Here is a 120,407-nt window from a genome sequence, read left to right on the forward strand (position 1 = left end):
CTCCCAGGCCATAAGCAGAGAGGTGGTTCTGAAAAGAAGCAGAGGGAACAAGAACCAGTGCCCATATAGGATGTCAGCACCACAGGAAGAAGCTTAGCCTACTACGCCACAGCACCAGCCCAAACTCTCTCTCTCCATTTCTTTCTCTCTCTCTCTCTTTTCTTTCTTTCTTTCTTTCTTTCTTTCTTTCTTTCTTTCTTTCTTTCTTTCTTTCTTTCTTTCTTTCTTTCTTTCTTTCTTTTTCTTTTTCTTTCTTTCTTTCTTTCTTTCTTTCTTTCTTTCTTTCTTTCTTTCCTTCTTTCCTTCTTTCCTTCTTTCCTTCTTTCCTTCCTTTTTTTCTTTCCTTCTTTCTTTCTTTCCTTCTCTTTCTTTCTTTCTTAAGATTTTTCTTTATTTATTTGAAAGTCAGAGTTAGAGAGAGAAGGAGAGGCAGAGAGAGAGAGAGAGAGGTCTTCCATCTGCTGGGTCACTCCCCAATTGGCCACAATGGCCCGAGCTGCGCCAATCTGAAGCCAGGAGCCAGGAGCTTCCTGCAGGTCTCCCACGTGGGAGCAGGGGCCCAAGCACCCCGGAAGTGGAGCAGCCAAGTCTCGAACCGGCGCCCCTATGGGATGCCGGCACTTCAGGCCAGGGCGTTAACCCGCTGCGCCATAGCGCCGGCCCCTGGATTTACTTTGTGGATTTGTTTTTTAAATATAGAAGAAAGAGGAGTTACAAACTGAAAGAACACCACTGGCTTTTGTGTTTACTTACATAGTTATTGTCATCAGAGTTCTATATTTCCTGATAAAGCTTTGAGTTACTAATATTTTCTCATTTTCGATCTGAAATACTCCTGTAGGGTTTTTGCATGACCTCCATCAGCCTTTGTCTATCTGGGAATGTCTTAATTTCACCTTTAATTTTGAAGGATACTTTTGTTGACTATAGTACCCTTCATTGCAGTTTCTCCCCTTCAGCACTGCAGCGTGTCATCCCACTGTCAATCTGTATATGTGGTTTCTGATGGGAAATCAGTTACTATCTTACTGAGGACTTTTTGTGTAGGAGTCACTTCTTTCTTGCTGCTTTCTAGATTCCCTTTCTGTCCTTGGCTTTTGACAATTTGATTACAAGGTCTCAGTGTGGATTTTTTTGTATTTATTCTTTTTAGAGTTCATTGAGCTTCTTGGATGTATAAATTGGTACCTTTTAGCATATTTGGGAACTTTTTAAAACCATTTTGTCTTTAAGTAGTTTCTGGAACTCCAATCATACGTATGTTGGCATGCTTGATGGTTATCCTTAAATTTTCTGAAGGCCTATTTTTCTTTTTTCTCCTTACACTGGATGATTGTTATAGGGGAAAAGGGCCCCTGAGGCAGGCTTATAGAAGAGTGGACTTTGGATGAATTCTGGGAGAATTCCACCCCTCTAGGGAAAAACAACATGTAAGAAAACACAATTCAGAACAGACTAGAGGAGGAGGAGGGGCGATGTGACGATTAGGGTATGAGGTGTGGGAAAATATTAACCAACTACGACCCTTCCCACTACCGGTCCCTCCCTGGCTCCTGAATACAGGTGGGTGATCTTATTGACCCCTCCCATGCTCATGGACAGATGCAGGAGAGCCAATCTAAATACGACCCCTACCGCTTGTACCAGGTGAGGGGCCAATACATCACAGAAAATGACAAAGAACAAACATGAAGAACAGTCCCATGAGGACACCAGCTTCCCAGCCCTGGGCCCCTCCCTGCATGCCCCACAGAGGGAAGCTTTGCCACCTCTTGCAAGTAAACTTGCTTTCATTCTTGCACTGTTTCAGACTACTCTCCTTATTCTTATACTGAGCAACACGTCCGTGGACCAGGTGAGACTGCTCTCCTCGCAAGCAGACACAGTAATTTCAGTTGATCAATCTTCATATTTGCTGTTTATTCCTCCTGTGGAAATCATCAACTATTAAGCTTTTCCCTTCAGTTACTCCACTTTTCAGCTCTACAGTTTGGTTCCTTTTTGTAATTTCTATCCCTTTAAAGATATTCTCTATTTGTCAAGACAGTATTCTTTTCTTTAGCTTTTTGAGCATGCACTATTTAAATGATTTAAAGTCTGTCTAGTAAGTCTAATGTCTCTACTTCCTCATTTTTTATTAATAACACACCTAATTACAAGTGATTCTCCTGTTTTTAATCTCTAATTCTAAATCAGGAGAGATAGTGCAAACTTAAATAGTTAGTGGGAAGTATTATAGTAGAGGAAGTTGAAGAGTGACTACTGTGAGGCACTCTTAGCCAATGACCAAATAAACATATCTGCAAGATAGGTCAACCCTTGGCTGCCAGTAGAACGCAGAAGACAAGAGGAGGAGAGGGAGGCGGGTGGAGGAAAAGGGGAGAGAACTTTCTACTTCCTTAGACTCATGGGGACCCTGGGGTGTCACTCAAGCACATCCTAACTACTTTGCTGTCTGCTCCATAAGGTAACAACCATACTACCTGATCGGTGAATCATTCTGGGCATTACTTAGCAAACTGTTGAGCAACAAGAGTTTGATCTAGACTTGGGCTGATAAACTTGCCTTGTGGCAAACTCAAATTATGGTGCTTCATTTTCCTAACTCTGCTGGGAGATTCACAGAATAAAGCAGTAATACATTTCAGTCCCCAAAGGGATATCTATTCTCCTTAAAAAGTGGCTCATAGTTACATGACTTGACAGAACATTTAATATTTTGTCAGTAGTGAATTCCACCAAATATTTAAGGAAATTTCAATGTTCATTTCATATTCATATTCATTTTATGAGGCCAGCATTATACTAACAGTATTACAAGACAAGGAAAGTACCGATTAGGATTTCTCCTGAACATCGATGCAAAAATACTCAAAATATGAAGGGTCTTCAAAAAGCTCATGGAAAATATTATTTTAAAAGAACTACACATAGATTCAGAAAATTTGTCAAACTTTTGAAAGGAGTGAGTGAGCTCTCTCTTCCATCCACTGGTTCACTCCCCCAAATGCCTGCAACATCTAGGGCTGGGCCAGGCCGAAGCCAAGTAGCCTGAACTCCACCCAGGTCTTCCAAGTGAATGGCAAGCTCAACCAGGATCACGTTAGTAGGAAGCTGGGTTGGAGGCAGAGTAGCCAGGACTCCAACCAGGCACTGATTGATGCAGAAGTACCAGGTGGCAGCTTAACCTTCTGTGCCACTGTGCCCACCCCAGTGAAGTTAAATTTTTTAATACAATTTTTCATGAATTTTTGAAGTATCCTCATACTAGCAAAAGAATCCAGCAACAGTCCAGGAATACAAGACTAGGTCAACATTTGGAAACTGATATACTCTATCACAGCTGCATTATAAAGAAAATGACACATTTCAATAGTTGCAAAAAAACAACAAAATCTAACATCCATTTATGATGAATAACCCTCAGAAAAGCAAACCATGTCTGATAAGGCATCACCAAATATCCTAGAACATACTCCGTGGTAAAAGAAATGTTTTTCCCTAATATCATTGACAAAGCAATGATGTGTCTGAGCATCAAACTAGGGTTTATCTAGTGCAACAGGACAAAATGAATGAATGAATGTGAATTTCTGGCCCAACAGTTAAGATGCTAGTTGGGATGATTGCATTCAATATTGGAATGCCTGGGTTTGGGTTCCGGCTCTGCTCCTTAGTCAGCTTCCTACTAATGCACACCCTGGGAGACAAAAGAGATGGCTCAATTTGCGGGGCCCTTGCTGCCCACATGGGGGACCTGGATTGAACTGGCTCCCCTGACCCAAGGCCATTGCTGGCATTTGGGCAGTGAGCCAGAGAATGGAAACTTGTACACACTCTGCCTCTCAAATAAAAATTACAGTAGTAAAAGGCAGTGAAAGGGAAAAATAGAAAGACTGGAAATATAATCAGCAAAAATGTTTACCTACATAAAATACTTTAAAAAATCTACTTAGGTTAACTTAGCAATGTGTCAATACAGAAACTCATATATTAAAACCAATTGTATTTCTGTACATCAGTGAACAATTTGAAATAGAAATTTGAAAAATAACATTTACAGTCACACACAGAAAATAAAGTACTAGCAATACATGTGCACGATCTGTATGCTAAAAATAAACAGCAATGTTAAGAGATCAATGACATACTTAGGCAGAGCAATGTGCTGTCATGAACTGGAGGACATGTATTAAGATGTGTACTCAGGGCCAGCGCTGTGGTGCAGCGGGTTAAAGCCCTGGCCTGGAGCGCCGGCATCCCATATGGGCGCAGGTTCTAGTCCGGCTGCTCCTCTTCTGATCCAGCTCTCTGCTATGGCCTGGGAAAGCAGTGGAAGATGGCCCAACTCCTTGGGCCCCTCGCACCCATGTGGGAGACCCAGAGGAAGCTCCTGGCTCCTGGCTTCAAATCGGCGCAGCTCCGGCCATTGCGGTCATCCGGGGAATCAATCAGTGGATGGAAGACCTCTCTCTGTCTCTGCCTCTCTTTTTAACTCTTTCAAATAAATAAAATAAATCTCTAAAGAACAACAACAACAAAGAAGATGTCTACTCTTCCTGAATTGGTCCATGGATTCAGCACAATTGTCATAAAAATTTAAGCAGAATTTTTTGAAGTCATAAAGCTGATTCTGAAATGTTTATGTAAAGGCCCAAGCACTAAAATAGAGCAGTTTGGAGAACAAAACTGGGTTATTCACACTACCAGATTTCAACACTTAAGTTACAGTAATTAAGACAGTGTCATACTGGTGACAGCATAGACTCACACACACACGGTCAACTGATTTTTGACAAAGGTACCAAGGAAAGCTTCAATTTACTTGTGGCACATACACTTTTTTATATATGTCATATGTACAAACCCAGATGGATCACAGACCTAGATGTAAAGAGAAAAACACAAACTTCTAAAATTAAATCTTCCTGATCTTGAGTTAAGCAAGTTTCAGATGTCACCCAAAGAATAATCCAAAAACTAAAAATATTGACAAAGTGGGTTCATGAGAATTATGAATTTCTGCTTCTCAAAAGGCAATGTTGATGGGTGGGCATGCAGCCTAGTGGTTAAGCTGTTCATTGGGGAATCATTTTGGAGTGCCTAGGGAGTCCTGGTTCTGTAATAAGGGTTCTAGTAGTTGGGGTTCCAGCCACTCACATGGGAAAATTGGATTAAGTTTTCAGCTCCTGGCTTAGCCCTGGTTGTTGGGACTTTACAGGGTGGACCAGTGGATAGGACCTGTCTGCCTCTCAAAGAAAAAAAAAAGCACTGAAGGAAAAGGTAAAAGCAGACCTTATTTTGGAAGAAAATGATGGCTAATTCTGTGTATTTATGATGGAACTTTTGAAAGGGAAATTTGACATTATGTACCAAATATGAAATATATCCATATACTCTAATACAGCAATTACATTTCTAACAATGTATCCTAATCATTTTACACACCAAAATTAGGTTACGTTCACTATTCTAATATTTCTGTTTACAAAATGAAAATCAGCCTCAGCTAATTACGGAACATGCAACATCAGGCTGTGTTGATAAGCAAATCTTGCTTACAATGAACACCTCATTTAGGAAACCACTCAAGATGTTTAAGTGGTGAAAGAGGACATTAAATAATATGCATAATTACACTTTCTGTAAAAATTACAAGCCCAAGAGCAAAAAAAAAATAAAATAAAATAAAAATGTGACTGGGAGTTTTATGTTGCTAGAGTATCCCACTAGGGTAGCTCATCTGTTTCTGATGCTTTCCTAGGAAGGTCTGAGCACGAGACCACACCTGGCATCCGAGCTCCTCCTCCATCACATGGTCCTCACTTAGTCCAGGGTCATGTTGAGCCGTAGCTTTATTTGGGCATATATGAGTATGCACACTTTAGATATTCCTTTCAGTCCCTTATTTGGTCTTTAATAATGAAAACCATTCTCAAATTATCTCACAGATGCTGTTAAGACTTAACCATTGCCCCCTAGTGGGAAACTCTTTTAACGTAGCATGTAGCTACTCAAATACTACTAAGAAGCATACATGTTGAGTAGAACATTAAAAAACTAAAGCAGAAACAAATACTAGTTTTTCTCCTTAAGCCCGTTCATGTTCATAAAATCCTTCCTTTTGGAAGGAAACTGAGCTTTGTAGTGTCTTGTGTTTGACAGACACTGTGCTATGGAGTTGATTTTCTAGATTACTAATCTTAACCCTTGAAGTCTTTTAATTCTCTCAAGGTAGTAGGTTAGTCTAATATCATTATTCAGTAACATGTCAAGACAAAACTCAATTACAAAAGATGTTTAGCATTTGAGACTACCCCAACACTTCTTAGATCCACCAAAGTAATTTGTTACAAAATACTGCCAACACACTAAAATAGGAACTGTTTTGTTTTAAGGAATATCTCTACCCAGAACTCACATTTAAGGTTTAACAGACTCCTAATTTTAAAGGAAAAGTACATGGATAGCTTTTTTTAATTCCAAGAGACTGAGGGCTCCATAATCTTCTTTCCCGTAATTACTAGTATATAAAAGTGTTTATAAGATTTGCTTTTTAACTATTACTATTGCCCAGCCACTAAGTAAAGATCATAGAGATTAACAGAATGAGACTTCTCTTTCCTATCATAATCTTTTAAAAAGGTTAAGAAAGGACAGAAAATGTTTATTAGTGACAAGAGAACAGGAAATACAAGCAACTTGACAAGACTAAGTTCATTCTAAGTATAATTTTTATTAATAAAAAGATTAACCATGACCATATAAAATGAGTGGCTGGGCTCGTAGTTTGCTACACCAAAGAAATTTGAAAATGAATACTTAATGTTACAATTTATAATAGCATACCTTATAGAAGCATTTCACTCAAATATATAAAACTATCCCTTAGTGTAATGGGTGAGAATTATCTTAGCTACTGATCAATCAAAAATAAATTTCCAAGAGCTATTCAGTTATGTTATATCAAGCATACAACCCAAGTGTAGGGAAACCACGACCAAAACAGATGTTCTGGAGAGTTGCTCCATCAGAAAACACAGTATCACTACTTGATACTTCTGGCAGGGGAATATTCCACTTACAAGTTAGTATGAAGAATAAATAGCACAAACTATGAATATACCAATGATCCCAAAATAAATTAGAAAAAGTGCTGTTAAAAATTATCAGACATATAATAATCAGTGTTTAAATACAAATTCAGACTTGCTAAGTCCCAGAGACAGTAATTTTATTACATAAAATTTCTACTGCGTGCTAAAAATGTTAACTTACAAGACATAATATTTATATAAGTGTAGAGGGAATTATGATGAAATATTTAATCAAATTTGCATCTGAACAATAGGTAGTGGACATATAAGAAGCATTCAGTCCTCTAAAATTCAAGGTTGTTATATTATTGCTCAACCAAAATATACTACCATTCTCTAATAATATAAATGCCTGCTCAATGCATCTTTTAAAAATAAAGTCCATTTTTTCTCCATTAAAGCTCTTCAAGACTGACAAAGGTATATTCCACCTATTAAAAATAGGGACACTCTTCATCTTTGGATAAGGTATCACCACTTAGGGAAAATGTAGTCATACACAGATTACCAAATTTTATTTATAGGGCCAGCTGTGGGGAGTCCAGTAAGCAGTTTTTTTTAACACTGTACCTTTAAAATTTTGTCTTTAATACAGCTTTGGAAAATCAAAAATAGAAGGAAAATATCTATGGTAAAGTACATTTCATTCTGCTTTGATAGTAATAAAATACAAAAAAAGTAGTGCAGTGTCAATTTGTATTAGATCATTTGATGTTAATGTTATGCTGTAAGACTGAATGACAAAAAAGTTTTTGTTAAAAACATTTTAGTCTTTGACTTAGTATTTAGTAAGGCAAAAAAATCAAAGCACTGTAAAAAGTCATTTTAAAATGAAGTTCTACAAATTTGGATCCCATTTACAACAATTTAACAGATGAGTTAAGTGTTGATACAATGTATCCAATACCCTCATAACTACAGTAAAAAGTCTCTAGTAGCATTTATAGATTATGAAAACCTTAATAATACCAACATATATTTAAAACATGTTCATACAGAACCAATACCCCTCCTTTTCCATGTAAAAGAACACTTGATAAAAATAATTAACAAAAATACTAATAAAATAATGGAAACCCATTTCATTTCACGGTGTCCAAAAGGGTATGTCACAAAATACTGGCTTAAAGAGGTAGATTAAAAAGAAAAAGAAAACCAGATTCTCCATTCTTTGTCACTTTTATTCAGTAGTAGTTTTTTTTTTCCTTATTTTCAGTGCCAGACATGGCAAGGAGTGATTACAGCCAACTGTTATTAAAACATTTGTTCGCAACATACACCCCCTTTACCACTAAACCCCAAACTGACTCATTTTGTGTGCTTTCGTTCTTTTTTTAATATACCACCACCAAGTCGGGTGGAGGGGGCAAAGGTAAAAGAGATGAGGGGGAAGAGTCCAGGAGGCCAGAGAGGAGGAATGCTACAAGCCACAGTAAGAATGAGCTGTATTTAATTTAAAAAAGGGGGAGGGAGGGGTGTACCCCACAATGATACAGTAATGAGGATACACAATTAAATCCCATAGCATGACTGAAGGCTTTCACTGTGTTTGACATCATCACAATGGAAGGCATAAAAAGTGGAGTAAATCAATGTTGATACAGTCCAATCTAGTCCATTAGGCAAGATGGTGCAAGAAGTCATTTAAATTAAAAGTGCCCTACCCTTACCTAAATGGCTAGCAGACATGGAGAACACCACAGTGATGAATCCACAGAGCTTTCTCCATGTAGCTATATAAAAATGTGTTGTCAAATGGCACACTGTCAAACACTGGAAAGGGGCACCACAATGGACCTCTCTCTTTTATAGGTACGAATGCTAGATTTCAACTATCTCAACTAAGCAGGAAGTGGGCTCCTCTGCTAGGAATGCCAACACTAATTCACTTTGTCTTGAAATATATACAGATTGTTTGTGGTAGCTACAGCAATGATATTTTCCTTGGGGTGCCAGGCTGTATGAAGGATTTTCTTGTTGAAGTCTAGGCTGTCAACGCTTATTTCATCTTTCTTTCGCTTGCCACTCGCACAGACTTTCCGTGGCTTCAACACTGTGCGAGGCTTATTGTTTTCCCGTGATGCTTCTAGGGTTATGTCTCGTTTTGTGTTCCTGTCAAACATTCTGAAGAAATTATTATAAGATCCAGTCATGACAACACTGTAAAAATAGACAGAACATTCAGTCAAACAAAGGAACAAGAGATTGTTTTTAGCAGAACAATTAAACCTAGCGTGATACTACACAGAAAACAGCTACTTAAAGCAGATTTTAACAGACAAGACTGCTGACACCAACTCAATGACTGGAATACACCTGAGATATTTTACTTTTTTTTTTTTTTTATCAATTACTCCTTTAGACGACTACCAAAACTATCAAGAGAAAATTGAACAGTACCCTCAAATAAAATGTCTTAGAAGTGAATTGTCATGATTGCATTTTCTGCAGCTGTAGGCAACATCTATGCAATTCTAAAACCAAACTGCATGAAACAGCTGTTAAGAAACCAATGCTGGGGCTAGTGCTCTGGCAAAGCAGGTAAAACTGCCACACAGAGTACCAGCATCCCATTTGGGTGCTACTTCGAGTCCCGGCTGCTCCACTTCTGTTCCCTGCTCATGAGCCTGGGAAGGCAGCGGAAGATGACCCAAGTCCTTGGGCCCTTGCACACACGTGGGAGACCGGGATGAAGCTCCTGGCTTCAGATTGGCCCAGCCCTGGCCACTGTGGCCAATTGGGGAGTGAACCAACAAAGTTCTCTCTTCCTGTCTCTGCCTCTCCCTCTTTGTGGCTCAGACTTTCAAATGAATAAAGGAAGGAAGGGAGAAACTAATTCTTTCTAATTTAAACTATAAGCTATTTAATTTGTCCCAAGGCCTGGTTCAGATAATCACATTTTATGAATGCTTATAATAAAATCTATTCCTGAGACTATTAAGAAAGTAGCATGTAATATTTTTTAACAGAAAATAATTTGTACCACTAAGAACATTTTAAGTAAGTATTTTTATAAGTGTGAGTTGAAAAGGGTGCCAAATTCCTAGCCTGCCCAAGACACTTTCTTGTCAGTCTTATTTGCTCAATATTTACAAAACAGCCTCATCAACCAAATTTGACAAAAATAAAATCATTAATAACTCAGGAAGGGCCTGACTGGTACTACTACCATTTACTATCTCCTTTCCACATGGCTCAAATCACTATTGTACTATGTATATTATGTACACAAGTTATCTATTAAAAACAAATGATTTTCATCTACTCAACAGACAATTTTTAACCAAACTCAAATTGGTACACGTCCCTACATACAATAAACTCTTATTTTCTTAAAAATGATTCACTATGTAAATCTGTAAGGTTTTGATTAGGATGCCTAGTCTATCGCTGAAACATTTTTTTTTTAAGAAAATATTTATTTATTTAAAAGGCAGAGTTATAGACAGTGAGAGGGAGAGACAGAGGTTCTTTCATCCGCTGGTTTCCTCCCCAAATGGCTGCAACAGTCAGAGTTGGGCCAATCTGATGCCAATAGTCAGAGCCTCCTCCAGGTCTCCCACGAGAGGGCAGGGGCTCAAGCACCCGGGCCGCGTCCTCCATCACTTTCCCAGGCTGTTAGCAGGCAGCTGGATCAGAAGAGGAGCAACCGAACCAATGTATGGCTGAAACTTTTAAAAGTTAAATGTTTCAAGTTTTAATATCCTCTAGAACACATAACATCATGAAACCAGGATGAATCTACTGTATAAAGTAAGCATCTCTACTTTAAATGTAGTTTTAAAAGAACTCCAAAATGCTGCTTTCTTTTACTATTTTTTATCGGAACATAGTAAGTGGTACATGTTGACATTTAAAAGACTGAAAGAAAGACTTATTACTACTTCCATAAGGTGTCAATATCTAGAAAAACCGAGGACCAGTGCTGTGGTGCAGTAGTTTAATCCTCTGCCTGCAGCTGGTACCGATCTAGTCCTGGGTGCTCCTCTTCCAATCCAGCTCTCTGCTAAGGCCTGGGAAAGCAGTAGAAGATGGCCCAGGGACCAGTGTTGTGACATAGTGGGTAAAGCTGTCACCTGCAGCGCTGACATCCCTCATGGATGCCAGTTTGAGTCCCAGCTGCTCCACTTCTGATCCAGCTCTCTGCTATGGCCTGGGAAAACAGTGGAAAGTGGTCCAAGTCCTTGGGCCACTGCACCCATGTGGGAGACCCAGAGGAAGCTCCTGGCTGCGGACTGGTGCAGCTCCGGCCAATGTGGCCATCTGGAGAGTGAACCAGTGGATGGAGGATTTCTTTCTCTCTCTGCCTGTAACTCTTTCAAATAAATTAATAAATCTTAAAAAAGAAAAAGAGAGAGAGAGAGAGAGAGAGAGAGAGAGATGGCCCAAGCACTTGGGCTCCTGAACCTGTAACTATACCTCTTAAATAAGTAAAAAAAATATTAAAAAAAAAATCTACAAAAACTGGTGCATAGTAACACAAGTGAAATATATCTGCTGCCCAAATATTTTAAGAATAGTTCAACAATAGGATAGTAACTGAACCAAAATTTCACCATTTAAATTGTTGGTATGTCGGCCGGCGCCGCGGCTCACTAGGCTAATCCTCCGCCTAGCGGCGCCGGCACACCGGGTTCTAGTCCCGGTCGGGGCGCCGGATTCTGTCCCGGTTGCCCCTCTTCCAGGCCAGCTCTCTGCTGTGGCCAGGGAGTGCAGTGGAGGATGGCCCAGGTGCTTGGGCCCTGCACCCCATGGGGAGACCAGGAAAAGCACCTGGCTCCTGGCTCCTGCCATCGGATCAGCGCGGTGTGCCGGCCGCAGCGCGCTGGTCGCGAAGGCCATTGGAGGGTGAACCAACGGCAAAAGGAAGACCTTTCTCTCTGTCTCTCTCTCTCTCACTATCCACTCTGCCTGTCAAAAAAAAATAAATAAATAAAAATAAAAAATAAATTGTTGGTATGTCAATGTGATTTATCTGGTCCTTAAAACATTCTTAAAAATCTATAAATTCTACATATTCTCCTATCTGCTAGTGAAAGAATGCTTCACTTTTATGGACCAGTATTGCTATACTAAACTAAGATTATTAAATTTATTTCAAGGAATCTCGAAGGAAAAAATGAAGTTAGGACTTTTAATTTATGTCAACCTAAAAAAAAGTCAGCCGGGAGTAGGTGTTGCAGCAAAGTAGATTAAACCACTGCTTGAGATGGCCATATCCCACACTGAAGTGTGAGGTCAAGTTTAGACTCCTTCACTTCCAATTCAGCTCCTCACAAACAAGCCTGGGAAGGAGACAGAAGATGGTCCAAGTGCTTGGGTCCCGGACATCCATGTGGGGGACTGGGACGGAGCTGTAGGCTCCTGGTTTCAGCCTAGCCCTTTCCTAGCTGTTGTGGTCACTGGGAAGTAAAAAAGTGAATGAAAAATCTTTCCCTCTCTGCTTTTCAAATAAATAAGTCTCAAAGAAAAAGCCCTATTTTTTGTGACTGGCAACCATACCAGGAAGAATGCAATAATAAACCCCTTTTCTCTAAGTTTAAATTAAAAGCAATTACCTGTCAGATCCATTCCAACAACATTCAAATTTGTCAAATATGCAGTCATTTTCATACAGTGAACAAAGCTTACTTCTGAGGTACTCATGCACCTGAGGAAAAACACAGATATGTAACATATATACCTGAGCTTACCTCAACACATTTATCTACTTAATTTAGAGAAGTATTTTTAAAAAGCCCTTATCTTTACAACAAAAAAGGGCTTAATATATGTAAACACAGTCCTCCTCTCTCATTAAGTCTCAATCCTCTCAGTAACAGAAATGTGCCTTTCAAAGAGGCTGCAAAATTTTCCTCCTAAATGACAGGGAAAAATTCCCTTCTTAGTATGGCACATGTAACCCGTTGTAAGCCTGAACAAAACATTTAAGATGGAAAAAATTAGAAGGTACAGATATGCACCTCATAAAAGAAAATTACAGCACCATTTGACTATCACTTCTTGGTTTTAAGTCTTTTAGCTGCTGATAAAACTATGAATACCATGCTTACTAACTTCCAGAATACCATTTCCTGGGCATAATTTAACTGAGGACTGTGCTTTTAACTGAATGCATATACTTTCCATAACATGACCATGCCCTGGCCGGGTGATAAATTATATGGACACCCTTGGTAGGCACCATTAAAAATTTATAGCATCACTTGATATTACTTATAAAATGTTAACAGTCAATGAAATGTACTTTATCTTACTATTACTTTTAACTGAAAGAGATCCTTAAAAAGTAACGCTAGGAAAGAATAGGTACCCCTTAAAAAGCTGAGAATTCTCTATTCTTTATGAAACAACCTAAACTAAAATTTTGGATGTCCACTTTAATTATAGTAGAATGAAACAGACCGTGTCTATGTGACATCAGGTGAAAATTGGTAATACAGAGGAACTCCAACTCATGTGGAATTAGGATTGAATGTGAACATGTAATACAAAAAAATTAATAAGAATGCACACAGTACAAGGTTTCTCACCAAACTATTGAAGGGTAGAAAGCTAAGATTCCAGTCAACTATTCTCAATGGCAACAGGTTGGTGGTGAGAATAACTTGGAGATGTATCAATCTTGGCAGTTACACAAATGTACTTTGAAAACAAAGCAGAATTTTATCTCATTGCTTTTGTTTCAATGTAGCATTTACTTTGAAATTCCAAATAACATTAAAAAGAATCTTGAGTGGTTTATGCTTATCACAGGAGATTCGAAAGAAACTTCATTCTAATTTTATTGAGATACTAACACATTAAGAAGATATCACCTATAAACTGAACTGCATACTCCTAAGGCTAGGTGAAGTGTTCTCTACACCAATCTAGGGCCTAACACAACTTCCTGCTGTTCCCACTCAGTGACAATTGTGTGCTTTTTCACTCCTTTTCTATTTCTGAAGCAGAGAACAGGGAATAATGGTAATAGCTGAAAGACAAGAGAATTCACAACTGACATCCTAAAATTGATCAAGTAGGCAACTCTGCTAGCCATCTGCTAGGTTTTCAAACCCTTGTTCTTTAAATGTTAAGACTATAGCTATCAGATGAAAGCCAGTAATGAGCTCACTCAACTCAGCATGCCAGACTGAAGCTCCACTTCAGTGATTACTGCACATCTTCCAATCAGAGCATGCACATCTCTAAGCAGGCCTGCCATTCTCTCCAATTCTCATCCTGCCTGGACCTTACTGGTTTTTAATGCTCTTTTCTCTCTGCCTTAAATGTACACCGCAGCAGAAAATAAAGACACTCTTGAATCAAATGACAGCCAAATCATATGTTAACAGCAAATTGAATGACAACACAATCTTTTAAGTTATACAAAATTTAACATATGGAAAAGCAACACACTCTTGGATCTTTGAGGGGAAATGTCTAACAGTGAAAACTGTAGAATAGTGAGTACAAAAAATATTTTGTACACCTAGTACAAAGTTCTTCTTTATAAACATGAAAGAGGGTACATGCTCATTGAATGAGAAAACTGCAAATACCTGGTATGTTTCCACAGGCCTGTTTTCCATATTTAAGTCCCAAATTTTGACTGACAAATAGTCTCTAGTCATCATATATCGACCACTATGGCTGAATTTTACATCAGATATAGAGGAGATGATTTCGGAAAAAAATGACCTGTTACTGGGGTCTTCTGGTTCTTCAAACACTAAAAACAAGCAAAAAAAACGGCAACGTGTACAATATTCTGGCTTAGACAAAGCATTTCCTTAAACAGCCACTCACAAACTTCCTAAGAGCAAGATAAAATGACAGGCTAATAAAGAACTGAAAAATACCTCTCTGGCTGTAACAATTAACTTCCCTCAAAGCTTCTTCAGAGTCATGTGGTTAAAAACCAGACTTGCTGGGGCTTCTGTCTTCAGTGCCCCAGGTTGGCTGGCAGACTCAACTTTGCAAGACTTAACTGACTTGACCTCTACCACCACAAGAAGAACACTATCCTACTCATCCAAATCATACCTCAATTTTATTTTCTGGTGGCCACATAAAGTTGTTTCAGTTAATACACACACACCAAATTTTCATGAGTTTTAAAAACATTCAATAATACAAACAGAATACTGCAACCCCTTAACTTTTTAACCGAGTGGTTTTCAAATGCTTTTTTTAAGCCAAGAAAACCTCTGAACCAAATATTCCTAGGAAGCTCAAAATAGAGGGGAAAAGGAAGGAATGGGGAGGGAATGAAAGCAAAGGAATGGCTCTATTTGAAGATAAAGTTGAAAAGCTCAACCTCAAGTTCCTAAAAATAAGCACTCCATTAAAAATATATTCATTGGGAATCAAAAGAAACGCCCCCGGAGAGCCTTACTATGTTCTTTCAGTGGAGTAACATGTGATGCCCCAAGAAGAGTTAGGGAGTTTAATAAAGGTTAAAAGAGGCCCTATGTATAAAAGTTAAGATCTGTAAACCTCTGTAAATATAGTCATCATGTCTGAGGTTAGTTTCATACAAATAGACTGTGTCATCGTTTTAAAGAAAAGTGAAATACTTACATTTAGAATGCCTATCACAGAGGGCAGATGCCCTCATGTCACATAACCGAATAGTTCCTTTACTGCTGCTGTATACAAACGTGTTACAGCTATTTGGATGGAATTCTGCTGCTGTAATTACTTCCGTTAGTTCTTCCATATTGGCAGGTTTGATATCCACAATATCTGGATAGCATTTTATTAAGGAATTTACACTTAGAAAAGCAAATGTAATTTTACATTTCTCAAAATCCGCTCACAGATCCAGACACAAGTATTATCTGGAATTACATTCTACTCGAGTATAAACCCTAGAGAGAGTTAAAAATTTACTGCTAAAGTGATAAATCTTCTAAAATACTGCAAATTTTAAATCACTTTAGAATGTAAAGATCTTTCTGGCTATGTAGCATACAAATCCCACAAGTTATTTATAAATTTGCCTTTAAAGTATTAACAGAATTCCCAAAACAAACAAAAACCCCAAGAGGGTAAAAAAGAGAAACTACCTGCATCACAAACAATACACCTAGTTAACACCAAAAGGTGCTTAAACCACACATACACACAACACAGAGAAATACAGTGGGGAAAGCTAGAAAAAGAACAAAAAGAAATATAAATTGCTAGTAAACATGATACTCAAATCTACTCATAATGCAAGAAGAAAATTTTCTGATGAACTACAATTTATCTGCAGATAAATTAAAAGCTTCATAGCAAAGGCATAAGAAAATAAGTCTTTCATACACTGATGGTAGAATAACAATTTAATTTTCAAAAATATACATATTAACTACTAAAAGTTCCTAACATTTATTTTAAATTTTAAAGAAATTAAAAAAAAAAAAACAAGTATTTGTAGGCACTTGTATACTTATATATTATATACATGTATCCAATTACATGTTAACATCATGAACATGTATATGGACAGAAAATTTCCAGGAGGATAATATAAATAATAAAAATGAAGTTCAAAGAAGTATTTCTATCAATTTTATATTATCCTACATCATGCTTTGTAAGAATTTTTTCCAATCTTAAGAATATTTTTATAATTAAATTTATATTACTCTTAGTTAAAATTTCAACACTAAATTATAAAAACCCAAATCACCAAATTCCTTAAAATTTCATGAATTTAATTTTTACATCAATACATTATACTCTTTATCCTTTATCAAATAACTTTCCTATAGTGTTTAATTATGTACATACTAAGATACCATACAAAGGAGCAATCAAATACATTAAAGAGACAAAAATAAATCCAACATGAGCACAGTATGCCGTCAAACAAGAAAACAAATGGATACTAAAACTCCTGTCTGTAATTTCCAGATGCCAAAGATTAATCCGCAAATCATCTGCAGATAAATAAGTTTCATAATCACTATTAATAGAAATTGAGTTGATGTGATATGTATGAGCATTGGCAAATATTCTTCGTGGACTGGCCTCGACCATTAGATCCATGGGCCTAAAGACTGGCACCTGTCAATAAGACACATGAAAAATAAATTACAAAAGGTTCACTGCTTCAAATAGCACATAAGGCTCAGAACACTTCATTACTGTAATTTTTGAGAGGACAAAGAATGGTACAATATTACATAGATTAGCTTTAAAAATGAACTGATGATGACTCCTTAAATTGTTCAAATCAGCAGAAAATGAACATATCTTTAATTTTTTTTTAAAGGCAGAGTTAGAGAGAGAGTGATCTTCCATCTGCTGATTCGCTCCCCCCAAATGGCTGCCAACAACCAGGGCTGGGCCAGCCAGAAGACAGGTGACAGGAGCTTCTTCTAGGTCTCTCATGGGGGTGGCAGGGGCCCAAATACTTGGGTCATCTTCTGCTGCTTTTCCCAGGTGCATTAGCAGAAAGCTGGACCAGAAGTGGAGCAGTGGGGACTTGAACCAGCAACAATATGGGATGCCAGCACTGCAGGTGGCAGCTTAAGCTGCTGCACCACGGCCTGGCTCCTGGACAATTTATCTTAAAGTTTATTTACTTTTTAAATTTATTTGAAAGAACAGAGAGAAAATAATAGATATCTTGTTTCTGCTGGTTCACTTTCCAAATGCCTGCAACAGCAAGAGCTGGGCCAGGTTGAAGTCAGGAGTCAAGAATTATATCACCTGCCTACCTGGGTGCAAATTAGCAGGCGGTTGGGTAGGAAGTGGAGGTGAGATTTGATTCATGCACACCAATATGGGGTATGGGCATCCCAAAAAGGAGCTTAACCTGATGTCCCACAATTCACCTTCTTTTACTGGCAGCAATACTATTAGAATTTGCAGTTCTTCTTGGTTCAAAATCATTTGCTTGAGGAAGTACAATGCTAACAAGTACTTACAGTTCACAGCAATTTAAGGCTAAATAGGAAATAATTCCATAGCATTTAATTCTGGACAGTTTTAGCTACAATTGTATAATTTGGCCCATCCCTAGTTTTTGGTCTCCAAATAGAATTAATCTTGAAGCTTAATCTTGTAATAGCTGACATTCCAACTATGAGAGCGGGAGTGTGTAGTGTAAAGCAGCCTTCTGTTTTGAGTTCTAGTCCTGCCCTGGCTACAGTGGGGCCTCTATGTATGTCAATTTTTGTATTTAAATGGGAATTATTCAAAGTCCTACCTGGTTACAGAATTGTTGGTGTAGGTTAACTCTATTTCTATTCAGGTTCTGCTCAGAATCTAAGCCTATATGATAAGAATACAGATCACTATTCATGAAAATTATAACCATTTTTTATATACTTACTCGTAGTGTAGTAACCGTAGTAGGATCTCTATATCTTCCATCTTCCTCTTTCAAGTTATACCCTTCTGGTCTTTTGTCCCTTTCACTAATTTTCCATAATTTTATTGTTTTATCTGGAGAAGAATAAAGAAAGTTCTTAAAAAGTAGTAACAATGATAGAACAAAAACATTTTAAGGCATTTTAAACGCGTGATTTTCATTATTTTTCCAAAAAGGATTTTCTTATAAAATTCCTTAACTGGCTTAATTAGAAGTTTCCTATTACTGGGTGAATAAAAGTAAATACGGGGCCAGCACTGTGGCATAGCAGGTAAAGCTGCCGCCTGCAGTGCCAGCATCCCATATGGGCGCCAGTTCGTGTCCCAGATGCTCCACTTCCAATCCAGCTCTATGCTATGGCCTAGGAAAGCAGTGGAAGATGGCCCAAGTCCTTGGGTCCCTACACCCACATGGGAGGCCCAGAAGAAGCTCCTGGCTCCTGGCTTCAGATCGGCGCAACTCCGGCCATTGCAGCCAATTGAGGAGTGAACCAGCGGATGAAGACCTCTCTCTCTGTCTCTCCTTCTCTCTCTGTGTAACTCTGAGTTTCAAGTAAATAAATAAGTCTTAAAAAAAAATACACATAAAAATACAGTGCAGATATCACAAATTTAAACATTAATGGTACTCTTTGTAATACTCAAATCAAATTACAGCCATATCTCGCTTCTTTATCTACATACATATGCTTATTCAATTGTTTATATTACCCTAGACACATATGCATTTAGTTAATACTGTGTGATACTAAAATTGCATCTTACATAAAATCATTACATTCCAATCTTTCACAAGTAAGAAGGTCTAACAATTTTAGTCATCTTATAAAGTAGTTCAAAGCAACTCAAGATACCAGTGACCCCTTATGTCTGGCTATCTCTCTCTTACAGAAGAACACGAGTTATTTCAATGGATACCTTTCTGAAATATGAAGCTCTAAACCCAGTAAGATTCCTAACTCTTGCAACTTGTAATCTATTATTTTTTCCTAAACCCTATGTAATGATGTGTGTAATATTCCAGCAGTTAAGTGATGCATCCCCTAGCTGTTTTGTGTCTTGTTTAAATTCATCACTTCTATTAAGGATTAGATAAATAAATCACAATATTTCAAATTGTGACCAAACTTTCAAATAAGACAATTTTAGTTTGAGGTTCCTAATAGTGTAATGCTGGAAGAACTCTTTTTTAAATTCCTGAAAAATTGGACATTAAAACACATTAAACCAAAAACAAAATATTTTGATAAATTTTGAGGCTCAGGAGGATAAAGACTTTTTTCAAGAGTATAAACATAGGATACAGAAGTACGATGACAGTACATCATTTCAGTGCAGTACCTTGAAGACAAGGCAGATTAGAAACAAATTAGTAATTTAATAAATGACAAAAATTTCGAAATCCTTATGTTCTACAGAGGTTTTCTGTTTTGTTTTGTTTTAACCTGAAGCTTTTGGTCCTTAGGACGAGGTAAATGAAAATAATCAAAGTACATAAAATTGTACACAAGACTATGTAAATATATACTGTTTTTATGGTTTATTTATTTGAAAGTCAGAGTTACATAGAGAGAGAGGAGAGGCAGAGGCAGAGGCAGGGACAGAGGGATGGAGGGAGGGAAGGAGGGAAGGGGGGGGGGGTCTTCCATCTGCTGGTTCACTCCCCAGTTGGCCACAATGGCCGGAGCTGCGCCGATTTGAAGCCAGGAGCTAGGAGCTTCCTGCAGGTCTCCCATGTGGATGCAGGGGCCCTAGGGCTTAGGGCATCTTCCACTGCTTTCCCAGGCCACAGCAGAGAGCCGGATCAGAAGTGGAACAGCTGGGACCCAAACCAATGCCCATATGGGATGCTGGCACTATAGGCGGTGGCCTTACCCGGTACACCACAGCGCCAGCCTCATATATACACTTTTCAGGGCAAGGGATTATTAGACTCTCAATGAGATCTCTTCCTTCCAAACTTGTTGCTCTGTGCTATTTCCCTGTATTTTCAACACTAATAGCTCAGCTCAAGTGTTCCACAAGTCCACATGTTCCTTTGTCTTTCTGACTCCAGCATAAAGTTGTAACAGAGAAAACAATGTTACCAAAGTCTCTCTTGTGGGAATGCAGATTTACATAAGACCTAAACAACTATTTTATCAACAAGCTGCTAAAACCAACAATTTATTAAGAAACTGTAATATTCATGTATTCAGAACTCACGGTCAACAGGTTAGTTTGACATTTTTTTTTAATGTGGATGAATTAGCAAAAATCCAGAGAAAGGCAAAAGATTAAAAAGAATAAAAACATTTCAGAACTGATGATGTAAAAAATGTGACTATGAAGTCACATAATAAAAAAATTTGAATAAAAAAATCTGAGAAGCTGTAGTTTATAATGATCACCGGAAGTTAGTGTAAAGAAAAAAATAAAGGGGCCGGCACTGTGGTGTAGCAGGTAAAGCTGCTGCCTGTAGTACTAGCATCCCATTTGGCGCCAGTTCCAGTCCTGGCTACTCCACTTCTGATCCAGCTCTCTGCTATGGCCTGGGAAAGCAGTAGAAGATGGCCCAAGTGCTTGGGCCCCTGCACCCACAGGGAAACCCAGAACCCAGGCTCCTGGCTTTGGATCAGCACAGCTCCGGCTATTGCGGCCATTTGGGGAGTGAACCAGCAGATGGAAGACCTCTCTGCCTATGCCTCTCTGTAACTCTGCCTTTCAATAAATAAATAAATCTTAAAAGAAGAAAGTAAGTGAAAATGGTCAAATCTACAAAGTTTGGTACCATTTTAAAACATTCTTCCAAAGTCGCAGACTCTAATCTTTTTTTATGGGTATCATTACTTCTGAGTGGGGGGAGAGGAGAGTACTATTGTATAATGCTAGGGTCATCACAGAGAAAACTACACAAGATAACAGAAGATGTTACTCAGATTTAACAGATTTTTTTGATGTTTTTCTCAAATTGCTGTTTTTACAAAAAGCTTTCAGATACAGCTTAAATCCTATTCCTCCTATCCTTTCCTCTTTTTCATCATACTCAAACACAATCATCCATAAAATTCCCAGGTTTTCATTCTGGGGCCTATTTTTAAGCACTGATTAGCATGCACACAAACACATTCCCTTGTTAGTTGTGTTTTATTTCTGGTGATACGAAGTTGCCAGAGGAACATGTAGAAGGCTCCAAGGAAGAATCTCATGGATATAAACAGAACTGAAGATAAGATTTAATCCATGCTGAGCCTCAGCACACTGCGGAGGGAAAGAAGTACCTGAGAAAGAAACTGGCCATGAACTAAGAACTGCTGAAATTTGGTGACTGGCACATGCAACTTCATTATCATTCTCTGTACTTCAGTCTACATCTTAAAAAAAAGTCCCCCTTTGGGGCTGGTGCTGTGGTGCAGCAGATAAAGCCGCCACCTTGGCCGGCGCCACGGCTCAACAGGCTAATCGCAGTGCCGGCACACTGGGTTCTAGTCCCGGTCAGGGCGCCGTAGTCTTTCCCGGTTGCCCCTCTTCCAGGCCAGCTCTCTGCTATGGCCTGGGAGTGCAGTGGAAGATGGCCCAAGTGCTTGGGCCCTGCACCCGCATGGGAGACCAGGAGAAGTACGTGGCTCCTGGCTTCGGATCAGCGCGACGCGCCAGCCGCAGCAGCCATTGGAAGGTGAACCAAAGGTAAAGGAAGACCTTTCTCTCTGTCCACTCTTCCTGCACCCCCCCCCCCAAAAAAAAGCCACCTGCAGTGCTGGCATCCCACATGGGCGCCAGTTTGCATACTGGCTGCTCCTCTTCCAATCCAGCTCTCTGTTATGCCCTGGGAAAGCAGTGGAAGATGGCCCAAGTCCTTGGACCCCTACACCCCCACATGGGAGACCTGGAGGAAGCTCCTGGCTCCTGGCTTTCGATCGGCGCAGCTCCAGCCGTTGTAGCCAATTGGGGAATGAACCAACGGATGGAAGACCTCTCTCTCTCTGCCTCTCCTTCTCTCTCTGTGTAACTCTTTCAAATAAATAAATAAATCTTTAAAAAAAAAAGTTCCCTTATAAAAAGACAATTTAGCCTATAAAAATGATCTGTCACAATCATTAGGAACAAATATTCTAATTACCTGAAATATATTAACATTATTCATCCCAGGGACATCTACTTCTAAAACTAGAAATTATATAAATGGCACAATTATGTATTATTTAATAACAAAGAAAATAACTGAGTGCTGTTTGAATTTAACTTAGTTTTCTGTATAAATTAAACCTGAACCAAGATTAGAAGCCACTAAATGACAGAAACACACACAGTTCACCCATCCATGATGCTGTGAATTTCAGACTTTAATGAGTTATATAGTTCAGTGTATTTTTTTTTTTTTAAGAAAGGAAGAGAGAGGGGAATGCAGTTTATGTAAAAAAAAAAAAAAAAAAGAGGCAAGGGTTACACATTTCAAGTGCTGGTTGGAAAGAACTTTGGCGATCAGAAACACTGGCACCTCTCCTAAGAGAAAAATACATATGGTATCGGAGTGGTATTCTGTAGACTGCATTTATAGGAACTGAACATAGTGACTACGAGGCATAAGCTGAATGATGGAGTACTCGGTATCTTTTACCATATCACCCCAGAAGTCACCCTAGTGCATCCTAGTGCATATTTTGCAAATAGTAAAGTTGTAATTCCTTTTTTTTTTTAAAGATTCATTTTATTTAAAAGGGGAGAGGGAGGAAGGGAGGGAGGGAGGGAGGGAGGGAGGGAGAGGGAGAGGGAGAGAGAGAGAGAGAGAGAGAGAGAGAGAGAGATTGACTGATTTTCCATCTGTTGGTTCACTCCCCAAATGGCTGCAACAGCCAGGGTTGGGCCATGCCAAATCCAGGAGAGGTCTCCAACATGGGTGGTAGGGGCCCAAGCACTTGTGCCATATTCTGCTTCTTTCCAGGTGCATTAGCAGAGAGCTAGTCGGAAGTGGGGAAGCCAGGACTTGAATTGGTGCCCATGTGAGATGCAAGTGCTGCACGCAGCAGTTCAACATGCTGCATTACAGTGCCAGCCCCTGGAATTGTCTTATTAATAGTAAGGGGATGAGATAATATCAGATGTTTCTCCCCAACCCTTGTGTCAGCTTCAAAAAGTTTCAATCTAAATCTGTACAGACCATCACTACACAGCATCTCAAGTAAGCCCTAAATCTCTCTTAACGTTTCTCTTTAGAACTGAGGTCCCAAAGGTAAACCAGGTCCTGACAACATACAGCAGGAAAAAAAAAAAAAGAATCAGAAGAACCAAAAGAAACCATCCAACTCTTACCATTCTAATCTCCACTTAATAACTTTCCCTGGACAAGTAAAACAATATGAGAACTTTCCTCTACACAAATGGCTTGCCGCAAGAGGGTAATATGCTAATGAGGATCAAGAACTAAGAGTTTGGGAGTTGGTATTTGTAGGGCAGCAGGTTAGCTGTGGTCTATGACATTGGTGTTTCGTTTCTAGTGTCAGTTTGAGTTCTGGCTGCTCTGCTTCAATCCAGCTCCCTGGTAACGTGCCTGGGAAGGCAGTGGAGGATTGGGGCCCCTGCCACCCAAATGAGAGACCAAGATGGAGTTCCAGACTCCTGGCTTCAGTCTTAATCAGCCCTGACCCCCCCAGCCATTTGAAGAGAGAACCAGTGAATGGAAGATTTCAGTCAACTTCTCTCTCACTGTGCTTGTCAAATAAATCTTAAAAGGGAAGGGTAGGAGGGTTGGAGGGAAGAATGAAGAGTGTTCTATTGGAGACTATCCTGGAATGGGAAACCTTACTTTGACAGAGTATTTTATATTTACCATTTGAAATACTCTCTGTAGAGGTTCAGTACACTTAAAAAAGAGGAAAAGAAATTAACATTTATTGAGCATTTTACGCAAAGAACTGCCATATTCAATACTCTGAATACTACTATACGACAGACATTACTATCATCAGTTTGCTAATGAAGAAAATTCAACCAAGTGTTAGGAATCCACCCAATGCTATCAGGCTGAAAGTAACAAACAGAATCTAAATCCAGTGACGGAATAGCTCATCCTTTTCATTACAAAGTAAACATGTGCTCAACAAAAACTGGTATTGGAATATTTTTTTTTTTTTTTTTGGACAAGAAGAGTGGATAGTGAGAGAGAAAGGTCATCCTTTTGCCGTTGGTTCACCCCTCAATGGCCGCTTCGGCCGGCGCACCGCACTGATCCGAAGCCAGGAGCCAGATGCTTCTCCTGGTTTCCCATGGGGCGCAGGGCCCAAGGACTTGGACCATCCTTCACTGCATTCCCGGGCCATAGCAGAGAGCTGGCCTGGAAGAGGGGCAACCAGGACAGAATCCGGCGCTCCGACCGGGACTAGAACCTGGTGTGCCAGCACCACAGGCGGAGGATTCGCGGCGCCGGCCTAGTATTGGAATTCTAAAAACTGCATGTGAGAATGAAAGAATTCACATTTTGTACAAGGGGAAAAAAACTTTCCTAATGATGTCTGTTCACAGAGATGGCTAACTAATTGCTCTTTGAAAAGAGGAGAATATTCCCAATAGGAAATGTGTACATAGTTGGTACATGAAAGGAGAAAATGTACACTTACCATTGGTAGACAATAGAAACTGAGCAGCATTTTTCTGGGGTAACCACCTAATTTTGTTGATCTTTTCTTCTATTTCTAAACTTTTCAAGTAGTCAAACTCTGGTTCATGGCTCTGGAAGGTGCTGTAAACATTGTATTCTCCTCTGCTATGAGACTGGATTTTGTTCTAAAATGGAAACAAACATATTTGGACCACTGTTGAGAAATATTTCAGAGAAACCAAATGTGATCAATTAACCCTGTGAACTCTGGCAGCCTATTAGGGGCCCTTTACATATAATTAGATTATTTATCTTTAAAGGTTTTCAAGGAGGAGCAGACACTGTGGTATAGCGGGTAAAAAAACAATCTATGTGATGCCTGCATCACACTGCTGCTCCACTTTCAATCCAGCTCTCCCACTAATGTACCTGGGAAAACAGCTCAAGATGGCCCAAGTGCTTGGGCCCCATGGGGAGAACTGGAGGAAGCTACTGGCTCCTGGCTTCAGTCTGGGACAGCCCTGGCCATTGTGGCCATTTGGGGAGTGAACTAGTGGGATGAAAAATCTCTGTCTCTCCCTCTCTCTAATTGCCTTCCAAATGAATAATAAAAAAGTTTTCAAGAAATAAGAAAGTTTGAAGGGAGGGAGGTTGAAATAAAGCAATAAATAAACTTTATTCACTAAAAAAATATTAAATATGGATCTAAGATGGGTGTTTGCTTCATCAGTTAAGCTGCAGCTCCTGGTGTCTCCATCTCATATCAGAGTACTTGGATTTTAATACCAGCGCCAATCTCCATCCCAGCTGTCTGCTAATGCACATCCCGGGTGACAGCTCAACTACTTGAGACCCTGCCATCCACATGGGAAATCCAAAAGAGTTCCTGAGTTTGGCTTGGCACAGCCCTGGCTGTTGCAGGCATTAGAGGAGTGAACTGGCAGATGAGAGCGCTCCTTCTTGTCTCTCTGTCTTCCAAATAAACTAAATAAATTTTAAAGAGAATATGGATAAACCTGGTCAATTTATAATACATAGTAAATAGTATAGGCACACAGATTAAAAAAATTTTTGAGTTCAAGTGTGCATAATAAGGAAGTTCTTTTAAAAAGTAAAGATTAAAGAAGTTTGCTCAGAAACAGCTGGCTGAGGCAAACTTTTTTTTTTTTTTTTTTGCCCATTTTAGGAGGTCAATTTCCAATCTATCACTTAAGACAATGTTTTCCTCTCCCCCCCTTTTTTTTATTTGATAGGTAGAGAGAGAGAGAGAGGACAGAGAGTTCTCTCCTTTTCAAAATGCCTTTTGATTATTTTACTGATGAAAAACTCTCACAACAGGTGAATGAAATGACTCCATTTGACCCCTACTCCCACTCCAAAGTCACTGTTACCCAGATCTGATAAAGTCCACATTCAACATTACCCAAGAGTATCCTCACGTACCTTCATCAACAACTGCTTGCCCTCCCTAATCACCCTTGTTCTGAGTATTACACCTGATGATGACTTGTTTCCAAAAATATTATTTAAGCTATGGCATAAACAAATTACTAGTTAACTATTTCAGTTAACAATACCTCAGCAAAAGTGAGAGTTGAAATCATGTTTAGAATTTCACCCTCTGATCTATCATCACACAATTAAAACACCTAAATCAAAAGCATTAAAAGTCTAGTTAAAAAAGAATATACAAAAAAGTAGTTTAAATAAAAACGTACAATTGGGTATCACAGTCAATTCTTTTAAGTACCAGAATTACTTGATAACAGCAGACCATCATGTTCCTCCAAATCAAAAGAAATTTAACTGCATCATCTTGTATGTACATAATTTTTCTAGTAGCTTGTGATCTGGATTATTTATTTATTTATATCCGAACCCTCAGATACCAGTATCACCTATTAGTGTGTATGCCAATGTTAAAAATGCAGAGTATACAAAAGAACAGGGAAGTGCAGGAAATGAAGTCAAATTCTGATCCTTGTTCTTACTATATTCATATATCAAATTAGATACTTTGACACATTAAATGTATATATAACTCAAATTTCACTTTAGAACAAATATCATAAATATTCTACCTAAAATTATTCAGCCTCACAGGTTCATCATTATATCAAGACAAAGACAATGCATCAAACAACAGTTTAATTTTTAGTAGCAATGACAGATTTTAAACTTTGGCTTTTCATTTAAAGTTTAAACAAGAGTCTTCAGTACTCATGGTATACTAAGTCCTAGAGCGTACAGACTTAACACAGATTCCCCGCCTTCAAATAACTATCTATGTAAAACTTTAGTTAAAAGTAGAAATTAAGGTCCATACAATTTAGTTAAGCAATATAAAGAGCCAAGGACAGGCTACTCACTCAACTCATATTTAATGATTAACATGGAAAAGCACAAAACTATGAAAATACTTCCTCCAACAGAACATGAACATCATGCTCAAGAACACGGTCCACATATGATCTATTACAAGATCTGAAAACACAATCATGGAGTTGTCTTAGCAGTCTCATTGCACTTCAAGAAGTGCCATCTCCTTGCATCAGGGAGAAAAAGCATGACTAGGAGAATTAGGCTTAAAAAGTTAAAGATGCAGGATTGAACACAAGCATTAGCATCCCTCCCTCCTGAAATCTCACTGAAATTTTAAAGAAATTTTTAAAGACAAATTTTAAAGAAATTTTTAAAGACAAACCCATGGGACAAAGAATGGCATGAGACAACAGTAGTACTAACAGAAAACAAATACATGTGAGTGGTAAACCACAGTGGGCTGCAGAGAGCTGAGCTGTGAGCTGGCAGTGGGACCTTCCTCAAACTTGGGGAGGAGCAGTCACATAATAACAAACAAGACAGCACAGTTCTCTCTGCAGGAAGTGTGTGGCCAAGTCTGAGAATTCCATGCCTTCAACACTGTGTCACTCAAATGAGAATTGAAGTCAAAGAAGGCTTTTCTTTTTTATATTTATTTGACAAGTAGAGTTATAAACAGTGAGTGAGAGAGAGAGAGAGAAAGAGACAGAGACAGAGAGACAGAGAAAAAGGTCTTCCTTGCGTTGGTTCACTCCCCAAATGCCTGCTACGGCCAGCGCTGCACCAATCCGAAGCCGGGAGCCAGGTGCTTCCTCCTGGTCTCCCACCCGGGTGCAGGGGCCCCAGCACTTGGGCCATTTTCCACTGACTGCCCTCCCAGGCCACAGCAGAGAGCTGGACTGGAAGAGGAACAGCCGGGACTAGAACCTTTCACCCAAATGGGATGGCGGTGCCATAGACAGAGGACTAACCAAGTGAGCCACGGCGCTGGCCCAGAAGGCTTTGTTTTTGTTTTAGAAACTCTCCTATACTTATAAAAGGATTCTGACACCTTTTTTAGTGCTTCCTACTTGGGTTTTCTTGCCGTTTTTCTTCTCTTTTTCTCAGCTTGTCTTTATAACCACCATGAGAATATATTTTCTTCCATCATACAATCTATTTACATAAAATTTTTTGTAATAAATTGAGAAGTGTTTTATCTACAACACCTGAAACAGTGTTTGGCACATTACAGACATCCAATAAAGACTTAAATAAATAGTAACAACAAAATGACTTAATGGCGGGGGGGGGGCGGCGGGGGGATCTGGTCTGAACTAATGGTTAAGATGCCAATGCGGGGGAGGGGCTGGTGCTGAGATGTAGAGGGTAAAGCTGCTGCCTGCAGTGCTAGTATCCCATATGGGCGCTGGTTCAAGACCAAGCTGCCCCACTTCCAATCCAGTTCTCTGCTACAGCCTGGGAAGCTAGTGTACAATGATCCAAGTGCTTGAACCCCTGTACCAGTGTGGGAGATCTAGAGGAAACTCCTGGCTTCTGGCTTCAGATCGGCCCAGCTCTAGAACCCCGTGTGCTGGCGCTGCAGGCAGAGGATTAGCCTATTGAACCACGGCGCTGGCCTAAATAAATAAATCATAAAAAAAAAAAAAAAGTGCTATTTGAGATGCTCACATCCCATATCAGAGTACCTGGATTTGAGTCCAGGTACCACTCCTGAATTCAGCTTGCTGCTGATGCACACCCTGGCAAGCATCAAATGACAGCTCAATTAGTTAGGTCCCTACAACCTAGGTGGGAGATGTAGACTGAGTTCCTGGCTCCTGTCCTCAGCCTGGCCCAGAAATAAACCACAGCATATAGAAGTCTGTTTGTCTGTTTCTATGCCTTTAAAATAAATTAATTAAACCTAAAGTAAACCTGAAGAAGCAAGAATTCAGCTCTGAAATAAACACGGACACACCTAACATATATCAAAATCACTGTGTACAAAATTAGATTTTTACATGTTCAAAACAGATGCAAACAGAATCCATAAGGATTCTATATCACATCCAAATCTTAAAGCAAAGTAATGAAGACAGAGAGTAGTACTGGCAAAAGGATAAACATATCAATGAAACTGAATAGATGGTATAAAAATAGCCCTGAATTATGACAACACTGGACACTAGCCATGCTGTGCCAAGGGGAAAGGATAGTCCTTTCACTAAATGATAGGTCCATGGGCTAATCATACAAAATAAAATAAAGCTTAACTTCTACCTTAAACCACTCATGTAAATCAACTGCAGGTCAATCAGAGATATAAATGTGAAGTTACAATAATGAGGTTCTAGGACAACACTGTCCAGTGGAACTTTTCTGCAATTATGGACATAATCTATCTTTATTTTCCAATAGGGTTGCTACTAACCACATAGTAAGCACCTAGAATGTGGTTACTGTGATGAAGCAAGGGAATTTATAATTTTACTTACCTTTAATTAATTTAACTCTAAATAACCATATAGAACTAGGGTCTCCTACTGTATTAGGCAGTGATATTCTAAAGAATAATGGAAACACCCTCCTGTTTAAAAAGTATTTCAAAGAATGGAAGACATTTCCCACCTGTGTAACCAAATTTTTGTTTATTAATGCAAGAAGTGTAAAGAAACTCTACAAAACAACAAGGAAAATGACAACCCAGAGGGAAAATTGTAGGGGATTTTATTAGGAACTTCACAAAAGACAATATGCAAACAGCCAATCAACAACAAAAGAAGCTCAACCTTAATCAAGAAAATACAAATTAAGTCATAGTAAGATTTACTCATGGAGCTGGTGCTATGGTGTAGTGGGCAAAGCTGCTGTCTGCAGTGCTGGTGTCCCATAAAGGTACTTGTTTGAGTCTTGGATGCACTGCTTCCAGAGCAGCCTGCTAATGTGCCTTGGAAAGCAGTTGAAGATGACCCAAGTGCTTGGGCCCCTGCACCCTTGTGGGAGACCCAAAAAGCAGCTCCTGGCTCCTGGCTCCTGATCGGCCCAGCTCCAGCCACTGCAGCCATCTGGGGAATGAACCAGTGGACAGAAGATCTCTGTTTACCACCCACTCTGTCGTAACTGTGTCTTTAAAAAATAAATCTTTTAAAAAATTCACTCATTCCCCCAAAATACTTGAAGTTGATAAATACTTTTAACACAAAGTACTAGCAATAATATGTGAAACAGTAATATAATTCATTATACTGTCCATGAGAATAAATATTTACAAAATTCATTTTTTTTTACTGTGGTATTTACTAAAACTGAATGTCTACCTCAGGATACAATAATTGCATCCATGATTATGTGCACAAAATAAAATTATGATCAAGAATGTTCATAGCAGTACTATTATTTTTTTAAAAGATTTATTTATTTGAAAGGCAGAGTTACAGAGAGGCAGAGGCAGAGGCAGAGGCAGAGGCAGAGAGAGAGAGAGAGAGAGAGAGAGAGAGAGAACCTCCATCTGCTGGTTCACTCTCAAGATGGCCCCAATGGCCAGAGCTGTGCCAATCCGAAGCCAGGAGCCAGGAGCTTCTTCCAGGTCTCTCAAATGGGTGCAAGGGCTCAAGGACTTGGGCCATCTTGCATTGCTTTCCCAGGCCACAGCAGAGAGCTGGAACGGAAGTGGAACAGCTGGGACTCAAACTGGTGCCCATATAGGATTCCAGCACTGCAGAGGGAAGCTTTACCTGCTAAGCCACAGCACCAGACCCTATAACAGTATTATTATAAACAGTATTTGATTATAAACAGTATAATGTTTGTTCTGACATCACAAAACATAATGTCCTTTAGGTTCATCCATGTTGTAGAATGTGACAGGATTTCCTTTTAAAATATAGATAATCATTATATAGATATGCCATATTTTGTTGATCCATTTACCCATCATAGACATTGGGGTTGCTTCTACATTAAAAGTATTATTAAAAGCCACAATCTGAAACAACCAAAATGTTTGCCTTCTACAACAGCATGGATACATAGTGGCAAAGTAGTACTACATAATAATATATCAATGAAAATGATCAAATTGTATCTATATACTACTAAGACACAAAAACACTTACTGTATGATGCCATTTAATAAAATTTCTAAAACCATTATTAGCCAAATTGAAACACAGGCTCCTAACAGGAAGGAGGAGAAAGAGAAGGGCTTGGGGATGGTAGGAACTTGTTTTTTTATTCTACATGTTTGTAATTATTTGCTGGTACCTTCTGCATTTTTCTATATATATTTAAACATTTAAAAAAATACAACATGCAAACCATACAGGCACTATAGTATAAATTATCAAGTATCCTCAAAAAAATTAAAAATATAGGGGTAGGAATTGTGGCATATGTAGTAGGTTAAGCCTCCACCATGGCCAGCACCCCATATGGGCGCTGGTTCCAAAGTCCTGGCTGCTCCAGTTCCAATCCCGACCCCTAATGATGACCTGGGAAAGCAGTGAGAAATGGCTCAAGTACTTGGGCCCCTGTCCCTGTGTGGGAGACCCAGAAGAAGCTCCTGGCTTCGGCTGTCTCTGTCTCTCCCTCTCTCTGTAACTCTGCCTCTCAAATAAACAAACAAATCTTTAAAAAATAATTAAAAATATAACCATAATACGATCTAGCAATTCCATTTCGGATATTATCCCAAAAAACTGAAAGCAGGACTTCAGAGATACTTGTACACACAAGTGTACAGCAGCTATTTTCAAGAACCAAAATGTAGAAGCAACCCCAATGTCTATGATGGGTAAATGGATCAACAAAATATGGCATATCTATATAATGATTATCTATATTTTAAAAGGAAATCCTGTCACATTCTACAACATGGATGAACCTAAAGGACATTATGTTTTGTGATGTCAGTCAGAACAAACATTGCCATGATTTTACTTGTGAGTTATTCAGAGCAGCCAGATTCTTAATAATATACAATTTTGAAGTCAAAATGCTTTAAGTATAAAAATAAGAGCAGAGAAAAACTGACAGATCTGACTAAATAGTACAAAGAATATTTGAAGGTTCAAAATAAAAACTGGAGAGAATATTAAAACTACATCTCAAGCTCATGTCTTCCATTTGTACAAAGTTCTTAAAAATCATTCGAGTCTGACCACCCACTTGAAATATGCCAAAGGCTATATATACAGAGAATTAAAATGGTCAGTGAATGCATATATAACCGTTAATATCCATTAGTGAACAAAACAAAGCAAAAATGTTTTTTCCTCACTGAACTGAGATGAAATCCTATAGAATCGTATGCAGTATTTTTAAAAAAAATTTTTTTTGACAGGCAGAGTTAGAGAGAGAGAGAGAAAGACAGAGAGAAAAGTCCTCCCTTTTCCATTGGTTCACCCCTCAAGTGGCCACTATAAAATTACCCCAGAGGTTGGTGTGTTAAGCCACCACCTGTGACACTGGCATCCTGCCTGCTTCACTTCCAATTCAGCTCCCTGATAAAGGACCTGGGAAGGCAATGGAAGATGATATCCCACATGGGAGACCCAGATGGAGTTAAGGCTCCTGGCTTTACTGGGGAGCCATTTGGTGAGTCAATCAGCAAATGAAATATCTCTGTCATTGTCGCTAACTCTTTCAAATAAATAAATCTTGAAACAACAAAGGGGGGGGGGGGGCGGGGCTGTCGCTGTGGCACAGTGAGTTAAAGTCCCAGCCTGAAGCGCCAGCATCCCATATGGGCACTGGTTCTAGTCCTGGTTGCTCCTCTTCCGATCCAGCTCTCTGCTATGGCTGGTATAGCAGTAGAAGATGGCCCAAGTCCTTGGGCCCCTGCACCCATGTGGGAGACCAGAAGAAACTCCTGGCTCCTGGCTTTGGATTGGCGCAGCTCTGGCTGTTTGCGGCCATCTGGGGAGTGAACTAGTGGATGGAATACCTCTCTTTCTGTACCTGTATTTCAAAAAAAAAAAAGCCTCCACCCACTTATGCCCCAATTCAGCACACCCACATACCACTTTACCACCTATGCTTCCTCCTGCATGAGGACCATAAACACATGCATTGACTCCCTGAAGACTCTATGAAAACCTTGCAAAGTTCATCATGTGCAGTGAACCCCGCCCAAATTCCACTCTGTTTATATTCAATTAGAGTACCTCTTACCCCAATTATATTCAATTAGAGTACCTCTTACCCCAATGAAAGGGCAACTAAACTGGGGTGCAGGCAATCCTACTCATACTGCATTTTTCTCCCCATGAGGCTGTCTACATTCACCTTCCAATGTGCACTGTATCTTCAATGTCTTTAAGTAACTCCTACTCCCATTCCTGTACTTTGTCTCCCGATTTCTTCTCATTAAACATGGAAAAAAGAACTTGGAATAAATCCAGCCGGGGACACACTTTCCCACAACAATTTCTTCAACTGCCTGACTGAGAGGCAATTTTTCTGTCTTAGGTAATATCAACAGAATTGGCATAAAAGTTATTTGTAAAAAAGTTACAAAGTACAATATGATTCTAATTTAGAGGGGGGAAACATCCTGAGAAAATATACTCTCACATAAACAAAATGGTCTTTAGTCCTGTGATGGGATGATCTGAATTTTTATTATATTCTTTGTTGAAATTATGTTTTTACTGTATTCAGTAAATATAATTAAGAACAAATTAGCTTCAGAAAGAGTTTCATTTGCTGTTATTTATTTGTTGTTCAGAACAGCTACTTTTTTAAGATTTTATTTATTTATTTGAGAGGTAAGAGTTACAGACAATGAGAATAAGAGAAAGATCTTCCATCTGCTGGTTCACTCCCCAGTTGGCCGCAACAAACAGAGCTGAGCCAATCCATAGCCAGAAGCCAGGATCTTCTTCCGGTCTCCTGCACGGGTGCAGGGGCCCAAGTGCTTGGGTTATCTTCTACTGCTTTCCCAGGCCACAGCAGAGAGCTGGATCAGAAGTGCAGCAGCTGGGACTAGAACCAGTGTCCATATAGGATGCCGGCACAACAGGGAGGATTAACCTACTGCGCCACAGCACTGGCCCCAGAACAGCTACTTCTAAATATAAATAACTCCAGTGCATTTTTTTCAAGATTCATTTATTTAAAAGGCAGCGTTATAGAGAGAGGTAGAGACAGAGAGAGGGGTCTTCCATCTGCTGGTTCACTTCCCAAATGGCTGCAACGGCTGAAGCTGTGCCAATCCAAAGCCAGGAACCAGGAGCTTCTTCCGGGTCTCCCATGCAGATGCATGGCCCAAGGACTTGGGCCATCTTCTATTGCTTTCCCATGCCATATCAGAGAGCTGGATCGGAAGAGGTGCAGCCAGGACTAGAACCAGTGTCCATATGGAATGCAAGCACTTCAGGCCAGGGCTTTAACCCACCGCGCCACAGCACCAGCTCCTGCAGTGCTTTTTTTTTTTTTTTTTAAAGAAAGCTTTTATTTAATAAATATAAATCTCATAAGTACAGCTTTTGGATTATAGTGGTTTTCCCCCTATACCCGCCTTCTTACCCTCACTCCTGTTCCACCTCATACTCCCTCTCCCATCCCATTCTTAAGATTCATTTTTAATTATCTCTATATACAGAAGATCAACTCTATACCAAGTAAAGATTTCAACAGCTTGCACCCACACAGACTCACATAGAATAAAGTACTGTTTGAAGACTAATTTTACCGTTAATTCTCATAGCAGAACTCATTAAGGACAGAGGTCCTACACGGGGATCAAGTGCACAGTGACTCCTGTTGTTGATTTAACAACTGACACTCTTATTTATGACATCAGTAATCACCTAAGGCTCTTGTAGTGAACTGCCAAGGCTATGGAAGCCTCTTGAGTTCACAAACTCCAACTTTATTTAGACAGGGCCATAATCAATGTGGAAGTTCTCTCCTCCCTTCAGAGAAAGGTATTTCCTTTGATGGTCCCTTCTTTCCATTGGGATCTCAAGAGAGATCTTTCATGCAGGTCATTTTTTACCATAATGTCTTTGCATTCCATGCCCCCTGCAGGGCACTTTTACTAACTTCCCTCTTCCTTAAATGAAATTGTAAAAATGTAGGAAATACTTTGCTCCATAGCAAAATTACAAAAAATTAAGAATACTGTATGTATTTTGATTTGATCAAGTAACAACAGAATAAATGAATATACATTTAAGGTTCTGACTAGAATGTTACTGTAAGTTACTGTTTATTAATGATCTTGTATTTGTATATATTATATGCAATCATTTGATTTACATTTCAGAGTAGAAAAGTAGTATTTAGGGGTTGGTGTTTTGTCACGGCAGGTAAATCCACCACTTGTGACAATGACATCCTGTATGGACACTGGTTTGGGTTCTGGCTGCTCTATTTCAGATCTAGCTCACTGCTAATGGCCTAGGAAAAGAAGCAAACGATGGCTCAAGTATTTGGGCCCCAGCTATCCATGTGGGAGACCTGATGAAGCTCCTGGCTTCAGGCTGGCCCAGTCCTGGCCACTGCAGTAAAGCAGCAGATGGAAGTAAACTAGATGGGAGTAAAACAGCAGATGGAAGACATCTCTCTCTCTGTAACTTTCAAATAAATAAATATATCTTTTTTTAAAAAGGTAGCATATAAAGTCTTAAATGGCCATTCAATCACAGTGGCAGTAATGCCACAAAACAGAATCATATCTGGTTAACTACTATCGAGGCATTCAGGAAACAAGAGGAACTTTACAGAATAAAGCAAAATACAAATCACTCAACGAAATAAATAAAAACATAAAAGAAATCTTGATGACGGTCACGGAATCCTTTGGGTTTTTTAAGATTTAACATATTTAATAAGTTAAGGCTCACTCACCAAGTGCCTATTACATACTAAACAAGATGTACTTTAGAATGGCAATCACAATTTCTTAACCAAAAAACCACTATGTAATTACAAAGAGAATCTGGCTTAAAGACCTAGTTAAACTGGGCTGGTGCTATCATGTACAGCAGGTAAAGCTGCCCACATATGGGTGCCGGTTCCACTCCTGGCTGCTCCACTTCCGATCCAGCTCTCTTCTTTGGCCTGGGAAAGCAGTACAATATGGCCCAAGTCCTTGGGCCCATGCACGCACGTGGGATACCTGAAAGAAGATCCTGGCTACTGGCTTCGGATTGGTGCAATTTTGGTTGTTGCAGCCATCTGGGGAGTGAACCAGTGGATGGAAGAACTCTCTTTCTCTCTCTGCCTCTCTCTAACTCTGCCTTTCAAATAAATAAATAGGCCTTAAAAAAAAAAAAAAAGGGACCTGTGTTGTGGCATAGCGGGTAAATCCTCTGCCTCCAGTGCTGGCATCCCATATTAACTGTAAAAAAAACAAGCAAACAAAAAAACAAAGAAGGCATGCCTATTTACTCTAGATTTTACATGCTACTAAAAGAGAAGGGGAAACCCCAAAACACACACACAGACACACAGCATGTGCCATATAAAAATACTGCCTTTTGTGCTCACTTCAGAAACACATATACTGAAACTGGAACAATAGAAGTAAGATCAGTATGGCCCCTTGTGCAAGGATGATGCCAAAATTCATGAAGTGTTCTGTATTTTTATAAAGGTTATACCCTTATTATAAAAAATGAATAAAATGAAACTACTACCATCACCGTCAAACTGTTAAAAAAAAAAAAGGAAAGAAAATATTGCCTTTTCCACATTCCAGCATCCTTTCCCACTTAGGATAGCACTGAGAAAAAGAGGTAGAACTTCAAGGTTCTCCAAACTTGTTTCTTTCAATTTGGAATTTCAAGCTGATTCGGACCTCTAAGAAGTTATTTCTCATTGATTCTAGATACAGAATGATGATGCTTAGTGTTTGATTAAAAAGCAAAATTATTTTTACTACTTTTGTCTCTTTATCTTTGATGGTCATTAAATATAAATATAATCTCTAGATCTCAGATTCCTCAAGTGTTATAGATAATTCATTTTATTTTCTTTAGAGGGACAGACAGTTCCCAAGAAAGTAAATAAGACTAACTCAACAGTTCAACACAGAGGATTAACATGCTATACTGCAATGCCCATCTCCTCCTTTGTATATGTAAAAGAAGGAGAAAACATCAGTAACTAAAGAAAAAAGGTGCAGTGCCAAAATTTTTGGACGAGCCATAAATAGGTGAATTAAGAGGAAAAATATAGTAAGATAAAAATAAAGTAATATGTTACATGTCAGGCCGGGAGAAAATAAGAAAAAAACAGTGAGAGGATAATTTTACTTTTCTTTTTTTAAAGATTTATTTATTTACTTGTAAATCAGAGTTACACAGAGAGAAGGAGAAGCAGAGAGATCGAGAGAGACAGAGACAGACAGACAGACAGACAGACACACACACACACACACACAGAGGTCTTCCATCCGCTGGTTCACACCCCAGATGGCTGCAACAGGCGGAGCTGCACTGGTCTGAAGCCAGTAGCTTCTTCTGGGTCTCCCATGTGGGCGCAGGGGCCCAAGGATTTGGGCCATCTTTCCACTGCTTTCCCAGGCCATAGCAGAGAGCTGGATTGGAAGTGGAGCAGCCAGGACAGGAACCACCGCCCATAAGGGATGCTGGCACTGCAGGCGGCGGCTTTTACACACTACGCCACAGCACCGGCCCCTAATTTTACTTTAATATGTGAAAAATATCCTTCAAAGGTCCAAAGCCCTTTGTGGAATCAATCAGTGGATCGAAGATCTCTCTCTCTCTCTCTCTCTGCCTTTCAAATACACAAAATTTAGAGAAGAAAGAAATACTATTTTATCCAATACCTGTTTAGTGACATTCATACTGCACAACAAAGGTACCTTTATATGATATTTTATTCCTGGAAAATAAAATAACTCCAAAAATGGAAACCTCAACAGAATAATAGGTGATGACCGATTAGAAATTTGGACCATAAAAGGCTTGACTAGAAGAGATGGCTTGACAAATTCATGAGCAAATACAAGAGCTAGGACCCTTGTCTTTCAACACAGTACAAACTCTTTCCAGCTTTTACCCTAACGTGAAGAAGAGATTAACAACTACTACTGAAAGTCTGTTTCCTCATGAAACTGATTTTCCTGTGTGCTTTGTAACAGGCTCATTATCATACAGAAAGTTTTTTTTTCCATTTAAAAAATAAATATTCAGCATTTTGGGTATTCAACTCAATTTATAAAGACTTACCTTTTACTCATTTGACTAGCTGAGTGATCTTGGAAACATGATTTATCTTCTCTATTTATAAATTTGTAATGAATCAAGAAATAGAATGCAAATATACACACATCTTTGTTATTATGCTTTGAAAATTAAGGGATGCTGGAAGAAGTCTGACACATTAACTCTTATGGCGCTCCCAGAGTCACAAGGGGCTGAGAATCAGGACATGTGGGGTCTGGAGTAAGCACTCAGGAACTTATTAATCACATAACTTTGGATGAGTAAGACTGTTATGGAGACCTCCAGTTTTTTTATCTTTTAAGATTTATTTATTTATTTGAAAGGCAGAGGTACAGAGAGGCAGAGGCAGAGAGAGGGATCAATCATCCATCTGCTGGTTTACTCCTTAAATGGCCGCAAAGGCGCGAGCTAATAAGCTGATCCGAAGCCATGAACCAGGAAATTCTTCTGGGTCTCCCATGTGGGTGCAGGTATCCAAGGATTCAGACCATCATCCACTGCTCTTCCAGGCACATTAGCAGGGAGCTGGATCAGAAGTGGAGTGGTTGGGACTTGAACTGGTGCCCATATGGGATGACAGCATTGCAGGCAGTGGTTTTAGAAGCAGCCCGGCTGTTACCCACTTAATGTACCTATTACTCAATCACACTATTTCCAATACTTCTGCAAATATATTTCAACACAGTTCTCTTTATAATTTTATGCATTTTAAACATTGGAGCAGTCCACAGGATTTACAGTTATCAAAGGAATCCCTGAAACAACAGGTAAAGAATACCTGCAAAAAATAAACATTAATTCCCCAAAAAACAAACAAACAAAAACCCTGCAAAACTCCTTAAATTTTAGCTCTTGTATGCTATGAATACACCAAAAACAGGTAAGGATCAAAGAAGACAAAATAAATGTATAGGCAGCTTTGAGAGAAGGGGTAATGGGGGCAGAGGGCAGAGAAGTTCTGGAGTGTCAGAAACACTCTATTTCTTGATTTAGAGAGTAGTTATACAGGTTTTATGAACATTCATGGAACTAAATACTTTTTGAAAAAAATCAACTAGATTATAGAATAATCTTTTTCATGATTTTTTTTTTTTTTTCAAAAAAGGATTTATTTATTTGAGAGTGGAGTGAGAGAGGGAGGGAGGAAGGGAGGGAGGGAAAGATGGAGTGAGATTATCTGCCATCTGCTAGTTCAATCCCCAAATGGCCGCAAACACCAGGAGCTTGGCAGATGCAAAGCCAGGAGCCGGAAGCTTCTACCAGGTCTCCCATGTGGGTGCAGGGGCAGAAGGACTTGGGCCAACTTCTACTGCTTTCCCAGGCCACTAGCAGGGAACTCGATTACAAATGGAACAGTAGAGACTTGAACTAGCGCCCACATGGGATGCTGGTGTTCCAGGTGGAGGCTTAACCTACTATACCACAGCACTGGACCTGGAACTATACACGTAATATTCTGTAAATTTTTAAAATATGCATGATCTATCCTGGAAAAGACGTTTTAAATTATTTTAGATTAGGATAAATTTATGTATTTGTGAACTTTTTTCTTAATCTTTGATTGGGTAAAATTCCTAAAAGGCATAAAAAATGTACCGAAATCAACAGCACATCTAATTCTGATGTTACTATACCACAGGAGGAGCTACACTGAGGAGCAGTGTAGGAATTTATATTTTAAATACATGTCCCATATGATTCTAACATTTTATACTCTGAAAAGCATAACTTCAGTCGGTGAATGAAAAATACAAACATTTAAAACCTAGTAGTTAGTTTCTACATATCATATTCTCTTCTCCCTATACAACCTGGAGTCCTCCAACCATTCCTCTCCAACATTTCTGTTTGCTATTTTTATTAGTACACAATAAGCACCATTATTACCACATCAGCCGAAAAAGGAAGTTTTGTTTCTTCACTTAAAAATCATCAAACTAAGTCATTGCACCTGTATAAATGAACACTATCCATCTTTTATAATACAAAATATTTCCTAAGATTTCTTCTATATTATATAAGTAGTCTGGAAAATAGTAAAGATCAGAAAGCAAGAGGGAAGGAAATCCAAGACAGTTAACAGCATTCCTTGGAAACAGTCCTCATACCATTCTGGAAAGAAACAAAAACAAAACCACCCTTGGCCTCACCTTTCTCCTTAACTGTCCCTTGTATGGCCCTCCCCTACTTTAATTCACCAGCAGTATCAGAGAAACTGAATGTCAACAGGAAACCAGTTACTTCAACAATCTGATCCTCTAACTTCAGTACCCATGTAAACAAAAACTGTACAAGCTAAAGTACATCACCATCTATTCCAACAGCTACTTAGAATCTTCCAAGAATAACTGTACTACCATTTTCATTAACAAGAATAATACAAAGCGACTTTTAAAAAGTTCATGGAAAACAGGAGTAAGTTTATTTTTGTGTAAGAAAAATCATTCTGTGCTTGCAGCTCAGTATTCTTTTATGCCCTGCTTCTATATCAGAGCTTCTGTGTAACAGAACATCTACACAATCATACGATTTACAGAAATACAATTCAGTGATAGCTAATGGGGCCAGTGTTGTGCCCGAGCAGGTGAAGCCAACTAAGATGCAGCATCCCAAAATACAGTGCTGGTTCTGAGTACAGGCTGCTCTGCCTTTTTTTTTTTTTTTTTAAGATTTATTTATTTATTCAAAAGTCAGAGTTACACACACAGAGAGCGAGAGCGAGACAGAAAGAGAAAAGAGAGAAGAGAGGAGAGAGAGGTCTTCCAGCCACTGGTTCACTTCCCAACTGGCCACAATGGCTGGAGCTGTGCTGATCCGAAGCCAGGAGCCAAGAGCTTCTTCCAGGTCTCCCATGTGGGTGCAGGGGCTCAAGGACTTGGGCCATCTTCCACTACTTTCCCAGGCCATAGCAGAAAGCTGGATTGGAAGTAGAGCAGCCGGAACTTGAACCGGTGCCCATATGGGATGCTGGCACTGCAGGCAGCGGCTTTACCCCTGTGCCACAGTCAGCCCCAATCATCTTACTTTTCTAAGCCTAATACATGTTCAGATATAGCCACATCACTGAAAGCAATGGAGGTTTAATCTGTCCATTAAACCGCTGGATCTTTACATTTTAATTGTAAATATTTTTGAAATGAACCAAATTTCTTTTTTGGGAATCATCTTTTTATTGAGTTTCTTTAATTTAAAATACTTTCACATTAAAAAAAATTTGTTAAAACTCAGGTAGAGAGAGGTCTCCCTTCCCTGGTTACTCTCCAAATGCCTGCAGTAGGCAAGGCTGGGTCAGGCACAAGCCAAGAGCCTGAAACTCAGAGTCTCCCATGTGGGTGTCAGGGATCCAACTACTTAAGCCACCACCTGCTGCCTTCCAGGCTGTGCATTAGTGGTAAGCTGGGATCTGGAGTGGGGCTGGGACTCTAACCCAAGCACTCTGATATGGGCTTTACTTGCTACGCCACAGTGCCACCCCTGCTCTGCTTCTAATCCACTTCCTGCTAATATGCCTGGATGATGCCCCATGTAACTGGGCTCCTGCCACCCATGTGGGAAGCTTTCCTGACTCCTATAGTTGGCCTGGCCCCAGACCTGGCTGTTGCAACCATTTGGGAAATGAACCAGAAGATGGAAGATCTCTGCCTTTCAAATAAACAAATACATGGATAGGATAGACAAAAAATTCTCTTTTTAAAATGGCAGCTAAAAACGTTAGGCGATTATCAGTCTGAAATATATTCAAACTTAATGAAGAACCTCTACATGACTACTCATTTCTCTACATTTTGACTGGGGATAGGCAGATGATGTGTTGCCTTTTGAAGAGTAGAACAAATACTACAGAAAGGAGTGTTAAAGACGTTAAAGTCTAAGGTTTCAAGATTTCTTAAAATTCATGAATTTTTTCTTCTTAATAAGTAAGATCAATACAAAGAGAGGGTGGATGGGTGGGTGTTTGGCCTAGCATTTAAGATGCTGGTTAAGATGCCTTTGCCCCTTATCAAAATATCTGAGTTCAAAACCCAACATCTCTACTGATTCCACCTTCCTGGTAACAGTGACTCTGGGAGCCTGCAGTGATGGCTCTAGAAGACTGATTTCGGCCACGCACCCGAGTTCCCAGTTCCTGAGTTAGACCTGGTCCAGCCCCAGCCATGGCACACAATTGGGGAGTGAACCAGCAGACAGGAAATTTCTCTCTGTCAGAAAGACAAGAAGGAAGGGAAGGGAAAAGGGGAGATGGCAGAGGGGAAAGGAAAAAAGAAAAAGGGAAAAAGAACAGTGGCAGTAAAGTCAAGTTTAGTGAAGAAGTCTATCCACTGGGTGAAAGGGTTAAGCCACAATTTACCAAATGCCATGTATCTTCCTTAGAAGCCTGGCATCATTAGCAGAGGCTAAGAAATATTAATTGGAGAGGCACCAGTATACCTGGAATGTATGACTAGCTGGTCTAAAAAGTAGTAACCTAGGTCCTAACCCCAGACAGAGCTTCACTACTAAACTAAGCAGTATCAATTTGTTAAGTAATTTTTCTAGTTTTTTTTTTTTTTTTTTTTTAATTTTTTTATTTGACAGAGTTAGTGAGAGAGAGAGAAAGGTCTTCCTTCTGTTGGTTCACCCCCCAAATGGCCACTACAGCCTGAGCTATGCCGATCTAAACAGGAAGCAGGTGCTTTCTCCTGGTCTCCCATGCAGGTGCAGGGGCCCAAGCACTTGGGCCATCCTCCAGTGCACTCCCGGGCCACAGCAGAGAGCTGGACTGGAAGAGGAGCAACCTGGACTAGAACCCAGCGCCCAGAGGGGATGCTGGCGGCCATAGGCGAAGGATTAACCAAGTGAGCCACGGCACAGCCCTCTAGGATTTATTTTAAAATTAGGAAAAGATATCTCTAAGTTCCATTTAATTTTTCAGCAGTAACACTATCTTAGATACATGTATGTAAATTCATAACATCTCACTCAAGTATGACAGGTACTGAAGTAAAGGTATTTCCAAGTGTAATGACATAGATCATAAAGACAATACTGTATTCAGAAGCTCTCCGAAAACACAGCTTTCAAATTTCAAAAATTAAGCAGTGTAATACACCAATTTAATATCATAAAGATCAAGTTTCAATGAGAAAAAGGAAATCATCACCATCATTCTTGTTATTACACTTTAAAATATACTGATGCTTATAGTGATCCAGATTCTAGATAACCAATTTCTCTGTTTTTTCATTGAGACTGACAGATACATGAAAACGAAGCCCTATTTTTCCAACAGTGGACTTTTCAAAAAGTCAGTCATTCTGCTTATTTCTTCTTTCAAGAGTATGTATTTGAAATATTTGCATGATATAATTGTGGAATTTCAGAAAAAAAAAAAAACATAGAAATTAACTGTTACATGTTCTGGAGCCCTATTTTCTAATGAAAGACCAATGTCTGAATAATCTCACTGGCATATCAGACAGTTAACTCCAAATCACATATTACTGACTGCCTCTGGAAAGCACTAAGCTACTGCTTTGATTACATCTGTTACAGCACACAGTTCTTTCATTTTTCTTATATTCCAGTCATTTTTCTATTTTGACCACCACCATAGAAGGTGAAAATGACTTCATTTTTAAAGTGTTTCCAAATTTGCTTTTGACAACTTATGTTGTTTAAAATAACATGATACAGGGCCGGCGCCGCGGCTCACTAGGCTAATCCTCCGCCTAGCGGCGCCGGCACACCGGGTTCTAGTCCCGGTTGGGGCGCCGGATTCTGTCCCGGTTGCCCCTCTTCCAGGCCAGCTCTCTGCTGTGGTCAGGGAGTGCAGTGGAGGATGGCCCAGGTGCTTGGGCCCTGCACCCCATGGGAGACCAGGAAAAGCACCTGGCTCCTGGCTCCTGCCATCGGATCAGCGCGGTGCGCCGGCCGCAGCGCGCCGGCCGCGGCGGCCATTGGAGGGTGAACCAACGGCAAAGGAAGACCTTTCTCTCTGTCTCTCTCTCTCACTGTCCACTCTGCCTGTCAAAAAAATAAAAATAAAAAAAATAAAAAAAAAAAACAAAAAAAAATAAAATAAAATAACATGATACAATGACATCAAAAAAATGAAGACTCCTTCTGAAACCCTGCGAATATTCAACTTGTGTATTACTCTTCAAGATTAAATACAGTGAGTAAAATTAATTGTACAATGTTTTCCTCCAAATACCTGTCTTTAAAACAAAAGCAAAATGTGGAGAGCCATTAACTTTATGTAAAAGGTAAAGGACAGAGAATGTCTAAGGGAAGGCCTGCTCTACATAGGTTACCTAACAGGAAAGGCAGCGAAGACTGAAAAGAAACATACCACAGTCATGTGTACTAGTTGTTAGTTTTGCCACTAAACAAAAGTGAAATCCTGTCTTTCTCATTTGTATATAAAGGGAAATCATAATGAACTAGACAGAGATTCTTATGGTTGGGGCAGGCCTTTAGCCTACTGTTAAGACACAAGTTAAAATGCCCACCTCCTAATTCCAGGCTCCAGCTCTTGATTCCAGCTTCTTGATAATGCAGATTATGGGAAGCTGTAATTGGGTTCCTGTCACCCACATAGGGGACCTGGACTGAATTCCCAGCTCCCTGCTCTGTAGCTGGGGAGTGAACCAGCAGATGAGGCATATTTTCTCCCTGGCATTCCTCCTCCCCCAAAATCTTATGGTAGAGTTTGTAGCTACTTGAAAACAGTTACAGAAAACTGATATACCATGCCCCCAGATCCGTAAGATCATTCTTTGTCAAGTAAAGCTTGAGTCTTTTTTCTTCAAATTAAAAAATAAATGAGACAAATTTAGTGTTGGTGCATTGTCTAGATCAGACACTATTAATTTCTTTTAAAATTAAATTACCTACCTCACTGGGGTGTTGTGAGGATTAATTCATTAGTGTTTGTAAAGCACTTTGAGATCCTCGGGTCAAAGGCGCTATAGAAGTGCAAAGTAGTAGTATTATTACTAGATTCTTTGCTTAGTTAAGGAATTCACAATCCTTTAAAACCTAATTCTGTTTTGATTTAAACACCTATTTGTAAAAACCTGTAGTTTATTCACATTACTTTCTAACTCTTTTTGAGTTCACTATAGATAGCTGGAGGCAGGATGTTTCAAAATAAATTTTATCTACAAATGGAGGGAGACAGTAAAAGGAAAACTCACTGTGACAAATTATGTTTAGCATAAAGTTTTAGTGAGAAATCTTGTCAATTAGATTTAGCAGTGTGCCTAAGTTAAAGAAAAAATGAAACAAAAATCCACCTTAATCGTAGATTCTGCAATGAGAAATTCCTTTCTTCAGAGAAAAGGAAGCAATTTCCAATCATTTCAGTTTAAAACCTAGCACTGCAATTCAAATTACATCGCATTCACATGTTTGCTATTGTCATTTAAATCTTTATACTAAAGTCAACAGTAATAGTATCAGTACGAACTGACATCAAACTGAGCTGCTTTTTATTTAACTGGCCTTCCATCTCCACTTAGACAAAGCAAACTAAGCACTGAGAGAAAAAGTAACTTTTGTTTTATGGAGTTTTAAGAGAAAAATTATAACCAAGGGCCAATGCTTCAAAATCAGTTAAAATCTTGGATTATTCCACTACTTCCCACCCCCTTTTCTAACCAACTAATTTTAGAATTAAAGTGTTATATTTTACTATCACAACAACACACGCACATGTACTCATGCACCCACACAAAATTGAGAGAATCACAGCTACCAATACTAGATATTCTAATAAGCACAAACTTCTTTTTTAAAAATTCCAACATCATCTGTTGAGATTCTCCAATGCAACAGAAACTCCATTACCAAATTCAAACTGAAATTGTGATATTAAACTTTGAACACGTACCTCCTGCTCCTGTTGAAAGATGACGACTCTACCACCTTTATCTCCTGTTGCTAGTAACTCTCCAGAATGATTAAATTCTACCGTAGAAATTATATCTGCTGTATAATTGAAACAAAAACAAAAACAAAAGACATTAGTTTTTCTTTCCTACCTTACTAGTTTCAGAAGTTAGCATGTTTTCCCTAACATGTTTGAAGTCTATATATCAGCTGGCCATCAAAAATAAAGTGAATCTGAGATGACATTTGAGGCACTCATGCCCTATACAGGAGTGCCTGGGTTGAAGCTCTGGTTCTACTCCCAACTCCAGCTTCCTGCTAATACACACCTGGCAGCCAGAAGGTGATGGCTCAAATACTTGGGTCCTTGCCACCCATGTGGAAGACCTAAATTGAGTTCCTGGCTCCTGGCTTTGGTCTGACACAACCTCATTATTGTGGGGAATGAACCATGGGATGGAAGATCTCAACCAACCAACCAACCAACCAATCAATATATTTCTCTCTCTGCCTTTCAAATAAATGAGTTAGAAAAAAAAAAAAAACTTTTTAATTAATCTAAGATTCACAAAATTTTTTTTAAAAAAGTGTATTTATTTGTTATGTTATTTTGAGAGACAGAGCTACACAGAGATAGCAAGTGTATGTATGAGAGAAAATCTTTTACTCTAGTTCACTTCCCAAATGGGACTTGGCCATGCCAAAGCCAGGAGCCAGGAACAGCATCTGGGAATCCCAAATGGGTGGCAGGGATGCAAACACTTTTGCTACCATCCACTGGCTCACACAGTGCACACCAGCAGGAAGCTGATCAGAAGAAATGTGGGACTCCATCTCTGGCACTTTGATATAGACATGGGTGCCTCAAGTGATGGCTCAAGTGGCTGTACAACACCTGCCCTTCACGAATATCTTGATCCACAAAAATTCTCAAAATAAATCTACGATACTTCTTAGGAAAATAAGAACACAATAAATAATAAATATCACTGGTATATTAATATTTTATTTGATTTGTGAATGCAAAGGAATCAGTAATCCACAAAACATTTTATGATGGCACTGCTAAACAGTAACCATGTTGCTAATTTTTTTGTTTATGCAAACTCAAAAATGGCCTATAATTATGGCAGTATTACTAAAATGGAGGGAAGCTTTTAAACGTAAAAATAATCTCATATGGAATTCTGGTGGTCAAAAATTCAAATTATAACCTCAAAGCAAGTTTGCAAATAGAACCCACTTGTATTAAAAAAGTTTTGTGCTTCACACCTTCAATATGTACAGGTCTTCTTGTGGCCCCTAAAAAACACTTCAAAGGTGACTAGAATTACTCATGTTTTTAAACAAAATCAGTGCTAATTTCACACTCAAGTTCAAATAAAACTATCAGGTTTTTGTTCTTGTTTTTTGACATCAGAATCATTTTCCTACCAAAAGAAAAAAAAAAACTTATGTTACAGAAATGGGCATAAGATACAGCAATTACACGGTACGATGTACTGTTATTAACAAGCTCTTCACTGTAAGTGTTAAGCAAATTAACATGCATTTTAAATAAATCCATTTTTTCTTTAAGAGAAAGATGATCTTCTGATCGACAGAAGCTTACCACTAAGAACTTAAGAATGTGACTGCAGGAGTAGGTTTTTGGCCTACCACTTAAGACAAACTTTAAGATACCCATATCTCACACTGGAGTGTCTCGGTTTGATTCCCAGCTCCTGACTCATGCTTCCTGTAATACAGACCCTGGGATGCATTGGTCACTGATCAAGAAACTTGTCCCTGTCACCCACATGGGAGAGCTGGATTGGGTTCCAGGATCCAAGCTTCAGGCCCAGCCCCAGATGTTGTGAAAATATGGAGGGTGACCTCTCCATCTCTCAAACATACTATGCCTTGCATTTTGAAAGTTATTGATCAATAATCTATATAGCACTGTACTAATTTTCTTTTCAGTAAATTTTTCAAGTCCAGCTGATTTTAAGAAGTCTTCTTCCTTTGCCTAGATTCATGGCACTTATACCTTTTTGAATTGTTTCAGACTCTTATGAAAGTTACACAGGTTTGCCCATGAACTGTACATATTTGAGTGAACACAAAAATCTTTGTAATTTCAGAGGTTTTGGAAAAAACCCTGTACCTCTAAGTTAAAAACCCTGGCTCATCAACCATAGTCGCTCTAAGGAGGAATAAACATTTAGTGTTTACACTGAATGCATATGTAACACAAAAGTGTAAAACTGAGTATGCTGACTACTCTATAAAGCCAAGCATCCATCAAGTGCTTATAAGGAGTCTGATTAGGTGTTCTGTACCATACTAACTTCTGTAGTGAACATAATAAAGGACTAAAAACAAAGTCCCTGCACTTGAAGCACATTAGAGTTCATTTGTAAATATAAAATAGGTATACATGAACAATATCATAACATATGGAGTCACATCTTGTTTGAAGGTTAGGTTTTAAAGTTAAGGAGTAAGGTTTACCTATATATATATTACCTATATATATATTATATAGTCAACATTACCTTTAAATTAAAATCCCTCAAGTATCACTCTGGAGAGCCAAATTCTTACTCTTGGCAGTCCAAGTCAGCCAATTTTTCCTTCAGTATTAATTCTGTTGTTTCTTTGTCTAACAATCAAATGAACCAGCTCCATCAAAAATTTCTATCTTCAAAATCTAAAATACACTTTCAGTTTGGTGAAATGTTTACTACTGAAACCAGCTCTAGATTAATTCTCTTGTTCACTCAGTGGATTAATGGGCAGGGTAGCCCCTTTTAAAGCTCTTTCATCTTTTCTCCAGGCCCAAGTTGTTGCACAAACCTTAATTATGAAATCACAACTCTTTGTCAGGAAGATGATATGCTATAGCTAACACTTACTAAGGGGTATGTTTTTGAACATGGCATGACTAGCCCTTTTGCCCAGCAGTAGTGAAAAGCTAGGGAGATGGGTCTGATGCAGGATGGGCTCAACTCCGAATAAATTTTGATCAACTCTGATCTTCCTTAGGTGAACTGGACACAGAAAATCGAGTCATAATTTAGTCAAGCGAATGGTTTCAAGTAAAGGGACTGAGAAGACTGTGATTAAGGGGCACAAAGACATGAATCTGTTCAATAGAAGGCACAATATCCCAAACTGAAGATACTAGGAATTCACATAGTTATAATGCAATCACCAAACATGTGATGGCAGAATTAGAAGACAGGGAGAAGATAATTATTATAGGATGAAATTTCCAGAATAAATTGATGTGATAGAGTTATGTGTTTAGTAGTGAACTAGCTTTGTTGCAAGGGTACAAGATGTTAAGAGGCACCCCTGAGACGGTCTAGAAACAAATGATTCCCAAATCAAGAGGCTGATCAGGAAAGGCTAAGAACCTTAAGAACCTTACATAAGTCAACACTTTAAAATCCTTGAGGGAAATAAATACTGGGTGAATGGATTACCAATTTATAAATTAATAAATGTTTGTTACTATTAATCTTGCCAGAAGTAACAGAGAAAGTTTTAGAAACAGCCAATTAGGTTAGTGTTTAGCTAAACAATGTAGACAAATTTGATTTGGAGGAGAGGTGTGTAGATGAAGTCATTGTCTCCTCGTTGTGTTTTTTACACTAGGATAGGGGTGAACATTTGACACAGCAGTTAAGACGCTGGATCCCATATAAGAATGCTTAGGATGGAGTACCGGCACAACTCCCAATTCCAGCTTCCAGTGAATTCCAGCACTCAGAGAGGCGGAAGGTGACATATCAAGTAACTGAAACTGCAGGTTGAGCTCCTAGCTCCTGGCTTCAGCTTGGTCCAGTCGTAGTTGACAGACATCTGGAGTGTGAATCAGCAAATAGTGTATCTGCTTCTCTCTTTCTCTGCTTTCAAATAAATAACAACTGAGTTTTCTTTGTAGGGGACACTGCATACTAGTGTGTCAAAAATGGGTTATGGATTTGCCTGAATACTGTACCCTCTGGTTGGCAATAACCTCCTCTGTTTATCTAAGTGTACCATATAAACATTTCTGTGTTTCAGGGTGCCAAGACACCCAAAAAAAGAAACACAGTTCTGACAATAGTGATACTACTTTATGTCAGACAAGATTGGCCAAATATTGGAAAATAACAATAAATATAACAACAAATCTACTAGAAAATATTATCCTATTATTCTCAATCCTATACACTTAAAAACATTAGAGTAGATGACTAGAGGAAGTCTGATTGTACTATTGAACAGAAATTTCTGCTATCATGCAGGATCTATATAAGCACTGTCCAATATAGTAATCCCCAGCTATTTGTGGCTGTTGGATTTTAATACATAGCTAAGTGGCTAACACACTGGACAATGTATATCTAATAAAACATCATTGGAGTCTACTGACTTTTATTGCAAATTTAACAATGCTGTAATGAAGAGGATTCTCAGTCTCTGAATAACACACTGCAGGTAAAACAACTATCCTATACCTCCCACATCTACCCACACCCACAAACACACAGAGGACACTGTCCCCAAAAAGGAACAAATTAAAAATATAAACATGCTATAAAAATTTAGTTTTCTTGATACTGGTTTTAAAGCGAAATAATGGAAAGCTACAAATACTTTCACTCTAGAGATTAACTATACCATGTTTTTAAAAGCATAAACAATGAGCTATCAGAGCTATAAAACTGAACTTGATGTGTATGTTCTCACCAACCAATGAAAAAATGCCGAAGAACAAAACATTCCTCCTTTTAAAAGGAAAAGAATCTTTCCTGAGTGACAAACTGCTATTTTATAATGAAAAAATGCCTGTATTAATTTTATAAAAGTACACTATAATACAGTCAATAGGGAAAGACCTTTCAAAGTATTAGTCAACTGCCCTACCATGCATTAAGCCGACAAAGCAATTTAAGACACACAGAGCTTCTAAATTTTGCAACATAAAGGCAGAATTCTTTAAGACACAACCAAGCTTTTAAAAGAAAATCTAAAATAAGTTCTATTTACAAATAACAAAAACCAAGGAATCCTTAATGTTCACATAGAATGGATCTCTTATTTTTTCCAACCTTATTTTAAAAGATTTATTTATTTATTTGAAAGAGTTACAGAGAGAGAGAGGGAGAGACAGAGAGAGATCTTCCATCTGCTGGTTCATTCCCCAGATGAACGTAACAACCAGTGCTGGATCAGGCTGAAGCCAGGAGCCAGGAGCCAGGAGCCTCATCTTGGTCTCTCATGTGCGTGGCAGGGGCCCAAACACTTGGGCTATTTTCCATTGCCTTTCAAAGGTCATTAGCAGGGAGCTGGACTGAAGTGGAGCAACTAGGACATGAACCAGCACCCGTATGGAATGCCAGCATCGCATGCAGCAGCTTTACCCACTATGCCATAATGTCGATCCCCAACCCTGTCTTTCTAAACTGTCAGCACCTACATTAAACTGTCAGAAAGTGAATTAATTGCTTTCTCTGGAAGAATGAAATGGAAGTTGGCAGTGGTTAAGTGACTGGTCTGTTTTTACTTTCTTGGGCATACTGTTTTCTTCTTGTTACCTACCTTCTGTATTTCTAATGCGCCACAATAACCAGAACAGAAAGCCAAGTGTTCAAAAATGTTACACATTCAAGATAAAAGTCGACAAGAGACAGGTATTATAAATTAAGTCCCAGCTGCTCCACTTTCTATCCAGCACCCTGCTAATGCGCCTGGGAAAGCTGCGGAAGATGGCCCAAGTATTTGGGCTCCTGCACTCATGTGGAGAACCAGAAGAAGCTCCTGGCTTTGGCCAGGTCAAGCACTGGCTGTCACGGCCATTTGAGGAGTGAATTAGCAAATGCCAGATCTTTGCCCATTTTTACTTCTTTCTGTATCTTTGCCTTTCAAATAAATAAGTAAATCTTTAAAAAAGAGAGAGAGAGAGAAACTATGCATGGATTTCAAAAATTTTGGCTACCAAGTTTACCTTTTAATTCTACTTTTCATCAATTTTTTGAAGTAACATCATATAATCTCATTTAATCTAATCTTTGTAACTCCATAATAATACATACTTTTAGTTTATAGAAGAGGCAAAGGGGGACTGGCGCTGTGGCATAGCAGGTAAAGCCATTGCCTGCAGTGCCAGCATCCCATATGGGCGCTGGTTGAATCCTGGCTGCTCCACTTCTGATCCAGCTCTCTGCTATGGCCTGGGAAAGCAGAAGATGGTTCAAAGACCTTGGGCCCCTGCACCCACATGAGAGACCAGGAAGAAGCTCCTGGCTCCTGGCTTCAGATTGGCGTAGCTGTGGTCATTGTGACCAATTGGGGAGTGAGTCAGAGGAAGACCTCTCTCTCTGCCTCTCCTTCTCGCTCTGTGTAACTCTTTCAAATAAATAAATAAATCTTAAAAAAAAAAAAAAAGGCAAAGGAAGCTCTAAATTTAGCAGTTGTTAACCATTTGGATAAGGTAGCAATATCAAATTCTATAATGGACATACCTGGATGATGACTAGAAGAATACTGTATAAAGTATTCAGATTACAGCCTCTTTTTCATGCCTCAAATATTTGCCTTAAAATATTTAAAGGTAAACTGTATCATCTTTATTTATTAATCACATTACAATTATTACCTGTCCGTACAGTCACAGCAGTGAGTAACAAATCCATTCTAAATTCTACACTGCAGGGGCAGCGTTAACATAATGGTTAAAGTGCCTGTATCCAGCACTGGAGTGCCTAACTTGATGCCCAGCTCCTCCACTTCCAATTCAGCTTCCTGCTAAAGTATACCCTGGGAGACACAGAATGATGGCTCAAATGCTTGGGTCCCTGGCGTTGGCCTGGCCCACCCCTGCCTATTGTGGGCATTTGGACTGATCCAGCAGGCCAGCGGATGAAAGACCTTTCTGCTGCTCTTTCAAATAAAATGAAATTTTCTTGCAAAACTAAAAACATCTCTAAAATGGTATGTATTTATAAAAAGGAATTTCATGCACTATGCCACATAGAACTTTTAAAAACTACTGGTTCTAATCAAGCACTTGATAACCTTAAAACTTTTAGGGAAAAAAATTAAAATCTATACTGCAATAAAAGCATTTTCAAAAGATTTATAAAAATCTGATACCTTTTTTAGTAAAAAAATTTATACAATGCTCACTACTAAACTAACCAAAAACTAAAAGAGTAAGAACTCCTGAAATCCCATTCCTGAAACATACCTCAGGTAATAGCTGAACAGTCTTGTAGAAAATTCATGCAAATTTTATGTACCAGATATATTTATACATTTTTTAAAAGATTTATTTATTTGAAAGTCGGAGTTACACAGAGAGAGAAGGAGAAGCAGAGAGAGAGAGAGAGAGAGAGAGAGAGAGAGAGAGGTAGGTCTTCATCTGCTGGTTCACTCTCCAATTGGCTTTAATGGCAGGAGCTGCGCCAATCCAAAGCCAGGAGCCAGGAGCTTCTTTCAGGTCTCCCACACAGGTGCAGCGGCCCAAGGGTTTGGGCCATCTTCTACTGCTTTTCCAGTCCACAGCAGAGAGCTGGTTTGGAAGTAGAACAGCTGGGACTAGAATCGGTGCCCATATGGGAAGCCAGCACTGCAGGCGGCGGTTTTACCCGCTACGCCACAGCGCGGATCCCTATACATGGTATTTTCTAAGATCACTTGCTGTAATGGGGCTATCATAATATAGTTAAAATTTACTTTCATTGAATCTGACAGATAAATGTAGAAAAAAGATATCACTCTCAACCCCACTTCTGAGGAAATCACTATAATTTTAATGTATGTTCTTCCAAATGCTGTCCATCTGTTTGTATAGAGAAAAGAATGAAGTTCACAATGTATCATTTAGTTTAAAAAGTTGCAGGTGGGGGCCGGTGCCACGGCTCACTAGGCTAATCCTCCGCCTTGCGGCGCCGGCACACCGGGTTCTAGTCCCAGTCAGGGCGCTGGATTCTGTCCCAGTTGCCCCTCTTCCAGGCCAGCTCTCTGCTGTGGCCAGGGAGTGCAGTGGAGGATGGCCCAAGTGCTTGGGCCCTGCACCCCATGGGAGACCAGGATAAGTACCTGGTTCCTGCCATCGGATCAGCGCGGTGCGCCGGCCGCGGCAGCCATTGGAGGGTGAACCAACGGCAAAGGAAGAGGAAGACCTTTCTCTCTGTCTCTCTCTCTCACTGTCCACTCTGCCTGTCAAAAAAAAAAAAAAAAAAAAAAAAGTTGCAGGTGGGGCTGGATAGTGCCAGCATTGCAGCCCATGGGCTAAACTGCTACACCAAAATGCCAGCCCTGTGGCTTGATTTCTAATCACCAAAAATGACATAACACAAACAAACCTAAATTGGGGAATGAAGAAATAAAATGTAATATATTGATCTAATGCAACACCACCCAGCAATAAGATGTACTTGTTAAGCACAGTTTGGCGCATTCACAACCCATGACAGTGCCTGAATTCAAGTCCCAGTTCCACTCCCAATTAGTTCCCTTCTAATGCCCATCATAGGAGGCAGCAGGTGATGCTCAAATGGTTGGTTCCCAGCCACCCATGTGGGAGGCCCAGACTGAGTTACTAGTACCTGGCTTTGGCCTGGCCCAGCCCCAGCTGGTTTTAGGCATCTGGGAAGTAAGCCAGTGAGTAGAAGAGATTGGTCTCTCTCTGCCTTTCAAATAAATGAAGTAATTTTTAAAAGGGAACTACTGATACAAGCAGTAATTTTTAAAAGGGAACTACTGATACAAGCAGTAAAATGAATCAAAATGCATTATGTTAAGTAAAAGCCAGATTCAAAAAGTTTCATGATTCCATTTACAAGACATTCTGGAACATACACAAGGAAATATTCAGTCCAATCAAACCAAATACTTTTTTTTTTTTTTTGACAGGCAGAGTGGACAGTGAGAGAGAGAGACAGAAAGGTCTTCCTTTGCCGTTGGTTCACCCTCCAATGGCCGCCGCGGCCCGCGCACCGTGCTGATCTGATGGCAGGAGCCAGGTACTTATCCTGGTCTCCCATGGGGTGCAGGGCCCAAGCACTTGGGCCATCCTCCACTGCACTCCCTGGCCACAGCAGAGAGCTGGCCTGGAAGAGGGGCAACTGGGACAGAATCCAGCGCCCCGACCGGGACTAGAACCCGGTGTGCCGGCGCCACAAGGCGGAGGATTAGCCTAGTGAGCCGCGGCACCGGCCCCAAATACATTCTTAAAAAGCCATCATTTTCTATCTCTCGAACTAAAGAAAAACTAACACAAAGTATTCAAAAACTGAAATCTTTGCCTATATTATGGATAGAAGCAGGTATTACTGCAGTCCTCTAGAACTATTTCTTAACCTGTATCAAAAGCCAGAAAGCATTCATCCCCTTGTAGGAGTATTTCATTTTCAGAGGTTAACCTATCAAAATAACCAGAAAAAATTATGTAGTACATGAAGTTGCTGATGTCTTTAAATTCTCATCAAATGCTGTTATCTTGCTATATCCTTTCTTTCAGTTTGCTCTAATTTTTCCTGAAATCCTCCCTTTCCTTTTCACCTCTCCTACAAGCCCCAGCTCTTCATCAACCATCAGGCAAGAGCTACAAAACTTTGGGGATATAGTTGCAGCTCTTCTTGAAGTCAAACTTTAATAAGGATAGGTCTGTCTACAGGATTTACCTTTCACAGAGCATTTTCAACATCTCTTCAGACACTTAAATAATTAAACACATGTAGGGGAGGAATAAATGAGAATAATGGGGAGAATAAAATGTTTTTAGCAGGAAATTTTTAATAGGGCCAATTGAAGACCTGAAAGGACAATACATTAGATCTCCACTAAGGAGTTCACTGCGGTTCAGCATTAAAGTGATTTAATGAGATACTTTCAATAATTTATAAGTCAATCAATGATGAAATCAGAATGGAACTGAGACAATCAGGATACTTTCTGCTCTACTCAGCTAGCAGTATCTCTATAGCAGTAACTACTACCCTGGACAGTCTCGAGTCATCTAACATACCACTGCATTTTTAGATGGGTTTTCCCACACATTAATGCATAAAAGTCAACAACTATGTAACCTGACTGGCAACACATGGACACATAAAGAAAAGTTCCCCATATTTTCAAACATCATGGAACCAAAGTTACTAGCCGAAGAGTTCATTTAGATAAATCTTGTCCCTTTATTCTCATATATGTTTATTTTAGCATAAGTTGAGATTGACATAAGAGTTCTCAAGGATAGTACAGGGAGTGGTTATATACCCTCCACCTAGTTTCTCCTATTGCTTACATCTTGCATTACTATAGCACCTTTGTCACAATTAAGGAATGGACACTGATACACTATTATTAACTAAACTCCTATTTCAGTTCTCACTATTTTTTCTTTTCCTCTGATGTCCCTTTTCAATTCCAGGATACCATCCAGGGTGCTCCATTATATTCAGTTATCATGTCTCCTTAGCTTTCTCCCATCTGTGACATCTTCTCAGACTTGTCTTATTTTTGATGGCCTCAAAAGTTTTGAGGAGTATGTCAGGGACTCTAGTTTGTCCTTCTATTTGGGATTGTCAGAGCACAGAGGTGAAGGGCTAGCCATTTTTATCATAGTACAATCAATATGACTTACAGAGTATATTCAAGAATATCTGATCAAGGTACTATCTGCCATGTTTCTTTACCATAAAGTTACTACCTTTTCCCTTTGGAAGGAAATCACTAAGTGCTTTCATTGTGTAATTTCTGTGTATTTGAAATGTATCTCTTCACCCCTATTTATTCATAAAATAACTTATCAGTATGAATTCATAATTTTTTTGTACTTTGGGTTATAAATCTAGTGCTAAGAAATTTATTGTGCTGCTCAAATTGATCCAGATGTGGTGTTTAAGTCCTTTCTAAATGTTCTCATCCTTTTATTTTTAGAATAGATTTCTCATTTGGTCAGCTGAGGTTCCAAAAGTCAAAAAACTGCATGAGTTAGATTACCCAGATGTTTTGGCATATGCCTGTAGTATTCACTGGTCTCTTATTTTCAGATATTGGGATGTTAGGGGTGAGAACACTAGGTATATAGATTTCCTTTTTCAATTCAAGGGTCCACTGTCCAAACATTCTTGCACATAACAGCACAAAAATCTCATTCTGTGATCTCATTTTGATCTGGTTTGTTTCAATACTTAACTAGTATGCTATTTTGTTTGCACACATGACCCATTTTCTGTCTTTTCACTTTTATTTCTTCTATATACCCTACACAACAAATGCTGAACTTTACAACTGGCCCTAAAAAACTAATTAGACGATGACTAACTCAGATTTCTTTTCAAAGGCTAACTTACCATAAAGATGCTCTTTTATCACTGTTGACCTCTAGAGGGAGCTCAAAGTTCTTGTAATTTTCCCAAGGGTCAGGATACTCCTCCCACAAAAGAGGTCTGTTCAACATTTAAAGTTTTATTTTGGCACCCTGAAGAGCTAGTTAAGTTTGTGCCATCACTTCTGGAATCTCTGCCTTCTCAGAAGTGAATAAGGCTTAATTTGCTCACCTGCCTCTGGGGAGCAGTCCCAATCGTTTATTCCTTTCACTGCAAAAGATTCCTATGACTTTCTTCACTCTTTCCCCACTTGGTATTAACTGGGACATTTTCCTGTAGCCTCAGAGGCTGACGGAAGGAGAGCAGTAGGCACTGGTTAGGGGCCAAACCTCATGCCTACTCTCATTACTTTTAGTGTGGCCGCTGTGCATGCACAAACAGAGTACTTGTGTGGCACACTGTAAAGGTAAGATGAGGTTGTTCGGGTCTGCCCAAGAACTGAGCTGCTAAGGTCTCACTCAGGAACCCATTCTCAAGGACTGGGGCGGGGGGTTGAGGGTGGGGGTGGTGGTGTCTTAATTTTAGCAACTCTCAGGGCCACTTATGTAATAGAGAATTTGCATAGGAAACGGCGTAAGATTTGATGGTCAAATCACCACTTTACCACTATCTGTATAACCCTGGAGGAAGCTAGCCTTTTTGAAACTAAGTTTCCTCATCTTTCAATACCTTAAGAGTCACTTTGACAATTAAAGGAGCAACAAATGCGAAGAAATGATTCTTGTATGAGGCACATGACAAGCAGGTTTGCTGGCATCTGGGCTTTCTTGCAGAAAACAGAAACAAGCCTTAATTATTTTAAGGCTATTCTAGTCACTCTAGCCTAGGCCAAAATGCTCTTTAAATGGTTTAACTCACTGGAATCTGAGGCTACACAAATGTTCCAACATCCTTGTTTTTGCTGCCTCTGTGCTGAAATATACTCACAGAAGCCTCAGGTAGAAAGAAGCTGGACTGGTCAAGGACAAGATTCTGTGTCTCTTAGTCAAGATATTGCCTCAATTTACTGTGACTTCAACAACCAGATTATGGAAAAATCTGCAGGGAATACAGTGAGCGCTAACAGCCTCTGTAGTAACCTTTCCTCAACCCCCTGACTCAGTGAACAGGAACATGTTATATGATAAGCTCAACAGTGACCACTGGCTATTGATGCTCACAGAAAACCTACATTGTAATGTTGCCATGAGAGTCAGGGTCCATAGGGTAATTTCCAGAGATGTGTTCTGGAACCAGTCTCCCTTCTTTATAACTTGTTCCTGGATAATCTGATATCATGTTTGGATAAAATGGAATGGAACCATACCCTCCTGCAACAAAGAACAGAAAGATAAACAGTTGCTAATACAGTTAGTCTACAGGTATGATTTTAACAGACAATAAGCCTTGGCATATAACTGTTACACATGTTAGAAAGAAGAGTCATATTGATGATTGTAAACCTAAAGTTACTTATTACCTTTATTAAATGTTCACTTCACTAACTTTTAAATGGCTCTTAATTAATTCCAGAAAGCTCCTCATTTAGTTACCTTATACTATGAACAATTTCCCACAGAGATAATACAAACAAGTAGTGCTGCACCATGCTCCTACATCTATGCATGCCTCATTAAGATATTTACAGAGACTAGAGCTGTAGCCCAGTAGGTTAAGGCCCCAATCTGCAGTGCCAGCATCCCATATGGGTGGCAGTTCGAGCTCCAGCTGCTCCACTTCTGATACAGCTCTGCTAATGTGCCTAGGAAAGCAAAGAAGATGGCCCAAGTGCTTGGGTCCCTGCACCTACGTGGGAGACCAGGAAGAAACTCCTGGCTCCTGGCTTCAGCCTGGCTCAGTCTGGCTATTGTGGCCATTTGGGGAGTGAACCAGCAAACAGAAGATCTGTCTTTGTTTCTCCTTCTCTTGACTCTTTCAGATAAAATAATAAAAATCTTTAAAAAAAAATTGCACAACCAGAATGGGTAACTGGCTTATATTAAGATCTGCCTGGGGCCGGTGCTGTGGCGTAGCAGGTAAAGCCACCACCTGCAGTGCCAGCATGCCATATGGGCGCCAGTTCGAGACCCGGCTGCTCCACTTTCAATTGAGCTCTCTGCTATGGCCTGGGAGAACAGAGAAGACGGCCCAAGTCCTTGAGCCCCTGTACCCACATGGGTGACCCGTAAGAAGCTCCTGGCTCCTGGCTTTGGATCAGCACAGCTCCGGCAGTTGCAGCCAATTGGGGAGTGAACCAGTGGCCGGAAGACCTCTCTCACTCTCTTTCAAGTAAAATATATCTTTAAAAAAAAAACTGCCTAAAATATTTTAGAGTTATGATTATTATGACCATGCTGTGAAAGCACATCATTGTTCGATAAAGGCACACTGAATTCAAACTTTTATTCCGACAAGGCTTTTCCAGTCTACAAGCTGGATTAAAAAGTGGCAGAACATTTAGGGAAAAAAAGGCCAATGACATCTTTAAGGTGTCTAACAAAACATTTTACAGACTTTACTCTAATGGCAAAAGGGAGTCCACTGGAGAGTTTTAACTAAGAATAATCAATTAGATATGTGCCTTAAATTACTCAAATCAAAGTGAAGAGGACTGGGAAATGGGAAGGTAAGCAGAGGGGAAACTGAAAACAAATCGAAAGCTACTCCAGAAATCTCGGTAAGCAACGACAATGATCTGAACCAGTACAGTAACAACATTTTAATACGAGTAAACATTTAAAAAGCACTTCCAGTATGTTGGGTATTTAATCCTCACAGAAAACATAAAGTTGGATAACTGTAAAAAAACTAAATCAAGCACAGAGGCAAGAGGAAAGAGAAGTAAATAAATTTTATGAAGTATGGAAAAAAAAGGCTTGATAACTGTTGAAGTGGGAAGAGCTAAAGAAGAAAGTCAGGAATAATGCTCAGGTAAGTTGTGTCAGCTGAAATGTTCTTTCTAACGTTAATAAACAAATACTGGAGACAGCATCATGTAAAGCCACTGCCTGTGAAGCTAGCAACCTATATGGGTGCCAGTTCAAGTCCTGGCTGCTCCACTTCCAATCCAACTCTCTGCTAGTAACCTGGCAAAGGCAGCAGAAGATGGCCCAACTGCCAGTGTGGGAGACCTGGAAGAAGCGCCTGGTTTCAGCCTGGCCCAGCTCTGGCCATTGTGGCCATCTAGGGAGTGAACCATCAGATGGAAGACCTCTGTCTCTCCCTTTCTGTGTAATCATTTCAAATAAATGAAGAAATTTTTAATAAATATTTTACCTTACATTAACTATTATTTATCAGTACCTAAACAGCAGGGCCAACTTTAAAGAAAAATATCTACTAGCTGAATAACCCCAGAAGATGTCAAGAATTATTTCACCAAAACTTTAACCAAAATGAATACTTCATATACTATTACAGAAAAAGAAATTTAGTTCAGAAAATTCTTTTTGTTGTAAGCAGGCATACAGGATAAAATTGATCAGGTTGGTGAGCTGGAAGACCACGCCTTCACCACACCCCTGTGTGACCTCATGCCCCTACCTGACCACACCCGTGTGCCCACCCAATCAGACCAATTAACCACGACCCCTTGGAAGTGGACTAAAGGCCTGGGACAAGGTGGGCGCAGCACCCCCCCTTTGGCCCTTTTGGCCTTTTGCCTCTTTTGCCATTGCAGGCCTCATTGCCCCTGCACCTCCAGGGCGTGTGGCCTCCAGGCCACCTGCTCCAGGCTTTCTGGCCTGCATGCTCCTCCACATAGCCGGCTCCTGGTGCTCAGTATGAATTCAAACGTCTTGTCTCTTTTAGATAGGGTCTTCATTCTCCTATGTTTCTCTGACTGAATAAAAAGCTTAAAACTTATCACGCTGTCTCATTTATTTGTGCCATTATTCAGAATTCTTCTCTGAATATTAGGCAAGAACCCACAAAGCTTATTAATATTGGGAATTTATTAATAATGACATGGTAATATAATTGGCACCCCTTATTCTGATATCATATGGCACCCGAGATGGGACTTTTAGGGGGTCAGCCTCTGGTCTTTTTTTTTTTTTTTTAAATCATTTTCACCATTCTAAATAAATTTTTTAAAATCATTTCACCTTTTTTTTTTTAAATCACTTTCCTCTCAGTTCTACTAGGTTAGTTCACATTAACAATTTCATAATTTGGTCTGTAACTGTATTTAAATTGCAATTCATTGTCTCCACTATATATATATACATATATATATATATAATTTTTTTTTAATTTGAAAGACATCCTATGTACTGGTTCACACCCCGAAACACCCACAAAGAGAAGGGATGGGCCAGGGAAACACAATCCAAATGAGTGGCATGACAAGAGTCAGGAGCCCTAAACTGAACCAAGCACTCAGATGTGGATGCAGGTATTGTAACCTCTAGGCTGAATGCCTGCTCCTTGCAGCACACTTTTTAAACAATTGTAATCACGTTTTCCAAATTTTTTTTCTTTTTAAGTGTTTTGAAAGTATTTTTTAACACGATTCTATTTTCTGAGATGCAATTTCTTTCATGAATCTCACCAAAAAAAAGAACTAAACATTGAATGTTTTCTCTATTTTAGACTATTCGTCTAATTCTTAAAAGTTATCTTACTTTTTGTAAATGTTGTGAATTTATTATTTTGCTCATTCATGCCTTAAAAAATATTTTTCTAAGCAGCTACTATGTAACAGGTGCTGAGAAAAAAATTAACTAGGACAAAAATCCCTACCCTCATGGATCTTACATTTTTTGCAATGGAGAAACACTATAAACAAATGAGTAATAAATATAAAAAGTACCAGATAGTGCTAAGTACCCTAAAAATATAAAGACCAATAAGAGAAGACAAATTAAGGGGGTGAGGAAAATTTTTCAGGTAGAATGGTCACAGAAGGTATTTGATGTGTCTTAGCTTAGCAGAAACCAAAATGAAAAAAGGTAAATAAGCCATCAGCACTAGTCAAAATATTCTAAAAGGCATTCTAAAGTATTCTAAAACCTCTAAAATGAAGCTGGCAACCAGTAAAAACAGGAAAGTCATTAAGTCTATTGGGAAATAAGCAAGAAAAGGGGTGGTAGAGAAACCCAGAGCACTTAGCCAAAACCAGACCAATACAGACTTGAAGACCATGAGAAAAGTACTGTGGGTTTGTTCTAAAGTATGATAAAAAATTCACTGGAAAGTTTCTTACATTTTTAAAGTGATTATCTGTTATGTGAATACAGTTCAAAACTGGAGGAAGGAAAAATGTAGCTTAAGTAAGAAAAAAGGATGGTCAGAGCTCAAATGGCAGCCTCAGAAAAATGGATGCCTTCAAAACATCGGGAAGATAGCACTGTCAAACCTTGATAAAGGTTATCAAAGGATGGTTCCAATGTTTTAGAGCCAAGCCAGTAGAAAGAAAAATGCAGTATCATTTACTGAGACACACTATGAAAAACCAAGATTAGGGTAAAAAGGGAACCAGATTTTCCAATTGTACAACTTTGGTGTAGTAGGGCTGGACACTCATGTAGAAATGTTATGTAGGAAGCTACAGAGATTTGACAGCAGTGTAGAGAAAATGACATGTATAATCAGGATCTCATCAGCGACTAGAAGGCATTTTAAGTTATTGAGATTTAAAGGTGATTTCCTACTAAATGAGTAGAGATAAAACCAGACATGTGTTCCCAGGATTGAGTCTTGAGGCTGTCTACACTGTTGAAGCAGAAAAACCAGATAGGAAAGGAGACTGCATGGGAACTGCTTGTGCATTACGAGGGGTTCTTCCAGATGCCAGGCAAAGACAGCGTTTCGAAAAGGAAGCACCTATGGAAGTCCTTAAGGATCAAGTAAAGTGGTCAACTTAGTTTTGGTGACACAGAAATATTTTAGGTAATTCTAATAAAAGAGGTCATAAAACTGTTGCTTCTTTTCTTTTCCTTTTTTTTTTTTTTTTTTTTTTGACAGGCAGAGTGGAGAGAGAGAGAGAGAGAGAGAGAGAGAGAAAGGTCTTCCTATTCCATTGGCTCACCCCCCAGTGGCCGCACCGCACTGATCCGAAGCCAGGAGCCAGGTGCTTCTCCTGGTCTCCCATGCGGGTGCAGGGCCCAAGCACTTGGGCCATCCTCCACTGCACTTCCAGGCCACAGAAGAGAGCTGGACTGGAAGAGGAGCAACCGGGACAGAATCTGGCATCCCAACCAGGACTAGAACCAGGTGTGCCGGTTGAAGGCGGAAGATTAGCCTATTGAGCCGTGGCGCCGGCTAAAACTGTTGTTTCTTATTTTTTCTTATTGTTTCTAGACTATTTTGTGGTTACCAGAAGGAAAGAGGAAAGTATTGTAGTTCTGCCTATGGTGAAATAACTGCTCTCGAAGTCTGAAATTTGGCTTCTGAAGGGCATCCTATTAGTATCTGCCATAGATGAAGATTTTTTAGGTTATAACAGCTTTTTCCTCAGAGTTCCCTGGATGCCACTCTATCATCCTTTACAGTGCAGCAATGTCCAATAAAAGTTCCTACAATAATGGAAATGTTCTATTCTTCACTAATATTGTAGCCATGACCTCACAGATAGTTACTGAGCATCTGCAATGTGAAGAGCACAAAAGAAGAAATGAATTTATTTAAACTATAATTTTAATTAAACATAATAGCCTCACATGCCTATTGGTCTCTATTTTGGATCTCGCAGTTCTAGCATTTAATTACGCAAGACATACAATACCAACTGATAATACATTCCTTTGTAGATAACCTGCTTCTTGCCTTGATACCTGTTCTATTTATTTCTTTATCTTGAGTTTTAAAACCCACTAAGTTATTCCTAGATATAAATCTGTTTTGATGGCATTTACTTTAATTATTGGTAGAAGAATTAGTTTTTTTTAAAGATTTATTTACTTATTTGAGAGGCAGAGCTACAGACAGATAGAGGGAGACACAGAAGAGAGAGGTCCTCCATCCATTGGTTCACTTCCCTAATAGCTGCAACAGCTGAAGCTGGGCCATCCGAAGCCAGGACCCAGGAGCCTCCTCCAGGTGTCTCAAGTGGGTGCAGGGGCCCAAGCACTTGCACCATCTTCCACTGCTTTCCCAGGCCACCAGCAGGGAGCTGGATCAGAAGAGAAGCTGGGACACAAACCAGTGCCCTTATGGGATGCCTGCACTGCAGGGGGAGGCCTAACCTACTAAGCTACAGCACTGGTCCCGGTAGAATTAATATTAATAGGACCTACCACATGGGGTTGTAAAGAACATAAATGACTTCTGATGTGACAAATACTCAGCACATAATGAATATTCAGCAAATGTTAGCTATACTCTGAATCTCCCAATCTGCTCTTTGACTTAGGGAAACTTTTACTGTTTGTCTAACTTTATCTGCTTGCTCTATCTTTTGCTTTGTTTTTTTATTATACATTTGATCAGTTCTGTTTCTTATGTGTTTTGTTAGAACTTTCACCTTATTTTCCCTCTGTTGTGGAATACTTCTAAAGCTCTACAGCTATTTGCTTCCAAAGAATTAATATTCTTGGCCGGCGCCGTGGCTCAATAGGCTAATCCTCCATCTAGCGGCGCCAGCACACCAGGTTCTAGTCCCGGTCGGGGCGCTGGATTCTGTCCCGGTTGCCCCTCTTCCAGGCCAGCTCTCTGCTGTGGCCCGGAAAGGCAGTGGAGGATGGCCCAAGTGCTTGGGCCCTGCACCCGCATGGGAGACCAGGAGAAGCACCTGGCTCCTGCCTTCGGATCAGCACAGTGTGCCAGCCGTGGCGGCCATTGGAGGGTGAACCAACGGCAAAGGAAGACCTTTCTCTCCGTCGCTCTCTCTCACTATCCACTCTGCCTGTCCAAAAAAAAAAAAAAAAGAATTAATATTCTTAAAAATCACAAATTTGGGGCTGGCATTGTGGCGTAATGGGTAAGCTGTTGCCTGAGACACTTGCATCCCTTATGGGCACCAGTTCATGTCCCAGCTGCTCCACTTCTGATCCAGCTCTCTGCTAATGTCCTGGGAAAGTAGCAGAAGATGGCCTGAGTATCTTGACTCCTGCCACCCAAGGGGGAGACCCAGATGAAGCTCCTGGTTCCTTGCTTCAACCTTGCCCCATCTGGGGAGTGAACTAGAGGACAGAAGATCTGTCTCTCCCTCTCTCTGTAACTCTGACTTTCAAATAAATAAACCCTTAAAAAGGAAAGAAAGAAAGCACTTCCTCACCCCAGTCACCTTCTTTTACACTACTGAATCTCAATGTGTCTATCATTTTGTGTATGTGCCTTTAAAGAGAAAGGTCTGTTTATGTAATATTGGGAACTTAGTTGGGTTCAAGTTTAGAGACAAGTTTAAGTCTTTCAAAACAAGGAGGGAAAAGGTTTATACTGTTACTTCCTGCATAGTTCTCCTGCTGCCTAACATATTACCCCAAAGGTACTAGCTAACAACAAACATTTATTATCTCACAGTTTCTATGGGTCAGGAATCTGGGTGTGACTTAGCTTCCACCTCCAGCTCAGTAACTCTCACAAGGCTTCGGTTAACATGTCAGCCAGGGCCGCCATACTGGAGGAGGATCCATTCCAAGCTCAATGCACATGACTGTTGCCAAGCATCAGGTCTTCACTGGCTGCTGACAGATATACTAATTCCTCATTACATGAACTCGACAGAGAAACTCATAAAAATGGTAGCTGGCTTCCCTCAAAACAAGTGAAAAGAGTGTAGCCCAACATGGAAGCCAAATCCTTTTCATAATCCAATCTCCTCAGTGACATGCAATCACTTTTCCTACACTTGTAGAAGCCAAGTCACCAAGTCCAACCACACTCCACAGGAGTAGATACACAAGGACTTGAATACCAGAAGCCAGAGATAATTGGGGGCATCTTAGAAGCTTCCTACCAAACTAGCAACAGTAATTACCAGGTGAGGTAGTAGTGTTGCAGGCCAAAGGCAGCTTCAGAGCAGAGTTTCAGTTCTATGCTTCATAGTTAAGTCTCTCCTGGCAAAACGCAAGCCTCTGTTGGTCATATTCCATTTGGAAAGAGTCATTCTGAGTCACATTTTTAAAAAGTGTGTGTCTGTGTGTCTGAATTCAAGAGGCAGAGAGAGATCACTCCTATCTGCCACAACAGCCAGGGCTGGGTCAAGCCAAAGGTGCCTCCCAGGGACTGCATCAGCAGAAAGCTGGGAGTCAGGAGCCAAGAGCCAGGAATCAGACTCAGGTACTCCAAAAAGGGACAGGAGCATTTTAAGCACAATTTGCACTTCTAATCCATTCATTTTTAATCCCTGTTTCAAAGTACAAAATGTCACATCAACCAACTGCCCTACGGTCCACCACCCTTCAATTCTAACTCTGGCTACTCAAAGTAAGTCCCCTTACTTACTCCCAGCAAGGCTTCTCAATCACATAAAGAAACATCAAGGGGGTTCGAGTCCCTGCTGTTCTGCTTCTGATCCAGCTTTCTGCTGTAGCCTGGGAGAGCCGTGGAGGATGGTCCAGGTCCTTGGGCCCCTGCATGGCGGACCTGGAGGATGCTCCTGGCTTCGGATTGGCTCAGCTCTGGCTCTTGTGGCCATCTGGGGAGTGAACCAGTAGATGGAGGTTCTCTCTCTCTCTCTCTCTCTCTCTCTCTGCCTCTGCTGTAACTCTGCCTTTCAGATAAATAAATAGATCTTAAAAACAAAAACAAAAACAAAAACATTAAGGCAGTCAGTAAGGACTTCCTTCACATTTCTCATTTGTACGGTTTCCTGATAAACTTTTTAGCTTAGTTACGGCACCCTTCCAGAGTTTCCAAGGACACTGAACTCTCCCCATTATGTTTGTTGGTCAATTCAATGCATGTCTACAGGCTTGGATTTACCATTCTCCAGCGGAAATCAACAAAGCTATTTGTTTAAGTAAGGCACTCTGCTATTCTTTAAAAGTCTATGTTTTGATAAATGTGACAGGAAATGCTTGTTGGTTTTCCTAGCCTTATAATTCAATTCTATTGTTGCAGAAAACAAAGGTCTTTTAATCTACACCATCAATTCCCAGGGTGGTTTCTACTATGGCAATTTAAAAAATTGTCCGCTGATTTCTAAGACAGACAGACAGACAGAAACAAAGAAAGAAAAGGCAATATGACTAATTTCAAATTCAGTTAGCACAGCCCAAAACCTCAGCAATATACCTACGGTATTGAAGAAACTGAAACACAACAACACTGAATAATCACAGCAACATTGAATAATCACACCGCTGCACAAGGAAGTCTCTACAATTGCACTCAGCAGCAGGCGCCTGGGCAATGTGGAATGTGCATGATACATAATTGACAACAAATCTTATATTAGAAAATCAATAGCATTCTAACTCACAAATCCAGATATTCACTTTTGTTTTAACAATTAAAAATAAAAACCCTTTCCTATCCCATATTTTTTCTCTTTTATTCCCTTAGCCCCCTAATTCATTAGCCTATCTCCTGAGAATACTAACAAAAAGAATTTGAGAGGAAGAATCAGCGAAAAATTAATGGGGTAACAATTAATCCTCTGATCTGATACTCTGGTATGAACTGTGTGGTTCTTTGTCTTCTATTGACGAAAACTCGGAACAGAATTAAAGAGTACTAACACAAACACATTAAGCATTACACACAGCTACCACATCCAGCTGCACAAGCCCTTCATTCACACAAGCAGCTATCCTGTACAGATACATATCAAGTCTAAAGAGACAAACCCAATTTCAACTGATTTCCACATGACCCATTCTCTGTCAAAGAAAGGATATTTTCAAACATTTTACCACCTCAATAAGAGACTATCATTTGTTAGGTTGCCAAATTTGAATGCAAAATCAACAAACAAAAATCAGTTGTACTTCTATACACTAACAATGAGCAACCTGAAAACAAAATTAAGAACAATTCCATTTTAAAAGTGCCAATATGTATTTGGGGATAAAGTTACCCACGGAGGCAAAAGACTTCTATACTGAAAACTACATAATGAAACTGAAGACACAAATGGAAAGACATTCTATGTTCATGGAGAAGACTTAATCACTAACAAAGTCCAGAGGGCATTTTTAGAAGAAACAGAAAAACCCTTTCGAATGGAGTCTACCATGGAGTAAATAGCAAACCTGGAAATAAACACTTACATGAATGGCCAAAAAAATTATTAAATAAAATAAATTATTCAAAAGGCACAGAGACAAAGACAACAAAGAGAGACTGTCTATCCATTGGTTCACTCTCCAAACACATCCCACAACAGCCAGGGATGGAACAGGCTGAAGCCAGGAGACTGGAAATCCACCAGTCTCTCTCATGGGTGGCAGGGAATCAAATACTTGAGCCTGCATCTGCTGCCTCCCAGGATGCTCATTAGCAGAAGGCAGGATCAGAATTTTTTTTCTAATTTATTTATTTGAAAGAGTTGCAGAGGGGGAGAGAGAGAGGGGCAGGCCTTCCAACCATTGGTTCACTCCCCCAAATGACTGCAATTGCTAGAGCTGGGCCAGGTCAAAGCCAGGAGCCAGAAACTTCTTCCCGGTCTCCTAAGTGGAAGGCAGGACACAAACACTTGGGCCATCCTCCATCGCTTTTCCCAGGCCATTAACAGGGAGTTGGCTTGGAACTGGAGCAACCAGGACTCAAACCGGCACTGATACAGGATGCTGGTGTTGTGGGTGGTGGCTTTACTGCTGCACCACAATACTAGCCCCAGGACAGCTATTATTTTTTTAAAATATCAGATAAGAATTAGTGAAAATGTGGAGAAATTGCAAACCTTATGCTTTGCTGATGAAATGTAAACTAGTTCAGCAACTACAGACAACAGTATGGGTGTTCTTAAAAAAATTAAAGATATAATTAATACATGATCTACTAGCTACACTTCTGGGTACATACAAGAAAGAATTCAAAGCACGGGACTTGAAAAGATACTTCAATATAAATGTTACCAGCGCTAGTCAAACAGTCAAAAAGTGGAAGCAATCCAAATGTGCATCAACAGGATCAACGAATAAATAAAATATGGTCTATATACAATAAAATAGTCTTTTTTTTGAAGATGTATTTATTTATTTGAAAGTCAGAGTTACACACAGAGAGAAGGAGAGGCAGAGAGAGAGAGAGAGAGAGAGAGAGAGAGAAGACTTTTATCTGTTGGTTCACTCTCCAACTGGCCGTAACAGCCAGAGCTACGCCGGGTCTCCCACATGGGTGCATTCTAAGTTCTCAACTAATTGCGTTTCCTATTTCTAAATGAGGGCTGACGCTGTGGCATACGTAGCAGGTAACGCCGCCACCTGCAGTGCCAGCGTCCCATGTATGCACCAGTTTGAGTCCCAGCTGTTCCATTTCTGATACAGCTCCCTGCTAGTGTGCCTGGGAAAGCAGTGGAGGATGCCCAAGTCCTTCGGCTTCTGCATCCACGTCTGAGACCAAAAAGAAGCTTCTGGCTCTTGGCTTTGGATAGGCACCAGCCTAACTGTTGCAGCCACTTGGGGGGTGAACTAGCAGATGGAAGACCCTTCTATCTGTGTAACTGTCTCTTAAGTAAATATTTATTTACTTGAGAGGCAGAGTTATGCCCAGAGAGAAGGAAGGACAGAGAGAGAGGTCTTCCATACCACTGGTTCACTCCCCAAATGGCTGCAACAGCTGGAGCTTTGTAGATCCGAACCCAGGAACTTCTGGGTCTCCCACATGGGTGCAGGGAACAAAAAGCACTTGGGCCACCTTCTGCTTCTTTCTCAGGCCACAGGAGAGAGCTGGATTGGAAGAGGAGCAGCTGGGACATGAACCAGGGCCCATAAGGGATGGCAGCACCGTAGGTGGAGGCTTAGCTATACTACAGCACCAGCCCCAATAAATAAATCTTTAAAAAAAATTTGAAGGTTACTTCTGATGAAGGAGTTCAGGTTTCACTTCTTAAATTCATACTTTTCCAACACTGAACTACAATCTACTTTAAAAGGCATGTTAATAATAAAAGCTAATCTTTGCAAACATAGTAAGATCCTGGCCTGAGTTAAATTTGAAATGTAAGCACAAATTTAACTCAACAATTACAGACAGCTAATCTGTGGTGGTTATGATGCGAACTGCTCTTTTAACTGTACAAAGCTTCTAAGAAGGTGTTTCACTAATAAAATTAAATTTGCTTTTGATTCTCTTCAGAATCCTGTAGAATTTTTAAGGGTTCTAAATATATCATCAGCTTACTCTAGGTTCTGGAGAAGGCTGGAATCACAATACAAACAGATGAATAGAGGAAAGAGGGTAAAGAGAAAATATAAAGTAAAAGAAGGCCGTATTTATAATGTTACCTTCAGTTGCAAGAGAAGTTAAGAACAGGGCATATGAGAGCCTCAGCACTTAAGGGTCTGTATTTCTAAGTTTTCCTGAGCACCTGTACAGGCTCCTTACCTGCAAGGTGGAAGATGCTTTTAAACCCAGTATGTATTCAATTTGCACCCCACCCCTGCCCAAATACATTACTCTTAAGAGGAAAGGCTGGGCCGGCGCCGCGGCTCACTAGGCTAATCCTCCGCCTAGCGGCGCCGGCACACCGGGTTCTAGTCCCGGTCGGGGCGCTGGATTCTGTCCCGGTTGCCCCTCTTCCAGGCCAGCCCTCTGCTGTGGCCAGGGAGTGCAGTGGAGGATGGCCCAGGTGCTTGGGCCCTGCACCCCATGGGAGACCAGGAAAAGTACCTGGCTCCTGGCTCCTGCCATCGGATCAGCGCGGTGCGCCGGCCGCAGCGCGCTGGCCGCGGCGGCCATTGGAGGGTGAACCAACGGCAAAAGGAAGACCTTTCTCTCTGTCTCTCTCTCTCACTGTCCACTCTGCCTGTCAAAAAAAAAAAAATAAAAAAAAAAAAAAATAAAAAAAAAAAGAGGAAAGGCTGAGTATAACAATACACAAAATAACCACACACTGAAGGAACCTGAGAAAAGGGAAACCAGACAAGATCCCACTTGAAATTTTATTGCCAGACATTAATTTTAAATTCATCAAATTTACAGTCAAAGTGCCAGACCCTAGCCTAACTCCACTTTTGATGAAACTATGAAACCAAGCTTCTCCTGCTGGCTTTTCCAAACTCCTAAACCAAGTTTAACAAGTTAGTCACATACTTATAATGTGTCCAGAAACTAGTTAATCTTGATCTGTGGACTGCAAAAGGTTTTTAGTTATCTGTTAATTGCCTATCTGCAATTTTGTTAATTGATTGCTAAATAACTGCACCAACCAAATTCTGAGTCCTTAGCATTTTTCCAAACTACATGTACATATTATCTTTTTCAAATCTTTTGAATAACAAGTACTATTATCTATCTTTACAGATGACAAAAACAAGCACACAATGTTTCTGTACTCTCTGCCTTCCTCTGTTATCCCCTCCAAAAATGACTACAATAAAAAACCCTTCCCATGTACTATACACCCAAATTATTTCTTCTCTGGATCATCTTCTACTGCTTTCCCGGGCCATAGCAGAGAGGTGGATCAGAAATGGAGCAGCTGGGACTCGAACTGGCACTCATATGGGATGACAGCAGTACAGACAGTGGCTTTTTTTGCTACACCACAGTGCCGGCTCCCTTCTATAACTTTACCCAGCTAGAACGTGTAATTCATTCTGCCTTTCAAATAAATCAATCTTTTTTTCAACCACAAAAAATTTAGCAGACACTTCATGGTTATAAATGCAAAGTTATTTTTCCTTTAAAAAATAAAAATTCTTACAATAAATCAATGGACAGAAAGAATCGAATAAAGATTTATTCTCATCAACCCATTAGTATACAAATCTTGACATTTGGGTTTTTAAAGAATGTCAACAAAATTCCCAAGAAGCTAAGTTGAGAATTAGAGATGGTAGACATGTGAACAAATGGGTCCATGTGTTTACGAACATTTTTTTTTAAAGATTTAGCTTTATTTATTTGAAAGGCAAATTTACAGACAGAGAAGAGACACAGACAAATCTATTCATTTTGTTCACTCCTCAAATGGCCCCAACAGCCAGAGCTGGGCCAGGCCAAAGCCAGGAGCCAGGACCTTCATCCAGGTCTCCCAAGTAAGTATAGCGGCCCAAGCACTTGGGCCATCTTCTGCTGCTTTCCCAAGCCCATTAGCAGGGAGCTGGACCTGAAATGGAGAAGCCAGAACTTGAGCACCCATATGGGATGCCGGCATTGCAGGTGGCGGCTTTACCAACTACAGTACCACAACGCGGGCCCACACTGAACAGCCTTTTAAAAATTAATTTATTTATATTTATTTGAAAAGTACAGAAAGATAGAGAAAGAAACAGATTTTCCATTTCCAGGTTCACTCCCCAAACGCACACAATAGCCAATGTTGGCCAGGACTGAAGCCAGAGGCCAGGAACTCATCCAGATCTCCAACATGGGTGGCAGAGACCCAAATACTGGAGCCATCACCTGGTGCCTCCCAGGTTGCACACTGGTAGACAGCTGAAATCTTAAGTACAGCCTGGACTTGAACCCAGTCACTCAAATATGGTATGTGGATGTCATAAGCAGCCCCTTAACCAGTATGCCAAATGTCCACCCCTTAACGCAAAGCTGCTTTTGAGGTTTGAATAGCAGTGTTAGAGTGGGTATTTGACATGACAGTTAAGACATGGCTTAGGGACAGGTATTGTGGCATAGTGGGCAAAGCCTCTGGCTGTAACACTGGCATCCAATATGGGTGTTGGTTCGTGTCTTAGCTGCTTCACTTTGGATCCAGCTCCCTGCTAATGCCCTAGGAAAAGCAGAAGATGGTCCAAGTGTTCAGGCCCCTGTGACCCATGTGGGAGACACAGATGAAGCTCCTGGCTTCAGTCTGGTTTAGACCTGGCTGTTGCAGCCATCTAGGGAGTGCACCAGCATGGCAGACACTCTCTCTCTCTGGATCTCAAGTCTTGACTCTGATCCCAATTGCCAGCTTCTGCTAATGCACACCCTAGGGGACACTGGATAGATGGCTCAGGGAAACAGGTTTCTACCACTCCATGGGGATTCTAGAATGGAGTTCTAGGCAGCTTCGGCCTTGCCTGTTTGGGGAGTGAATGGCAGATGTAAGATCTATACCTGTTGTGTGCCTGAGCTTTTCATATTAACTTTAAAAATTTTTAAATAAACATTAAAGTTCATTAGCTATGGTAAACATTCATCCACAGAAATGTACAGAGCTGTGATATTCACTGGTAAACTACAATTGACAACCATTTGAAAGCATGGATGTTAGACTTCTAATGTGTGATTTTTTTTTTTCATTTAACCCCAAGAAGTAACTAAGGAATCATTATACTATAGCCCTATGGCAATATCATGGGAAAGGGAAAATAATTTATTGCTTACATTCCAGCATGACTATAAAATTTTTTACAGGGAATTAGGCATAGATCTCACAGAACCAAGGTCAAAAACCAATGGGGTGGTGGCGGCGCTGTGGCTTAGTGGGTAAAGCCGCCACCTCCAGTGCCAGCATCCTTCTCTCTTTGTGTAACACTTTCAACTAAAATAGAATAAATCTTAAAAAAAAAAGGAAAAGAGTCATGTCAATAAAACTGAAATAATGGAACCATGTCTTCTATTTCCTTCACATTCCCCACTGCAGTGAGCACTCAGCATATACTTGTTGAATTGTGGTTGAATAACTGAAGTTTCATGGTACAACCTAATATATATATATATATATATATATATATATATATATATATATATATATATATTAAAGATTTACTTGAAAGGCAGAGGGATAGGAGGGAGAGAAAGAGAAACAGAGAGGGCAACTGATCTTCCACATAGAGGTTCACTCCTCAAATGGTTGCAACAGCCAAGGCTGGGTCAGGCTAAAGCCAGGAGCCAGGAACTCCATGCAGGTTTCCCACATGGGCGGCAGGAACCCAAGTACTTGGGCCACCTGCTTGCAGCTTTCCCCAGGCATATTAGCAGGGAGTTTAACTGGAAGCAGAACAGCTGGAACACAAACCAGCACTCTGGTACAGGATGCCAGCAACACAGGCAGAGTTTATGCCACAACTCTGGCCCCCCAGAAATATTTTTAAAAACTGTGCCAACAAGGTTGGTGTTGTGGTAGTGAGTCCCCACGCTGCTCCCAGTCCAATTTCCTGCTAATGTGCACTCTTGTAGGCAGTAAGAAATGGTTCAAGTACTTGAGTCTCTGTTACCCACTTGAGAGACCTGAAGAAGAGTTCTGGGACCCTGGCTTTGGCTTCAGCCTGGCTCAGCCTCACCTGTGATGGGAATTTGGGTATCAATCAGCAGATGGGAGATATGTTTGTCTGCTTTTTTTTTTTTTTTTTTTTTTTTTTGACAGGCAGAGTGGACAGTGAGAGAGAGAGACAGAGAGAAAGGTCTTCCTTTTTCCGCTGGTTCACCCCTCAATGCACCCCGCTGATCTGAAGCCAGGAGCCAGGCGCTTCTCCTGGTCTCCCATGCGGATGCAGGGCCCAAGGACCTGGGCCTTCCTCCACTGCCTTCCCGGGCCACAGCAGAGAGCTAGACTGGAAGAGGAGCAACCAGGACAGAATCCGGTGCCCCGACCGGAACTAGAACCCGGGGTGCCAGCGCCGGCCTGTCTGCTTTTCAAATAAACAAATACTTAAGAGAGAGGGAGAGAGATTCAATTGAACCATCAGGGTGGAAATTCAGGAGCCTAAAAAGAAGCAGGCAGAATAGTTTTACTAATTCATATATAACCATGGGTTAACACTGCTCAGTGACTTTTGAGTTTCAGTGTGCTCCTCTATAAAATGATGTCTCAAAAGGCCACTGTAAGAAATGCAATACACTTATCAAACTTTCCTGTTTTTGTTAACTAAAATATAAATGAAACAATGCACTGGCTGTCTTCATTGCAGACATAAAGAACTTCACAGTAATGGAATGTGACATAAAACTCCCAGGATTTTCTTATTTTAAACAATAAACTGCAAAACAAATGAGGTGAAACTTTGGTCAAAACTTTTGATTTTTGCCCAATTCCATTCTGAAACAACCTACAAAATAAGCTGGTTTTAGTTTTCAAACAGTTAACCTGGGAAATTTTTCTCAGAAGTAACAATTCTATACTTTAATACCCTCTAATTTGATACTTTTATGTTTGCCTAGTTTCCTGTCACCCCCAAATTGCTTACAGAAAGTACTTACCTATTCCTTCCAACATCCAGAAATACACACTTACATATATGGCTTAGCAACAAACTCGCTAAAAGGTAGAAGCAATACAAATGTAGAAAAAAGGACTAGCAGGTAAATAAAATATGGTATATACAAACAATGGAATACTCTTCATCTCCCAAAAGGAAGCAAATCCTGTTCACAGTTATGTTGTCAGTCACAAAGACTGCAAGTCTACTTTTATTTGAAAGGTAGAGCTACAGAAAGAGGGACAAGACAGAAAGACTTTCCAATCACAGTTCACTCCCCAAATGATCCCAACAGCTGGGGCTGGGCCATTCTGAAGCCAGGAACTTTATTTGGGTCTCCCACTGAGTGGGAGGGACCCAAGTATTTGGGCCATTTTCAGCTGCTTTCTCAGGCACATTAGCAGGGAGCTCGATCAGAAATGAAGCAGCCAGGACTTGAACCAGCACCCATATGGGATGCCAATGTCACAGGCAGTGGCTTTACCTGCTATACCACAATGCCAGGCCCTGCACTGTACACCTTAAAAGTATTAATTAGGATGATAATTTTATGTTATGTTAAAATGCATAGGGATGGGTGTTAAAGCACATCAGCTTAAGTCATCACTTGAGACACCGACATCCCATATCAAAATGTTTGGCTACTTCTAATCCAACATCTTTTTAATGTGGAACCTTTGAGCCAGTGGATATTGGTCTGAGTATTTGAGTTCCTGCCACCTATGTGGTAGATTTGGATAGAGTTCCTAGCTCCCAGCTTCAGCCTGACCTAGCTCTGGCTGTTGTGGGCATTTGGGGAGTGAACCAGCAGATGGAAGAGATCTCCCTCCCTCATTCCCTGTCACTCTACCTCTCAAATAAAATAAAAAAAAAAATTAAAAGACATACAATATTAAGAGCTAAAAATACTTCACTTGAAGAACTGGTTCTATTGCTAGAAAAATATAAATATTTCTCAGGGGTAAGCATTTCACCCAGCTATTAAGACATCACTTGAGATATCCACATCATGACCTCAGGATCTGGGTATGACTCCTGGCTATTTCCAACTGCAGTTTTCAGCTGCTGCACACTCTGGGAGGCAGCAGGCAATGACTAAAATAGTTGAGTCCTTGTTACCCACAGGAAACCCAGTTAGTAGCTCCTTGTTCTTGTCTGGCCCAGCACCATCTGTTGCAGGTATCTGTGAACCAGCAGATTGGAGATCTAGCTTTCTCTCTGCCTTTTAATAAAAACAATATTTCTCGGCCGGCGCCACGGCTCACTAGGCTAATCCTCCGCCTTGCGGCGCCAGCACACCGGGTTCTAGTCCCGGTTGGGGTGCCAGATTCTGTCCCGGTTGCCCCTCTTCCAGGCCAGCTCTCTGCTGTGGCCCAGGAGTGCAGTGGAGGATGGCCCAAGTGCTTGGGCCCTGCACCCCATGGGAGACCAGGATAAGCACCTGGCTCCTGCCATCGGATCAGCGCAGTGCGCCGGCCGCGGCAGCCATTGGAGGGTGAACCAACGGCAAAGGAAGACCTTTCTCTCTGTCTCTCTCTCACTGTCCACTCTGCCTGTCAAAAAAAATATATATATTTCTCATGTCAAGGGGGAAATAACCTGGTAGTAAGCAATCCCTCTGCTGCTACCAAATTCCTATCACAACCATTTTTTTGCATGCTGTATCCCAAATAAAGAACTTGACAGAAACTATTTACTGCCTGAAAAACCTATACTTTAAATAAAGATTTTACATTTTATTAATCAACAAAAAATATTAAAGATTTTTCTTGGGGCCAGTGTTGTGGTGCAGAAGGCTAGGCCTCTGCCTACAGGGCTGGCATCTCATATGGGTACCGGTTCAAGTCCTGGATGCTCCACTTCCGATCCAGCTCTCTGCTAATGCACCTGGGAAAGGAGTGGAAGATGGTGCAAGTGCTTGCTTCCCTGCACCCACGTGGGAGACCAGGAAGAGGCTCCTGGCTCCTGGCTTTGGATCGGCCCAGCCCCAGCTGTTGTGGCCATTTGGGGAGTGAACTAGTAGATGGAAGACCCCTCTCTCTCTCTTTCTGTATCTCTGCCTTTTAAAAAAATAACTCTTTTTTTTAAAAAATAAAATAAAATAAAGATTATTCTATGCCACCTTAGAAAGTCATCTACGCTAGGGCCAATACAACTCATCTTGTAGTAGGCTGGAAAAAAATAAGTACAGGGTAATAACAAAAAGTTCCTATTTTTCATTTCATGTAGGGCATACCTACAATAAATCTACAATGGCAGGCTCTAAAAATTAACTGTTCATAATCTAAGCTTGTTACCAATCTTCAGGAAATTTTAAAAATTTTGCCATCTACTCTACTCTAGTTTCTGTCTTAATACAGACTACTTAAGAATTTAGATCCCCTCTGAATAAAGTATAAAACAAGCAACTGACTCAAAATCCAAATATTTTTACCCAGGAGAGATAACAGCTTTTTCACTGGGGGATGGGGGGAGTCGATAGGGGAGTGGGAACATAGCAAATCTGTCAAGTCTGATATATTAGAATAGTCATCCCTTAACATTCTATCAGCAACAACAAGATTCTTATGAATGCCCTCTTAATAGTCTAAAACCTGTCATTATCACACAAAATATCCTTGGTTGTTTTTTTTTGTTTGTTTGTTTGTTTTTTTGACAGGCAGAGTGGACAGTGAGAGAGAGAGAGACAGAGAGAAAGGTTTTCCTTTGCTGTTGGTTCACCCTCCAATGGCCGCCGCACCACGCTGATCCGATGGCAGGAGCCAGTACTTCTGGTCTCCCATGGGGTGCAGGGCCCAAGCACTTGGGCCATCCTCCACTGCACTCCCTGGCCACAGCAGAGAGCTGGCCTGGAAGAGGGGCAACCGGGTCAGAATCCAGCGCCCCGACTGGGACTAGAACCCGGTGTGCCGGCGCCGCAAGGCAGAGGATTAGCCTAGTGAGCCGTGGCGCCGCATTACAAAATATCCTTGATTCTGCCAAATTTAGAATCCTTTAAAAAAAAAAAAAAAAAGGTTCAGTCAGCAAATAGAGACAAAACTATGGACCAAAGCAGATGCTTTATAAACGACCTCTGGTCCATAAAACCCCTCAACTCAATAAAAGATCACTCGGGGCTGGCACTGTGGCATAGTGGGCTAAGCCTCCGCCTGAGGTGCCAACATCCCACATCGGTGCTGATTCAATTCCTGGCTATTCCTCTTCCAAACCAGTTCTCTGTTATGGCCTGGGAAAGCAGCAGAAGATGGCCCAAGTGTTTGGGCCCCTGAACCCGCGTGGGATACCAGGAAGAAGCTCCTAGCTCCTGGCTTTGGATTGGCCTAGCTCTGGACATTGCGGCCTTTTGGAGAGTGAACCAGCAGATGGGAAGACCTTTCTGTCTGTAACTCTCTCTCTCAAATAAGTAGAAATCTTTAAAACAAATAAATAATCACTCACAGACTTTAGAAGAAAAAGCCTCAGCTGATACTTGAAAATTCAAAGAGGTCTGAACCAATAGAAACTGAAGTAAAAAGAGTATGTATAATTCTTGGTCTGGTAGCATACAAAAGTATTCAGTTATTTGCCACAGAGTTCACAAGTGCTAAGATCAAAAATCTAGATGAAATTTTAATCAACTATGGCTAAGTATCAATCAAAGCCATTCATATTAATTTTTAAAAATTAGCTGTTCTAATGTACTCAATGTATATACCTGGATGTAAAATTGGTGTAGCATATTTAAAAAGTCTCAAAGAGTTAAACAAAACCTTTAAAAGGTAAACAGACATAAAAATATTGAAAATATTAAGCAATAGTAGATAATACATACTTATTTTTTTTTCTGGCAACTTTTTTTTAAGATTTATTTTATTTTTATTTGAAAGTCAGAGTTACAGAGAGAGAGGAGAGGCAGAGAGAGAGAGAGAGGTCTTCCATCCGATGGTTCACTCTCCAATTAGCTGCAAGGGCCAGAGCTGCGCTGATCCAAAGTCAGGAGCCTGTAGCTTCTTCCGGGTCTCCCACGCGGGTGCAGGGGTCCAAGGGCTCAGACCATCTTCTTCTGCTTTCCCAGGCCATAGCAGAGAGCTGCATTCTAAGTGGAGCAGCCGGGTCTTGAACCGGTGGCCATATGGGATGCCAGCATTCAGGCCAGGGCATTAACCTGCTGCACCACAGCGCCAGCCCCAATACTACATACTTATAATGGGAAATTCAACAACTTTAAAATTGAGGGGTCAGTGCCGTGGCTCACTTGGTTAATCCTCCGTCTTGTGGCACCGGCATCCCAAATGGGCGCAGGTTCTAGTCCCAGTTGCTCCTCTTCCAATCCAGCTCTCTGCTGTGGCCTGGGAGAACAGTGGAGGATGGCCCAGATGCTTGGGCTCCTGCACCCACATGGGAGACCAGAAAAAAGCACCTGGCTCCTGACTTTGGATTGGCTCAGTGCCGGCCGTGGCGGCCATTTGGGGGGTGAACCAACGGAAGGAAGGCCTTTCTCTCTGTTTCTCTCTCACACTGTCTATAACTCTACCTGTCAAATAAATAAAAATATTCTCTATTAAAATTGAACTCTGTTGTATTCCAATAAGATTTACAGAAAAAGAACAATATTTTTTCCTTTATTCCTTTCTAGTAGTTAAGAGTTAGGAAACAGCCACTGTAACAATTTAAAGCCTTTCTTCAAGAACAGACAACACAATGAACCGCTACATGTTAGGACTGAAACAAAACAACTGTCAAGGTCACCAATTTACCTCTAATGACCAGGCAGCTAAGCTAGAAATGTCACCAAACTAGGCTCAGAAGAGTTTAGTAAATCCTACATAAAGTGTTACAGATACTTTTATCTCAGCAGACACTTTGTGGGAAAAGCACAAAAAAAATCTTTAGAGACAAAGCATTTGGCAACTATGTTTACTCATATATAATCTTTGTAAGGGAAAGGTAAATTTTAAGAGTCCTAAAGGTATCCTTCCTTCACCTGATGAAAGACATTAAGGGAAATCTGATTAGGTATCTAAAAAACAGCAATGGAGTGGACTGAACTAATCTCAAGACAGAAACCACTTTTATCACATTTATCTTGTGGTTCAAAGACTCCTGTTTTTTTACAGACTTATTTATTTGAAAGGCAGAGTTATCTGCTGGTTCATGCCCCAAACAGCCTCAACAGCTGAGGCCTGGCACGCCATGCCCGTCCCCGAGGTGGGTGTCAGGGGCCAACTTAAGCTACTTGAGATAGCAGCCAGGACTCCAATTGGCACTCACTTCATTACCTGATGTTGCAGGTGATAGCTCAACCTTCTGATTCACAGAGCTGGCCCAGAGGCTCTTCTACAGCATTATTAGTAAACTAAAATTTATTGACACACTAAATCAACAGGTGTCACACTGTCTGGATGGCAGAATACTCTCATGCTCTTAAATCTGAGGATACCAAAGAGATATTCATTGTAAAATAATAAACCCACACACTTTTCATATGAAAATTACTATATACCCCCCCATTGCCAAATGTTAAGAATGGCACTGTTTTATACCGCAAATCTTTTTAACATCTGGCATTTAACAGAATAAACATTCTCTTAATTGTTTTTGCATTCCACTTATTATAATGCTTGTATGTTGTGTGAAGAAAATCCAGGCTGAGTCAGACATGTAGTGGAGAGGGATGAGTATTTTAATAGGTTTTTCAAGAAGTTATGGATATGCCTTTTACGTTACACCAAAAATCAACAAATGTAGTTTCTTAAAGGTTTGTGGAATCCAAAAATGTACCAATGGTTATTTGAATTAAAATCCAATAATCTAGGGGCTGACGCTGTGGTGTAGTGGGTAAAAGCTGCCGCCTGCAGTGCCGGCATCCCATATGGGTGCTGGTTCGAGTCTTGGCTGCTCCACTTCCATCCAGCTCTCTGCTACGGCCTAGGAAAGAAGTAGAAGATGACCCAAGTGTGTGGGACCCTGGACCCGCGTGGGAGACCAGGAAGAAGCTCCTGGCTTCAGATCAACCCAGCTCCGGCTACTGTAGCCATCTGGGGAAAGAACTAGCAGATGGAAGACCTCTCTCTCTCTGTAACTCTGCCTCTCAAGTAAGTAAATAAATCTTTTTGTTAAAAAAAAAAATCATTAATATTACCACTAATTTCATCTGAAAAATCTTTCAAAGTGCACTGGGAAGCTGTCCAGCTCATGATGGCAGATACTATTCTTCAAAATTCTAACTTTTGCTTGAAAACTTTATTTTTTTCAAAGATTTATTTGAAAGATAGAGTTGGGGTTGGTGCTGTGGCATAGTGGTAAAGCCACCGCCTGCAGTGCCTGCATCCCACCTGGGTGCCAGTTTGAGTCCCAGCTGCTCTACTTCCTATTCAGCTCTCTGCTATGGCCTGGGAAAGCAGTATATGATGGCCCAAGTCCTTGAGCCCCTGCACCCGCATTGGAGACCCGGAGGAAACTCCTGGCTCCAACTGTTACAGCCAATGCGGGAGTAAACCAGGGGATGGAAGACCTCTCTTTCTCTGTGTAATTCTTTCAAATAAATAAATAAATAAATCTTTAAAAAAGAGAGTTACAGAGAGAGAGAGGGAGAGGCAGAGAGAAATCTTCATCTGCTAGTTCACTCCCCAAATGGCTGCAACAGCTGGAATCGGGCAGGTCCAAAGCCAAAAGCCAGAGGCTTCTACCTGGTTTCCCATGTGGGTGCAGGTGCCCAAGCACTTGTGCCATCTTCCGCTGCTTTCCCAGGTGCATTAGCAGGGAGCTGGATCAGAAGCAGAGCAGCCGGGACTCGAACTGGCATCCAAATGGGATGCAGCAGCTTTACCCTTTATGCCACAGTAGCAGCCCTGAAAGTTCAAATTTTATCACAGGCAACAAATAATATTCGTTAAAATAAGGTTAAGGCTGGTAGTATTGTGGCATAGCAGGTATAGTTGCCACCTTCTCATTAAGGTGCCTGTTGGAGTGCTGGCTACTCCACTTCTGATCCAGCTCCTGCTAATGGCCTGGGAAAAGCAGTGGAAGATGGCCCAAGTACATGGGGCCCTACCAATCACATGGGAAACTCAGAAGAAGCTCCTGGCTCTTGGCCCTGGCCCAGCCCAAACCATTGCAGCCATTTAGGGAGTGAACCAACAGAAGTTAGATCTGTCTCTCTCTGTAACTCAAACAAGTAAACCAATCATCAGATAAGAAAAGAGGGTATAGTTGAAGATATTAGCTAAAACATCAATCTCCAATACTTCAACTTCCCCATTTAAGTGCATAAGAAATTTAAAGAATTTACTTTTCTTCCAACTGTAAGGTACACTAGGTGGGGCCAGCGATGCAGCACAGCTGGTAAGGCCACCGCCTCAATGCTGGCATCCCATATAGCTACCAGTTTGAGTCCTGGCTTCTCTACTTCTGATCCAGCTATTGGCTAAGGCCTAGGAAAGCAGTGGAAGATGGCCCAAGTATTTGGGGCTCTGCACTCGCGTGGGAGATCTGGAAAAAGGTGCAGGCTCCTGGCTTCAGATGGTGCAGCTCCAGCTGTTGTGGCCATCTGGGGAGTGAACCAGTGGATGGAAGACCTCTCTCTCTCTCTCTGGGGAGTGCACCAGTGGATGGAAAACCTCTCTCTCTCTCTGCCTCTCTGTAACTCTGCCTTTCAAATAAAAATAACTGACAGGAGAATCCAGCTCAGTGAAAATAAATGTTATCTTAAAAACTTAAAAAAAGATAAACTAGGCAAATATAAATGTAAACACATATATAGGAACCTCTTTACTGATTTAATAAAATTCTTTGCTTCAGTATCTCATCATTCTGCTCATTCCACAATTTTCAAGGAGCTGAGTTTAAAATTTAGTGCATTATTAGAAAGTATTAAGATAAATTAAAGTAAAATTGTTGGCTAATTTTAAAAACTTGAGACAAAACATCAATATCATTTCAAGGGACACTATCTCATAATTTATCAATAAATGAATTAGAAAAAATTAATACTGTAAAATATAACAAGGAAATTGCTTCATACACTAAAAACTGTCATTAACGTTATTTAATGACAAGTTTACAGGAGGAAAGTCTACCAGACCTCTGAGAGTAGTAAATTCTAGTGTTATGAGAAAGGAGGAATGTCACATGTCACACAGGGAAGAATGTTAAATATGACCTTGACAGCAGGTTTTGAATCATAGCTGATGTGTCACTATTTTGAAATCCACAAAACAACTAGCTTCTACTATTTTTCTAATAACTTACTTTACTGCCTAAATCAAACATGCATACTTACTCTACAAAACACAAAAGTTATCTTGAATCTTGTTTATATTGAAGCATTAAACATATAGAATATATTTAGAAAACATTAAATTTTTTACAATTCTCTAAGGATTACTTGTTTCTCAAATTTTTAGTTATGTTCTTGAGGCATATTTAGAATCTATCAGTTAAGGTGCCGGTGCTGTGACTGAGTGGGTAAAGCCACCGCCTGCAGTGCCGGTATTCCATTTGAGCACCGGTTCAAATCCCAGCTGCTCCACTTCCAATCAAGCTCCCTGCTGAAGGCCTGGGAAAGCAGTAGATGGCCCAAATGCTTGGGCCCCTGCACCCACGTAGGAGACCAGAAAGAAGCTCCTGGCCCCTGGCTTCAGATCAGCCCAGCTCTGGCCGTTGTGGCCATCTGGGGAGTGAAACAGTGGATGGAAGACCTCTCTCTCTATCTCTACCTCTCTCTGTAAGGGCTTTAACCTGCTGCGCCACAGCGCCGGCCCCAACATTAGTAATTCTTATAATCTGTGTGTGTAAATTTTTCTTTATTTTTAAGATTTAAATTTTATTTTTTTGAAAGGCAGAATTACCATATGAGATGCTGGTGCTACAGATGGTACTTAACCCACTGCACCACAATACCAGTTCCAGAAATAAATTATTTTTGAAAAATCGGATACATTCAGATAATTGGAAGTGTGTAATGTTTGGTTAAAATCTGAAAAATGAGTTTGGCATTTAGCCTCGCAGTTAAGATGATTAAGATGCCCACATCTCATATCAGAGTACAGTCCCAGTCACCGTTCTGGCTTCCTACTAATGGAGGTGCTGAGAGGCAGCGGGTGATAGCTCAAATACTTGAGTACCTGACACCCACATGGGAAATTTGGATTGAGTTCCTTGCTCCTGGTTTTGGCCTGACCTAGGCCCAGCCATTGCAGGAATTTTGGGAATGGACCAGTGGCTGGGAACTTGCTTTCAGTTTGTCATCTGTCTCTCTGCATCTCAAATAAATAAATATTAGAGAAAAAATATGGAACAACTATTAACCATTCAAGTTCTTTTTAAAGATTTATTTATTTGAAATGCAGTTATAGAGTGAGAGGGAGAGACAGGTCTTCCATCTGGTGGTTCATGCCCCAAGTGGCTCAAGAGCCCAGGACTTGGCCAGGCTGAAGCCAGGAGCTTTATCCTGATCTCCCACGTGGGTGGCAGGGGCATAAACATTTGGGCTGTCTGCCCGCTGCTTTGGTGAATTCAGACTTTGTAAACAATTTTTATTAGTAGATAATTAAGGAATAGAAAAGGGTCAAGTAACACAAGTATAAAAGGGGCCTCACTGTCTACATGTTGATCATGTTCGGTGATGGAAGTTTAGTATACTATTCTGTATACCTTGCAATGTCTGAAATCTCCAGGGAAGTTTTATAAAAACTCAAGAAGCAGGCAAATTAAACAAATGGGCCATTATTCCTTCCAAGAAAAATAAAGTGAGTAACACCAACAGAGCACTATTGGTTCAGCAGTGAACATCTGCATGGTCATAACAGTGGAAGCACTGACTTCTAATTTAACCACAGTAGCAAGAAATGAGCAGAAATGGGGTAATAATGCTAACAACTTAGTCTTTATCAACTAGAGAACTAAGTTAACAAGATATACAAGTAGCATGTTATACCTCCAAAAAGTAAGCACAAAGAAATACAGCTGAAACAATTGAACAATTGCTTGCCCAATCCTTCCCATTCACAACTTCTTTCCTCTCACCCCTTAAAGGTAGCTGCTGTATTGGTTTTTATAGCAATTACTTTGTAATTTTTTTTTTTTTTTTGCTTTACCAGCTTTAAATATACTCTAAACCTATGACTTAGTTTTGAGTGTTTTTTAACTTTATTCTTAGTGGAATTAAAGAATATGCATAAAACACTTTTAGGAACTGTGTCCTTCACTTTGGCCAAGAAATTCTCAATAGCACTTATAGACAATTCCATAGTTTCCTCCTACTCCCAACGACTCTCCCTTAATTGCTATAAACATGACAAGTCATAAAGATACCTAAATCCTAACAAAGCTCTTACTATGTATCCGGTACTGTTTTACATGCACAACACCATAAGACAGATTTTTACTGTTACTCAGATTTTACAGAAAGAAGCAAGCACAAAGAGATAAATGAACCTGCTCAAGATCAGGGGTCAGCATTGTGGAGTAGCAGGTAAAGCACCACCTGCCATGCCAGCTTCCCATATGGGTGCCAGTTTGAGTCATAGCTTCTCTACTTCAATTCAGCTTCCTGCTAATGTCCTGGGAAAGCAGCAGAGGATAGCCCAAGTTCTTGGATCCACGTACCAACGTGGGAGACCCAGAAGAAGCTCCTGGCTTCAGTCTGGCCCAGCCCTGACCATTGTGACCATTTGGGGAGATAAAACAGTGGATGGAAGATTTCTTTTTCTCTCTCTCTGTCTCTCCATCTCTCTAACTCTGTCTTTCAAACAAATAAAAGTAAATCCTTAAAAAAATAACAATTTGCCTAAGATCATACAGCTAATGAGTGACCGAGGAGGATTCAAACCATGGAAGATTGTACCTGAGTCTACACTCTTACCTACTTGTCTTTTTGATAGTGTCAATAAAGGAAATATCAGAAGTACAAAATATGATACAGTGCTACTCTTAGGATTAAAATATAATCGTGGTGATGGAGATTATCATAATGATAGAGATTTTGGTGCCTCACCCTTCTCCAAGACAAGTAGCTATACTAGCTGTAAATAAATCATTTAGGCTACCTGAAGCCTGAGAATAAATAGCCGAATAGCCCAATACAGGTTGCAAATGTGCTGAAGGGCCTCAGTGGGCCAAAAGACATTAAAAATATATATGGTCTAACGTCAAGTTCTGTGTTAGCTTTATAATCTACTTAATGAAAAATTTTTTTAAAGATTTATTTATTTATTTGAAAGGCAGAGGCAGAGAGAGAGAGAGAGAGAGAGACAGACAGACAGACTTCTATCTGCTGGTTCACTCCTCAAATGGACCCAACAGCCAGAGCTGGGCCAATCTGAAGGAAGGAGCTTCTTATGGGTCTCCCACATGGGTGGCAGGGGCCCAAGGACTTACACCATCTCTACTGGTTTCCCAGGCCATAGCAGAGAGCTGGATCAGAAGTATAGTAGCTGACACTCAAACCAGCGCCCATATGGGATGCTGGCACTGCAGATGGCGGCTTTCACCCTCTATACCACAGCACCGGCCCCACTTAGTGAAAAATTCTAAGTAACCAGGTTCAGTAAAGATTTATTTTTAAGCCCACTAGAGAGTACAACACCTCAAACAATTTAACTTAGTAGCAGTAATGTTGGGCTATTTCATGCTAAAAGATCTTCAAGAATGAAGATTAGAGTATACCCAAGAGCAGGAACCATCTAATTCATTCTTTTCATTTCATGGTTAAACATACAGGAACCCAGAGAAATACTTATCCAAAATTAACATATATCAGGTTGTATTAGAGGCAGAGTAAAAAGTGAAGGTCTCCTCTTTGTAGTACACAGCAATGTACCATCAATCCAGTTATAAACCATGCCAAGTAAATAAATCTACACTTACTAAAAATGCATCTCGAAGGCCGGTGCTGTGGCACAGCGAGTTAAAGCCCTGGCCTGAAGCACCAGCATCCCACACGGGTGCAGGTTCTAGTCCCGGCTGCTCCTCTTCCGATTTGGCTCTCTGCTGTGGCCTGGGAGAGCAGTGCAAGATGGCACAAGTCCTTGGGCCCCTGCACCCAGATTGTGGGAGACCCGGAAACAGCTCCTGGCTTCAAATCGGCACAGCTCTGGCCGTTGTGGCCAATTGGGGAGTGAAGCAGCGGATGGAAGACCTCTCTCTCTCTCTGCCTCTCCTTCTCTTTCTGTGTAACTCTGACCTTCAAATAAATAAATCTTTCAAAATAAATAAATAAATAAACATGCATCTCAATTACATTATCTTTGACCTGTTCTCTTCCCCTTTCAGAACCTAGTAACAATAACATGGATACTCCTGATAAACCTTCACTGAGCAAGTATTCAACTCCTACTGTGTACCAGGCATTGTTCTACGCACAGCAATTTATACAGGATGGCCTACATAAAGCATAAAGATAAATTAGCACTGAACTAAGCTTACAGTGTTAATAGCAGATGTCTGAGACAATAAGTAAGATATCTGTGTAACACATTCCTGTAAAGGAACTATTTCCAAAAGCTTATTACATAAAAAGGATCTAAGCCAGACTTAAAGGATGGATAGGATTCTGATCTGAACTGTTGGGAGGAATATCAGGCATTTCAAGGTAGAAGCAGCAAAAACAAAGACCCAGAAGCAAGAGTATATGCACTTGTCTGAAGAACTGTATCCATTTAACACGATCCTTAGCTATAGTAGCAAATAAGTTTGGAGAAGGAGGGAGCACACTGGACATAGCTGAATGTTCAATCTTAGTTCCTAATCCAGTGGTTACAGTGACTCAAAGATTTCTGAGGAAAACAACAAAACTGGGATGGCATTAAAACTAACTTAGAAGTGAAACATATGACAAAGAAACAGGGAATCAGTTAGGAAGTTACTGAAATCCAGATGAGAGACGGTGCAAACTTGAACAAAGGTGAAAAGTGAAAATGTAAAGAAGATTAAAGTATTACAGAGAGGAAAACGGTATGCCCTGGCAGCTGACTGCATACAGAAGGGAAGACACAGACAATCTGGAGCCTTTGATGGAAAAGAAATTGAGATATATCATTAACAGGGAATAGCTAAGTCAAGTGAAAGGTTGAGCTAGATGGAAGTTGTTTAGAATTACAGCCTGTATCTGGGAGAAAATGTATTAATAATTTTATCTTGCTTTAGAAAAACAGAATCCCCCTTTAGTAAAACACATGACAATGATATCCAAACTATAGTATGCAAAAATATCCAAATTAAAGCAGTGTATCTGAAAAATAAATGTTTTTTATACTTTAATATGTTTTTATAGACAAAGATACTAGAACAAGTTATGTTTTTACTAAAATATATATAATGAATCTTGGCATTTAAAAATACTATGAATGTTAAGCATGCTAAAAATATTTAAAAATCTTAAAATTAATGTATCAGTAGCAAAATGCAGCTACTAAATATTAATAAAAGAAAACTATCCGTCATGTACAAAAGGTCTTCAAAAAGTTCATGGCAAGCACACATTGTTTAATTCTATTTCTCAATTAACCTTGTGATATACCTCATCTATCACAAACTACCACTCGGTTCAGTTGGGTATCTGATATTCAGTTTGGAGCATGAACTTCGTCTGATTAAATAAAATTCATGTGGTCTTTCTGCCTTAAGTTTTAATAAACTACCAGCTCCTTGAGGGTAGGGCCTATGTTCTAGACACCACTTACCCTCAGTGCTCAGCATTTAGGAGAACTTTGATAAAAGAAATACATGGAACTCAACCAAGAATGTTTTCCAAGTTTACAGCACTCTCACAACTTGATCAGAATTACCCAACACACAACTAATGATCCAACACTTGAGTGACTACTATTCAACAGGCAATGGAATTACAAAACAAATAATACACGACTCCTCCCTTGAGTTTAGGATTTACTTCTCTAAACAAGTCAAACTACATGGGCTTCCCCGAAAAACCCTGATTCACACTGTGTGATCATCAATGAGCCTCTTAACTTCTTTAAGTCTCTGGTTTCTCATGTGAAAATGGTTGAGGAACCAACAGAAAAGAAGTGTGAGAGCTTTACAAAACATGTCAAATATATTATGTATGACTGGTTTCCTTTAGGATTGACCACTCTGATCAGACACTTCATTAAGAATGACACTAACACAAATATAAGCATTCCGTAGCTCAACAAAGTCACCATACTATCACCACCTGGAAAAATTCTCAAACAGTAGTCTACAAACAGATCAAAAGTAAGATCTTAATATAAAGACTATACAATCTAGATAAAGATGGTTTATAAATTTTACTAGATCCTTAAAAATCCCAAGTATATGCTTTATCTGAGTTTTATTTTATGACTGCCATAATTCAAGACATGGAATACTAGTAAAACTCAAATTTTAAATAGCATTTCTGAATAATAAAATACTGCAACTACTTTATAATAATGCCTCTACCACCTACGACTACCTCAAACGAATGCAGAACCTTGATGTTTCAAAACTTCAGGTGAACTTTTGAAATACAATCAACAAATTTTCAGAGAAAATACTCATATTTCAACTGATGAGTTTCTAACTGCAATAAAAATAATAAGCTCCCAAAGACAAGCCATAAAACCACAGCATTGTTATTCTCTTACCAACCTAAATTAATCCCGGCAAAACAATAAAATGAATTATTTGAGCCAGCATTTCTTCATGGAATATGTCACTCAACACTGTACTCCCAAGCAGGCAAATTCAAAAGAAGCCAAAAATCTTCCTTTGAAAATCAAAGCTGCTGTCAAGAATGCTTCTGAGCTAAATGTTGACAGCACCTATTTAAACTTAATAATGTAAAAACTCTGCAAACATGAAAATGCAACATCATTTATCTGTATCTGAAATTTACATAACAAGGAAACCTTTTATCATAGAAACCTCAGAGCTTTCTTGGAATAGTTTTATATATATCAATCATAGTCTAGGGCTTTCATGTAAATGCAGGGGGGAAAAACAACATAAATTGACATTAAAATGAGTTTTAAGACTGTTTTTGGAAAGGTGACTTTTAAATTTGTTCTTCCATTTCGTGAACAATTTAAACACAAAAGGTTCTTCAGTCATAACAGGCCCAGCTTCTGAGAAACCCTTCCGTAAGAAGACTCTGAAAAGATTCTATATTTAAGTTTTGCATTATTCATCACTTTCTTACCTTCTGCTACATCATCATCTACTGCTCCTTTCACCTGAGAAAAACACCATTGAATATCATTCCCTCCTCCAGCTCCTGGAAAAAGAAAACATACCAATTAAAACTGAGTTCTGTTCGTGTTTACTCTCGTAAACACAAAGATGGTATCCATGGTTTGCACGATACTAACAGCTTAGGACTGCCCACTCATACAGCCAAGCAGTGAGAGCACCAACTTAGAAAAATTTCCTCTCCTACGACTGGCCTTGTTAAAAAGAGTCAAGGTATGAAATATTTAAAGGTATATCATCTATCATTATCACTGTACATTTGCAAAATTTCACCTCCATTTTCTTTTCAAGTACTTTCAGAGCCTTACAAACAAGACATACCAGAAAATAACACAAGTTACATTTCCCTGTAAGTGTATAAAAACTGTGCAGAAGTTAACAAGGTTAAAATATCATAAAACATGGAATGAACAGAAAACTCTGGAAGCATTATTGCCTAGGTGAGTAGTAATGATTCATAAGAAACCTATCACCAAAACGCACACACAGCAAACACAGCATCCATTTCTTTCAAATCACAGGTACCGGAGAAGAAAAGAAACTAAAATGAGTGCTGCAAAGAAGCTTGCTCCAACTCCCTTCCCCTTATCCCTCAAAATCCAAAGGGCCTGGCAAAGAATAGTTTTCCTAACTTGTCATCATCTTGTGCAAAGCAATTTTAATCTCATTTCATTATTCAACAAGGCCAAAGAGCAACTTGTTTACAGCAAACTGCAAACCAATTCAACATTTTTAACTTAAGATTTAATTATCAAATTATCAAAAACGATTTAACTATCATGTCAAAGAAATAGTTATAAAAAGATTTAATTACAAGAATATTAAAAAACTGGTTTACTCTCAGAATTCTATTTCATTTCACTTCCACACATTGAGAAGGAAATGGTGACAATGTCTCGGATCTATGGCAGAAAAACTGAATCTAAATCTAGAATTGATTCTACTAGTTCGAGGAAGACACTCAGTAACAACAAAATATGCCAAAAAAAAAAAATCCTCAAAGCAATAACCTCTTCCTTCCTAAACATTTCCAACCTGGTTTTTTCTGTACATTTTTCTTTTCTTTTTTTTCCCAAGCTTTTGCCTCAATCGCTCTTCCTTTGGCTATTTATATCACTTAACTCCACAACTACTTCAGCTAACTCTATGAAACCCTTCTGGGAAAAAAATCACATCTGTACAAAAGCTAACATAAAAAACAGAAAGTTTAAATGATGTTCTTCATTCAATGTGCTGTCCATTAAAGGCCTTGCACTTTGGTCGTAAAGGCTGATAACCAGAAAGGAGACGGTTCCCAACAAAAAATTCAGCTTATAACCTCAGAAAGCTACATATAGGTAGCCACAATGAAGGTAAAAATACAACATAACCCCTCCCCATTATCTTTTAACTTGTAAAGCGCTCTTCCTTCTCAGTGCAAAAATACGTGTGGACACCCAAGAAGGCTTGCAGCACTGGGAGAAAATAGGAATTAAATGAATAAAGATCCGCAAAAACAGCCGGGAGGCAGGGTGGCGGGGAGGGAGAGGACACACCAGGCTCTCCAGCAGTAGGAACAAATCTGCACGCCCCCACCCGCCCCACCCACGCCTTACCCCACGGTTCGCCGGCACATTCCCCACCCCCACCCCTGCCCATGCCAAGGTTCCAACCCTCATTTTCAAAGCCATTTCCAGTTCACAGGGACGCCTCGCCTCTCCGGAGCCCTGCCCGCCCCACCCCACCCTACTTGACCAATTCCCTGAAATCCGGGGGGAGCCCCGGGGCTCCGCGAGAGGCACGAGCGGTCGCTAGGGGGTGATGGAAGGAGGAGGAGGGAAGCATCGCCGGATCAGTGGGCGAGGGGGATTTCTCCTTTACCTGCCATGTTCCGCTGCAAATGGTGCCCCTGCTGGGTTCCTCGGGGTCTCGGCTTCCCGAACTCACCCCCCTCACCTGAGGATGGGGGGGTAGAGAGGGCGGATGGCGGCGGATGGCACCTGTGGGGGGACAGGGCGGGGGCCGGGGGAGAAGAAAGGTGGAGCGGGCAGACCAGCCAGCCCGATGGTGGGTTTCACTCTGGGGCTTCCCGGCTCGTGCTCTTTCTCCAGCAGCGACAGCGGCAGAGGCGGCAGCGGCTACGACAGCGACAGCGGATTCAGCGGCAGGGGCAAGCGACTCCACTTTCAAAATGGCGCCGGCTGGCCAGGCCAGTGACGTCACCCAGGGGGCGGAACCTCCGGGTAGGGCGGAGAGCAGAGGGGGAGGGGCAGGGAGCGGCCTGACCGAACCCTGGCCACGCCCCCTTCCTGCCGCGCTTGGCCCCGCCCCTCCTGCTGCGTCCTCGCCGACCGGGCCTGCGCGGAGCCTTGGCCTGCGGGCTGCCTCCTTGGTCGTTTTGCGCTGGCTGTGTTCCCGCGTACCTCGTAGCGCCCCCAGCCTCCGGCCCCTTACCGGGACTCCAGGGCGGCCTCACCTATTCAGTTAATGTGCTTGCCTGCAGAGACTCGTGGGGTACTTGGCTTTTTTTTTTTTTTTTTTAAAGCGAGCTCCATTGCCACTGAAGAAAGTGGCGCTGTGGGTTGGCCCTGAAGCCACAGAACACAGAAATAAAGGGACAGCGGTGCAGATTGGCTCCTCAGCCAAGGTGAAAAGTTCACGGAGCTCAGAAGGACGAAGCTGGGCTGGGCCTATTTGGGTGACTTAAATTACCTTTACATGGGCCTCAGCAAGGGGCAAGAGTCCTTCTTGGCAACCGCAGGCAGTAAGAGTGGTTTTAAACAGAAAACTGAGATTGTTCTGAGCAGGGTGTGGCCGGAAAAGTGACCCAGGTTTGTCCAGCTGAAGGAGGTAGTCCTTTCACTCGCTAGGAGAGGGGCTCTGAAGACAGGCTGCCGAATGCTGACTCCAGGGCATGCAAGATGAGTTTTAAATCCCACCTTGCAGGAGTGCTGTTACGGGGAATGACTTAAGTTGAGTACTCGATAAATGTTAGCTGCCTTTGTTACTAGATTTGTACAGAAAGCATCTTCAACAGAGCTAAGAGGTGGAAGGAAGAAAAGGAACAGAAAACAACCGTCGTCGTCAGCCAAGAGGGGATGTGCACTTTTTTGAAAGATGCTCTAATGATGCTTACACTGTATCCTTTTAAAAAAATTTTTTTTTAAATTTACATGAAAGGGAGAGCGCTACCATGTACTGGTTCACTCACCAAATGCCCCCAACCAGGGCAGAATCCAGAAGTTAGGACCTCAATCCAGGTCTCCGAGTGAGTGCCAGGAACCCAATGACTTCAGCCATCACTGCTGCCTCCCAGGGCCTGCATTAACAGGAAGTTGGAATCAGGAACCGGAACCAGGTATAGAACCCAGATACTCTGATATGGGACACAGGCATCTTAAGCATTGGGCTAAATCTCTGCCCCTACGTGGTACACTTTACGCATCTCACATAATCACAGCGCCCTTATGAGAACAATATTCACATTTTACACATCAAAGACACATGCTGAAACATCCAAAGGTTGACTTGCAGACATTCAAAGACCCAAGAAGGGGACAATTAAGATAATAGCAGGGCTGGCATCCCATATGGGTGCCGGTTCGAGTCTCGGCTGCTCCACTTCCAATCCAGCTCTCTGCTATGGCCTGGGAAAGCAGTGGAAGATGGCCCGGGTCCTTAGGCCCCTGAACCCTTCCGTGGGAAACCTGGAAGAAGCTCCTGGCTCCTGGCTTTGGATCAGCACAGCTCTGGCTGTTGTGGCCATCTGGGGAGTGAACAAGCGGATGGAAGACCCCTCTCTCTGCCTCTGCTTCTCTGTAACTCTGTCTTCCAAATAAATAAATAAATCTTTTTTTAAAAAAGGAGATAATAATACTACCTATCATGTCTACTTTCTGCCTATTTGTGATCTTTAGAACAGTTTAATAGTAAAGCAATTTTTAAAACTAAAATTTTTAGAAAACTGGCGCCGCAGCTCAACAGGCTAATCCTCCACCTAGCGGCGCCGGCACACCGGGTTCTAGTCCCGGTCGGGGTGCCGGATTCTGTCCCGGTTGCCCCTCTTCCAGGCCAGCTCTCTGCTGTGGCCAGGGAAGGCGGTGGAGGATGGCCCAAGTGCTTGGGCCCTGCACCCCATGGGAGACCAGGAGAAGCACCTGGCTCCTGCCATCGGATCAGCGCGGTGTGCTGGCCACAGCGCACTGGCCACGGCAGCCATTGGAGGGTGAACCAACGGCAAAAAGGAAGACCTTTCTCTCTGTCTCTCTCTCTCACTGTCCACTCTGTAAAAAAAAAAAAAAAATCCATGAATCATTTTTTCATTAATCACATTTTCCATGAACTTTTAAAAAAATATTTATATAGTTGTTTATTTGAGAGGCAGAGTTAGAGAGAGATCTTCCATCTGCTGGTTTACTCCCCAAATGGCCTCAACAGCCGGAGCTGGGCCAATCCAAAGCCAGGAGCTAGGAACTTCTTCCAAGTCTCCCATATGGTTGGAGGGGCTCAAGCATTTGGGCTGTCTTCCACTGTTTTCCCAGTGGAAATAGCAGAGAGCTAGATGGAAGTAGAACAGCCAGGACTTGAATCAGCACCCCTACTGGGTGCCCTTGCCGTAGGCGGAGGCTAAACCTACTACACTATAGTGTCAGCCCCTCCATGAACTTTTTGAACATTTATTAATTTATTTGAAAGGCAGAGAGATATCTGCTGTGTCCTGTTTCCTTTGCCAAATGCACTCAACAGCCAGGGCTGAGCCAGGCCAAAGCCAAGAGACTGGAATTCCATCCAGGTCTCCTCAGTGGGTGACAGGGCCCCAAGTACTTGATCCTTCATCTGCCTCCTCCCAGGATACACTTCAACAGGAAGCTGGATTGAAAGCAGAGTATCCAGGGACCCAATCAGGCACTCTGCATTAGGATTCAGGATTGAGCTCCCGGTTTATGCCTGGCCCTGTTCCAGCCATACCAGGCATTTGGAGAGTCAACTGGTGGATGGCAGCTCACTGTCTTGCTCTGTCTGTCTCTCTGCCTCTCCGATAAATAATAAAAGTAAGTTTAAAAAAAAATCAGATATAGCTTCCTCCAGGAAGGCTTTGCTGATATCTTCAGCCATTCCCTCTGCATCTTTGGCTGTGTTGGTTGCCTTTACTAAATATTCCTAAAAAACAGAATACAACTCTCTTTGTAGACCATGTTAAAATGCTCTAAATATGTGTCTGTTACTATACTGAGCTCTCTGAGGGAAGGAAGTATGCGTTCATCTCTATATCATCAGCCACATAATTTGTTGCATTAATGGATGAATAAATAAATCTCTCTGGCTGGGGAAGAAAACCACAGAAGTGTAGGATCCTTAGATCCTGCCATTATCAGAAGTATTATCACACACCCTTCTTAACTCTGGAAGAAAGAGGCATTTTACAAGTGATCTACATTTATTAGGCAACATTTGTAAGTTGCTTATAAATTTGTCCCAACTACTTCCAATTGAGCCTTCATCTCCTTCTAAATATGTGCATTTTATCGAAGAGCATCCCATAGGACCCCATTCCCTCATCCACAAGTGTCGTGCAAGGTTTTATTCATGCGAGCTTCTAGCCAGAACGTCAGCAACTATCTATGTGTTAAAATGAACAACGTTTACTGCAGAACTGAGCTCAGCTTGGGCACATCAAGAGGAAACTCCCTCAGGGGAATCCTGCTGTGGGTCTGAGCTGAGAGGCACTCACAATCTCATCAGAGGAATAAAGCTAACAGGACCTACCTGTAGATGACCCAAGGTGGTTTTTCAGAGTATGTTACATAATCAGTGGAGAAACACGTTTTTCCTTGAAGAAGCATGTTTGTCACTGAAATGAAGAACACAAACCCTCCTCTCCACTAAATGAGAAGTGACTCTGTTGAACTGCTTCCGTCCTCCTGGCAGTTAAACCAAAGACTGTCCAGGAAAGACCATGAGTTGGAGACTAAAAGGAGAGATCCCTGATTAGAAATGCATATGGTTCCCGCCACGCCGGGAGTAAAAAAAAAAAGAAATGCATATGGTTAGAATTTTGCCCAGCCCAACACAGACATGCTTACTGAACTGAAACACTTGCAAAACCTTATAGGGAGAATTATAAGCAGTAGTCAGCTTTATGCATCCTTTCTTAAGAGCTACAAATTTGGCGGGAAGGTAGCTTTCTAAAACTCTACAGAGTCTATATTACAATGACAATTCATATTATAATGTTCAAAATCTAGAATTCAGTATAAAATCACCAAAATATCTTACTGTAGAAGATGTTTAACAAAAATAATGTGACTCTTCCAGGTGGATTATTACGTAGTCAAATGTTTGTAAAAACAGAGGAAATTGCTTGTGCCTTCGAGGCAAGATGCAAAGTGCAGATACAATGTGATCACAAGAATGTACAACAAACAAACACAAAATATGTAAGCCAAAAAGAACAGGAAGGAAATGCACCAAGGTGTTCACAGCAAAGTCTCTGGATAGTGACACAATAAAACAGTTTTTTCTCTTTTGACAATTGATTTTCTCCAAGTATCCTATAATGAACATTTATTAAGAGGAAAAAAAAAAACTAATTTTAAAAGTTCATTCTAAAGCTGGTATTAGAGCTTGATGATAATGTTTGTGTTACAGGTTTCTAACCTTAAAATAAAAGGTGTAGTCATTTAAAACTGTATGCATAGATGTGATTTAATCCATGGCTTGGTATGAAGCAGAAACATTTTATTTTTCTCTTAATAGTAAGCATATTTAAACATGAAGAAAAGGTAAGTAAATACATTTAATTATCTTCTGTTTGAAAATTGCAACCAAAAATCTTGTTCTACATTTTTATGAGAGGAAATAATTCTGTAGCATATAATCTGTGTATCTCTTAGGCATAAAAAGAAAAACTTTGTAAAATTAAACATTAACTCTGAAATATATTTTGTTTCATTTATTAAATTATCAGAAAAACTGTATAATATAAACCATTCTCCAAATAGCTTTTGTTGAGGAATGCATCTTTCTCTGTTCTGCCATTTCTTTTTTTTACCTGGTATTTGAGTTTAGCCACAACACAGGTATATGTTTTATGCCTATGTTACAGAAACAGAGGTTTAAGTTGGGGTGAAATTGGGCTGAACCAACCCAGTTTTCACAATAGGTACTCAAATTTCTTCTACTCTACCCCCTAACCTCCCCTTCGGTAATCACTTGGCCTTAGCTTCCAGTTTTCCAAGTAATTGAAAATTAACATCTATTTTGTTTTGAGAGAGCCATAATCACTATGTAATTCTTCCTTATATTGTACATTATACAAGCCTGTACTGCATGGCAACTTTCTTTTGCAGACCCTGGCTCTCCCCTCTGGCACATCTTCAATACAAACCCAAGGGTCATTTAGATATTTAGAATATAACTACATCTCCCAAATTGTCTCTTCTGCATAGTAGCTAACTCAGCCCTTCAGAGCTGCTTTTTTAACCCGACTTTGATTTCCATATCCTTGCATTATCTTGGCTTATCTTCCACATAGGGTCTGGTTGTTCAAGTACCTCAGATAGTGAAACCCAGAAATATGATTTGGGGCTGATTACTGTTACTCAATTGTTACTCAAATTGTATTTCCTTTGATTTTCCAAGAGCCCATTGGATTTAACAATCACAGAAAATGCAGCTCCATATTTTGTAGTCGGAGTCTTTTTTCATGCACAGCTGTTAATACCCATCTCCCAGATCTTTCTCCCAGCGACTCAGGAACTAAGGCAGCGTAGTTCCTGGAACACAGGAGGAACTTAGTAAATATTTGAATAAATAAGCGCAAGAATTTGTCTTATTCTGTATAATTTCCTTCATCATTGAGATTTTATTGGTTATTATTTAATGATCATACATAGAAGCTGTAAGCAATTTGAATAGAGTATTTAAAATTCATTCAGTTCCATTTTTTATTTATTCATTTATTTGAGAGACAAAGAAGAGCAAGAGAGAGAGAGAATGAGAATTCTCATCTGCTGGTTCATTCCCCAAATGCCCACAATGGCTAGGACTGGGCCAGACTGAAGCCAGGAGCCAAAAAATTCAATCCAAGCCTTCCAGCTGGTTGGCAGGAGCCCAACTACCTGGCTGTCACCTGCTGTCTCCCAGAGTGCATCTCAGCAGAAAACTGGAATCAAGAGCAGAGCTGGAGCTTGAACCCAGGCACTCTGATATGGGATGTGGTCATAACCACTATGCCCCAGTTGTAATTCTTTCTAAAGAATTATTCAATGACTTCAGCTTAAAATCTAATGATAAGAGAATTTTGTATATAAAATCATAAAGTATTGATAAATTCTTACATCTGATCTCCCCAGAATTCACAATTTAACTGTCCCATGACATGCTTATAAATATATACTCTTTCACAGCACATGGACAAATTATTAGGAAAAAATATAACCAAAGATGTTATAGGTAGATGTTATAAGTAGTGTATATGACAGCTTTTCAAAGAAAACTTCTTGGGCCCCAACCCAAAGATTGTATCTAATTAGGCAGGCCTTTTACAAAACATCCAGATGAATCTAAAGTGCAGTCAAATTTGAGATTTAGCACATGACTATGCATCCACAAGGTTGAGTAAATTAAGTCTTTAATGACAAATGCTGAGGGCAGGATACTGATAGTATTCCTACAGAGCTATGCTTATCAACGTATTTTCTTTTTTTTTTTTTTTAAGATTTATTTATTTGTTTGAAAGATTTACACAGAAAGAGAAGGAAAGGCAGAGATACAGAGAGGTAGAGAGAGAGAGAGAGGTCCTCCACCCTCTGGTTCACTCTCCAATTGGCTGCAGCAGCCGGAGCTACATCGATCAGAAGCCAGGAGCCATGAGTTTCTTCTGGGTCTCCCATGCGTGTGCAGGGGCCACGCCACAGCCCTGCCCCTCAACATATTTTCCATGCACTATTAAGATTCTGTAAAGAGGGGCTGGCGATGTGGCATAGCGGGTAAAGCCGCTGCCTATAGTGCTGGCATTCCATGTGTGTGCTGATTCGAGTCCCAGCAGCTCCACTTCGAATCCAGTTTTCTGCTATGGCCTGGGAAAGCAGTAGAAGATGGCACAGGTCCTTGGGCCCCTGCACCCATGTGGGAGACCTGGAGGAAGCTCCTGGCTCCTGGCTTCGGATCAGCGCAGCTCCGGCCGTTGTTGCCAGTTGGGCAGTGAGCCAGTGGATGGAGGACCTCTTTCTCTGCCTCTCTTTCTTTCTGTGAACTCTTTCAAATAAATAAATAAATCTTAAAAAAAAAAAAATCTGTAAAGAGAAAGTGTTCAGGGCTGGCATTGTGGTCCAGGGCATTAAGCTGCTGCCTGCAACACTGGCATCCCATACAGGCACTGGTTCAAGTCCTGGCTGCCCCACTTCTGATCCCGCTCCCTACTGAAGTACATGGAAGACAGCACAAGATGCTTCTGGCTTTGGGCTGGGCTGGGCCAGGGGAGTGAATCAGCGGATGGAACATCTCTCTCCCCCTTTCTCTGTAACTCTGCCTCTCAAATACATCTTTAAAAATCACTAAGTCCACGTTTCTCCATATTCTCTTTACAAATAACAAAATACTTTGTTACTATTATTTTCCTCTTTTGATTTTCCCTGAAGATGAGCACATATTCTTTCATTCATAGGAAATGGTGTACAGAAGTCAGCTCCTACGGACTCAAAAGAGGGGATTATTAAACTTCTAGGACTCTTTTGAGCCGATTGTTGAAAACAGACACTGTTAAAAAATAAATTATATAAACTCACTTAAATGACTTACATTATAAGCAAAGGAAAAATTATTCAAGGTTCACCACTTCCTAATTATTTACATTTCACTGTTATCTTTGTTCTTGAAGTTATTTACATCTATTGTATCTGCATGGTGGAAACAGATCACAAAATATTTACATCTCAGAAATCAGCAAATGCTAGAGACCCAGGCTCTGCCCACCACCCCAGAAAGCTGGTTGTTGAAAATTTACCAGCACATCACTGCCCATGGCTTCCCTGATGTGCACATCAGTAAATCTCTGCCCTACAGTAATACTCAGTTTTTCCCTGATCAGTGTGTTTTCACCCTAAAGCCTTTCTTCCTGTTGACATGTTCCAATTCTGATAGCTTCCTGTCCATGATAAGTCTTACCTTTTTTTCTTTTAAAATTTTTATTTTAGAATGTTTATGAAAATACGCCTGGGCATTGCTTGGGAAACTTCCTATTTGGATGGCAGCATAGTGATGTTAGAATTTGTGCAGACATGAAAGAAGACTGGCCAACTGACATCAAAATAAAGCTATACTTAAGAAATAAAGGTTATTTTTGAGCTGCAATAAAAGTTGATGTGGACATGCCAGAGGCTGTTACTTATTGTTTCTAGCTATCCTGCCAGATAGTATTATTACCCAGTTCCCCCCCAGAAGGCAGTCCACAGCTCTGCTCGAGCATTTTTTTGATAATGGACTTTATAGACTTTCTTAAGCTATTGTTTCTGTATTTTAACCTCCTTTTAGATATCCATTATATTAGGTTTATTGTATCTTGCCATTGTTCAGTCGTATCTAGCTCAGGGCATTCTGTAGCATGTTGTGAAAAATCCTTCAGTGCTAATAGCTCTTCCCAGAACCTATGCTTAGAGATTCTGCGTTAACCCTTTGGGCTTATTGACAACATTGATGAAACGACATTTCCAAGGATCCTAATACCTTACTTACACATATTTTTAGCCATAGGATATTCCATCCTGAATACCAGACCCTTACCTGCACCTTCGCTGGGCCTTCTATTCTTCAGTTTTGCACGAGTAACTGGGGTACACTATAGGGTCTGATAAACAAGAACCTAGGAATCCTCTGATATTGATTTTTGCATTCTGTTCTACCATATACAGGTCTAGCCCATGTTGCTTCCACATTGCTTGGAGCAACAAATGGTTCAGTTTTCACTTAGCCAACTGGAAAATAGCTTTTGACGTTGGCTCATACTTCACAAAGTCCTGTCTCATTATTAGTACCGCCAAGTGCAAAGCTTGGTCCAACGTTGAGTCTGCCTTGATGCTGGAAGCCCAGAAGTGTAAGGGGAAAGGAGGGCCTTGCAGGTCTTCCTGTGTTCACCTTCCAAGTTTTTGAGTGAGCCACAGCCTGCTTGCTTGAGTTTTTAACCAAAATTCAAGTTTCAGAATACCATATGATTATTCATGACCAGAATAGCATCAATAATATTCTGCATTTGGTTAGTACATTATCTTTGTTAATTATATACATATATATAAAATCTCAAATATCTTCATAAGATAAATAAACAGTAGGGTTTAAGAGATTAAGGCATTTCTTACTAAGCAGTGGGAGTTTGCTCAGGGTCACCCAACCAGTTAGAAGAGATAGCTTGAGCTCACAAACTGTTCATTCTAGTGTTCCTTCCATTATCTCAGCAAGCTGCTTCTTTCTTTTCTTTTTTTAATCTTTATTTTTTATTTGAAAAGCAGAGAAATATTTTCTTTTCTAAAAAAATAATTAAATGTTTATTTATTTGAGAAGCAGAGTTACAGAGAAAGGGAGAGACAGAGAAAGAGGTCTTGCCATCTGCTGGTTCACACTCTAAATGGCTGCAATGGCCAGAGCTGGGCTGATCTGAAGACAGGAGCCAGGAGCTTTTTCTGGGTCTCCCACATGGATGGAGGGGCCCAAGGACTTGGGCCATCTTCTACTGCTCTCCCAGATGATTAGCAGGGAGCTGGATCAGAAGTTGAACAACTGGGACTCAAATCAGCTTCCATATGGGATGCCAGCACTACTGGAAGAAGCTTAACCTACTAAGCCACAGAGCCAGCCCTCAGAAAGACTTTCCATTTGCTGAGTTGTCCCCCAAATGCCTGCAACTGCTGGGGCTGGGCCAGATTGAAGCCAGGAGTCTGGAACTGCATCTGGGTCTCCCATGGGGGCTACAGGAATCCGAGTACTTGAATCATCACCTTCTGCCTCCCATGGTTGGCATTAGCAGGAAGCTGGATTACAAGTAGGGTGGCTGGGTCTTGAACCAGGCATTCTAATATGGGATGCAGGCAACCCAAGCAGCAACTTAACTGCTGTGCCAAATGTCTGTCCCCAAGCTGCTATGGCTGTACTTGTTTTTCTTTGTATTGTATTCTGATCAGAGCACTTACAGAAGGCAGGTCCTCAAACACATTTTTAAAATAGAGTAACTGGCTGAGCAAAAATTCCATGGGAGCAAAACATGTAAACTCACCTATGAGACCCCCAAATAAATCCTGGTAGGACTTTTTTCTCCCCTTATGTTTAGAACAGTCTCCCCTCCCCCTACAAAAGAAGGTTAGGAATGCTTGCTTCCACAAACACTTGTACATGGCTTTAGAGAAAATTGAGAGTTTAATGAATCAAATCCGCCTTACACTTAATAGACCTGCAAAAACCTCTCTGATATGGTATGTTAGTAGCTTTGCAATAAAAATTTAAATTTAATAACTTCTTAATTCAGAAGGCAATAAAACTATACCAAAAGTGAAACTTCAAATTGCTTTCAGCGAGGGAAATTAGATGAGGCACCCCTCTGCAAGTGCTATTTGAAGCACCCACCTCCACAATCTGAACTCCTCCACTACAGCAAAGTTTGCAGTCCCTACCAAGCTGCATAAAGAAAAAATGTGTGGTTTCTTTTGAAGGTCACACGAGGATGCTCTTGAGAGTCACCTCTTTGTTCCCTGCCAGAGTCTTTCCAAAGGTAAGATTTCCCTCTGGCATTAGTACCCACCTCCATAATTAAACCTCTTTCATCAGAGCAGGCTTCGCGGCCTCAAGCAAGTTACCCAAGGGAAAGCACTGCTTTGTGTCTGGGGTGGGAAGCTAATAAAAGCCAGACAACATGATAAGACAGTAACAGTTCCCACAAAGTTGGGAGACTGTGCCATAGCTCAAGTCCTGACACATCCATGAATAAATGGGTGGAAGGTACTTCCAAATAGCTAGAGCCTACAATAACAGTGCCAGTGGTGGCAAGCCACCAAGAATTCAGATAATTGAATTCACCAGTTGCCATGTTAGCAGACCTGAAGATGAACCCACATTAGCTAAGTGGACAGTAAATATTGATAACAAAAGTCTAGGTATTTTTTAATGATTGTGTAAACTTGACTGAATCCTGCTTGATTGGTCCCAACCTTGATTAGAAATAGAGACTTAAAAGCTGATCTCAAGAGTTTATAACAGAAATTCTGTCCCTATTACTGCAGAGAGGATTATAAAGGGGCTCATCAAATATCTCGTGTAGCTACCTTGTACCTCTCGACCAACCGTTTTGGAAACAGCATTCCTCTCATTTGAGGAAATGGCACTCTATTCTTGGAAGGTCCTAGAAGAGTAAATTCTTAACACAGAAACATAAAAATAACGCCTACAGAAAACTGTCTAGAGGTATGGTATATTTACCATAGATGACCAATATTTGGTAGACTTTATTTTTACTTGGGAAAAGCAGAGCAACAGAATGAGAGAGACAGAGACATCTTCCATCTACTGGTTCACTCCCTGAATGTCCACACTAACAAGTTGTGGCTTCTTGACGGCCCAAATGTTTGGGCCCCTTCCACCCATGTGGTAGACCCAGATGGAGTTCGTAGCTTCTGGGTTCAGCTTGGTCCAACCTTGGCTGTTGCGGCCATTTGGGTAACAAACCAGTAGACGGAATATGTCTCTTTATCTCTGCCTCTCCTTCTCTCTGTTACTTTGCTTTTTCAAATAAGTAAATAAATCTTTTTTTTCCTTAAAGATAAGGATACGCATACTCTCCTGCAAATCAGAGTTCTTTTTTTATATTTATTTATTTATTTGAGAGAGAGAGTTACAGACAGAGAGGGAGAGACAGAGAGAAAGGTCTTCTGTACACTTGTTCACTCCTCAAATGGCCTCAAGGGCTTGAGCTGAGCCGATCCGAAGCCAGGAGCCAGGAGGTATATTTCTGGATCTCCCACATTGGTGCAGGGGTCCAAGCACTTGGGCCATTTTCCACTGTTTTCCCAGGCCATAGCAGAGAGCTGGATTGGAAGAGGAGCAGCCAGGATATGAACCAGCACCCATATGGGATGCTGGCGCCACAGGCAGAGGCTTTAGCCCACTATGCCACAGCACCAGCCCTGCAAATAAGTAAGTAAATCTTAAAAACATAAAAATGAGAAGATGGTGAGAGTACACTGTAATTCAGGAGATCCAAGCTGTGCCTGACCTGCTTCTACCAGCTGAGACCTGCATTGCTTTCTCATCTATAAAATGAAAGAAATAGGACTAGAATGTCTCAGTGGTCTTTTCTAGTTCTAAAATTATGATTCCACAGGGGGGAAAAGTTCTTTTTTTGTGGCCCACTCAATCCCACCTACTTGGTTTTCACCTCCTACAGTAAAAGGAACGTCACTCCTTAGATGTTTCTGCCTTTTTCTCTGGACTTTGCTCATGCAGATTTCATTGAGTCATCTACCTCTTCAAAAAAATCAGCTTTTTTTTTTTTTTTTTTTTTTTTGCTACCACCTCCTCTCTGTCTTCTGCTCTTTTGGTGTAACAAACTCATGAGGTTTGACGGTTTTAATGATCCAGAGCAGCTTTTGTTCTTCTGTTACTTTGGCTCTCCATCATAACCTCTGGGTTAAATAAAGGCTCTTAAGTGGTCATTGAACAATGGACGTCTTAGTTACACCCTAAAACATATAGATGAAAGCCAATTATCAGCTTATAGAGAAATATGCATGCACAGAAAAAGATTCAGAAAGGAAAATACCGGGAGTCGCAAGAGGCTGGAATGTCCAGATCAACTGAATGAGTGTCTCATTTATAAAGTAGGCATTAGAGCTGTTTCCCAACTTTGGTTGAACATCAGCTCATCTGAGAATTCAACAAGCTGATGCTTGGGTCCTACTCTGCAGAAATTCTGATTTGTTTGGCCTGCAGTGTCACTTGGACATTGAGCTTTTAAGTCTCCATATGTGAATAACATATAGACAAGGCTGAGAACCACGGCAAGGAGAGAAGTTAAAAATAACAGCAACAATAATTGGATCCTGAGCCTCATCTAAAGAAGGTGTGGCCCTGGAACTTGGCATTTTGAACAGTCACCATGGAGATGAGCCTCAGATAATTTTGGAAAGAAGCTCAGTTCCAGAACTTTCCTTTCAAATTCTCCCAAGTATATGCACGGAAATCCTAAATTGAGGTCAGTGATTCTTGGGCTATTTCAAGCAAAATACTCTGTGCATATGTGAACATGCACTGTTCTGACCAGGGAATACATAGTTTTCCTAAGATTTTTAAAGGGGTCCATGGTCCAATATATCACAAACTGCTGATTTGTTAGAGAGAAAAAGATCAGATGAGATTACTTGGCTGAGATAACAAATATCTTTGTGTTGGTAGAATACTGGCCCTTGAAGATTAGTTCCCATCAATCAGTCTTCCTTGTTAAAAGTATCACTTAGAATGAAGTGCTATATTTTTATTAGGCCCCATGCCCTGATTAAATTGGGTCAATACTGCCCATTTTGTCCCATGGGAACGCCATGTCAAGCATCAGCATGGCTAGTTTCTGCTCATGGAGCTCACTAAATGAATTGGGTGCTCTGGGAAAGGAAGAACTACAGCAATAGAAGCTGCTGATACCTCCCCTGCACTTGCTAACAATGATGTAAGCCCTTTACATAAACTGTCACATGTTGCTTAACAATAGGACACATTCTTACTTTTTTTTTTTTTTAAAGGATTTATTTATTTATTTGAAAGGCAGAGTTACAGAGAGAGAGGGAAAGACAGAAAGAAAAATTTCCATCCTCTGGTTTACTCCCCAAATAGCCTCAACAGCTGGGGCTGGGCCAGGCTGAAGCTAGGAGCCTGGAACTCCATCTGGGTCTCCCATGGGGGTGGCAGGGGCCCAATCACTTGGGCTGTCTTCCACTGCTTTCCCAGGCACAATGGCAGGGAGCTGGACCAGAAGAAAAGCATCCAGGCTCAGACTGAACCAGCACTCTCATGGGATGATGGCATTGCAGGCATCAGCTTAACATGTTGCACTTCAATGCTGAACCCATTAAGACACATTCTTTTTTTTTTTTTTTAAAGATTTATTTATTTCTTTATTTGAAAGGCAGAGTTACTGAGAGAGACACACTCACAGAGAGAGAGACTGATTGATCTTCCATTCGCTGGATCACTCCCCAAATGGCCACAACAACGGAGCTAGGGCACGCCGAAGTCAGGAGCCAGGAGCTTCCTTCGGGTCTCCCATGTGGGTGCAGTTGCCCTAGGACTTGAGCCATCCTCCACAGCTTTTCCCAGGCACATTAGCAGGGAGCTGGATTGGAAGTGGAGCTGCCAGGATTCAAACTGGCTCCCATGTGGGATGCCAGCACTGCAGGCCATGGTTTTAATCCACTGGCTACAGCACCAGCCCCCAACTAAGACACATTCTGAGACAACATCATTAAATTATTTTGTTGCTGCACAAGCATCATACCATGAACTTGTATAGATGGTGTGGTCAAGCACTCAAAGTAGCTTCTTGATGCAATCAAGAGACACAGTAAATGTGAGATGCCTGAGGTACTGCCAGCACAATACTGCAAACTGTTTTGCAAGAAACTTGTTTTATAAGTAGGAGCACATTCTAATATACAATAAAATATATAGTGTAGCAAACACATTAAAATACAGTTTAGTGTATGCAATCATGAGATGTGGTAAGCATGAGCTGCTAAGGCTGTTACCTGGATAACATGGCATACTGATAATTCTGCTTTTTAAGTAGAAGGACTACTCTAAGACAACAATGAAGAATATAACAGAGTGAATACACAGACCAGTAACATAGTCATTTATTATCACTATCCAGTATTACATGCTATACACACATGAGGGTTCTTCCAAAAATTCATGGAAAAGATACATTCTTTTTTTAATTCCAATTTTCCACAAACTTTTTGAAGTACTCTTGTAAGTATATGTACTGTACTTTTATACAACTGTCAACTCAATAGATGTGTTTACACCAGCACCATCACAAAGATATGAGCAATGTGCTAAGCTACAATACCACAGCTACGATGTCACTAGATGACATCTTGTAGGACCACTTGTCAAACACCGTGGCCTGTCATTGGCCAAAATTCCATTATGTGGTGCTTCACTATATTAACTCGCTCATGTCTCACAACAACCCTATGATGTAGGTGCTACTACAGTCATTTTATAGGTAATAAAATAGAATCACAGAGGGCATTAGTAACTCAACAAGGTCCCCAGCTAAGGAATGTAAGAGTTGAGGGTCAGACCCTGACAATCTGGCTTCAGGGTCCATCCTTAACTAAGTGTCACAGAAAGGAGATAGTGGACTGGCCAGTGAGTAGAGGTTTTGAAAAAATTCATTGTTGCAAAGCCAGTGCTGCTTTTCAGTCTTGTTACTGCTGAGCAAGAAATTTAGGATGACAATAGCCCAATTGGCAGTATTAGAAAGACAATTCTACAATCAAGGGAACTGGAGTAGGATACAATGAAATATGTTCTATCATTTTCCTTTATTTTAACTTATGTACAAAAATGGCGCATATTTATGGAGTACCACGTGATGTTTCTATACATGCATACATTGTGTAATGTCCAGTTCTGTAAACATATCCATCCCAAACATTTAACATTTATTTATGGTGGAAACATTCAAAATCCTTTCTACTAATTTCTTTTTAGAGAAATATACAGCACACCATCCTTGTTTATAGTCATCCTACTTTGAAATAGAACCCCAAACTTCTTATGCCTAACTGTAACTCAGTACCCAGTAATCGACCTTTCCCTCACCCTTCCTCCTGCTGCTCTCTCCAGTATTTCTGTTTATTCACAGGTTTCAAGTCACTTAAAAGTTGCTGCTGAGAACACAAACTGTGTTCTAAGTGCTCTTGGGAGACAATGCTTTTTGTGACTCTCAACTTTGAAGATGCCAAACAGGCTGTTTTGGTTTTACCTGGAAGATTCAGCCTCAGTATTCATCTTTTTTAATGACTTGTTCATTTATTTGAAAGGCAGAGTTACAGGGGGAGAGAGAGAGAGAGCTTCCATTCTGTGATTCACTCCTCAAAGGGCTGCAAAGTACAGGGATGGGCCAGGCTGACTCCAGGAGCCAGGACTCCATCCAGGTCTCCCAAGTGGGTGGCAGGAGCCCAAGCACTTGGACAATCTTCTGCTGCCTTCATAGGTACATTAGCAGGAAGCTGCAGCAGAAAGAGCAGTAGGGACTCAACCGGCACTCCAATAAAGGATGCTGGCATCATAAGCGGTGGGTTAGGTGGCAGCTTAACTGGCTGTACCACAACACCAGCCCTAGCCTCAGTCTTCTTTGTGAGTAACTGAATCCCCATGAAGGAAGTCTAAAAGTGCTGTTATGAAATATGTGCCTTTTTTTTTTTTACCCATCAGGAGGTACTGCATGGGTGATTCCATGCTAAGGAAGAGTCGTTCTTGTTCCCAAAGGAGCCACTTCCTACAGGCGATACATGGAAACGTGCTTTATGGCTTTGGTTCTCAAAGAGTAAGAACCTTGGCTGTCTTCAGAGTGAACTTCTGTCCTTCCACAGAAATGGTCTTCATGGCAAAGTTAAGACTCTTATCTCCATCGTGTTACTGCAACTCCTAAAAATGGATGGAAGCGCTATTGTATTCATGTGTGCCTCATGTTTTCGATCCATCAAAGCTTTGCACTGAATTAGAAGAATTTCACTGTTGAGTCCTGAATTTTCTTCTCTAACTCAGTGGCATACACTTGCACTCCCAGTGACTCACTAGACAGCTTCTCCTCAGTACCCCCAAGGGCAGCAGTGTTGAAGGATATGCCCACCCCTGCCACTAAGCAGAACATCTTTGGGGACCTTGCAGCCAAGTTATTGATCTTGACCGAAGCCACATAGTGACATAAACAAACCATGGGGGGATGGAATGGCAGACGTGCAGCCCATCACCGTCCCACAGAACCTAAGTATGTTTCTAAACTGTCAAAAGTTTGCTGAATTGCTTATATGCTGTGAAATGTCACAAGATTGTTGTTCAGTTGACAATGTAAAAACTACAAACTTTTTTGATCAAAATAGAAAAGAAAAAGAATAGCTATGAACATACTTGTATGGTTAAACTGATGACAACATCTTTGTCCCATCCTTACTTGGGTGGCATTATGCTTGCCTGTCATCAACATGTTTGTGATATTATCTGCTCACAGACTTTGCATTTCTTTGTACACACACTTTTTAAATATTGATTTATTTATTTATTTGAGAGGGGGAGAGAGAGTGAGAAAGAGAGAGAGCACTCCCATCTGCTAGTTCACATCTCCAAATGTTGGCAATGGCAGGGACTGGACAAGGCTGAAGCCAGGAGTTGGGAGCTCAAACCAAATCTCCCACTTGGGTGACGGAGATGTAACTACTTGGAGCTGTTGCTTGCTTCCTAGGTTGTATATTAGCAGGAAGCTGGAATCAGAAATGGAGCCAGGACTGGCGCCATGGCTCTCTTGGCTAATTCTCTGCCTGCAGTGCCGGCACCCCGGGTTCTAGTCCCGGTTGGGGTGCCGGGTACTAGTCCTGGTTGCTCCTCTTCCAGTCCAGCTCTTTGCTGTGGCCCAGGAGGACAGCAGAGGATGGCCCAAATGCTTGGGTCCCTGCACCCACATAGGAGACCGGGAGGACATTAGAGGAGTGAACCAACAGAAGGAAGACCTTTCTCTCTCTCTCACTGTCTATAACTCTCTCTCTGTCTCTTTCTCTCTCACTGTCAAACTCTGCCTGTCAAAAAATAAAAAAAATAAAAGGAAGGAAGGAAGGAAGGAAGGAAGGAAGGAAGGAAGGAAGGAAGGAAGGAAGGAAGGAGGAAAGAAAGAAGGAAGGAAGGAAAGGAAGGAAAGGAAGGAAGGAAGGAAGGAAGGAAGGAAGGAAGGAAAGGAAGAAAGGAAGGAAGGAAGGAAGGAAGGAAGGAAGGAAGGAAGGAAGGAAGGAAGGAAGGAAGGAAGGAAGGAAGAAAGGAAGGAAGGAAGGAAGGAAGAAAGGAAGGAAGAAAGGAAGAAAGAAATGGAGCCAGGACCCAAAACCCAGGCACTCTGATAAGGAATGTGGAAATCTCAATTGGTGTCTTAACCACTGGGCCAAATGCCAATCCCAGTGCTCGTGTTTCTGACTCTCCATCTTGTCCCTCCGCCCACGAAGGGTTTCAGAATCTTGTCCACTATGCTCTCACTATCATGAAATACTTGACATAGGCTACTTAGGAAGAAGAGGTTTATTTAGCTCATAGTATTAGGGGTTCAAAGTCCAAATGGCTTAGGGAATGCTCTGCAGTGTGCTCCTTGGCTACATTATCTCATGGCACATGGAGCAATGGCAGGTGTGCATCCAGGAGAAAGCAAGTGATTACGTCTGTAACCAGGAGCAGAAAGGTTGGGTGGGGACAAATGTGGGCTTTTATAACAGACCTCTCAGGAGAACTGTCAATAAGTCCTGTGCGGAGTTGGTGGGTTCAAAAGGCTTCCACAGGGGCCGGTGCCGTGGCTCACTTGGCTAATCCTCCATTTGCAGCGCTGGCATCCCATATGGGCGCTGGGTTCTGGTCCCGGTTGCCCCTCTTCCAGTTCAGCTCTCTGCTTTGGCCCTGGGAGTGCAGTGGAGGATGCCCCCCCCAAAAAAAGAAAATGAATCTTAATGGAGAATGGGACTGGGAAGGGGAGAGGGAGAAGAAGGAGGGGTGGGAGTATGGGTGGGAGGGCAGTATGGTGGGAGGAATAACTATATTCCTAAAGTTTTATTTATGCAATTTGTATTCCTTAAAAATAATTAATTAATGAAAAAAAAAAAAAAAAAAAAGAAGTCCTGTGAGAACTACCTGCCAAGGGCAGGCCTCCAATATCTTCTAGCTCCCACCTCCCAGCACATAAACCTTAATGGGGGACACAAACCATATTCAACCATAGCAGCAGATACCTTTATCACTGACTGGAGGTGGGGGATATTTGATCCAGTTCAAAATAGTCCTGCTTCCCTCCTCCACGCTTGATCTCCCCTCCTTCAGTTGCACAGCTGTGCAATAGATGATGCCCAAAACATGGACCTAGGAGAAAGAGAAAAGATATTTATGGGAGCATAGAAGTGATCTTTTTCCATCTAATGCCTAAAGGGCTGGCTAGCCAGGGGGCACCTGGGACATCAATCTAAAAGGTGTGTTAAACTGTCACTGGAAGAAGTTGAACAATGTCATCCAGTTAATGCAGATTTCTTACCCAGTTGGTGGAATTTAAATAGGTCCTCTTACCACCAAAGTACAGAGTGCCCTTCAGTAAAAAAGGAAAGCCTTCCCAGGTCTGTTTAGCCCTCTCTGACACATGTATGTGAGGTCAGGAGAAAAGTCGTTCGGCCCTTTCTTGAAGGCAGCCAGCTGATAGTGCCTGAATAATGGATAACACCATGTTATTTACCTGGAACAACTCTTTTTATTTATGCTCTCTGCTTCCTAAGAAGTTGCCTGGTTCAGAAATTCAGGAAAAAAATTGTAGGGAATAAATCTCTTATTTTGAACACTAAGAATTCTGCATGTATTTATTTATTTAAAAATCAGTTCTGTCAATAATATGCCATATATTTCAAAATAGGTAGAAAATAAGATGTTGAATATTCTTACCACAAAGAAATAATAAATCTTTTAGGTGATGGAGATGGTCATTATCCTCAACTGAGCATTACAAGATATATACCTGTATCAAAACATCACACTGTGTCCCATAACTATGTATAATTTTTATGTATGAATCAAATATTTTTAAAAAAAGAAATTTTCAAAAAAAAGTTATGCTAGAACTCTAAATATATGTTTTTAAAAATATATAGCAGGATGGCCAGTGCCGCGGCTCACTAGGCTAATCCTCCACTTGCGGTGCTGGCACCCCGGGTTCTAGTCCCTGTTGGAGTGCCGGATTCTGTCCCAGTTGCTCCTCTTCCAGTCCAGCTCTCTGCTGTGGCCGGGAAGGCAGTGGAGGATAGCCCAAGTGCTTGGGCCCCTGCACCTGCATGGGAGACCAGGAGGAAGCACCTGCCTCCTGGCTTCAGATTGGCACAGCACGCTGGCTGTGGCAGCCATTGGGGGAGTGAACCAATGGAAGGAGGACCTTTCACTTTGTCTCTCTCCCTCACTGTCTAACTCTACTGTCTAACTCTGCCTGTCACACACCAGGACAGGGCCAGTGCTGTGGCGCCGCAGGTTAAAGCCCTGACCTGAAACGCCGGCATCCCATATGGGTGCCAGCTCTAGTCCCAGCTATTCCTCTTCTGATCCAGCTCTCTGCTATGGCCTGGGAAAACGTAGAAGATAGTCCAAGTGCTTGGACCCCTGCACCCTTGTGGGAGACCTGGAAGAAGCTCCTGCTCCTGACTTCAGATTGGCTCAGCTCCGGCTGTTGTGGTCATTTGGGGAGTGAACCAGCAGATGGAAGACTTTCCTCCCTGTCTCTCCCTCTCTGTGTAACTCTGCCTGTCAAATAAATAAATACATCTTAAATACACACACACACACACACACACACACACACACATACACACCAGGAAGCTGACATTGTGGCACAAGGGGTAAAGCCTCTGCCTACAATGCTGGCATCCCATTGGGCACCAGTTTGAGTCCTGGCTACTCCACTTCTGATCCAGCTCCCTGCTCGTAGCCTGGAAAAAGCAGTGGAAGATGACCCAAGTGTTTGGGCCCCTGCCATCCATGTGGGAGATCTGGATGAAGCTCTTGGCTTCTGGATTTAGCCTGGGCCTCACTGGCTGTTGTGGCCACCTGAGGCATGAACCAGAGAATGGAAGATCTCTCTTTCTCCCTCCTTTTGTAACTCTTTCAAAATAAATAATAAATCTTTTAAAAAAATACCAGTTTAGGGGTACATGATTTCTAGTCTGCCTGAAGCATCATTTGTTTATTTTTAAATTTTGTTAAAGACCTATTTATTTAATAGCAGGGAGCTCGATCAGAAGTGGAACAGACAGGACTTGAACTGGCAGCTGTATGGGATGCTGGTACCACAGGCAGTGGCATAACCCACTGTGCCACAGCTCCCACCCTGGCATCATTTGTTTAAATTAAGCTCTAGATAGTAAACTGATCTATGAACTGGAGCCTTCTGAAAGGAGACAAAATTATGTATAGAATCATATTTCTAAGAACTGTCAGGAATATCTGTAATATCTGTTTTGCTCCATGTAGGGATCATCTAGAAAATCTTTCTTAAATGTATAGGCCCAACTCCAGACCTACGGAATTATTCAGGACTGGAGTGCAAAGATTGGTATATTTTCTAATCCCTGTCCAGTTCTGCTGTGGCTAATTGGAGAAGCAGGATTTGAGAAGCACTAGTTCTGTGTCTATACACAGAACTTTGCTCACCTGGATAGGAAGTGTGAGGCCCAGGAAGGTGGGAAGTGTTCAATACTGTCTACTAAGTGCTGTTGAATTAGGTTTGTCCTAAAGCTGTCTCCATACATATTTTAAGTTTGGCTCATTCCAGGCCAGCTCTCTGCTATGGCCAGGGAGTGCAGTGGAGGATGGCCCAGGTGCTTGGGCCCTGCACCCCATGGGAGACCAGGAAAAGCACCTGGCTCCTGGCTCCTGCCAGGATCAGCGCGGTGCGCCGGCTGCAGCGGCGGCCATTGGAGGGTGAACCAGCGGCAAAAGGAAGACCTTTCTCTCTCTGTCTCTCTCTCTCACTGTCCACTCTGCCTGTCAAAAAAAAAAAAAAAAAAAAAAAAAAAAAAAAAAAAGTTTGGCTCAAAGGTTTTGTCATACCTAGTGAAATATAGCCTGACTTGATACGTAAACAGACTATAATTTACTCCCGTAAGCTGGGTCTCAGCCAATCACAAGTGGCCATTTGCTAATAACCATGTTCTAATGAGACAGACTGAGCTATAACCAATGGGGCTGTCTCTGTACCTCACTTCCATTTTCTGAATGTCACATCCTTTTCCTGCCCTTAAATATAACCTGCCCATATTGATACGGTGGAGCATTCTAAATCATTCCTGGTTCAGACTGCTGATCAATTCTAGAATCACAAATAAAGCTAATTAAGACCTGAAAAGCTAATCTTTTGTCTTTTAATAGTGCCTACAATGTGCAAAGCACTATTCTACAGGCAGGAACTGTATCAGTGAGCAGAAGGGATCCTCATCTGTCAGTTCAGTGGCTGGTTCAAAGTAATCCGTTAAATCATCCTATGGACCTGCCAGGTTTTTTGTTAAGCTAAATTCTGGAGATAAAGCAGGCATCATCCCTTCGCTGAAGGAGCAGACTAGTGGGACCTGTATGGAAACAGATAATTACAACACGATACAACATACTTCAAAAAGTTCAAGGGAAATTGAATTAAAAGATAAGTTTATTTCAGTGCAAAAAAAACTTGAAATCTATGCATATGGAGTCTTCAAAAAGTTCATATGAATGTGTATTATGAAAAATTATGCATGCATTTCCATATTTTGTGCACCAAAATAAACTTATCTTTTAATTCCATTCATCGTGAACTTGTTGAAGAATCCTCCTCTGATAAATCCTAGAAAGAATACAGATACACACTAGGCAAGGCAAAAGCAGTAGCCAGACAGGGATGACCAGAGGCCATTGTTGCCTACGTTGCTTTTAACCTCATAATTCATTTTTATGTAGTTTCATTATCCTGATACTGTCACATTTAGTCATTTTGGAAGTTACCAGTGAGGTGTTAGACTAGAATACTGATTTAATTTCTGGAGTCACTGAAGAAACTGTACTATAACTTCATAAAATTAAGTGCTAGGCTTAGAGTGGACAAATAGCCATGGGGGTTGGAATAGCAGGTGGGGATGTCCAAGAAGACGGATACAAGGGAACAGGCTTCTTACTGTATCTTGGTAGCTTCGGGATCTCCGGACACCTTGCATATTTGCAATACTTTCAGAAAATCATGTCCAGTCTTTTATTAAATCCCTGGAAGGACCTGCAAGATAATTATTCCCCATCTCCCTCCCCTCCTTTCACAGAGGAAGATACAGAGGTTCAGAGGGCTGGTAATTTGCCCAAGTTCACCCAGAGAGGAAGTGATTGAGCAGGCATGAAAATTTAGGTTTCAAAGACTGCAAACCTTGTGATTCTCTGACCCCACCTCCCAAGGACCCCACACAACAGGAGGGGCAGAACAAGTTCATTTGTCCAGCAAAGCTCTGGGCACTACCTGTGTCTGATGATTACTGGAAGTTGCATTTGAGAACTTGAATCAGGCACGGATGCCGCGAATCTCTGACATGGAGCTTTCCAAAGCTTTGCAGTCATCTCGAAGGGTTCAGCCAGAGGAAAGCATTGTATGAGGAACCAGGCGCCTGCGATGGCGGGCCCGAGATAAGACTGCTGACGAAGGCCAAGTCGCCGCTGCAGGGGCCTGCTCCATTCAAGCAGGAAAATGTGTCACTTCCTCCCCGGCTCCTATATAATTTCTCTGCTGGAGGAGGGGGGAATGTGGGGGAGGGAGTGGAGCCTTGAAAGAATTTAGAATGGGTCCCAGCGGGGTGAGAGGAAGGCCTGACGGATTTAAAAAGGCAGTGGGAGTGGAAGGGTAAGGTTTTATCAGCTCTGGCTACACCCTGTTTAAAAGCGCCAGCAGTTTTTACTTCTCGGTTCCTTCTCAGCCTACCCTTCTAACTGCATTCTCATCCTTTTTTTTTTTTTTTTTTTTAAATTCGGTTCTGGAATCTGAGCTCCTTTATTCCTCCCCCACCTCCTTGTTGTATGCAAAATCTCCCCTCTCCAGGCTGCACACTTTCGGCTGCAAAGCTGAAACGCTGAATGCCGGCTGAATGCTTCTTTTCCCTCTACACAGCCAAGCTGTCTTTGCTGCCCCGCCTAATATTAATAGAAATGTGCGCGCACACACCCCAAGGCTGGATTCCCACAGAAGAGTTATGCTGGAGTCCTGGCTTAGCTAACAGCCCCCCTCAGCTGTTTCTTCCTGCAAAGCCAAGGGAGGAAAGGAGAGAGTGGGGTTAATGCTAACCCAATCTGGTTTTTCAACAGGACTGCAGGATATTAGAAATGGAAGAGCTCCTTGTGTGTAGTGCTTTCTTTTTGCAAATGAGAAAGTGGGGGTGGGGGAGGGGCAGGGAAGGCTGTAGAGATTAAATGATTCAGCTCAGGTCTCAGCCAGTTAGAAGCAACATCCGTACTTGAATGTCGGTCTCCTCAGTGGACGGTTGTTAGAGATTGGTCAAGTCCTGGCTTCCCCCTGCAGACATTTCTAACTCCAAAATTCTTTTTCTTTTGCAACTCACTCCACGTGCTTACTTGTTTCCCTGGGGCTTTAGGGCATTTAAGGGCCTTCCTTGAAACCCACCTTAAGTCACTTCTTTCCTTAAATGTCCCTGAAAGCTGGGCTGGTGCGCATCTTGTTTCATCACTAGTTAACTCCTCTAACCTCTCATTCTGAAGCCACCCAGACATTGGCAACAACAACCAGTTTCTTTATTTGTCCTGTTCCTTATTTGGAAGCAGCTGAGCTTTCCCCAAAACATGCTGGGACAATTCTAATTGGCAAGGTGTGTGTCAACAGTCCTCAACTCACCAGCCAACTTGCATTGTTCACCTCTCTGAATGGCTTCTGAGGAGCAGCCGGCTCCCTTCCCTACCCTCAGCCCATACCACACACACCCAACCCACGGATCAGCAGGGCTTGTGCAAGGAGAATTTCCTGTTCTGCTGACTCATCTCCTGCACGGACATGGAAGACAAGTTTATATTTTCTTTTCCAGCTTGTAAAGGGAAATGAGAGTCTTAGGAGTTTGGATCTCTTTGAGGTGCACTGAAGTATAGGCAACTAGCTGGCACATAGTAGGACTAAGTAAATGAGCATTGAGTCTGGGGGAGGCTGCAAGGCTGGTGGCAGTGTGTGGGGGGGTGTGTTTCTGAGCTTCACTTTTGGAGGGGAGCTCCTGACTACTGGCCCCAAGGATTGTTTGCAAGGGCATGCCTGCATTTCATGGGTGAGTGAGTTAACAGTGCAGCAGCCAGACTTGATACCTTTTCTGAAAAGGCAGCCCTCCTCTCCTAGCCAAATGTAAATCAAGGGAAGAATGATTCAACTCAGGGCAGGAAACAGCAGGAAATCCGTGGAAAGCAGTTCCATTCAAGAGGCAATAGAGCCTGACTTTTGCTGAAAAAGATGGGGCTTTAGATAAGAAGAAAAAGGTCCTGGTAATTTGTGCTTTTCAATGTATGTAAATTATACCTTAAAACATAGGGGCAGGGGCTGGCACGGTGGCACAGTAGGCTAAGCCTCTGCCTGCTGTGCTGGCATCCCATATGGGTGCCAATTCAAGTCCCAACAGCTCCACTTCCAATCAAGCTCCCTGCTGAAGGCCTGGAAGTCCGTGGGCCTGCAGTCCTTGGGCCCCTGCACCCATGTAGGAGACCCGGAGGAAGCTCTTGGCTCCTGACTTCAGATTGGCTCTGCTCTGGCCATTGTGGCCATTTGGGGAGCAAACCAGTGTTGGAAAACCTTTCTCTCTGCCTGTAACTCTGCCTCTCAAATAAATAAATAAAATCTTAAAAACAAAAACAACAATAAAAATAGCAGCAGGCATTTGGCACAGAACTTGAGATGCCTGCATCCATTACTGGAGTGCCTGGTTTGTATCCCAGCTTCACTTCCAATTCCAGCTTCCTGCTAATGTATGCCCTGGGAAGCAGCAGGTGATGACCCAAGTACTTAGGTCCCTCAGATGGGGGACCCACACTGAGTTACTGGCTCCAGGCTTCAGTCTGGTCCGGTTTAGGCTGTTGAGGACATTTGGGAAATGAGCGAGCAATGGAAGATCTCTGTCTCTCTATCTCTTTCTCTTCTTGGCCCAAGGGTCTCAAACTTAAGGGAAGATTCACTGAGGTGGAACTCAGAACCTGTCTTCAGGGTCGGAGGTCTTTCTCAGGGGTCTCCTTGAAATGCAGAACCTGACAGATCTATGCTGGGTGGGCCTGGGAAGCTGCATTCTTGACCTACTCCTCAGATGAGGTACTGTGGGCCCAGGACCACACCCAGAGGAAAACACCATATAAACATGTGGCTTGTTCCCAACACTTGCAGTGGAATAGTGAAGCAGATGGAATTCTAAAAACCAAGGCGATATTTTTAAATGCCCTGCATCCCTCTGTCCTGAGAACCCTGAGTATCCCTGCAGGGAGACCACATTCTTATGATTTCATTTCTTCTAGGCCTTGGGGCCACCCAGCTATTGCCTCCCAGGTATCAAATCACATCCTCCGCCTGCGGCTCCAGCATCCCACGTGAGTGCCGGATTCCAGTCCCAGTTGCTCCTCTTCCAGTCCAGCTCTCTGCTGTGGCCCGGGAGTACAGTGGAGGATGGCCCAAGTGCTTGGGCCCTGCACCCCATGGGAGACCAGGAGAAGCACCTGGCTCCTGGCTTTGGATCGGTGCAGCGCCAGCCGTAGCGGCCATTTGGGGGGTGAACCAGCGGAAGGAAGACCTTTCTGTCTCTCTCTCTCTCTCTCACTATAACTCCACCTGTCAAATAAATAAATTTAAAAAAAAAATCACATCTTTGCCCCACAGACTGTGTGCTTCCACCTCACTGCTCCTCTCACGAGATTGTTGGAGGTTCTAGCTTCAGATTTTGTGGGCTAAAATTGAAAAAAAATACATACACACACACAGACAAAGCTCCCACAAACATATGTATATATAAAAACATATATATATATAAAATTTGGGGCCCCTTGCAAGGAGGAAAGAGTCTTATTTGCATATGCATTAATTCAAGTTTTGGGAAATAGTACACAAAGCACTTTCTTTAATATTTGGAAGAACCCCTATTACACTAGATCATGTATGATAGACAACTCCTGATGGGGAGGGGAGCTTGTTAGGAAACTGGACTAATGTTAATCCCATACAAATCCTGCTTTATAAAAAACAAAAGGGGGGAATGTTAGGAAACTGGCGCAGTTTTAGCCAGGTGGCCGCATGGCCCAGCTACCTGAGCCAGGCTCCACCCCCATCCTAATGGGATTCACTGCTCCTGCTTCCCTGCCCGCCCTCAGGCAAAGTTTTAAAAGGGCCTGTTCCTGAACACGTGCTCTCTTGGCTCTTGGCTCTGATCTCTGCCCTCTTGCTCTTCTCCTCCTCTTGTCTCTCTTCTCCCTCCTCTCTGTCTCTCTCTCTTATAGTCTCCTTCTCT

At 41.0% G+C, this 120,407-nt stretch overlaps 1 protein-coding gene, 1 long non-coding RNA gene and 1 other non-coding gene across 11 annotated transcripts; 1 reads left to right on the forward strand and 2 right to left on the reverse strand.

The window, feature by feature from the left end:
- Positions 1-8,257: 8,257 nt before the first annotated feature.
- Positions 8,258-93,298, reverse strand: PPP2R2A (protein phosphatase 2 regulatory subunit Balpha). 8 transcript variants are annotated; one of them, XM_070067915.2, is made up of 11 exons: positions 92,992-93,298; positions 91,082-91,156; positions 58,938-59,076; positions 46,399-46,496; positions 25,043-25,208; positions 18,412-18,524; positions 16,961-17,138; positions 15,663-15,827; positions 14,642-14,811; positions 12,656-12,747; positions 8,258-9,257 (listed from the first exon to the last, which is right to left on the reverse strand). In XM_070067915.2, exons 3-11 carry the CDS (start codon positions 58,951-58,953, stop codon positions 8,978-8,980), a joined length of 1,278 nt encoding a protein of 425 aa, XP_069924016.1. In that variant the 5' UTR covers positions 58,954-59,076; positions 91,082-91,156; positions 92,992-93,298; the 3' UTR covers positions 8,258-8,977. The 8 variants fall into 8 exon arrangements, with proteins under 8 accessions (XP_069924016.1, XP_069924021.1, XP_069924017.1 ...); XM_070067920.2 differs by lacking the exon at positions 25,043-25,208; XM_070067916.1 differs by lacking the exons at positions 58,938-59,076; positions 92,992-93,298 and adding an exon at positions 91,615-91,723.
- LOC127490423 (U6 spliceosomal RNA) lies at positions 36,815-36,922 on the forward strand. The gene has a single exon (XR_007918379.1). It is a non-coding gene; the product is annotated as a U6 spliceosomal RNA (small nuclear RNA).
- A 14,671-nt stretch (positions 93,299-107,969) lies between the features above and the next one.
- LOC103345386 (uncharacterized) lies at positions 107,970-117,249 on the reverse strand. Of its 2 annotated transcripts, XR_016229908.1 has the most exons (4): positions 116,402-117,249; positions 112,134-112,260; positions 111,629-111,804; positions 107,970-109,800 (listed from the first exon to the last, which is right to left on the reverse strand). It is a non-coding gene; the product is annotated as an uncharacterized LOC103345386 (long non-coding RNA). The 2 variants fall into 2 exon arrangements; XR_515299.5 differs by lacking the exon at positions 107,970-109,800 and having other exon boundaries at positions 111,418-111,804; positions 116,402-117,209.
- Positions 117,250-120,407: the final 3,158 nt, after the last annotated feature.

This window comes from Oryctolagus cuniculus, chromosome 2 (genome assembly GCF_051225735.1).
Source record: "Oryctolagus cuniculus isolate XC-2025 breed Fujian yellow rabbit chromosome 2, ASM5122573v1, whole genome shotgun sequence".
NCBI lineage: Eukaryota > Metazoa > Chordata > Mammalia > Lagomorpha > Leporidae > Oryctolagus > Oryctolagus cuniculus.

Bases quoted from the DNA above. Each gene is read 5' to 3' on its own strand.
- PPP2R2A (NM_001171075.1), bottom strand. The intron at 46,497-91,081 runs GTAAGAAAGTGA...TCAATTATACAG, and splicing joins AGATGATGATGTAGCAGAAG to CAGATATAATTTCTACGGTA. The intron at 25,209-46,398 runs GTACGTGTTCAA...TTTCCATTTTAG, and splicing joins TCTTTCAACAGGAGCAGGAG to AACAAAATCCAGTCTCATAG.